The following is a 144,179-nucleotide window of genomic DNA, read 5'->3' on the forward strand; positions in this document are numbered from 1 at the left end:
CATGAAGATGTATACAGGAGAACACTGCAGGAGTATAAATGAGAGAGGTGTACACTGCAGGAGTATACAGGAGAGGTGTACACTGCAGGAGTATACAGAAGAGAGGTGTATGCTGCAGGAGTATACAGGAGAGAGGAGTACACTGCAGGAGTATACAGGAGAGAGGAGTACACTGCAGGAGTATACAGGAGAGAGGTGTATACAGGAGAGATGTGTATGCTGCAAGAGTATACAGGGAAGATGTGTACACTGCTTGAGCATACAGGAAAGGAGTACACTTCAGGAGTATACAGGAGAGAGGAGTATACAGGAGAGGGGTGTACACTGCAGGAGTATACAGGAGAGAGGAGTATACAGGAGAGGGGTGTACACTGCAGGAGTATACAGGAGAGAGGAGTACTCTGCTGGAGTATACAGGAGAGAGAAGTACACTGCAAGAGTATACAGGTGTACACTGCAGAAGTATACAGTAGAGGAGTACACTTCAGGAGTATACAGGAGAGAGAAGTAAACTGCCGGAGTATACAGGAATACACTGCAGGAGTATACAGGAGAGAGAAGTACACTGCAGGAGTATACAGGAGAGAGGTGTATGCTGCAGGAGTGTACAGGAGAGAGGAGTATGCTGCAGGAGTACACAGGAGAGGAGTACACTGCAGGAGTATACAGGAGAGAGGAATACTCTGCAGGAGTATACAGGAAAGAGGAATACTCTGCAGGAGTATACAGGAGAGGGGTGTACACTACAGAAGTATACAGGAGAGAGTGGTGTAGTCTGCTGGAGAATACAGTAACGAGGTGTACACATCTGGAGTATACAGGAGAGAGGTGTGTACTGCTAGAGTATACAGGAGTACACTTCAGGTATATACAGGAGTACACTGCAGGAGTGTACAGGAGAGAGGAGTACACTACTGGAGTATACAGGAGCAGGTGTGTACTGCTAGAGTACACAGGAGTACACTGCAGGTATATACAGGAGTTCACTGCAGGAGTATACAGAAGAGAGGAGTACACTGCTGGAGTATACAGGAGTACACTGCAGTTATATACAGGAGTTCACTGCAGGAGTATACAGAAGAGAGGAGTACACTGCTGGAGTATACAGGAGTACACTGCAGGTCTATTTATCTTCTATGGCGGCCATTACACATCACCGGAGGGCCCGCTATCTCATGTATCACATCCAGTAAGTATTATTGTTTATATGATTATATGTAAATGAGATGATGTCATCAGGATTCTACAATATGACATCACTGCTCATTCACATTAGTCTATGGACGATTATTTGATTATATGTAAATCAGGTGATGTCATCAGGGGTTTGAGCGATGACATCACGGCTTGTTTGTCGCTCATGTGTCACACATACAGCCCTCTTCTGCTCTGTTATTCTAAATTAGTCGCTGACTAATGGCTCAGCACTGTTAACTATTGAACCCGTCGTGTCTTGTGTCACCTCGCGGAGCCTGGACGGCGTCTCATCGGCGGACGATCATCCGTGCGCTAAGTAGAGGTAATTTGTGTAATTCTGTGCTGAGGAATGACATGTTCTCGATGGGCCGGATGAGATGTGTGGATCTCTAAAGAACAAGGCCGCACATTAGTCATGGAGATCCAGGAGGGATTCGCCTGGAACAAGTACGGCCGTAACGTGAGGGATTAGATCTCACAGCTGAGGGTTTGTTACTTTGTATTCGGCCTAAACAATCATCTATAGCAGGGATGGGGGACTTACAGCCCTCCAGCTGTTGCAAAACTACAACTCCCATCATGCCTGGACAGCCGAAGGCTGTCCAGGCATGATGGGAATTGTAGTTTTGCAACAGCTGGAGGGAAGACGGCTCCCCATCTCTGGTTTATACCTCTCTCCTGTTCTGGTGGTTTGTTACAGTGTATCAGACTGGGGTTCAGACTATTTTGCTATCCTAGTACTATCGTAGTCACCTCTGCCGCGTGTTTTCTTCCCTCTCCACATACTTGGTTCTCATTAAGCCCAATGTAATCCAGACAAACAGGTTTACTGAACTTTCTCACATACAGCAGCCGTTGTGGAAGCAAGAGGTTACATGAACAGCAGCCCAGGGGGTGGAGGCCTGGTGGGGTAAGAGGATAATGGAGGTAGTAGTCCTTGAGTTACATGCTCTAGTCATGGTAGTTGGGGGTCTTTCTCCTAAGGCCTAGTGGGATGAGAGGATAATGGGGGTAGTAGCCATCAAGTTACATGGTCTGGTCATGGTGGTTGGGGGTCAGACCTTGGGCTTGCCTCAACCATGGTGGTTACAAGAGGTTACATGTACAGCAGCCCATGGGGTGGGGGCCTTGTGGGTTGTGTAGATAATGATCATGGTGGTTGGGGGTCGCACCAGACCTTGGGCTTGCACAGCGATGAGAGGGTTACACAAAGCAATGGTGGTGGTAGTAACCCCAGGGCTGTCCCTGTGTGGTGTCTCCTGGCTGGTGAAAGGTGGGGCGTCTAGATGGTGTGGGCCAGTATCTTGGAAACAAGAAACTCACACTTGTCTTTACTAGATTTACTTTAATGCAAGTTTCCAAATTTTCCCAAATTTCTCTCTATATCTTTAATAGTCAAGTTACTCAGATACAGACGGACAAAAGCTCAATGTGCAATTCCTCTGTAGATATTTTTTTTTTTTAGTACAATCCCCTGTAGGCCCGCACTGACAATCTGGTAGACCAGGCAAATGCCCGGTGGGCCGCCCTGTCTGTATAACTACATTTTGCATTATTAAACACTAACTGCTTAATCTGCTGCTGAGGGATGTTGCTGAACTCAGAGCCACTGCCAGACACTAGGTTAACTGCGTCCTAGACGTCACTCACGCACAATTGCACTGTGCCGGGAGGGCCAATGGCCTGACGCAACAGGAGGAAGAGGACATGTGTATGTGAGCTGGTAGTGCTGGATGTGATGGGATGCAAATGTCTACGAAGTGTTGTGGAGGTGACGTGACGTTATTAACCCCTGCACTAAAGCCCCCTTATGTGCGCTGATATGGTCATGAACCACCGCGGGGGAAGAGGGGGGTTGGGGGATGTGATGGTGTTGTAGATTTATTGGTAAACACATACCAAGTAACGCACTTGCGCACTTATTTCTATACATTACTGTGTGAAAATCAGTAAACTGTGTGGGCTGGTGGGATTTGTGGGCTGCTGCTAGTGGGCTTTTTGGTCCCAGTCCGACCCTGAATCCCCTCGTGCATGGTGGACAACTTGCGTCTGCAATTCTGCTAGGCCTGGCTGGAGACCTGGTAGGCCTCACTGTCTTACTTCACACAGGACCACACTTGATTCAGCAAATTCTGCCGGCAACTTGTTCCCTCTATGAAATCGAGGCCTTGTGGGCACTGACATGGATCTAGTTGTGTGTGTTTAGCGTTCGCAGCAACTATTGGGGCCACCAGGCCTCACTATTCGTCCACCTTTCAGGATAGTTGGTGTACTTGGACCCCTGTCTACCAGACCCGGCCTACTGTTTCCAGGACTGTGCCGATTGGGCTTACTACAAACTTTACCTTTCCAATGATTCCTGTTAGCACGCGGTATAGATGGCAGACGCCTCTGCAGTCCGGATGGTCGAGAGATTAGTGACCATCTTGTTGGGGCGAGATGGAGATCATTCCCCTTTCTCTTAAATAAACCTATACAACCTAGATAGAAGATGAATTGTGGGATCAGCCTTTCATAATCACTAGCAGATTTTGGGGAGCCCCTGAGATCAGTTGGGTACCCCCAAAGTAAAGCTGATATACAACAGACCTTGCATCATATCCTGCCTATACTGACTGCCAACTCCTCAGCTGCTGCGAAACTACAACTTCCAACATGCCCCAAAAACTTTTGGCTGTAGTGCATTGTGGGAGTTGTAGTTTTGATGAAGATTGACAGCTTGGACAGTGCTGATCTGATGTCTATGGCCCATATTACAGGGACTGTGCAGAAACCATAGGGGGGAGGAGGCATATCTACTCTACGTAATAAAAGAGACTTCCTCAAAACTTGTAGTTTTATTGAGGAAGTAAAGAAAAAACACCTTGAAGGGTACGTCCATCTTTAAATACTTATTGTTGAGTCACTATGTACATACACCCATCAGTCATAACATAGAAACCACTGACAGGTGAATTATATGGATTATGATGATGGTGATAATGGTGCCTGGCAGGGGGCGGTCAGTGCTTAAAGGTGATATATTAGAGGCGGGAAGTATCAGGGGTTCGGAAGAACAAATGTATAAGCTTTACTTAAACACATAAGGGGAGATTTGTCAAACATGGTGTAAAGTGAAACTGGCTCAGTCGCCCCTAGCAACCAATCAGATTCCAGCTTTCATTTTCCAAAGAGTCTATGAGGAATAAAACATGGAATCTGATTGGTTGCTAGGGGCGACTGAGTCACTTTACACCATGTTTGAGAAATCTCCCCCATGATGTCTGTCAGACAGAGGAAGAGGACTTAAAGAAAATGGCAAACACACAGAACACAATGTATGTGGATGGTTTTCCCTAGAGATAGTAAGGACTAGAATGGCTGCTATTCGTTCTTATACCACTGACTTATCTAGTGTCCCTGCTGCTAGGCCTCAGGTGTGATGGTGCGGAGGCGTGTACCGCCTGGACTATATATATAGGTAAAGACTTTCTGCCAAACCTTCCTGACAGCCCCATCTCCCCTCTGTGAAGCTGTGAAGGCAATCACCATGAGGCCGGGTTCACACTACGTACGGGTCACAGAACGCCGGTGTTACTGAAGATCATCCCGGCCGGTACTGGAGATGATCTTCACTTCTGGTGAATTTGGATGCAGACGCACTTGTGTGCGCCCACATCCCAATTCACCGCTGCACACAATGGAGGGTGCGGCCAGAGCCGCACGCTCCATTGTGAGCACTGACATGTGTTGTGCGGCCACTATTCAATGAATAGCGGCCGCAGAAAACTAAAGTTTTTCGTGTAGCCGGGTGGAATCCCGGCCAGGGGATATACGATGAGTGTAAACATATGTTTTGTATAAAACATATGCAAAACTTACGTTGTGTGAACATAGCCTACAGAGGGAGGCTCGGAGCCGCACACCAGTCTTATACACAAGAAAGAAACAAGACGCAGCAGAGACATTGCACAATCTTTGGGTTTATTTTCTTAACATGATATAATAGAAAACAGAGGCAGAAACAGAGACTGACGCTCAGGCTAACACGTCCGCCCATGTGGGTGAATCCTTCATGAAACAGAGTCTAAAGTGTCCAGGAACCAATCAGAGTCCACTGCAGGAACCAATCAGAGTCAATCAGCGGCCATTTTGACTGTGTCAGTTAGTAAATTAAAGCTGGCTCCTGATTGGGTGCCATAATCCCATTAACCCATAGCATTCTTATGTTTGAATGACTGTCCCATGTGATATGATTTAAAGAGACAGTACAAGGGGAAAAAAAGTTGTAGTGCTGACTGCAGCCAGAAGGGAAGTTGCGTCTAGAATCTGATTGGCCGCTTAGTTTATTTTACAGCAACCTTGACTGCAGAGCTTGCAATCCATATATATGGCTCAGTAAATACAGGGCGAATGTGGGTGATCAGGGCGAGTGACCCCAATGATAAGATACGGATCCTCTGGTTGGGTTATATTGTGACTGTTTGATCACAGCTCATGATGTGTTATCACATACAACAGCAATGTCGGCCCTGAGGATGGAGGTGACCATGGAATATGGGACAAAGACCAAGCATACGTCCACTCACACCGCTCAGCCCTTCATTCACAGTATAGTTAAACTTGGCACTCTCCTATGGTAATACAGTTATGTGATGGTGGGCGCATCATGGCATTGGCATATTTGTGGCCCCAAGAACTATAAATACTATCACTAACTATGAATGAACTGCAAGGATGGGCACAGGACTGTCCGCCCAAGGGGTCACCTACATGGCGCACATGGGGCCACCCTTATAGACCAGCCATAAGGAGACAGATGCTACCACATTATGTTGATGGCTCAGGCCATACCGTCATGGTGGTGTATGGTTATATATGTGGAGGCATAAAGGAGTCCCATAATACAAGAATGTACTATGAAAGCTCATATCACTATATATCTGGAAATAAATAATGTCATCTGGAAGCACAGAAACTAGCTAGAACTTTGTCAAGAGGAGGACCGATTCTTCCCTGAGACCACATAAGTCATAGACACTCAACCAACTGACATACCATGAGGTGTCTTCCTCCTACTTACGCTCCTCTGAATGCCTAACTACCCCGTAACTCGGTCATGTAGGTCCATTCACAGTCATTTAGGCCTGCGATTGCGGACTAACCCTGAGATCTTTCTCAATTTAATATAATCATAGTATAGTCGTAGTCCAGCACAGGCGGAGGCATGGGGCAGTACACAATGAGGTAGTGAGTTGCATCTGAAATTGCAAATTTTATATTTAAATGTGCGTTCCTCTATCTAGGGCTTATGGTAGAACTGCAAACCTGTGGCTATAATACCCAGAAATGCACCTATAATGCATGGAGTATCCAGTGTATGGTCCTCTGCCTTCTATCAGATCTGGTGGTTTATGGTTTCTTCTGCCTTCCTCCATGATAGGATCTCCTTTAGGGTGGCAGACTCACCGCATTGATATGGCTGGCCTGCAGAGAGTGGATGAGGTTACCACCCACATAACATCTGTACTTTAGTCAAACCAGAAACAAACCCAATCGAAGTTCTTAAAAGCCATACAACTGGCCGAGAAGCAATAGAGAAGAGTGAACTTTGAGCATGGTTGGGTTCATCCTAGCCCAAACTCATGGCATTTGATTACTGATGGCTGAAGAAGTTGGATGCAGCCCTAAGGCAGCCTGGAAAAGAGGAATGTAGACAGGCTGTATTCATGTTTTCCAGGACTCCTTTGGGCTGCATCCAACTTCTTCAACAACTGCTAATCAAAAGCCATGAGTTTTGGTTTGGACGAACCCGACCGTGCTCAAAGTTCGCTCATCTCTAGTAGGCATGACTATTGTTGTGAGGGCTATGTCCTGTCTTTAGCAGCAGCTTATCTTCTGGGGGAACAGAGAACTAGGCATGCTAAATTCCAATATGTCCAATCTTTTTTTCTCTCAACATTGACACCTCGATACACATTGCATAGTTGTTCCGCCCTGTAATCGGCAGCTTCAGCCAAATGCCATAGGGCCCCTGAAGCTGCTATAGGTACAAAAGAAAAGGGCCAACCAGCTCAGGTTCCTCTCTTGAATCTCGATGACTTGTGGGCCTCACCCTCTCGATGGCTTATGGGCCTCCTCCTTGCAGCAAACAAGGGATGGAGGAACGAGACGATGGGTCAAGTTGAAGTACGCCTGGTGTCCCATTATATGAACCAGGGTGGTGGATTCATTGCCAATTCTCATGGACTGACGCCACATCGAGATCATAACAGAAACAAGTCATCTACTCATCATAAAACCACAAACGACTTTCACCAAAAACCACCTGTGGTCAAAAGCGATAAAAGAAACAGCTCTTCCCGCTCCACACGGAGGATCCAGAGTCCATCATTTGTATTCAGATTTAGATGCTAAATAAATGCCTGTAGAAAATAATTTAGAGTATCTTAATTCTTCATTACAAAGCAGTAAGTCATTAATGAGAGTGTGTGTGTCAGCCCTCGGCTTGTTATGGCTCATACATGGCACCGTGCCGCATTATGCTCCAGTTCAGATGAGGCATTGGTCTATAGGAAACATTGGAATGTCTGAAAAGTTGTGCATTAGCACTTACTAATTATAGGATCCAGAAATTACAGTCAACAGTGCAAGAACGGAGAGATTATCTCTGGTGATACATCAATAAGACCTGAGGCGTGGAGAAGACAACCACGTACATGCTTCTCGGGACGTCCATCAATCCTTCCTCCAAAACAGTTGAACGTTCTCCCGTACGGTGAGGCCAAGACGGGTGCAGGTTATGTCCTCCAAGTCTATGGAGTCGTATTCCTGATCTACACGAAATGTATTCACTAGGCTCTAGGCTTCGGACACATCAACGTAAAGTACGTGTTGAGATGGTGGTGCTTGTCATATTGGGAGGGAAGGTTTCATTGTAGCCACCAGAGCCTAAAGATCCCTGAGAACCATTGTAACGCCAAGGAAGCAGGTAGAAAATATAGACTCCAGCCAGGACCAGGGCCACCGTAAGGGCCACAATTAAGAATATTGACCCGTAGAAGACGCAGCTACCTGACCTCAAGAACTGCCACCACCTTCGAGGAGATTGAGGGCCTGGTGGTGGGCGACCAAGGTCCACACTGAGACTGACGGAGCTGACGTTGAGGCTGTTATTCTGCGGCACATACAAGCGGCCCTTTTTTCGGCTGAACCTTAAGGAAGGTGCTGGGCAAGTTATTGGCCTGTTGAGTCTCTGTAGCAAGTCTTTGTCGGTGGACAGTGCAGGAGGGCCCTTCTTTGGCGGAACTGGGGTTGGCATCCGACATATCGGGCATGATAGAGACTCTGGTTCTGTCGATCCCACTGTGATTCTAGACAAACACTCCAGGCAGAAGATATGGCCGCAGGTGAGGACCTTGGGGAGATGGAAGAGGGTGTCATATGGAGTGAAGCAGATCACACACTCGGAGGATCCATCACCCTCAGGGGCAGAAGTTGGGGGTTCTTCCTCCATGGTAGGGTATAGTCATTCAAGATCTGGAGAAACATCAAAACCAGGGTTTACTAATCATACAATTCAACAAAGTGCGACCATAGATGGTGAAAATGAGGTCTGCCAATAACACAAGCCTAGAACCTTCCCCCAGGCCGAAACGGACACCACCATTTCTGGCTCAGACAGGTTTTCACATCTTGTGCCAATAAAGTTTATTCACTAAGCTGTGAAAGTTCCTGTAACTTTCCGATACAAGTTATGTTTTCATTACTCACCATCTCAGGTTCCCTGATGAAGTCAGTGAATGGCAACATTCTGGTATAGAAACCTGTAGAGACCGAATACTCCCCCCAGCATAGTGTGTCCAGTTCAGTCAATCATGTCTGATACCCTGGCATGGCAGGGGTGTGGCCTCCGCATATATCGCATCTTATGCCAGCGTGCTCAGCTTAGCGTACATGTACATAGTTGGGTGAGGAGGAATAGCTACGTGCAAATGTCCAGCCAACACCTAACTAAGATGTATGGTGATTTTTGGCCTTGTCACACAAGCTGATTGTTACAATGTATCAGTGTAAGTAACAAACTCCCAGAATGAGCAGCCAGAGATTTACAAAAAAAAACCCACAAAATGTTGCACAACTACAACTCCCAGCAAGGCCTAACAGCCGCAGATGTTTTCAGGTTGTCTATGAATATAAAGACCTAAAAACAACAGAATATTTTTCCCTCCAGAAATAGCGCCACTCTTGTTTATAGGCTGAGTCTGGTATTGCAGCTGAGGTCCAATCATGAGCAATGATCAAACAGTCTGCACAGTCCTTACCTCTAAGGAGTCACAAAAGCCTAGAGTGCTAGTCTGAAGAGCTGACGCTCCAATTTGCCTGGCCGTGCACTGGTATCTTCATACAATCACCAGGGCCCGATACGACTATTACCTCTGCACCGCTTTCTATAATTAGATTTTATAGATAGGGTTATATATAGCAGAGCTGACGTCATTCCTCTCTTTGAGGCTGTAAAGGTATTTTATAAGATTTACACGCAGTCCTATGTAAGACCGCACTGTGATATGGTGAGTCTGAGCTGCGCCAAGGACAAACTCAGCTCTGCTTTATTTGTATGTATGTATATATATATATATATATATATATATATATATATATTTACATTTTTTTCATCTGTGAGTAAAGAATTAGAAGGTGAGTGCCTCTAATACTGAGTTGTGAGCTTTACAACAGCTAAAGAACCGCAGGTTGGAGAGCGCAGCTAAAAAAAGGAAAAGTATAGTATGTAAAAGTAACCATAATAAAATAATATAATATAATATATAATAATAATATAATATAATAACCTAAAATTATAAAATTATGAGCCAAGTCATAAAAAACAATAATACAGCAACTACATCTAAAAAAAAATATTTTTTAAAATAAATATAAGAAATAATAAGAGAATAGTCTAAAAATAGTAATAAAAAGCAAAAAAATTTGTGATATATTCAAATAAAAATTTAAATAATTAATTATAATTAATTTTACGGGGAAAAATTATAATGATAATATAAGAATAATACCGTACTTAGAAGAAAAATAAAAACGTTCCTATAAGGAGCCCAGTGTGTGCCAGCTGCCCGCTATCTCCTGTGCCCTCTGGCAGGATGTGTATAGTTGTACGTCATGGTGGATGCTGGTACCAGCGGCTCCGCACTCTCTGTTATCTCCGTTCTCCTTCCTTCTTTTTCTCTATAGTACAGTACAATAGCGAACTCTCTTTCTCTATACTATAGTACAGTAATAATCGCTTTCTCACTATACTATAGTACGGTAGTAATCTCTATTGTACTATATCCTCTATATTATATTACAATAGTAATCTCTTGTTCACTGTATAGTATAATACGGTAGTAATCTCTATTTCTGCATACTATAGTACAGTAGTAATCTCTTGTTCACTGTATAGTATAATACGGTAGTAATCTCTATTTCTGCATACTATAGTACAGTAGTAATCTCTATTTCTCCATAGTATAATACGGTAGTAATCTCTATTTCTGCATACTATAGTACGGTAGTAATCTCTATTTCTCTCTAGTATAGTACGGTAGTAATCTCTTGTTCACTATAGTATAGTACGGTAGTAATCTCTATTTCTCTCTAGTATAGTACGGTAGTAATCTCTATTTCTCTCTAGTATAGTACGGTAGTAATCTCTATTTCTCCATATTATACTACGGTAGTAATCTCTATTTCTCCATATTATAGTACGGTAGTAATCTCTATTCCTCTAGTACGGTAGTGATCTCTATTCCTCTAGTACGGTAGTAATCTCTATTCCTCTAGTACGGTAGTAATCTCTATTCCTCTGGTACGGTAGTAATCTCTATTCCTCTAGTACGGTAGTAATCTCTATTCCTCTAGTACGGTAGTAATCTCTATTCCTCTAGTACGGTAGTAATCTCTATTCCTCTGGTACGGTAGTAATCTCTATTCCTCTAGTACAGTAGTAATCTCTATTCCTCTAGTACGGTAGTAATCTCTATTCCTCTAGTACGGTAGTAATCTCTATTCCTCTAGTACGGTAGTGATCTCTATTCCTCTAGTACGGTAGTAATCTCTATTCCTCTAGTACGGTAGTAATCTCTATTCCTCTAGTACGGTAGTAATCTCTATTCCTCTAGTACGGTAGTAATCTCTATTCCTCTAGTACGGTAGTAATCTCTATTCCTCTAGTACGGTAGTAATCTCTATTCCTCTAGTACGGTAGTAATCTCTATTCCTCTAGTACGGTAGTAATCTCTCACCTTCTGCTATCACTGGGGTTGCAGGTTGTACATTATATTCCGCACTCCTTCAGGCAGCTCTCTTCTTCCTCCTGGTTTCCTCCTGGTTCTGCAGAGCGTCTCCTCCTTGTGATTGCCTGTTAGTTTTCGGACAGTTTTTCAGGCTGTCTAATCTGGCCCTGTGCAGCTGAGGGAATCTCGCCCAACCTGTCCGTCTGGAAGTCTCACCTAGTGCAGGTCCCTTCCCTTTCCCTGTCCGCTCCCTCCCTCTCTCTCTCGGCAGGTGCATTGATAAGGGACCTGTCACCTATAGCAATTGTCCCAGTGACGCACATAGGTGGCCCAGCACGGTACCTCCCCTGGAGGGGTGACCGGCCTATGCAAATGGGCGCAACAATAAAGGAGGGAATAGTAAACAAGTCATAAAAGTTACATCCAGAAAACAAAAAGGAGGGCAAACTGCACGTCACAGCTGGTGGAACTACAAGTCCCAGCACGTCCTACAGGCAAGGCTTCCACTGTTCTCTAACCTGTACTCAATCCATAGGTGTCCTAGTTTACCATTCTGTCCCCATCCAACATATTATTAAAGGGGTTGTTCACCCAAAAAGTTTTCCTTTCGAATCAACTGGTATCAGAAAGTGGCAGACATTTGTCATTTACTTCTATTAAAAAATTCTCCAGTCTTCCAGTACTTACCAGCTGCTGTATGTCCTGTAGGAAGTGGTGTATTCTCCCCAGTCTGACACAGTGCTCTCTGCTGCCCCCTCTGTCCGTGTCAGGAACTGTCCAGACCAGAAGAGGTTTTCTATGGGGACTTGCTGCTGCTCTGGACAGTTCCTGACATGGACAGAGGTGGCAGCAGAGAGCACTGTGTCAGACTGAACACAAAACACCACTTCCTGCAAGACATACAGCAGCTGATAAGTACTGGAAGACTTTAAATCTTTTAATAGAAGTAAATTACAAATCTATATAACTTTCTGGCACCAGTTGATTTGAAAAAAAAAAAAAAAAAAAAAGAAGAGGTGAACAACTCCTTTAAAATAATTACTCCAAACAGTCAATGTGACTGTTCCCATTTAGCATAACTTTACAGTATTGCCCATGTAATTTATATAAGGGCTGGATGCCTGCGCTAAATGACCCAAATGTTACAAAGGCCCCCAACATGTTTCACCACTCTACATGCGGCTTCATCAGGGGTAAATGGGGAAATGGGTTAACTGGGAAACTGTGACTCTCCAGCTGTTGCAAAACTGCAACACTGAAAACAGTGAGCAATATAAACCATATCAGAAAGTTTGTAAAGGAGAGAGAGGTGGAAGAGGGAGACATCACTCATCACCAATACAAGTACTAGATAGGGGCCTATTCTGCCGCTTGCTGTGAGCCGTATCTCAGGGCTGTATACAGAGATGAGCTCAGGATCTGCCGCTTGCTGTGAGCCGTATCTCAGGGCTGTATACAGAGTTGAGCTCAGGATCCCATCTTTTATTATAGTCTATAAACTCCTGTGACCTTTCCTTATACAGCGCGGCAGTCATCCAGCAACAAAAGGGAAATCATCCCCATCACCTGAGAAAGTAAAATGTGAACTGAGGTTAAAGAGCGGAGAAGAGTCAGAGATGACAGTGTACGACTGCTGCTGCCGGGGACTGTCATCTGTGTGATGGTGGTGGTACTGTGTGAGCACAGTATAACTCTCATCTTACACAGTATAACTCTCCTCCTGCACAGTATAATTCTCATTCTATATCGAATAGCTCTCATCTTACACAGTATAACTGTCATACTACACATAACTCATCCTACACAGTATAACTCTCATCCTGCACAGTATAACTCTCATCTTACACAGTATAACTGTCATACTACACATTATAACTCTTATCCTACACAGTATAACTCTCCTCCTGCACAGTATAACTCTCCTCCTACACAGTATAACTCTCATCCTGCACAGTATAACTCTCATCCTGCACAGTATAACTCTCCTCCTGCACAGTATAACTCTCCTCCTGCACAGTATAACTCTCATTCTATATAGTATAGCTCTCATCTTACACAGTATAACTCTCATATTACACAGTATACCTCTCATCCTACACAGTATAACTCTCATCTTACACAGTATAACTCTCATATTACACAGTATACCTCTCATCCTACACAGTATAACTCTAATTCTGCACAGTATAAATCATTCTGCACAGTATAACTCTCATCCTGAACAGTATAACTCTTATTCTGCACAGTATAAAGCATTCTGCACAGTATAACTCTCATATTACACAGTATACCTCTCATTCTGCACAGTATAACTCACATCTTATATAGTATAGCTCTCATCTTACACAGTATAACTCTCATCTTACACAGTATAACTCTCATCCTGCACAGGTAGTCTTGCACCAGCTGGAGGGCCACAGTCTGACACCCCCTCATCTAAAATATTACAATGAGCATCCAGTATAGCACTCCCGGTGGTCAGGAGTGGTACTGCAGTCACTGGGCAGCTGTAATGCCAGTAAATGCCTTATAATAACCTTTAATCCCGGCCCTTCTCTGCAGCAGCCAGAAGCTGCATCATTTCCTGACACAAGAATCTTTATCTCACTTCTGCACTTTCTAAATTAAGTTCCTTTAGTTTATTACCCTGGAGTTGGATCGGGGCCAGGTCGTGAGCCGTGGGCGGAATACATGGGATTTAATGCAGGTTTTATTGGGTATTCAGCATAAACAATACCTGCACACCTGGAAGCAGTGATGTCACCGCCTTACTTCACCTACAAGTCCCTGCACGAACGATGAGAAGCGTAGAAGGGCCGGCAGCATCGATTCCAGTGCCAGCGCTTTAGATGCCAGGTCTCATAGGATTCTGCTGTTCTGCCAGCTCTCCCTATTAGATCTGTAATACAGCCATGTATGTAGGTTTTTGGGGTGATCTTAGTGGGGATTGGTAAAGATATAATCATTGACCCCCATCAGTATCCTAGGAAAACAATTCAGCAACATTGAAGGGATAAAAGTTTTATGGCCCATCCTTAGAACCCATGGCGGTACCCCAGATCAGCACTATGTTTGCTCTTCATACTGGCACATAGCACCCCCATATATATATAGCTGTGCCTGGTACTGCAGATGGGGTCCCCTTCATCTGTAGCCAACTCTCAAGGCCATGCAAAAGCTCTGTAAGTGAGCACCGATCTACAAGATCAGCACTTACTGTGTGGGATAAAAGATTTATGGCCCATCCTTAGGACCCATGGCGGTACCCCGGCTGATCAGCACAATGTTCACTCTTCAAACTGGCACATGGCTCCTCTATATACATATACCTGGTACTGCAGATGGGGTCCCCTTCATCTAGAGCATTCCTGGCCAACACTCAAGGCCATGCAAAGGCTCTGTAAGCAAGAATTGATCTACGAGAACAGCACTCACTTTGTGGGAACAGGCCATATAATAGGGACCAGCTGTAACTGTATCTGGGTATACTCAGGCCACAGTTACCTCTGCCGATCCCCACATACACATGTATGCTCAGCTTGGCTAAGTGTGCATGTATTCTTCATAGGGATTGGGTAGACTCCTCTAGTGGTGGCTTATCTACCCATGAACAAAAGGATTACATAGTTGAAATACAACACACTTGATCCTTTTCTCCCCCAGTATCTGCCATCAGAGTCAGGAAGCCCCATACATATTAGATAGTCAACTGATCCTGCCACAATGAGCAGGATTACCTGACCTTAAAGGGGTACTCCAGTAGGGAAAAAATCATTTAAATCAACTGGTGTCAGAAAGTTATATAGATTTATAGTTTACTTCTGTTTAAAAAAATCTCCAGTCTTCCAGTACTTATCATCTGCTTTATGTCCTGCAGGAAGTGGTGTATTCTTTCCAGTCTGACACAGTGCTCTCTGCTGCCACCTCTGTCCATGTCAGGAACTGTCCAGACCAGGAGAGGTTTTCTATGAGGATTTGCTGCTGCTTTGGACAGTTCCTGACATGGACAGAGGTGGCAGCAGAGAGCACTGTGTCAGACTGGAGAAAATACACCACTTCCTGCAGGACATACAGCAGCTGATAAGTCCTGGAAGACTGGAGATTTTTAAATAGACGTAAATTACAAATCTGTATAACTTTCTTACAGCAGAAAGAAATAACATTTTCACCAGAGTAGCCCCCTTTAATCTAATGTGTATGGCCGGCTTTACCGCTTGTTCTGCACTATAACACCCCAGCTCCTCTTCCTCAGGGCTCAGTGGGGGGTGCAGGCCCAATAGGCAGGGTCATGAATGTGTATTGTTACAGTATTGGGCAGGCGGCATATCTGTGCCTGTGGTGAGCAGGATATGAGTCCCCGGCCTGTGGCTGCCGCTCTCAGCTCACCGGTATGCAAATCTATGCAAACTCAAGTTATTTCCCTAATGAAATATGTTAAGTGACTGCCCCGTCCTGAATTACCGGTCGCGTCTCTGACCCGTCTATAGATCTAGTGATCGGCTGCCCGGAGGTGTCAGATCCAGGCGTGGGAATGCTGCCCGGGGATGTGCTGCTCTCCTCAGCTTTCTAGTAGGTAGTTAAGATGCTTAGATAGATGGCAATGCCGATGTGTGCGGAGTCATTCTGTAGGTAATTCCTTAGCCGGGGAATAACAAGATATTATCCACGTGCCAATGGATTAGGGAGATGACGGGATGAATGGACACATATCACATATCATCAGGTTGCGGCATTGTGTGATGGCCCTGTATACAGACTGTGTATATCTAGCCCATGTGGCCACTAAAGTGGGCATGACCTCTCTGGCCTGGCTACCAGTAGGAGTTGCCAAGTGTATCCCCCCACCCACTAGTATTTATATTCTCCTGTTATAGAGCATGCTCACTATTCTCTCAATTTCAGCCCCTTACCCATTGCAAATTTCTCTCCCTGTATAGCAGGGGCGTAGCTAGGATTCATGGGGCCCCATAACAAAAAACTGTACGTGGCCCCATGAATCCTGTACGCTCCCCTACCCCCACCCCACTGCCAAACACAGACAGTGATGCACATATACACACACTGAGGCACCATTAACATATATACAGATACGCCACTGACATACACACATATATACGCTGTAATGTGATTACACTAGTGCTGATGTATACACCATGAATAGACTGTACACAGGGAAATCATCTCAGTGTAATAAGAAATACTCAACCAGAAATAAAAGAAAATGCAGCAGATATTAGTGGTGGGTTCTTTTATTAGAGCCCAGCATTAATAGAAGCTGCTGCAGAACATCTTTGGGAGCAAACCTGTCAATCACTTGAGAAACAACTGACATACACAAACACACACACACACACACACATATACACCAGTGCTACAGACATTGCTGACATACACACACATATAGCCACAGATACATACACATACTGACATATAAATATATACACAGATACATATATACACACACTGACATATACATATATACCCTCAGATACAAACATACACTCACTGACACACATACACAGCACTTACAGCTCCCAGGCTTCCCCCCTCCTTCTCCTGTAGTCCGGGCTGATCTTCACATAGAAGTATTCAGGACCTTTGGGTCATGTGACCATAAGGTCCTTCATCCCTCTCCTGTGCCGTGCAGGACCTGGCAGGTCCTGCTCCTCTGTTCAGCCCGCTCACCCGACACTACAGTGAGGGGGCTGAACAGTGCAGTGGGGGTCCCTCTTCCTCTCTGGACCCCTGGGGGTACAGTGGTCGATTTCAGTGTCAGTACCTAGCATGAAGGCAGGGCAGGCTTCCTTGGGCCCCCTTCCTGCAGGGGCCCCATAGCAGTCGCCTTCCCTGCCTTCATGGTAGCTACGCCACTGCTGTATAGTGATCTATGCCTGATACAGGGCATGCTCGCTAAACTCTCCCAGCAAAATCCCCCTCCCCCACTGCAATGAATGTCTTCTTCCCCCCTCTCATTCCCTGTGACCTCTGCGTGTTACATATATGACCACTACACTCTCACTTGCAGAACTCATTGGGAATATTTCTAAACCACTAACCATTGCAATTAATGCCTCCCCCCCTCCGCTTCTCCTTAAACAAGATGCAGAGCATGACCACTACACTCTCCCGTAGAAATCATTGAGATTTTTTCTAGGTCTCCACAAATTACGATTAATGTCCTCCTTTGTCCCTGCGCACATAGAAAGAGCATGCCCACGACATTCTCCTATAAAAATAATTGATACGTTATGATTAGTGTCCTCTTCCTGACTCATTACAGTGAGGTCAGCATGTCACAATCTATGCCTACCTCACTCTGCCATAGACCTCAATGAATGTCCTCTCCCCTCCTCTCTGCCCACACAATGACCTCCGTATACTGTACATAGACACTACAATATATCCCATACAAATCTTATTCCAACTTCTAGTTTCTAATGTCTAAGATGTAAAGCCACTTTCGGACATGCTTAAAGCAAAAGCTCGGACAAGATGGCCGCCCCCATAGTCATGTACAGAAACAAGAATAAAATAATATTCAATTGCGCTGGGCCACTCCGCTGAGGGTAGTAGTACTGGTGGTGGTAGTACTGGGTAGGAACCCGGTTAGCCACTTGCCTGAAGGTATGTCACGGTATGGGCACGAGGGGTAGTAGTTGTAGACCGGGAACCTGACCGAGCGGAGGCCGAGCAATTCTTTGCTGTCCTTAGTCAGGCCACCAATAATTACACCAATGCCAGGGTTCAGAAACAACGGTAGTTGTGCATTTATTGAAACAGTGGCAACTAGTCTCTCCGGATGCAACCGGGAATAAGGCAGACTTGGGTAAGGCAAAGCAATGGGTGATGCTGCAATAGGCTGTGATGGTAGCGTACTGAATGATGGGAGTAGTAGTACTGAGGGTAAGATACTGGGCGGAATGAAACTGAGACGAATACTTGCTGTGGATGATGATGGGAGATGATGAGAGAAATAACTGAAGAGTCGGCACCCAGATCTTTGGTTGAGATGAGAATCTTTAGGACTTGAGCAGGAGGAACACAGCCAGGTCCTGACTGGACCGGAACACTTCTAGTAACGCTGAAGCAGCAGAGCACTCGTGTCTCTCTCCTGACAGTGGAGAGAGGACACACACACACAACCTGTCCCCTTGAAGGTAGAAGACAGGACTGAGGTAGGCAGGAAGTCACATGGTATCCCCAGCCAAAGCTCGAGGGCTATTGGGGTTACCATGGCAGCAGGGGCAGTCATATGACATCAAGCCATTGCATCACCACAACATTAACACTGATAACTGAAAATATACAAGAAATATATGAAACAACAGACATGAATACTGAGAGGGGTGACACAATATACACTTTGCAGTGGACCATAGTTTCCAGAACAGGGACAATAAAATACTGACTGAATACACTTTTGAGGAAAATAACAAGAGGAAAAGTCTGTTCTGGGACACCGCACAATCATAAAGGAAAGAAAAGATGAGATTAGAAGAATATATAACGGTAAATCATTTTATTGTGTACAAAAATATATAGAGATACATTCCCTTTAAATAAAGTATCTTCACTGTGTAAGGCCCCCTTCACACGTCCGGAAAATCTGTCCGGATTTCCTATCAGGAAATCCGGACGGATTTCCGGACTCATAGACTAACATTAGACACGGACACCCTTCCGGATTTTTCCGGAAGGGTGTCCGTTCCGGAAAATAGGACCGGATTTTTTAGATCCTGTCCTATTTTCGTCCGGAAATCCGGCACGGACGCCCCCATAGAAGTCTATGGGAGCGCCGGAATCACGGGCATTTTCCTGATGTATATCAGGAAAGTGCCCGCGATTCCGGACTGGTAGAGAGCCAGCCCCGGCCGCCGTCCGATCACCCGCACCCCCCCCCCCCCCCCGCACCGCACACGCTGCCCGGCACCACAGATCCCCCCCCCCGCCGCCGCCGCCGCCGCATCTGACCCTCTCAACCCCCCCCCCCCCCACCCCCCGGGAACTCACCACCGGGCCGGCCGCCGGATGCTCCGCACCTCCGACCGCCGCCGCTGCCCGGACCTCAGCACTGCACTCTGACCCGGACCCCAACCTCGCGGCCCCGACAGAGCAGGATCCGGGACAGGTGAGATTAGGGCTACTACTCCCACCATGCTCTGCTGGCAGGCCATGATGGGAGTTGTAGTTCTGCAGCCTGTGGCCATCCAGGTTGCAGAAGTACAACTCCCATCATGGCTCTGCTGGCAGGCCATGATGGGAGTTGTAGTTCTGCAGCCTGTGGCCATCCAGGTTGCAGAAGTACAACTCCCATCATGGCTCTGCTGGCAGGCCATGATGGGAGTTGTAGTTCTGCAGCCTGTGGCCATCCAGGTTGCAGAAGTACAACTCCCATCATGGCTCTGCTGGTAGGCCATGATGGGAGTTGTAGTTCTGCAGCCTGATTTATGTTGGCATACTAGACAATATTATCTCATCAGGAAATCCTGAAGGTTTTTCCTGATGGTTTCCTGATGGTAAAAACGGATTACTGTCAGGAAATCCTGATACTATCCTGATGACATTTAAGGTCTCCTGATCAGGATTTCCTGACAGTAAAAACTGACACGGACGTGTGAAGGGGGCCTAACAGGATTACAGTATGACTGATGTCAATGTACATTGGGGGAGATTTATCAAACATGGTGTACAGTGAAACTGGCTCAGTCGCCCCTAGCAACCAATCAGATTCCACCTTTCATTCCTCACAGACTCTTTGGAAAATTAAAGGTGGAATCTGATTGGTTGGTAGGGGCAACTGAGCCAGTTTCACTTTACACCATGTTTGATAAATCCCCCCCCATTGTGTATGGAGTCCATCATGGTCCCTTATCCCCTATCCACAGGATATACACTGCAGAAGGCAGCCTAAGGGGGCTTATTCTCAGGATTGTGGGGGGTTCCAGCAGTCTTGGCCACCATGATCCTACATTTATCCTGTGGATAAAGCAATGTAGGCTGGAGGAGAGAGGATAGGCGGACAATAATATCATGGAAAGGAGATGGTACACTAAGCAGGTATCCTCAGTCTCCTGGGATGGGGACCCAGCCATTTCTAGGTTGAAGCAGAGAGTGGCCATGTTGTATCCGATGAGCGTGAAGTCCGTAGTTCAGAGAGGTTGGAACCGGCGCGGGGATCGGTCAGACACATGGCTCAATATAGAACTATAAAGGGATTTATTGTAGCCTATTGTAGACAATGTGTTTTGAGGTCATAAGAATCTCTCGCAGAGACATATACTGTACATACCTCCCAACTTTTGCAAAGAGCAGAGGGACACATGCGACGCGGTCCCCATAGCCACGCCGCCCTAGCGACCCTCCATAGCCACGCCCCCAAAGCAACCGTCCATAGCCACTCCTCCATAGCAACCCTCCATAGCCACTCCCCCTCAGTCACCACATGCTGCTGACTGAATAGTGCCCTACATAGTCTCCAGTCCCCCATATAGTGCCCTACATAGTCTCCAATCCATCATATAGTGCCCCATATAGTTTCCAATACTCCATATAGTGCCCCATATAGTTTCCAATCCCCCATATAGTGCCCTACGTAGTCTCCACTCCATCATATAGTGCCCCATATAGTTTCCCATACTCCATATAGTACCCTACATAGTCTCCAATCCCCCATATTGTGCCATACATACTCTCCAATCCATCATATAGTGCCCCACATAGTCTCCACTCCATCATATAGTGCCCCATATAGTTTCCAATCCCCCATATAGTGCCCACATAGTCTCCAATGCCCCATATAGTGCCCACATAGTATCCAACCCCCCATATAGTACCCAAATAGTATCCAATGCCCCCATATAGTGCCCCACATAGTATCCAATGCCCCACATAGTATCCAATGTCCCCATATAGTGCCCCACATAGTATGCAATGCCCCCATATAGTGCCCTCATAGTATCCAATCCCCCCAAGTGCCCCACATAGTATCCAATGCCCCCATATAGTGCCCCACATAGTAGCCAATGCCCCCATATAGTGCCCACATAGTATCCAATCCCCCCAAGTGCCCCATATAGTATCCAATGCCCCCAAATGTTCATGTGTATGGGGAGGACGGGAGAGAAGACCATTATGGCCACCTTTACCCTGTCCCCCTTACAGATATCTGGAACCCACACTCCTTGTTTGAGGTAAGTGCTCTGCGGCATCAGCATGAAGGAAAATCCATGGCACCCTGGTAGTAATGTAATGTGAGTGAAAGTTTATTTAGAAAGGAAACAAGTTTTATTTCTTATTCCAACCATTGAAGAGAGACAACAACAGTATTGGCCAACGTTTCGATCCTCCCAGACTTTTCTCAAGTTAAAGTCTCTGTTAGTTATGCGGGGATAGTTCACGTCTGGTGGGACGCAGGAAACAAAGCACATTTGCTTTGTAAATAATTTGAGCTCACATTGTGTTACTACCAGAGTGCTGTGGTCTTTCCTTCACCCCCTACAGATACATCCCCGAACTGTAACAAACCCATTGGTAAGGGGACGTGAATATAATATAAATGACTACACCTATGGATAAGACTCAGTGGTTTGCTATGTTTCCTAATTCTCAGTGCTCCTTGTATAAGAATAGTGTATCCCATGTGTAATCAGTACTGCCAGTCCACGGGACCAGATTATCAGACGGGAGATACCATCGTAAATCAGGTGACATTCTTGGTCATCAGCCAGTAATTCGCACTGTTGGATGACTCAAGCGCTGGATTAATGGAATTTTTTTTTAAATTCGAAAGTCATAATATTCTTAATTGCCTCCCCCCCCCCCACACACACCAACCCAAAGTTAGCTGAATCGTCTATTTCCAGTCTCTGGCCTGTTTCATCTCATGTATGCACTATTTACATTATACACTGGTTTACATTACGGTTATCAATCTGTAGGTATGAGGCTTAATCCACTTCAGTCTTCCAATTGTTTCCCTCCAAGTAGAGCCCCTTCCAATGCTCCATTATTCTACTTTGGATCAATTAACCTCAACGTGTCTCCAGTTGTGCCCAACCAGAAAAAGGGTAAGACACTCTCTCTAGGATGTCCAACGTCACTGAATGTGTAGAGCTCTTCCCAACTTGTTGGATCATAGAATGTAAGCTGCTGGGGTCCCGAAAGATTTAGGTAGACCCCGACTCGCTCAAGCTGTCTCCTTGCCAGAGGAGCTTCTTGGGTGTCTAGAGCTCTAAAGTTTTCCACGAAACGGGAAATACACCAAATATGTTCCTGGGGACGGAACATGTATGCGGGGCCAGTCCTTCTGACCTGGGGTGAGGCCACTCCGACAGCCCACTCCGAGCAATTCCCTAACTCAACTTCCCAGTAATGGCAGCCAGTGGAAAAGGGAGGTAGACCAAGGCAGCAGCGCTCAGTTTCGAAACGGTAATTGCTTGGAGCAGGTGGGTCAACCGGTGGTTCATTCATGAGTGATTTGAGGTTGGGGGCAACAGACAGCTCAGAGTGGGCCGTCTCTGGACATAACGTGATGTGTTCTGAAAGAGAGGGAAGATATTCAGCTGGAGTACAAAAGCAGCAAAATAGCGAGGGTTAAGTCGAACACTAAGGGAGGTTAAAGGTGGTCACTTACCTGGAGTCATAACAGCTCGTCTCCAGGCTAAAATAACAAAGTGAAAAAATCTTGAGAAATAAGACATAAATAATTGACATGGTAGAAGTATGACCGTGGAATTTTAATGGGTTTTAGGAAGGGCAATGAGGACCTGTGCAGGGAGAGGACACTTGTACCATGTACCGGGGAGAGGACACTTGCACCATGCATATGTACGGTCAAAAGGCCAACAAGCATGAGGTCTTCAAGATGGAGAGGATTGTGGTAGATCTGACCACCACCAAGAAAACTGTTTTAGCCAAGATTATGGGTTTTACTAAAATCAAGGCTTAAGGCAGATACAAATTGTACAGGGAACAAGAAATTAAGGAAAATAATCATAGAAATCAATGAAAAAATAATAATTTTCGTTGGTACTTGTTTACTTTTAGCATATTCTTCGTAAGATCATTAGACACAATGGGGGTTTTTAAAATACTGGAGCACAATTTTTAGCTTTTTTTTTTTTTAAATAATAATCAATGGAAAGTAATTGGAGACTTACCGACGTCAGAAGAGAGAACGTCTGTGAAAACAGATAGACCCCAATTAGACCGAGTACTCACCCGGATAGCAGTCACTGTACCTGGTTTGTATCATATACTGATGGGATAGTGTGTGACAGCTCACCTATGGTCTTACGGAGGTCCACTGAAAGAGAGCGAGAGAGCAAGATTAGATTCTGTTACTTGTAAACAGGCTTAAAGGCAGAAGTATGAGAGTTTCCATAGGGTAGATGGAAATCACTCAAATAGAGATCCTGCAATCAGTCTAATGACTAAGAGTGGTGGGCTGACCATGGGGTGGTCCATGGCGCACAAGGCTTGTGACTCCTAAATACACACGAGGACAGTTCTCCCACAACTTCATCAGGTGGTAAAATGGTAACCAACGGATTATGATCATGTGACCCAGGTACTAAAGAATCAAAAAAGACATAATTGATGACCATAACTCTTAATGTGAAGTTATCATCCCTGACTGCTACATTGCAGCTGGTGTTTTCTAAAATTACTAAAAGAACTCCTAGAATTTATATGGTTCGCATACACTTCTCCTTATGCACATAGTCTCCCCATTAGTGATTTCTATACTTGTAGTCTTTGGAGAAATACTTTTTGTTAGGGACATTCTGCTCCTTGAACCTTCGGCGATCAATTAACCTGGAATGAAGTGGTACATTTCATACAGCACCACCACAGGAGAAAGGAAGAATTGCACTGAAATCAGTGTTGTGTCCATGTTATGTATGGAGGTGCTGAGTCCTCCAGAGAGTGAAATACTCTTTGTAGCTGCTCTCCATTCTGACCAAGAGAGTCCTGAAAGGTATCCCTTCTCTATTAATGAATGCCCTCATGGGTTGCATGAAAATTAGTCTTCTATACCAGACGTCCCACCTTGTTGTTTGTGCTGCTTCTGGATGTAGTAAATGGCAAGTATGGCTCCTGCTGTCAGTATCAGAAAGGTGAAGATGAAGGCGTAGGCCCATGATGAGAGACGAGGAAACATGTCCGCTGGTGAGACAAGAAATGGTCATTGATATAAAAGGCAAATACAAGGATAACAAAGAGTGACTGCCATGTTTGTTGTGGTAGACTTCGGAGATGAGCGTGCTCTAGTCGGATCGTTCGGCATTTGAATACCGGTGGCTGATGCAAGTAAATGTAGTTCTAGGGAGCCCTGGAAAAAATGGATACCACCTATGGCCTATGGCTCTATCCATGTTTTCACAGAATCCCTAGAACTACATCCAGTTTCGTCAGCCACCAGTATTCAATTTCCAAACGATTGGACTGGAGCATGCTCGAGTCGTGCTCATCTCTAGTAGACAACAGCCATCGTCAGGATGTTCTGTAGGTGTTTAATACAATTAGATAGTGACCAAGAACACAGGACTCACCTGCAATTTCCATATACACTCCAACTTCCTTCCCGGTCACTGGATGCCGCACCGCGCCGTACACATGTCCGTCACTGGGGCTATTCAGCACAATTCTGCTCTCTATCTGGTGCAGCCCATTGCTCTGATTACGGATGATCTCCTGATTGTCTGCGACCACTGGCCCACCACCCACCTTCCAGTGCATTTCAGGACTTGGAAACCAATCCGATGTGGTGAAATTGATGACAATGGAATTATTTTCCAAAGAGACCCCTAAGATGGGGACGGAGCCTGTGCCTGCAAAACATTAGAAGCAAAGACGTGAACAAGGAAACATAAAAAAATCATTATAGGAACTGGTCATAGTTCACCATCATGACCCCCCCCCCCATGCATAAAGGGATCACAAACTATGGACAAGAAACTATGAGGAGATACTGTCAATGTTAAAAACTGGGGCACAAGTGACTCCAACCAGGGTTAGATGAAAAAAGCTCTTCTCCTTATGTAAGAGGACCCTGGAGTTATGGACTGGTGGCGGGGGCCAAAGGACTATAATGCCAGCTAGTACTTTGCCGATAAATGACCAATTCTGCCTCCATCTCTATCGCATAATACATAACCCGGTAGACAACTCATTCCTTAGACTCCCGAGAGGCTCCAGATGCCAGCACTTCATTGTCGTTCGGCGTTGCCATTTAAGGACCCTTGACAAGTCGCCCGCGGAGGAACAGGAATAGGTAATTTCTGCATTATTAATACACTCCGCCATTGTCAGTCATTACATTATGTTTTTGAAGGAGATGACCTTTACATTTCTGCATATCTCTTTAGCATGAAGGAGGCGCTTTGTGAGGAGGTAAAATGTCACATGAAAGATTTATTGCTAATTTCCAGCATGTGTCAGAGGCTTCTCCTGTCTATCATACCTAAACTATATGAGAAATATACAGAGTAAAGAGCTGTACACTGTATACGGATAACGCTGAGTGCAAATCATCGGTTTCTTTGTTGAGTAGGGACAAAGGTCATAGATCCAGCTTGGAGCTTATGGACACCATCTAAACCCTCATAGGGCCCCACTTAGCACATACGACCGTGTTTCTCAGGACAGACCTCCTGGATTCCTTTGTTATATTCCTCGGAGTAGCTTTTTCGCTTTAAGCTCACATTGTCTGGGGGTAAAAATATACCGCTACCCATATAGTATAGCGCTTACAGATGAGCAAATCTATCTGCAGATTAGTAGACTCGGCCCCAACCTGCGGATTCGAGAGGCAGGACTCCAAAGCGTGTGAGCAGATTCTGCCCTGCTATGGCAGGAGGTAGCGGGGACACTTGGGAGCTACAGTATGCCTATTCTGTGTCTTGTAAAAGTTCATTCTCGGCACTCACCATCATGCTTCATTATTTTTATTGTAGAAAAAAGTCCATAAAAAAAAAATACAACGGCAACAGGGCGTTTCGGCATCAAGCCTTCCTCAACTGTCTAAGTTTAGGAAGGCTTGACGCCGAAACGTCCTGTTGCCGTTGTATATTTTTTTTATGGACTTTTTTCTACAATAAATATTATGAAGCATGATGGTGAGTGCCGAGAATTAACTTTTATAATACGGTTGGAATTTTTTCTTACGGCAAGCACCACCCTAGACACAGAAGTGCCTTCTAAAAGACTTTTTCCTATTCTGTGTCTTGTGGCTTCACATGACATAACCTTCTGTTACGGATGCGATGGCGACCTCTGCTTCGGGCCGCTGCCACACTCGCTCCTTATGGCCACTGCTCTCAGCGGATGTGGGAGGCCGTGTGCTGGGGCCCGACGCCACCTTCTTATAGGCCCGGCAGGCCGCCTCACCCAGCCCCACTCACAGCTGCTCAGGGAAATTTAAAGGGGCAGTGCACCCTTAATTGGCTAATGCAGTCAGGCTCTCACTATAAATATTTGCACCTGATTGGTCTTCCTTGTTGGAGCCTCTGTATTCCTGCCCTTAGCACTGTGGTCCCAGCACTCCCGCCCGTGATTCCTGAACATGAGTCCTAGTGACATGGGGGTCGCCTGCCGCAGTAAATCCAACCCACCTTGCTGCAGGCTCTGTTGAAGACCAGCGGCCCCTTAGACTCTGCTCCCTAGTGCAGCTTACACCATCGGCACAATGGAACCACAACTCCAGTCGTTACACCTTAGACTGGGGACGCTGACTGTAACTAGGGCTTATTTTGGAGAATGGCTTATACTTAAGGCCCAGTAAATAAGGCTGGGGCCTATTTTTGGTATAGGGATTTTTTTTTTGAGAAACGCAGTATTTACTGAGATGTCAATGCAGCACAAATTGCATTAATTTAGAACTTCACAGAAAATTTGGATTTTTCTCTTAGAAGTATTTACACCAGGGATGGGGAACCTTCGGCCCTCCAGCTGTTGCAAAACTACAATTCCCATCATGCCTTTAGCTTTGGCTGTCCGGGTATGATGGGAATTGTAGTTTTGCAACAGCCGGAGGGCCAAAGGTTCCCCATCCCTGGTTCAGATCATGGTGGTTTCCAGTATCCGGGGTCAGGTAACCCTAGCTCAGCTTCTCCTGAAGACTTTAATCTCAGCTAATTCCGACAAAGTGAGCCGAACCATTAAATTCAATTATCTATATTCTCACTTATGGTATTAAATGCTAAATCATGACCTAAAGGCTAGTTCTACGCGGAAGCTTAAGATCTACTTTCTGGAGCATGATATTCTGAGTGGTCCAGGCAGCTGAGATAGGAGGAGCTGTATGGTGGAGACCTCACACTATAGGGCTTCTTTACTGTATTGGTTTATAACATGGTGGTCTCTAGAATGGCTCTTTCTCTGGCACTTTGACCTTGTCGAGCCATTAGAACTCAGTGTTATTATCCAGGCAGCCATGAAAGTTCAGATTTTAGGAGAAGAAGAATTAAAAACTATTAGCAGAAGTTTATTCTTATTATGGATCATTATAAGTGGAGGGATTACCTTGTATTAAGGAGATGAAAGGTTCCAGTGAATATTTGTACGGTTGAGGTTACTTAAAGAAGTTGTGCCACGAAGCAAAGTTGATAAAATGAGACACGTATCACACACACATAGGAACTGTTTTTCAGTAAAATAACTTACATCCCTGTACTGTTCTTCTCCCCCATGGATCCAATCACTTCTTGGTTTCATTCTGAGCTGTGATCTTGCTCTCACACACACACTTTCCCACAATCTTGCTCACTTGCATGTGCAAAGTATCAGCTGCTGTATGTCCTGCAGGAAATGGTGTATTCTCTCCAGTCTGCCAAAGTGCTCTCTGCTGCCACCTCTGTCCATGTCAGGAGAGGTTTTCTATGGGGATTTGCTGCTGCTCTGGACAGTTCCTGGACAGAGGTGGCAGCAGAGAGCTCTGTATCAGACTGGAGAGAATACACCACTTCCTGCAGGACATACAGCAGCTGATAAGTACCAGAAGACTGGAGATTTTCAAACAGAAGTAAATTACAAATCTATATAACTTTCTCACACCAGTTGATTTGAAAGAATTTTTTCCCCCGCCGGAGTATCCCTTTAATGCAATAGCTAAAAGTAGCTTTAGAGCTGTCGTCGATGTATCCTGATATAAAGGCAGAAAATGTCCAGTATAATGCTTGGACCGGCTTTTTAGGCCAAGTGACTTGATCTACTCCTAAACTTACCATTTTACTTTGTAGCCAAGAAATGTTATGGGTGGTGACGAGGGTCATTTCAGGTCTATATAATAGGGAAGGGTTTCCATGTCTCTGTCCCCCTAGGCAAGTGTTACTTAGAAAAGTAAGCCGCCCTGTTACACAGAATAGATCAGTCTCCTGTAGAAGCCAATGCCTATTGCTGCCAACCCGGTAACACTGCAGATATAACGCCGTACAGTATCTGATAGGAAGATGTTGGCTCGCCCATAAAGCCGGATGGTTTCAGCATCTTCTGAAGTATTTTTTTTTTTGCAAGAATCTTTGTTGTATCGGTGACTTTAGTCCAGAAACTTGCAGCCTAGAACGTTCAGGAAGAGTATTCTGCCAAGGATGCCAGGCCAGTGCTGTGCCGCCAATCTACGAAAGGTGACGTGCCAAAAAGCCAGCATATGTCTATGAATACCCAGTGACGTCATCCACTCCCCCTCGCTGTCCTATTCCTATAGAGGCTTTCACACCAGTATGACTGGTGGATCCAGTTCAGAAACCACTGGAAAAAATGTTATTCGCGATGACCTTAAAAAACAACCGGGGAAGACGGAGAAAATTCTAGAAGATCGTGGAGACGGCTGAACAGAATTGTAATAAGATTAACCTTTTCATTTTTTACTGTCCCTGCTCATCTGGTCATCGGGATCCCTGCTGCCCCCTATTGTCACTGCACAGCTGAGAAGGACGTCCCTCACTACAGCCATATCCCTGCTATCGACAGGCCGCCATGGTGACAAAGCATCGGACCACACATTATCAGCCCGGTGGTGGTGGATAGAGGAGGAGGCCACACGGGCGCTTCATCACATAGATGACAGGTATGGTATATCTCTATATCGGATGCTTGTGTGAGATTAATGAAATCCATCCCCCTCAATCATGTTAGAACACTGTTGGCAGCCAAGACCTGGAAGGGAGCCATACTGGATGTTTGACCAGTTGGTAGACATTGACGTGTCATCTCTTTATTGCTACCCCGGTCAGTATCTCCCAATTTGTCTCTTTCAAATTAGGGTATTCTTTGAATTCCTCCATATCAGGGTGTGCATCTCCCAAAATACTCCAATCACAGATAAGAGAACTTACAGTACGGTCGGATTTGCGTAAACCTGATCTCTTAGAATTTGGATCCCACTGCCTGAAAAAGGTGGATGCAACCCTAAGGCGGTCTGGAGAACATGGATATAAGCATAGGTGTATTGTGGGAGATGCACATCCGGATATGGAGGCATTCAAAGAATACCCTAAGGCCATGTTCACACACAGTATTTTTTTCTCAGTATTTTGCAACCAAAACCAGTAGTGGATTGAAAACACAAAAAAAGGCTATGCTCACACACTATTGAAATTGAATGGTTGGGCGTCATTTCATGGCAAATAACGACCATTGTTTTAAAATAACGGTAATTATTTGCCATTAAATGGCGGCCATCCACTACATTGTGTGAACAGAGCCTTTCTGTGTTTCCAATCCACTCCAGGTTTTGGTTGCAAAATACTGACCTGGGTAGCAATAACGTCAAGGTCTACCAACTGGTCAAAAAATATGGCACCTTTCCTTTCCACCAAATCCTAGAACAGGTCCGTCTTCCCAGAAGGGACGGTGATATGAAAGGCTCCTGTTGTACAGGGAACTATATTAGATATACACATTAAATACACTCAAGTCACATGGTCTGAACGGAGACCATGAAATAGCACACGTCACGTAACGCAGTTATGTGATATTGCCTGATATATTCGCCCATGTGGGCGTGGAGTTTGGCATCCATTAACTGGGTTACCCCTGATGGCATCATGTCTACTGGACATTACAGGTCCTCGTAAAGTGATCTTTTACCTTATTGTTTAAGCTGTTGAGAAAGACCTGGTTGATGGTCGGGACGCGACCAGCGTTGTATGTATAATGTGTGACATTATACATTACTGCAGGTTTAAAGTGAGAGCTGGGATTTCTTCTTCTCTTAATTTTAAGGGTCAAAAAATCCCTTGAATCAGACTCCATGCCACTTGAAAGATCATGATGGAACCTAATGTACCCCATGAATGTTGGTGTCTGTTATAAATGGAATCAACAATACAAATGTGAACAGAACCTAAAACAATTCCAATATCCGCCATGACCAAATGTCTGTCAATGGAGGCTAAGTGTTGGACATGGAAAGTAGATGACAACTGGCCTGGTCATAGGCAACCGCCTCAGAGTGCATGATCCACTGAAAACTCTACAGCAAGGAGTTCATCTAAAACGCATCACCTTAAATGTGTGTGGTCCGTTCCATTCCTTATCATTATCCTTGGGCCATGAAATCCAACCTATGTGGCATTTACACATAAATATATAAATATGGGTGATGTCCTTAGGACTGGAGTTTGGATTTTCAGGATTCATGATGATGCGGGGAGTTCCGAAATCTTTGCGCTACTGTACTGACACAGTCGCAAGGTTTCAGAGCTCCTGGTATTTTAATGGCACATGATGCCAGGAGTTCTGTAATTCTGGTCCATAGAACATCTTCTGTGCACAGGTCGGAATCACAGAACATATGAATGCCCCCTTAGACTTTATGGTCACCTGGGATCATGATGTGGGTTGGAAGACTGGACACAAGACTTCTACTGACTAGACCAAAATTTGTTCCTTGGCTGCAAATAATATGATTCCCCAAAATAATTTAGAAGGGGAAGATCTGAGCTGCGAAACCCAACCCAAACTGAGGACAAGAATGAGGCTGATTCTTAATTGAGCCTTGACAATTCTTGAATTGTAACCTTGACCCGTAGACCGCAGACACCTGACAACGCTTCGGAAGAATAGCTATAACAAATATAATACCGGTCCGGTCACACTTACCTATGACAATAAGCTCTATGACTACTTCTTCATAGAATTTGCTGCTGATGTTTTCCACCAGGCAGTGATACCTATCTGCGTCAGAGAGGCTGACACTCCGCAACTTCAGTGTCAGGTCCCCCGAGCCCGGCTGAGCCCGGAGAGCGGCCCTGCCACTATACTCTGGACTCTGACGCTCTTTGTTCTCCTTTCCATTGTTCAGCAAGATTACAGTGGAGAGGTATAGAGAGCGGAACCAATGCACTTTCAGCTCGGAGAGACCCTGCACGGTTGACAAGGTGCAGGGCAGGAAAGTATCTGAGCCCACTTCTGCTACTTGTTTTGTATCCTGTGCTTGTAGATGAAATTCACCTGAAAGAGACAGAGAAGAACTCTGATAAATGACATTGTGCATCTATGTGCAAACCCAAATTATTGAGAGACAATACTAATTCAACCTTAAAGGGGAACTATCAGCAGGTTAGAAAATCATGTCCAGTCCAGATCCTATATTGCAAATCATGTCCAGTCCAGATCTTATATGACATATCATGTCCAGTCCAGATCTAGAGATGATTGAACATCGGGATTTTTCAGGTTCGATCGAACTCGAACATTTTCAAACCTGCAGCATTTGATTCCCGATGCCTTCCTGTTCCATGGGAAAGGTGGAGCAAGCCACCTGGAATTACGGGATTCAGCCTAGGTAATAGGGAAACAAATGCTGCAGGTTCAAGAACGTTCGAGTTTGATTGAACCTGCAAAATCCTGATGTTCGATCATCTCTATCCAGATCCTATATGGCATATCATGTCCAGTCCAGTCCAGATCTTATATGGCATATCATGTCCAGTCCAGATCTTATATGGCATATCATGTCCAGTCTAGTCCAGATCCTATATGGCATATCATGTCCAGTCCAGTCCAGATCTTATATGGCATATCATGTCCAGTCCAGATCTTATATGGCATATCATGTCCAGTCCAGATCTTATATGGCATATCATGTCCAGTCCAGTCCAGATCCTATATGGCATATCATGTCCAGTGCAGTCCAGTCCAGTCCAGATCTTATATGGCATATCATGTCCAGTCCAGTCCAGATCTTATATGGCATATCATGTCCAGTCCAGATCTTATATGGCATATCATGTCCAGTCCAGTCCAGATCCTATATGGCATATCATGTCCAGTGCAGTCCAGTCCAGTCCAGATCTTATATGGCATATCATGTCCAGTCCAGTCCAGATCTTATATGGCATATCATGTCCAGTCCAGATCTTATATGGCATATCATGTCCAGTCCAGTCCAGATCCTATATGGCATATCATGTCCAGTCCAGTCCAGATCTTATATGGCATATCATGTCCAGTCCAGTCCAGATCTTATATGGCATATCATGTCCAGTCCAGATCTTATATGGCATATCATGTCCAGTCCAGTCCAGATCCTATATGGCATATCATGTCCAGTGCAGTCCAGTCCAGTCCAGATCTTATATGGCATATCATGTCCAGTCCAGTCCAGATCTTATATGGCATATCATGTCCAGTCCAGATCTTATATGGCATATCATGTCCAGTCCAGTCCAGATCCTATATGGCATATCATGTCCAGTCCAGTCCAGCCCAGATCTTATATGGCATATCATGTCCAGTGCAGTCCAGTCCAGTCCAGATCTTATATGGCATATCATGTCCAGTCCAGTCCAGATCTTATATGGCATATCATGTCCAGTCCAGATCCTATATGGCATATCATGTCCAGTCCAGTCCAGATCTTATATGGCATATCATGTCCAGTCTAGTCCAGATCTTATATGGCAAATTGGAGACAATCCTGTCCCAATGGACCGTATTAATGGCACCATCGACCTTGCCCATTATCAGCAGATCAAGAATCCTCTGCCCGGGAACATCTCCTGCCTATGGGCACCTGTACGGATTTATCTGCTATATTTCATACAGGGTCACTTATCTAGATTCCTTGACTGCAAACGATGAGATTATGATATCAGATTGTGATACAGACAGACTGCAGAAGTGTCACCAGCCGCTCGATACCGTGTACCTCATCATATCTCCTGACAGTGGGATGAGATAAGAGTCATTTCTGCTTCCAGTACATTGTGACGGAGACTGTGCCGCGGGCAGGGAGCTGGTACTGAGCCTGTCACTCACCCCAGCTGTCCCTGCTCTCTCGGCTGCAGCGGGAGGTCAGCTGGAACAATATGCATGACCACTTAAAGCCAGATAGCCGCTCACATTGGACGCAGCATGAATTCACTGCCTGGAAACCACATCCATTCTCTCTAGTTTTTTTTTTTTTATAATCAGATTATTTTTGGATAAAGCCTCTAAAACGCAAAAGAAAAAAAGTCGAAATATAAATTTAAGAGTCTCCCTGTTCTGTGGAGCATTGTATTGGCCACCAATATAGTAATATTACGGCATGGCACCCAGTTTTTATAGACTCCTGAACGGCAAGTTATACAACGATCTTGTGGCAATTGGCAAAATTTGTTGCGGGGCAAATGAAACCGAAAAGAGGAGTATATCGAAACCAAGGGTCGTCCAAATCACACCCCAACAATCTTGTTCTAGGTCTCCAGACCAACTCTTTGCTTAGGACTAGTGTTGATCAGACTTGATCAGGTTTGGCAATGTTCTCCGAACCCGAATGTTCCCGGCGGCTGGAGAAGTTAGATGCCATCCAAAGGAGTCTTGGGAAATGTGGGAACAGCAATAGGCTGTATCTTTTTTTTACTAGGCCGTCCTAGAGCGACATCTAACTTCTCCAGCTGACGGGAGTCAAATGCCGAGCATTCCGGTTCAGAGAACATTTTCGGACCCCAACAGTTTGGCAAGTCCGCTCAACACTACTTAGGATACCTACAGAGAATTTTACATACCTGGGTGTGAAGGTGTAGGCATCTGCCATGGGGCTCCTGAAGATGAGGACAAAGCCCAGGTTGGCTCCATCCATTCACCCTGAAAAACTCTAGTGGTGGGCGGATGGTGAAGGTGATGGCGCGGCAATAACTCAACATAGCCCTTGCAAATTACTTTACATGGGCTTTACTCCATTGAGGTATTTAGGCTTGCTGGTGATGCCAACGTCCAATAGGTAGGTGTACGGCCTTGTTGGCTACCATAAAAGATGGTTACTAGCTGACAGTTCTGATGTAGCAATCTCAGGCTCTTTCCCCAGGACCAGAGGCGGATTGCTCACATTCGCAGTTGGTTGCTCACAGTGTATACACTTGCTGGTCCGGCTTCAAGGCATAGCACTCTGCAGTCGAGCGCTGTACCGGCACTACTCAGTAATACAGACCGTGGCGGCTCTGCTGTACCCTACTCAGCTGCATTAGTCCTCCTTCATGGTCCGGATGGTATAGTACTGTATCAGGACTCCTGGACTAGGACCCGCACTCCACATAGTCTGCATCCCCACCACTATCCTTCTTGTTCCGACTAGGAATTGCACAGCTTAATGTCTCTACGTCCCTTTTGGCATACATTAGTTGGCTCAGCTAGTCACTTGGTCCCGCAGCTATGACCACTGTATCAGTGGCATTCAATCCAGGCAAGCCAGAAACACTCACTTGTCAAATCAATTTCCTTCTCACTTCTTCAGCTCATGCTACATGCACATGGGCTGACGGGCAGACTGGCCATTTTATGGAAGCCCTTAGTAAAGTCCCCTGCCTCCCAGATTTCCCCCTGCTAGCTCCTTTTTCCTACCTCACAACCACAGCAATGGGGCTTCAGGCACAATTCATAGGTATCTAAGTTTAACCCTGCTTATACCTCCATAGAAATAACCAAGACTAGAACTTCCACAATGACGATGGACCATATTATGCAGGACCCCTGTGCCCAAACTTAAGGAGAAGTACGGAATTTTTTATTTTATTAAAGTATTTTGCCCTCCAAAAGTTATACAAATCCCCAACATACACGTATTACGGGAAATGCTTATAAAGGGCTTTTTTTCCTGCACTTACTACTGCATCAAGGTTTCACTTCCTGGATAACATGGTGATGTCACTTCCTGGATAACATGGTGACGTCACTTTCTGGATAACATGGTGATGTCACTTCCTGGATAACATGGTGATGTCATTTCCTGGACAACATGGTGATGTCACTTCCTGTATAACATGGTGATGTCATTTCCTGGATAACATGGTGAGGTCACTTCCTGGATAACATGGGGATGTCACAACTCCCAGAGCTGTGCGGGCTGTGGCTGTCCCTCCAGTGTCCTGTGTCCCTCAGTGTCCCTCTGCCATCATCCTCTGAAGCAGTCACAGCCCGCACAGCTCTGGGAGTCGGGTAGTCACAGCACCATTTTATCCAGGAAGTGACATCACCATGTTATCTAGGAAAGTGACATCACCATGTTATCCAGGAAGTGACATCACCATGTTATCCAGGAAGTGAAGCCTTGATGCAGTAGTAAGTGCAGGGAAAAAAGCACTTTATAAGCATTTCCCGTAATAAGTGTATATTGGAGATTTGTATAACTTTTGGGGGGCAATACAATACTTTACTAAAAATTTTTGCCAGACTTCTACTTTAAGCTGCACCCAGTAGGATCAACCTACAATGCATATTTTCTATACAGCCCCCTTATGGGTTTCAAAAAAATCAATATCAAATATCAATATTTCCCGATCCATTCTGAATGACTCAATTGTATTGTGAACAGGATCAGTGGTAAGTTGGGTGAATTGACCAGTAATAGGCCAGTTCTTCTGAAGAGAGAGAAGAATAAATCTAGTTCCTATGAAGCCGCTCCGGGCCGTGTGACTATTATCTCAGGCTACGCCCAGCTCCGGACCTCACAAGCTCAATATTTACTTACATATTTTTAGTTTTTAGTAATAGTCTCTTCATATTCAGATTTGCATATTTCATCATTAGGGAAATGAATGCATGTAAGGCTCAGCCGTCCGAGCTCCTGCTAATAGATGCTATACAGGTGCAATGAGACCCGAGGAGAGGGATGGCCAAACTCACGTCTTACCAAGGGCTTTCCCATGGTGCCTTCTGCAGACCCCAGTGCATTGGCAAACGGAGGAGGAAAGCTGCCGAAGGGTCAAGTCCCCCTTCACTCCTACATAGTATGGGAAGGGAAAGTGAGAAGAAGCCTGGCACAGGGATAGTGCGGTGCAGAGGGGGATGACCCAGCACATGGATGCCTGAGATACATATCAGGTCTACTGCAGGACTTACAAAAAAACAGAAGGTGCAACAGCAACCCACAGGTGCAAGGGCTTACCGTATATACTCCTCCCAGTGTACACACGATAAACACCTGCTCTGTAGATATTATAAAGTAAGGATCTTAGCAAACTATTTGATCAAACAGAGTGTACCATGTCACCAACGTTAAGGTGTCCTCAGAGACACGGTCCCTACTAAGTTCACCTTAAAGGGGTAGTGCGGCGCTAAGCAATTATTCACAAAATAACAAACACTACAAAGTTATACAACTTTGTAATGTATGTTATGTTAGTGAATGGCCCCCTTCCCCGTGTACCCCCCACCCCCGGAAATGTAGTGCTCTGATTTGTGTCGACCCCCGGTCGCCATCTTGTGACAATGATGTCGTCTTCGGGAGGCCGGCTGAACCGCTGCAGTCGTCCCTCATGCCAGCCCCCCTCTACCGCGTCATCAGCTGCTCAGCCGCAATTGGCTGAGCATAACTAAGCTCAGCCAATCGCGGCTGAGCAGCTGATGACGCGGCAGAAGGGGGCCGGCATGAAGGAGGGCTGGTGTAATCCGGCCGGCCTCCCGAAGACTACGTCATTGTCCCCAAGATGGCGGCCGGGGTCAACACAAATCAGTATAGAGCACTACACTTCCAGGGGTGGGGGGTACATGGGGAAGGGGGCCATTCACTAACATAACATACATTTCAAAGTTGTATAACTTTGTAATGTGTGTTATTTAGTGAATAATTTTCTAATGCTGCACTACCCCTTTAACGTGGCGACATGGTACACTCTGTTTGATCAAATAGTTTGCTAAGATCCTCACTTTTTAATATCTACAGAGCAGGTGTTTATCGTGTGTACGCTGGGAGGAGTATATACGGTAAGCCCTTGCACCTGTGGGTTGCTGTTGCACCTTCTGTTTTTTTGTATGTACTTAAGCCACAAGCAGCGTGCAACCTGCAGTGTGAACAGAGTCATAGATGTGCTGCCATTTTTTTTTTTTTTTTTTACTGCAGGACCTGATGCAATCTAAATTTTTGACATAAAACCTATAGTTTGGACCTCTGACCAAAATCATATCTATGTAAGGGTTTCACCATATAATGCAAACCACAACAAAAAAAACCCTTGTATGATCAAATAAATAAGATATACCAAAATGTATAACAAAACAATACTGTTACTTTATTAATTCATAAATCCCCAAAACATACCCCATAAAAACAACATAAACACAATGGACATATAAAAACAGGGTGCAGGGGGTTATGCTAAAATACACAAGAGATGAAATTCCATAACAAACAAGAAGGGGAACAAAAATTATAGTACTGTAAGGGATTCTAATATCCAAATCAATAACCAATAAAGTGCATTGTGCATATGTGTCTGTAAACATATGGTACTGAAAAGTGATACAGCAAACACATAAGCCTACATTGCCTGTCACTATTAAAACCTATTCAGACCATTAACAAACAAAGGAATCCAGTTCACCCCTTCAGCACATCCCCTGCACCTCACCCTCCAACGCGTTTCGTCAACCTTTCTCAAAAAAGTTATGGGATATGTTTTGTAAATTTTTTACATGTCTGGAGGACGTGCCAAAGTTTAGCAATATGACAGTACCACTGAACAGCACTATTTATATTGTCCATCACTATTTATCAGGGCACTGTACAGCACTGTGTCTGGCCACTGTACAGCACTATGTATCTGGACCCTGTACAACACTATTTATCTGGGCACTGTTTTTCTGGGGACTGTAGAGCAATGTTTATCCGAACACTGTACAGCACTATTTATGTGAACAATGTACAGCACTATTTATCTGAACAATGTAGAGAGCTATTTATCTGGACACTCCACAACACTATTTATCTAAACACTATACAGTGCTATTTATCTGGGCACTGTATGGAACTATTAATCTAAACACTGTACAGTACTATTTATTTGGACACTGTAGAGCACTATTTATCTGAACACTGTACAGCGCTATTTATCTGGGCACTGTACAGCACTATTTATCTGAACAATGTAGAGAGCTATTTATCTGGACACTCCACAACACTATTTATCTAAACACTATACAGCGCTATTTATCTGGGCACTGTATGGAACTATTAATCTAAACACTGTACAGTACTATTTATTTGGACACTGTAGAGCACTATTTATCTGAACACTGTACAGCGCTATTTATCTGAACACTGTACAGCGCTATTTATCTGTGCACTGTACAGCACTATTTATCTAAGCACTGTACAGCACTATTTATCTGGGCACTGTATGGCATTATTCATCTTAACACTGTACAGCACTTTTTATCTAAACACAGTACAGTACTATTTATATGGGCACTGTACAGCGCTATTTATCTAAGCACTGTACAGTACTATTTATCTGGGCACTGTACAGTACTATTTATCTGGGCACTGTACAGCACTATTTAGCTAAGCACTGTACAGCACTATTTATCTGGGCACTGTATGGCATTATTCATCTTAACACTGTACAGCACTTTTTATCTAAACACCGTACAGTACTATTTATATGGGCACTGCATGGCACTATTCACCTAAACACTGTACAGTACTATTTATATGGGCACTGCATGGCACTATTCACCTAAACACTGTACAGTACTATTTATCTGGGCACTGTACAGTACTATTTATCTGGGCACTGTACAGCACTATTTAGCTAAACAATGTAGAGCACTATCTGGACACTGTACAGCACTATATTTATTGGGCACTGTATAAAACTATTTATCTGGGTACTGTGCACTATACGCTATATATTTGAACTGTACAGTAGTAGTTTACTATATAATATATATATTATATATAGTATAGTTTAGTATATATATAATATTTCAGGACAAACTAATTGTCTCTGAGCCCGTGATAACACTATTATGTGACTTTTTTCCATGTAATACATCTCTGCGGAGTCCCCTTCGCTGTTGCTATAAATGGAGCAGGACTTGCCTGTCTCATTGCCACGCCAGTGTAACCTGTTTTGTTTGTAGGCGGTGTCAGGTATGTCAGTTATGGTCGTGTAAGTATGCGACATTTACTCCACAAAAGCAGTTTTTATAATGTAGTGGAGCCTATTATAAGAGCCGGCGGTGTTGTTCTTCACCCTATGGAGATAAGTTTTCTTTTAAATCTGTTGAGGAAGATGGTGTTGGGGTTGGCGGGGTGAATGGTGAGGAGATCTCCACTGCATCAGGTTACACATTTCTTACTTAGTGGGCACTGTAAAGCACTATATATCTGGGCACTGTATGGCACTATTTATATGGGCCCTGTACAGCACTATTTATATGGACACTGTACAGCCCTATTTATGTGGGCACTGTACAGACCTATTTATGTGGGCACTATACAGAACTGGACAATGTACAGTACTATTTATCTGGGCACTATGCGGTACTATTTTTCTAGGTACCGTACAGTACTATTTTTATAGGCACTGTACAGTAGTATTTATCTGGACACTGTACAGTACTACTTATCTGGGCACTATTCAGTACTATTTTTTATAGGTACTGTACAGTACTATTTTTATAGGCACTGTACAGTAGTATTTATCTGGACACTGTACAGTACTACTTATCTGGGCACTATTCAGTACTATTTTTATAGGCACTGTACAGTAGTATTTATCTGGACACTGTACAGTACTACTTATCTGGGCACTATTCAGTACTATTTTTATAGGCACTGTACAGTAGTATTTATCTGGACACTGTACAGTACTACTTATCTGGGCACTATTCAGTACTATTTTTTATAGGCACTGTACAGAACTACTTATCTGGACATTCTACAGCACTTTTCATCTGGGCACTCTATAGCACTATTTATCTCGACAATGTACAGCAATATTTATCTGGACACTATACAGTACTATCTTTTGGGCACTGCACAGTAGTATTTATCTGGGCACTCCACAGCACTGTTTATATGAACACTATACAGTGCTACTTTTTGGGCACTGTACAGTCCTATTTATCTAGGCACTGTACAGTTCTATTTATATGGACAAGATACAGTACTATTTATCTGGGCACTGTACGGTACTATTTATATGGACACTATACAGTACTAGAGATGAGCGAAGCGGGTTTAGGTTCGAGTCCATCCGAACCCGAACGATCGGCATTTGATTAGCGGGGGCTGCTGAACTTGGATAAAGCTCTAAGGTTGTCTGGAAAACATGGATACAGCCAGGGGCGTAGCTAGGATTCATGGGGCCCACTAGCAAAAAAAAGTATGCCCCCCCTTCCTCTACACACACACACACACATATATATATATATATGTGTATATATATATATATATATATATATATATATATATATATATACCCACTCGGTGATGTGGCCAAAAAAAAATTCTCTTGTGGCCAGAGGCAGAATCCTATGGTTATATACATAGGTGCAGGAGCAGACTACCTTTTGCTTAACCCTCTATTTACTGCAGTGTGTAAGTGACCCAGTGTTCTCTTACATGCTGCAACACAAAAAGGGTTGATACAGAAGACAAGTAGCTCTCTCCTTCTACTCCTGCACTGATAACCCCTGACCTCTGCAGGAACTCAGAGAACAGAGGTCACAGGTTATCAGAGTAGTCAAGCAGAGAGCTAATTGTCTTCTGTATTGACCCTTTTTTTGTTTTGCAGCATGTTAGAGAACACTGGGTCACTTACACACTGCACTAAATAAGGGGTTAAGCAAAAGGAGGCTCTTATCTTCCCGGGGCCCCCTCCCTCCACGGGCCCCATAGCAACCGCTTTCCCTGCCTCTATGGTAGCTACGCCACTGGATACAGCCAATGACTATATCCATGTTTTCCACATAGCCTTAGGGCTTTATCCAACTTCAGCAGCCACCGCTAATCAAATGCTGAAAGTTCGGGTTCGGATGGACTCCAGCATGCTCAAGGTTCGCTCATCTCTATACAGTACTATTTATCTGGGCACCATTTTAACTGTTTGCAACAGTCTTTATAAATGTCTTCCAGAGCTAGCAAAAATCTAAGATGCAATGAAAATGGGGGTAAATGGGGATTTTACAGAAGAAGCGCTGGAGGTCCTTGGTCGCTGGGTCCTAGTGCCAGAGACAAGATTTGTAACGTCTTCCCTTCCGCAGCTGCAGGCATCGTACAGTCTTCTCCATTACTAGTGGCTCCATTGTTAGAGATAATGATACAGCAGAAGGGGACGTAATGACACGGTCACCGGCTCAGAAACCAGATGATGATGCGGGGTCGTGCGTAATGACTTATATTTTCTGCTCAGTATCCGGAGCTATTTCTTACGCTCAGGATTTAGCGGCTATTGTTGTATCCCGGCTATGTCTTACACCCAGTTTTCTTATCAATAAGTAGAAAGAGGAGAAACTAAAGCTCGGGCGAATCCTCGCAGCTGCCACGGCCAGAACATGGCTTCTTATGAGTGGTTTCCCATCGAGGGAAATTCTGTGAAATTTTTTTTTTTTTGCATAAATCAATAGCCCAGGCGATTTTAACCCCTTCAAGACCAAGCCTATTTGCACCTAAAAGACCAGGCTCATTTTTCAAAATCTGACCTGTCTCACTTTATGCGCTTATAGCTCAGTGATGCTGTAACGTATGCTAGCGATTCTGAGATTGTTTTTTCGTCACATATGGCACTTTATATTAGTGGCAAAATTTGGTCACTACTTTGTGTGTTTTTTGTGAAAAACATCAAAATATCATGAAAAATTAGCATTTTATGAACTTTGAAATTCTCTGCTTCTAAAAAAGAAAGTCGTATCACATAAATTAGTTACTAAGTCACATTACCGATATGTCTTCTTTATTCTGGCTTCATTTCATAAACATATTTTACTTTTTTAGGGTGTTACGGGGCTTAGAAATTTATCAGCAAATTACCACATTTTCGTAAAAGTTTCCAAAACTGATTTTTTTAGGGACCAGTTCTTTTCTTAAGTTGATTTAGGAGGCTTGTATACTGGAAGCCCCCATTTTGGAAACTAGACACCTTAAAGAATTAATCTAGGGGTATAATGAGCATTTTAACCCTACAGGGGCTGGAGGAAAGTATTCACCATTAGGCCGTAAAAAAATGAAAAATTACAATTTTCCAATAATATATACGTTTAGATTAAAGTTTCTCATTTTCAAAAGGAACATGAGAGAAAACGCACCCCAAAATTTGTAACGCAGGTTCTCTTGAGTACTACGGTACCCCATATGTGGGCGTAAACCACTGCATGGGCACACAGCGGGGCTCAGAAGGAAGGGAGCGCCATCTAGCTTTTCCATTGCAGATTTTGCTGAAGAAGTTTCCGAGCGCCAGGTGCGTTTGCAGAGCCCCTGTAGTGCCAGCGGAGTAAAATCTCGCCCATAGTCACCCCATTTTGGAAAGTACACCCCTCAAATAATTCATTTTGGGGTGTGGTGACCATTTTGACCCCACAAAACGTACCCCAAAATCTGTAATGCAGGTTCTCCCGAGTACAACGGTACCCCATATGTGGGCATAAACCACTGTATGGGCACACAGCGGGGCTCAGAAGGGAAGGAGCGCCAATTTGCTGGAGCAAAACAGTAGCTAGTAATAGTTATTAGAATAGCGCAGTTACTAAAATACAATAAAAAAAATTAGATTACAGGTAATTTGGAGGTGGTTACGGGCAGTCTGGGGTGGTTACGGGCAGTCTGAGGTGGTTACGGGTAATCTGGGGTGGTTACGGGTAATCTGGGGTGGTTACGGGTAATCTGGGGTGGATACCGTCAACATGGGGAGGTCACGGGCAACCTGCTGTGGTTTCGGCAACCTGGGGTGGTTACAGGCAACCTGGGGTGGTTACAGGCAACCTGGGGTGGTTACAAGCAACCTGGGGTGAATACGGACAACCTGCTGTGGTTACGGACAACCTGCTGTGGTTACAGACAATCTAGGGTGGTTACAGGCAACCTGCTGTGGTTACGGGCAACATGGGGTGGTTACAGACAGTCTGGGGTGGTTACAGACAATCTGGGGTGGTTACAGACAGTCTGGGGTGGTTACAGACAGTCTGGGGTGGTTACAGACAATCTGGGGTGGTTACAGACAATCTGGGGTGGTTACAGACAATCTGGGGTGGTTACAGACAATCTGGGGTGGTTACAGGCAACCTGCTGTGGTTACGGATAAACTGAAGTGCTAATAGGTAATCTGAGGTGGGTACCTGTAATCTGGCGTGGTTGCGGGCAATCTGGAGGGGGTCACTGGCAATTTGGGGTAGTTAGAGGCAAGGTGCGGTGGTCAGAGGCAAGGTGCGGTGGTCAGAGGTGACGTGCGGTGGTCAGTGGCGACGTGTGGTGGTCAGTGGCGACGGGCGGTGGTCAGTGGCGACGTGCGGTGGTCAGAGGCGATGTGCGGTGGTCAAAGGCGACGTGCGGTGGTCAGAGGCGACGTGCGGTGGTCAGAGGCGACGTGCGGTGGTCAGAGGCGACGTGCGGTGGTCAGAGGCGACGTGCGGTGGTCAGCGGCGACGTGCGGTGGTCAGAGGCAAGGTGCGGTGGTCAGATGCGACGTGCGGTGGTCAGATGCGACGTGCGGTGGTCAGACGCGACCTGCGGTGGTCAGACGCGACCTGCGGTGGTCAGACGCGACCTGCGGTGGTTGCGTGCAATCTGGGGGGTTACATGTAATCTGGCATGATTACGGGCAACCTGGGGTGGTTATGCGCAACCTGCGGTGGTTACGGGCAACCTGGAGGGGTTACAGACAATCTAGAATTGTTACGGATAGACTGAAGTGCTTATAGGTAATCTGGGGTGGGTACATGTAATTTGGGGTGGTTACAGGCAATCTGGGGTGATTACAGACAATCTGGAGGGGGTCACTGGCAACGTGCGGTGGTTACGGGCAACGTGCGGTGGTTACGGGCAACGTGCGGTGGTTGCGGTCAACGTGCGGTGGTTGCGGTCAACGTGCGGTGGTTACGGGTAATCTGGGGGGTTACGTGCAATCTGACGTGATTACGGACAACCTGGGGTGGTTACGGGCTAGCTGCGGTAGTTACGGGTAATCTGGGGGGGGTTAGGGGTAATTTGGGAGTAAACTGCAATTATTACTATAATAAAAAGTGTGTGTTTTATTTTTTTGTATGTTTGTCACTTTTTGTACTTTATACATTCATGTTCACTGTATTACTATGATTACTGTGATATTTTCTATCTCAGTAATCATAGTTCAGTGACAGAGACCAAATTGGTCTCTGTCACTTTAAATTTTCAGAGCTTGGCTGGTTGTGGAGCGCATGCGCACTTCATAACCAGCCAGGACACCGAGGAGGACGGAGCTCCAGGATCAGGTGAGTATATGGGGTAGGGGGGGGTGACTGGGGTGACTGGGGGTGGGGGGCGACTGGGGGGGTGGGGGGACATCACTTTTTATCCCCTGTCACCAATCATTCATGGTGACAGGGGATAAAAAGTGCCGGGAGCACATGGCACAAGCGATCAGCGGTATATAGTATATACCGCTGATCGCTTGTACCTGGACCCCACCGGGGGGGTCCCCGATGACTGCCCCATGCTCTCCGCTACCTACCTTTCATTCATTTTTACAGAGATCACTGTGAACAGACATTAGTCTGTTCACAGTGATTGCGGCGGCCATCTTGGATCTGATGGCCACCGCGGGGAGGGGGGGTTAGATACCGGGGCACTAGGGGGGCTGGTCTGGGGTCTGATTTTAACTATTTCATCTCCCCCCACCGTGGATTCACGGTGGGGGGAGATGAAATATAGCGGCGGCACCGGCCCATTAGTGACCGCCGTTTCGGCGGTCACTAAGGGGTTAATGGGGGTCAGTTGCGGGATCGCAGCTGATTCTCATTATCTCCGGTGCCTCACTCAGATGAGAACGGGATCGCTGTCCCTGCAGCGATCCCGTTCTCATCACAAAGCCCCCTCAAGTCAGGAACGTATATGTACATTCCTACTGCACGGGGCATGTGCAATAGGAACGTATATATACAGATGGCTGACGTGAAGGGGTTAAGAAACTTTGTAACTGGGTTTAATAGGCAAATATGCCATTATCTGCATTCAAATAGACTTTCCCCAGGCCCCTACCCCCTACCTTCTCTCATCCACTGCTCATTATCAGGAAATCTCGACTCTTTTATCCCATAGCTGCACCAGGACGTTATTGAACGTCCTCGTGCCGCTATGGGAGTTCAGAGGGGGGTCGCGCGGCGACCACCCTCTGAACTGCCGCGATCCCGGGTGCCGCGAGTAGCCCGGGCTCGCGGCTATTAGCGGGCACGGTCCGATCGCCGTGCCCGCTAATTAAGTACTTAGAAGCAGCTGTCAAAGTTGACAGCTGCTTCTAAATACTTGCTGTTATACATGCCTGGTGGTCTAGTGGGGGGATCGCCCCCCTGCGGCGCGATTGCGGGGGGGCGATCCCCGCATCCATCCCGGGCCGGGGTCTGCTCCGTAATGGCGCTGATCCCGGCTCGGCATTCTATTGCTTTTGGCTGCAGCAGCCAAAAGTAATAGAACACCGATCTCATGGATTCATGCAGTATAACTATACTGCATGGATCTCTATGAGAGATCAGAGTGCATATACTAGAAGTCCCCCAGGGGGAATAACCCCAACCCCAGGGGGAATAACCCCAACCCCAGGGGGGCTTCTAGTATATGTGTAAAGTAAAAGAAAAATGTATTTTTAATAACACAAAATCCCCTCCCCTAATAAAAGTCTGAATCACCCCCCTTTCCCCATTTTATAAATAAAAATAAATAAATAAATTAATAAATAAACATGTTTGCTATCGCCGCGTGTGTAATCGCCTGAACTATTAATTAATCACATTCCTGATCTCGTACGGTAAACGGCGTCAGCACAAAAAAATCCCAAAGTGCAAAATTGCGCATTTTTGGTCGCATCAAATCCAGAATAATTGTAATAAAAAGCGATCAAAAAGTCATATATGCGCAATCATGGTACCGATAGAAAGATCATATCATGGCGCAAAAAATGACACCTCACACAGACCCATAGACCAAAGGATAAAAGCGCTATAACCCTGGGAATGGAGCGATTTTAAGGAACATATATTTTCTTTAAAAGGTTTTAATTTTTTACAAGCCATCAAATCAAATAAAAGTTATACATGTTACATATCGTTGTAATCGTAACAACTTAAGGAACATATATAACGAGTCAGTTTTACCCCAGGGCGAACATAGTAAAAACAACCACCCCCCAAATAAAAAAAAAACATTTTTTTTTTTCAATTTCACCACACATATAATTTTTTTCTGGTTTCCCGGCACATTTTAGGCAAAAATTACATCTGCCATAGCAAAGTACAATTAGTTGCGCAAAAAATAAGGGCTCATTTGGGGCTCTAGGTGGAAAAATGCAGGCGCTATGGCCTTATATACACGAGGAGGGAAAAACGAAAATGCAAAAATGAAAACTGGCTGTGTCCCCTAAGGGTTATATCAGTCGAGCCCTGTGTAATCTATAGAGAGGGGAGGGGGGAGGAGGGAGATTAGGCAGCAGAGAACAAAGGATTACACAGTGGGATCTGTGTGAAAGCCGGTATTCAGAGGTCAGAGAGGTCAGTGCTAACTTCAGAGGAGATAGCCCGGTGATGTTGCTGTAAATTAACTCTTTGTTATCCTGTTTTGGTGCCTCATCTCTCTCCACCCCTCCCCTCTCCATAGACAATCATGAAGACAGGGGGGAGAGCTTCAAACTGCTTTTTCATGATAAAAATGCATTTTTCGGCTAATAAACCCAATTACAAAGTTTCTTAAAATCGCCTGTACTATTGATTTCTGCAAAAAATAAAAAAAATATGTAAACGACAGTGACACCTTAAGTAACCAGAATGAAGAATCCCAGATTCCCTGCTGCAAAGCTACAGGCTGTAAAGTCCATCTAGGCTCTTGATCCTGATGGTGTGGGCTGCACTACATCCCCATCAGCCATGTCAGGTCCACCAGTCCCAATACCATACAATACCAACCATTGGCCCAATATTGCTGCTGTAATTCCTGATCCAGAAACATAGGGCAGTGTCGCTCAGTGGCACAGCCAGAGGATCCGCATTGGCTCCCTTCTCTCCCAAGTCCCGTAGAGTGCCCACTTATTAGAATACAGTGACAGAGTGCAGGTGAGACAACCCATTTAAAGGTCTAGTGGTCATAAGTGGTACTGCGCTGTATTGCAGCTTCGGATTCATTTATTCCTTAGGACGGATAGGGAACCTTGGCTTGCCAGCTGTTGCAAAACTACAACTCCCACCATGCCTGGACAGCCAAAGCTAAAGCTTTGGCTGTCCAGGCATGATGGGAGTTGTAGTTTTGCAACAGCTGGAAAGCCAAGGTTCCTTACCCCTGCCTTAGGACAATGTTCCCCAACTGCTGCAATACTACGATTCCCAGCATGGGCACAGAGAACACTGCTTTACGATAATCGGCAGCCCTTCAGCTGTTGGAAAACTATAACTCTCAACAGGACTTGACTGCACACTATTCCTATCCTTATATAGTGTACACTTATATACCTAGTATAGTGGTCCCCAACTCTGGGCTCTACAGCGTGCTGCAAAACTACACCTCCCAGCATGCCCCAGTAGCCTCCTGGGGAGCTATAGGTTGTAGACTATTGCTTTGGATCATCGTTCTTGAACCTTTGTCTCTCCAGTTGTTGCAAAACTACAACTCTCCCCCAAACTACAACTCCCAGCATGCTCTCCAACATCATGCCATGATGGGAAGTGGAGCTTTACAACAGCTGGAGAAGGTCAGGTTGGAGAACACTGCAGAAGTAACTGCCCCTAGTGGTCCTGAGTGGTACTGCAATGTGATATAATATTATTCTCAGGCCCTGAGTCATTGCTTATTAAAAAGTATGTTGTTGCTTTATCACATTAAGTCTAATATTTAGGAATGAGGAATCTGCTATCAAGGAGAGAGAAGCAGCCGACACAGTCAATACATCCAGAAAGTGATGGGATGCAGCTTATAAAATAAATATGGTGAAGAAATATCTGACTATTTTTAGAGCAGGAATTTTTTTTCTTTACTGTCAAGGACGGAACTATAATCAATGATCTGTGTGAAGAGTCACAGGAAGATGACAATCACCACCAGCAATATCGGTATTTCCACATTTCAGACTAATGAGACCTTAAAGGGGAACTCTGGCAAAAAAAATCTTTCAAATCAACTAGTGTCAGGAAGTTATATAGACCCTACACCAAACCCTCTAAATATGGACCCCAGACCATACCCCCTAAATACAGACCCCAGACCATACCCCCTAAATACAGGCCCCAGACCATACCCCCTAAATACAGGCCCCAGACCATACCCCCTAAATACAGGCCCCACACCATACCCCCTAAATATGGACCCCAGACCATACCCCCTAAATATGGACCCCAGACCATACCCCCTAAATATGGACCCCACACCATACCCCCTAAATACAGACCCCACACCATACCCCCTAAATACAGGCCCCAGACCATACACCCTATATACAGACCGCACACCATACCCCCTGAATACAGGCCCCAGACCATACCCCCTAAATACAGACCCCAGACCATACCCCCTAAATACAGGCCACAGACCATACCCCCTAAATACAGGCCCCACACCATACCCCCTAAATATGGACCCCAGACCATACCCCCTAAATACAGACCGCACACCATACCCCCTAAATATGGACCCCACACCATACCCCCTAAATATAGACCCCAGACCATACCCCCTATATACAGGCCGCACACCATACCCCCTGAATACAGGCCCCAGACCATACCCCCTAAACACAGGCCCCAGACCATACCCCCTAAATACAGACCCCACACCATACCCCATAAATACGGACCCCACACCATACCCCCTAAATACAGGCCCCACACCATACCCCCTAAATACGGACCCCACACCATACCCCCTAAATACAGGCCCCACACCATACCCCCTAAATATGGACCCCACACCATACCCCCTAAATACAGGCCTCAGACCAAACACATCTAAATACAGGCCTCAGACCATACACCCTAAATACAGGCCCCATACCATACCCCCTAAATCCAGACCCCACACCATACCCCCTAAATACAGGCCCCACACCATACCCCCTAAATATGGACCCCACTGGGGCCTGTATTTAGGGGTATGGTATGGGGTCTGGATTTAGGGGGTATGGTATGGGGTCTGTATTTAGGGTGTATGGTCTGGGGTCTGTATTTAGGGTGTATGGTCTGGGGTCTGTATTTAGATGTGTTTGGTCTGTGGTCTGTATTTAGGGGGTATCGTCTGAGGCCTGTATTTAGGGGGTATGGTCTGGGGCCTGTATTTAGGGGGTATGGTGTGGGGCCGCCTCAGACCATACCACCTAAATACAGGCCCCAGACCATACACCCTAAATACAGGGCCCAGATCATACCCCCTAAATACAGGCCCCAGACCATACCACCTAAATACAGGCCCCAGACCATACCCCCTAAATACAGGCCCCAGACCATACCCCATAAATATGGACCCCAGACCATACCACCTAAATACAGGCCCCAGACCATACACCCCAAATACAGGCCCCAGACCATACACCCCAAATACAGGCCCCAGACCACACCACCTAAATATGGACCCCATACCATACCACCTAAATACAGGCCCCAGACCATACACCCCAAATACAGGCCCCAGACCATACCCCCTAAATACAGGCCCCAGACCACACCACCTAAATATGGACCCCATACCATACCACCTAAATACAGGCCCCAGACAATACACCCTAAATACAGGCCCCAGACCATACACCCTAAATACAGGCCCCAGACCATACCCCCTAAATACAGGCCCCAGACCATACACCCTAAATACAGACCTTAGACCATACACCCTAAATACAGGCCATAGATCATACCCACTAAATACAGGCCCCAGACCATACCCAATAAATACAGGCCCAGACTCTTCAACTAACACAGAACCAGGTTCCCTAAGGAAATATAGGAGACATGCCACAAGCCTGAAACTAATAGAGACCCACCTAAAGGGGTTATTCGGCACTAGCTTATTTATTTATTTTTTACATATTACTGCCATATAGGAAAACATAACAAACATTCTATACTTACCTCTCCAGGCTCCCCTGCTGTCTCGTTGCTGTGTCCCCGGTCTCCCTGAGACGAGCTCGTCTTGATAATGACAGTCCGGCCAGTCACTGACTGAGAGGGAACACAGAGGGAGCGCAGAGAAGGAAGCAGAGAATGTTACGTTTCCTTATATTGCAGCGAGCACCAGGTAACCCCTTAAAGTAATACAGAACTCCATTTCCTCAAGAAATAAGACACCAGACCAGACCCCATTAATATAGATCCACTAAGTAATGTCCCATGAATACAGACTCTATCCAGTACTGCAGTATTAGATCCCCTAATCTACAACAGACTTTAGACCAGACCCTCAAAATACATCCAACACCCAAGACAAAACTAATACAGAACCAGACCCCCAGACCCAGGCCAGACCCCCAAATATACTGCCCCAGGGCTACCTTATGCATGACATACAATCTGTACATCTGGCCCTGAGTGGAGGAGTCTGAGCCCGTCACATCCACAGCTCCGCAGACCACCACAACCTGGTCGTCAAAATGATTAATATAAAAGAGAAAAAACAAAAAGAAACAATTCCCCACATGTTATGGTAAGCGAGGTGAGAGCGCCCTGCTGTGTTTATCCCGTCACCGACTCCCCCTGCTGGTAGATACAATGTACTGCAGGGCCGTATTGTGGAAAGGAAGTGTGTTCCTGCAGAAATAAGGTTGTTGAGGCCTGTTCACATGGAGTATTTTTGTAAACGTTTTTGAATGAGGATTCGCAGTTAGAAACTAGGTCTCCGATAGAAGGGGGTGGGGGGGTGGGGGAGTCCATTATGTACCAGCTCTATTGCAGTTTAAGGCGGTGTTCACTCACTATTTCAGCTATTCAATTTGGTTTACTTCTCCAAACTAGGATAAAAAACAACCAAAATGTCCTAAAATCCTGTAAAAAAAAACCTCCTGGGTATAAGAATGAAGATCACACTGCTTACAGAATCGCTGGGTGCAGATACAACCAGACTACGAACGTCTCACAGCATGTCAGAGGATGCTATCTGTGCGGTCTGTGAGCCAAGACTCCTCCACCAATATCTACAACATATCAAACCTGTTCTGCTTCACATGGAACCTAAGAGCACTCACATCAATGGCTGCTGCTCCACCTGCTTCCCTAGGGGCAGTAATATAGTGGTTATATTCCTGTATATAGGAGCAGTATTATAGTAGCTATATTCCTGTATATAGGAGCAGTATTATAGTAGTTATATACCTGTATATAGGAGCAGTATTATAGTAGTATATTCCTGTATATAGGAGCAGTATTATAGTAGTTATATTCTTGTATATAGGAGCAGTATTATAGTAGTTATATTCCTGTATATAGGAACAGTATTAGAGTAGTTATATTCTTGTATATAGGAGCAGTATTATAGTAGTTATATTCTTGTACATAGGGGGCAGTATTATAGTAGTTAAATTCCTGTATATAGGAGCAGTATTATAGTAGTTGTATTCTTGTATATAGGAGCAGTATTATAGTAGTTATATTCTTGTATATAGGGGCAGTATTATAGTAGTTATATTCTTGTATATAGGGGCAGTATTATAGTAGTTATATCCCTGTAAATAGGGGGCAGTATTATAGTAATTATATTCCTGTATTTAGGGAGCAGTATTATAGTAGTTATATCCCTGTAAATAGGGGGCAGTATTATAGTAGTTATATCCTTGTATATAGGGGGCACTAGTTATATCCCTGTATATAGGAGCAGTATTATAGTAGTTATATCCCTGTATATAGGGGGCAGTATTATAGTAGTTATATACCTGTATATAGGGGGCAGTATTATAGTAGTTATGGATGGAAAGTGGAGAGAAAGGAACGGCTGCACATCTCATCTATGGCTGATACTAATGCCGCTAGGCCTATATTAAAAATCAACACCAGAGTGTCTGTATATGAATTGATCAAGCCATATTGCCCCGTGTACCACCGCGCAGGTCCTCTGGTCCACACGGGTCCCTACGCTAACTCCACACCGTGTCGGTCAGTGACCACCGCCCCCGCAAAGCGTGCACATGCAGGGAAGGGAGGCCATGGAATGGCCCTGCAACCGCCATGTCACAGGACCAAACCCAAAAAGCCCCACCAAAACCCAGCCAGCACCACCGGCGGGGAAGGCTGCCCCACATAAGTATGGATATGGTATTCCATGGCCCCCCTTCCCGTCACTGACCGACACGGTGTGGAGTTAGCGTAGGTTCCCGTGTGGACCAGAGGACCTGCGCGGTGGTACACGGGGCAATATGGCTTGATCAATTCATATACAGACACTCTGGTGTTGATTTTTAATATAGGCCTAGCGGCATTAGTATCAGCCATAGATGGGATGTGCAGCCGTTCCTTTCTCTCCAGTTTCCGTGTATTATAGTAGTTATATTCCTGTATATAGGAGCAGTATTATAGTAGTTATATTCTTGTATATAGGGGCAGTATTATAGTAGTTATATTCTTGTATATAGGAGCAGTATTATAGTAGTTATATTCTTGTATATAGGGGGCAGTATTATAGTAGTTATATTCTTGTATATAGGAGGCAGTATTATAGTAGTTATATCACTGTATATAGGGAGCAGTATTATAGTAGTTATATTCTTGTATATAGGAGCAGTATTATAGTAGTTATATTCCTGTACATAGAAGCAGTATTATAGTAGTTATATTCTTGTATATAGAAACAGTATTATAGCAGTTAAATTCCTGTATATAGGGGGCAGTATATAGTAGTTATATTCTTGTATATAAGGGGTGACCTATTAAAGCCTTTTTCAGTTCTGTGTATTCTAGTTCTGGCATGTTGGCACAGTTACCACAGTATATCACTGTTTGTTTACTCACTACTTGTATTTCTCCTTTCTCTGCCAACAAGGTTAACTCACTCAAGCGGGTGTTAGTGATTCCATGGACACGGCCTTCCTTAGTAAGAAACCACAAAACGGAAGTAGGCAGCTGACCATAACTTAGAGTTTCCCTGTGTGCGGTTTTAGGGTTAAAAATTTAGGGGAAACTTTTTTTTTGGCACACAGTAAAATATATAATTATAGAAACATCTGTCTTTGTACATAAACAGCGCCACTCTATTCCATGGATTGTGCTGAAACATGCATACTGTGGATGGGGGGTGGGCCTAAGCCAAGCGTTTGCATACAAATAAAACAAACCTTTTCATACTCTATTAGTTTGGAAAGGGTTTAAAGTCATTTCTAGTCTTCTGACTTGGAGCAATGTAAAATCTTTCCTAGAGTCACCTGCTGCCAAGTTGTCCCCAGGGCTCACAAAAAACGAGCCAGTTCCTGAGAGATCAACCGCTGCCAGATTGCAAACAATTGCAGACAATTTAAGAAATTTCTCAGCCGGCAGGGGCAAAATAATAAACTTACCTCTCCTTGTGCCCCTAAAGTGCCACGTCACAGGCCCCCAGACCCCCGACAGATTGTATCTTCCCCCGAGTTACAATGTCTCCATGACTCGGGGGAAACACCCAACCTGGCTGATGGATTGCACGCTCAGCCTATCAGTGATCGCAGCTATGTCCCATCCAGTCACTGATTGGTTGCAAATTCATGGGAGTAGGTGAATAGTGATGGTTTCCAATGCCCAACCCATCCCCCCCCCCCCCCCCTGATAATAATGGCTTTTACAGGTGTTGAGACAGGGAGCAGGAAGTTGGCAGGCAGCAGGTACCCGGCACTATCCGGAAGGGGGGGGGCTGCCATTATTGCGTGGGGTTGAGTGTTCTGATAAAAGACCACGATCAGCTGACAGAATTCTGGATCTGCTGCTGCTGGAACGTCATGGCCCGGCTGTTGGATAGCCCACTCAGCCAGTCAGTGATTGGTGCGGGACACCTGTGCAGTCTCTGGTTGACCGGGTATTTTCCCCCGAGTTGGGACGACATCGGAACTCGGTGGAAAATGCCTTCTGGCAGAAATCCTGGATCTTGTGACAGCTGGTGCCAGAAAGTGCCAGAGATTTCTCATTTACTTCTATTAAAAAATCTTCCAGTACTTATCAGCTGCTGTGTGTCCTGCAGGAAGTGGCATATTCTTTCCAGTTTGGAGAGCCAGAGAGGTTTTCTATGAGGATTTGATGCTGCTCTGGACAGTTCCCGACATGGACAGAGGTGGAGCAGCAAGCACTGTGTCAGACTGGAGAGAATACACCACTTCCTGTAGGACATACAGCCGCTGATAAGTAATGGAAGACTGGAGATATTTTATTAGAGGTAAATTACAAATCTCTGGCACTTTCTGACACCAGTTGATTTGAAAGAATTGATTTGAGGAAAAGTAGGAGATCGTAGGGGGTTCGACCTCTGTACCCCCCGCAATCTCCATATCGACCCACCGGCTCTGTTATGTATACAGCAGTGGGTACGGCGTGTGACCCGCGGCTCTATTCATTCCTATAGAGCCGACACAGAGAGCCGAGTGCAGCGCTCTTCCAGGATACTTGGCTCTTTCCGTCGCTCCATAGGAATGGATAGAGCCACAGGTCATGGGTCGTACCCATGGGTCTATTCATAATACAGAAGCCGGGGCCCGATATGGAGGACGGTGGAGGTACAGAGGTCGGACCCCCCACCACAATCTCTTACGTTTCCCCATCCTATGGATAGCCCTTTAATGCATCTAATGTTTAATTTCTTAAAACTCCCCACAGTAATTCTGCACAAATCATGACAATGGGGGTCAAACGTTTGCTAAGTGAAAGAAGCGGCGATGCTCATACCCAGTCACTGTTCCATTCCTTTTCTATGGGACTTTTGAGCATAGAGAGTGGATATGTGGTCACCACTAGGGGTGTTGCAGTTATATACACCCTTCCCAAAAGTCTGTACTTCTGGTTATATCATTGTGATGAAAGCAGTACTAAAATTTAGCCACTAGATGTAGCTGTATTATGTATGTGTATGTGGAAGCTGCACAGCTGAAGGATCGCAAAGGGTTATTGTTTTATGTGTCACCAGAATCTGTAGACCAGTAGGATTTCTGCTTTCTTCTTTCCTATCATCTCCCTTCTCTTTTCTCAGGTTGCACTCTTTCACCCACTCACATCGCACTTTACACGCTGGGGAGGAAGTGGGTTACGCGGTAGACAGGAAGAGTAGGTCAGTCTTAGTCAGTACCCCGCATGGGAAGGACGCAAGACAGCTTACTGTCACCAAACTCACACACCGCAACCTTGGGACACTTCCCCTTTCTGTGGGTGGCGGGTCCTACTATCCGGTAGGGTCACTGTACCACTCTGGTCATCCATGACATAGCCCCAAGGGACCCAGTGGCAAACGGGCAGGACACTGACCACAGGGGAAAAGGGTACAACCGGCCTTCCAAACTAAAAGCAGGCGTGCCATCACACCTGTGTGCCCAACCGGCACTGGCGTCACGTGACAACATACCATGGTCCGGCTGTATCTCGGCCATCCACCACCGGGGTGGTGTCACACTACAACACCTAGCAGGTGACGGGCCGATATAACATCACACCGTGGGAACACCACAGATGGAGCAACATCTGTGACATTTGACCCTCATTTTTCTGTTGCCTGCTGGGATAAGTGGTAAACCTTAACCTTGGGATGACTTTTTTTTAAATGGGCGCTGTCACTTTAAAAAACTTTTAACATGTCATAGAGATGTGTGAAAAGTTTTGATACAGTATAGTAATATATAGTATCATAGTAAAGCGCATCTCCATTCCTCTTCTTCTTCCGTATAGACATCCTACTGTATTTCCTGTTTGTATAGGATAAGAGTTCAGCACAACGATGTCATTCTCTACTCCATCTATATACGGCTTCCTATATCTATAGACGGTGCTGTACCTGAGACTGCGGCAACCAGGAGGGCGACAGAAGGAAACAAGCAGAAGGTCCTCATTTCTTCTGGTCTCCTTGGCTCTCGCCATTCATCCTGTGCGCTCGCTTTCTGTCTCTGCCTCTGATCATGTGCTTCTCCTGTTTGAGGAAATAACAGTGAAAGAATTAGGCGCAGGGTGGAGAGGCGGAGGCCGGGGGTGGGCTAGGAAGGGAACGATTCTCACCCAGTATGGGATAGTCCTGTGTTATAGAGAGAATGGAGAAGCTGCTCCCCGCTCTGGTCCTGCTCCTGCTCCCGACAGCCTCAGGTAAGGTCGCCGTCCATAGGGATTGCATCGTGTTGCATCAGGTCCCAACATGCTCGATTGACGTATATTTCTGCTTGCAGGATAGTCAGGTAGCAGAAGAGACTGCCGATAGATGGTTACACACCTGCAGCTATTATTGTACTCTACTGCTATCTGTTATCTGTCAGACCCCAGGTACAGCTGAAGGGGGCGCCACCTATAACCCCATATAGAATCTCTATTACACTGCTATAAGATGCCTGTATGTATGGCGCTGTTATCTGGTCACTGTATGTTGGTACCTGGGCTCTATATAGCGCCATTTACTTAGCACTGTACTGCTCTGAATTGTATATTATTTTTGCAGTGCATGGTGGTGGTGGCACTGTATGGCGGTATTATAGTTGCTAGGCCACTGGATAGAAAAATGTGGCCAATGTATGTTGATGGTATTTGGACACCATACTACTGTAGGTACTGTATGGTTATGTGTACACTATATGACAGTATATAAGTACAGTATATGACAGTACAGGGGCGTCACAGGTTATATGTACAGTATATGATAGTACAGGGGCAGCACAGTATATATGTACAGTATATGAGAGTACAGGGGCAGCACAGTATATAAGTACAGTATATGACAGTACAGGGGCAGCACAGTATATAAGTACAGTATATGACAGTACAGGGGCAGCACAGTATATAAGTACAGTATATGACAGTACAGGGGCAGCACAGTATATATGTACAGTATATGACAGTACAGGGGCAGCACAGTATATATGTACAGTATATGACAGTACAGGGGCAGCACGGGATATATGTACAGTATATGACAGTACAGGGGCGGCACAGTATATATGTACAGTATATGACAGTACAGGGGCGGCACAGTATATATGTACAGTATATGACAGTACAGGGGCAGCACGGGATATATGTACAGTATATGACAGTACAGGGGCGGCACAGTATATATGTACAGTATATGACAGTACAGGGGCGGCACAGTATATATGTACAGTATATGACAGTACAGGGGCAGCACGGGATATATGTACAGTATATGACAGTACAGGGGCGGCACAGTATATATGTACAGTATATGACAGTACAGGGGCGGCACAGTATATATGTACAGTATATGACAGTACAGGGGCAGCACGGGATATATGTACAGTATATGACAGTACAGGGGCGGCACAGTATATATGTACAGTATATGACAGTACAGGGGCGGCACAGTATATATGTACAGTATATGACAGTACAGGGGCAGCATGGGATATATGTACAGTATATGACAGTACAGGGGCAGCACGGGATATATGTACAGTATATGACAGTACAGGGGCAGCACAGTATATATGTACAGTATATGACAGTACAGGGGCAGCACGGGATATATGTACAGTATATGACAGTACAGGGGGCGGCACAGTATATATGTACAGTATATGACAGTACAGGGGCAGCACAGTATATATGTATAGTATATGACAGTACAGGGGCAGCACGGGATATATGTACAGTATATGACAGTACAGGGGCAGCACAGTATATATGTACAGTATATGACAGTACAGGGGCAGCACAGTATATATGTACAGTATATGACAGTACAGGGGCAGCACGGGATATATGTACAGTATATGACAGTACAGGGGCAGCACAGTATATATGTACAGTATATGACAGTACAGGGGCAGCACGGGATATATGTACAGTATATGACAGTACAGGGGCAGCACAGTATATATGTACAGTATATGACAGTACAGGGGCAGCACGGGATATATGTACAGTATATGACAGTACAGGGGCAGCACAGTATATATGTACAGTATATGACAGTACAGGGGCAGCACAGTATATATGTACAGTATATGACAGTACAGGGGGCGGCACAGGACATTGTCCAGCATAAGGCCGGCCCTGCACATCCCTCTGCATGACTTCACTGTCAAACTATTCCAATAAACAGCATTTCTCAAGAGCTTCTCTTTCAGGCTTGTGTATCTATGCTATTGCGTGTGATGCTGTCTACTGGGCCTGTCATACAGTATATGCCCCCGGGGCCGATTTATCCAACCTGCTGTTGTTGATCATTGAAACTAATCACAGTTCCCATAGCAACCAATCACAGTTCCCATAGCAACCAATCACAGTTCCCATAGCAACCAATCACAGTTCCCATAGCAACCAATCACAGCTCAGCTTTCATTTTACCAGAGCAATATGAGAAGTGAAAGCTGAGCTGTGATTGGTTGCTATGAGAACTGTGATTGGTTGCTATGGGCAACACACACAGTGATTGTCTCAGTTTTGATAAATCTGCCTGTATCTAAGCTTATCATGAGTGATACTGTCTGCTTAGCCCATGTAACTAATCCTAATGCGATACCGTGGTGACCCCCTGGGAAGTTGTGTCGGAGGATCGGCCAGTAGGCACACAGGTATGGTGGCACACCTGCTTTTATTTTGGAAGTCCGGTTGTACCTTTTTCCCCTGTGGACAGTGTCCTTCCGGGCTGCTAATATTACGGTGGGCCCGAGTGGCTTAGTGACCCTCCCGGACTATCGGAACTGTAACCCACAGAAAGGGGAATTGCCCCAAGGCTATGGTGTACATTGTGTTGGTGTAAGATGGAGAATCATAGAGTCTCTTTATCATAAATAAGCTTGTTTTTACTTGAAAATTACTTGTGTGCAGAAAGTCATACGGTTCTTCCTTGACAATATAGGTTTCTCTTGAGAAAGCACTTGATAATACGCTTGATAATACTTTTGGATGAACACTTGACAATACAGCAACTAGATCTGCGATCGGAATATTGTAGAGAGTATAGTCGTGCCGACTGAGTAGCGGGTTAAGAGATACAAAGAATCAGAGTAGCAGAGAGGAGGATGTAGTGAGAGTCTCATCCCAAGTAGTAATGTGCTCTGCCGGGGTGTTGGAGGATGAGGTAGAAGAATACTTGTGCCTGTGTATTGACCTTTGGGTCTTCACACCACCTAATGCCCACCAGTGTTGGGTGAACCGTCCTATGAGGGTGACACAAGGCCCCAGACCGTGTTACCTGGGATGAGCAGAATGCTGAGGATTTAGAGCACATAGGCCTTAGCAACTTTGCTCTATCCAGATAAGTTCCTAACTTACTGTTGCCTGTGGATACTGTCCTGCTCTGTGTCTCTCCTAGTCAACAGCGTGGGTTGAGGTTGTCTCTGACTTGTCCTCTCCTGTGAGGGTTTTAACACTGCATAGTGCTGTGTAGCGTAACTGAGTAGAAACTGTTTGCCGTGTCTTGTCTTGCTTCCTATTCATACGGGGTTCTGACTAAGACTGACCTTTGAGGATGAGGGGACCTGGCAGAGGGCCTCTACAATATCCAGCACAAAAGATCCATGCACTTCCTCTACCCATGTGACTTCCTTCCTCAGCATATCTAAAGTGTGCTGTGAGTGGGTGAAGACTGCAACTGAAGAAGTAAAGAGAAAAATAATAGGATAGAAGAAGAAAAGATTCCCATAGGTTCACAGATTCATGTGACATACAAATAAACAATAATCCTTTATATCCTTTAGCTGTGCAGCATCTGAGTATATACCAAACACAGCAACATCTAGTGGCGAAACATTATCATTAATTTCAACACCACTGACTAACAAAAAGGACAGGCTTTTACGAAGGGTGTAACCAATAGTAACACCCATGGTAGGATGCCATTACTGGCAGGAGCCGGGGCAGCTGCTGAGCAGAGGATTGTCATGGTTTTGGCACAAGGGCAACACAGCTGAGAACCGGGCTCCTGACCATGCAGAGGCTGGGCATGCGATTCTTCGTTGTCCTTAGTCAGGGCACCAATGATCACACCAATGCCAAGGTTCAGAAACGTTAGTTGTATATTTATTGTAACGGTGGTAACTAGTAGCAACAGTCTCTCCGGATGCAACCGGGAATAAGGCAGACTTGAATAAAGCAGAGTAATGGGTGATGCTGAAATAGGCTGTGAGAGTAGCGTGCTGAATGATGGGAGTAGTAGTGATACTGAAGCTGAGATGCTGGGTGGAATGAGACTGAGATGAATACTTGCTGTTGATGATTAGAGAAGATGATGAGAGGAATGACTGAAGAACAGCACCCAGATCTTGAGAATAGATGAGAATCTTGAGGACTTGAGAATAGAACACAGCCAGGAACACTTCTGGTAATGCTGCAGCAGATACCGCAGGGTCGCGGCCTTGTGACACAGGAGCAGCAGCAACACACAACCTATCCCCCCTGTGGTAGGAGATAGACTGAGGTACAGCAGGAAGTCACATGGTATCCCCCAGCCAAAGCTCGATGACCATTGGAGTTACCATGGAAGCAGGGGCAGTCACGTGACATCCAGCCATTGCATCATCACACCATTAGGCATATACAGTGAAATATACATGAGAAGTACTATACTTGAACACTGGGGGGCGACATAATACCCTTAGGCACTGATAACTGAATATGCATACAAGAAATGAATGGAATAGCAGACCTGAACACTGAGAGGGGTGACACAATACACGCAGTTTGCAGTGGACCATAACTTTCCAGAACAGAGGCAATAAAATACTGAATGACTCAGATATAAGGATACACTTTGAAGGAAACAATAAGAGAAGGAACTCTGTTCCGGGACACTGCAAGGACACCACAATGCTGTCTGCCAAGCCACTGTAACTAACCCTGTCATTTGCTATACTGTATCCTGAGTCTGTGTATCTAAGCCTCTAAAGAGTGGTACTGACCCCTGAGTCCATGTATCTAATACTGTTACCTTTGTCTGTCACTTACTATTCTGGTGTATGCAGTTGGTAAATCTCGGTTAGGTTGTGATAAGTGAAGCAACTTCCGCCGCTGCTTCTTTCTTCTGTAGCTTGTACCAAAACACATGGTGCAACACATAAGCATTTTCCTGTTACTAAGTTCACAGGAAAAACATCCGCCCTTCTGGTCATGCTCACTTTTACGGGGAATAAACCTTCAAACATGAACTCCTCAAAAAAATGTCACCAAAAATGTCATACGTGTCTATAGCATGTGATGTCATCTGATTATTACATGTGATGTCATCTGATTATTACATGTGATGTCATCTAACTACTACTTGTGGTGTCATCTGTGTCCATTACATGTAATGTCATCAGTGTCTATTACATGTGATATGATCGGTTTCTATTACATGTGATGTCATCGTTGTCTATTACATATAATGCCATCGGTGTCTAATACATATGATGTCATCATTGTCTATTGCATATGATCTCATTGGTTTCCATTACATATGATGTCATCGGTGTCTATTACATGTGATGTCATCGGTGTCTATTACATATAATGCCATCGGTGTCTAATACATATGATGTCATCGGTGTCTATTACATGTGATGTCATCGGTGTCTCTTTCATATGATGCCATCGGTTTCTATTACATATGATGTAATCGGTTTCTATTACATATGATGTCATCGGTGTCTATTACATATAATGCCATCGCTGTCTAATACATATGATGTCATCGGTGTCTATTACATATAATGCCATTGGTTTCCAATACATATGATGTCATCGGTGTCTATTACATATGATGTCATCGGTGTCTATTACATGTGATGTCATCGGTGTCTCTTTCATATGATGCCATCGGTTTCTATTACATATGATGTAATCGGTTTCTATTACATGTGATGTAATCGGTTTCTATTACATGTGATGTCATCGGTTTCTATTACATATGATGTAGTCGGTTTCTATTACATGTGATGTCATCGGTGTCTATTACATATAATGCCATCACTGTCTAATACATATGATGTCATCGGTGTCTATTACATATAATGTCATCAGTGCCTATTACATATGATGTCATCGGTTTTTATTACATGGGATGTCATCGGTGTCTATTACATGTGATGTCATCGGTGTCTATTACATATGTTGTCATCAGTGTCTATTACATGTGATGTCATCGGTTTATATTACATATGATGTCATCGGTTAATATTACATATGATGTTATTGGTTTATATTACATATGATGTCATCGGTTTATATTACATATGACGTCATCGGTGTCTATTACATATGATGTCATCGGTTTATATTACATATGATGTCATCAGTGTCTATTACATGTGATGTCATCGGTGTCTATTACATATGATGTCATCGGTTTATATTACATATGATGTCATCAGTGTCTATTACATGTGATGTCATCAGTGTCTATTACATGTGATGTCATCGATGTCTATTACATATGATGTCATCAGTGTCTATTACATATGACGTCATCGGTGTCTATTACATGTGATGTCATCGGTGTCTATTACATGTGACAATTATATATGATGTCATCTATGTCCTGGGTCTCCTGTAGTTTAGCTTGGTGAGCGCAGCACCCAATGCCGAGCCATTGTATCTCAGCCTATCATGTGTAATACATAAAGCACATGGATCTATCAATTGCTGATGTATCCAAGCCTATCATGTTTTACCATCTGCTGATCTGATGTATCAAATCCTATCACGTGTGATACTGTTTGCTGGGATTGTGTATCTAAGCCTATCTTGTATGATCCTATCTACTAGGTATTGTATCTAAGCCTGCCTGGTGTGATACTTATCCATAGAGTGAATACTTAGGCTCACACCTACTTACAATACTTTGTACCAACATGTCACACGGGCGTTTTCAGTCTTGTAGATACAGAAAAGAACCTGGATGCCAGAATCCAGCAGAATGTCAGCCATCTGCCCCCCCCCCCCCCATTCTGCCCCTATAGTAGGGTATCACTATGGGGTGCTGCACATGGTCTACGTTTCCAATTTGCATAGCATAAAGGGCCATTGACCCTGAGATATATCATACCTGGAACCCACCATAACCCACCATCAGAGGCCATGTTTTCGGGTTCTAGATCCTTCCCTATGTGGTTCCCTATCCTTCTGACCCTCTTTTATCTATTACAGGGCGGTTTCAGGTCCACTCCCCAGTTAAAGGATTGGTGGCGGAGGTGGGATCGGACGTTCTCCTCCCGTGTACCCTCACACCGGGGTTGCCCGACCTTGGTCTGCAGGTGCGCTGGTTCCATAATATCTACAGCACCATAGTCTTCATGCTGAAAGATGGAAGTGAAGAGCGTCAGCAGCAGAGTGCGGATTACCGGGGCCGAGCCTTCATGAAGGAGAAGCCGATCAGTGGGAACCTATCATTGATTCTGCACAACGTCCGACTCTCCGATGCCGGGAGATACCACTGCTTTGTCGAAAATAGCAGCACAGAAGTGTATGAAGAGGATTCCATGGAGCTCAGCGTTGTCGGTCAGTCTTCATATGGACCATAGACGGCAGCGACAAGTTATACAGATTTTTAATTTACTTCTATTTAAAAATTTCTATTATTCCAGTACTTATCAGCTGCTGTATGTCCTGCAGGAAGTGGTGTATTCTCTCCAGTCTGACACAGTGCTCTCTGCTGCCACCTCTGTCCATGTCAGGAACTGTCCAGAGCAGGAGAGGTTTTCTATGGGGATTTGCTGCTGCTCTGGACAGTTTCTGACATGGACAGAAGTGGCAGCAGAGAGCACTGTTTCAGACTAGAAAGAATACGTCACTTCCTGCAGGACATACAGCAGATGATACGTACTGGAAGATTTTGGGTCCTATCACAGGGGCCGATGAAGGCTCGATCAATATTGTAAACGAGCGCCAATCAGTAAAAGATGCTCGCTCGGTGGCTGATGATTTTAGGTCTGGACCTAAAGAATCAAAGTGCTGCTGGTTGTTTCATCGTCTGATCAGCTGAGCGATAATTGGCTGAATCCGTCCGATTCGTGTAATAAGGCCCTTAGAGGTTTTCTTGGGTTCCTATAGGACCTTGCAGACCATAATACTCCTTGTTCCTGCCATCATCTTTCTTGGTCGTCCACTCTTTGTTCCGCCATTTGTAGACTATCTGCCATAAATAAAGACACAGACAGCGATATACCTAGTGCTGCGGTTACACGGAACAATTATCGTGCGAATTTGCACGATAACGATCAAATTCGAACGATAGTTCATTTTGATCTTTAAACATGTTCGCCGTTGATCGTTCGCAAAAAATTCGCAAATCGTTCCGTGTGAACAGTCGTTTGCCGATTTAACCAATGTGTAAGATAGGCTTGAGCGATCGCAAAACGATCTCAAGACGAATTTTCCGTATGATATATCGTACCGTCTAAACATTGATCGTTATGAAAAAAAATTGTTACTCCGACATCGTTAATCGTACGATCGGGCGAATTATCGTTCCGTGTAAACGTAGCATTATTCTGGCTGGTGATCGGCCACAGCTTTTAATAATAATTTCTTTCCCATACAAATAACCAGGCACATGGGGGAAGATTTATCAAACATGGAGTAAAGTGAAACTGGCTCAGTTGCCCCTGGCAACCAATCAGATTCCACCTTTCATTCCTCACACACAAGGTGAAATCTGATTGGTTGCTAGGGGCAACTGAGCCAGTTTCACTTTACAGCATGTTTGATAAATCTCCCCCATAGTGACAAACTCTTAGACTGAGGGGTGTAAGCGATATGCCGGATAAAAGTCAGCTTCACCAACCCCACACGCCTGCTTAGCAGGTAATTTACACCAGCTGTGACTTACGTAGTATAATAACCAAACGAAGAAAAACGTGAAGAAACAAAACACCATGACACACCAAGACCAAAAGGGAGGGAGGGCTGGCGGGCAAACCGGCTGCAGGTCAGTCCTGTGGAGACTGAGAGCAGGAGGAGGAAGCGCAGGGCCCTTAAAAGGATAGGGAGGGGTTAGAGGAAGGAGGGAAAGCGGCCTATTGGCCACAGAGCTCATAGGAAACACCCAGGAGGCGTGCCTGTAAGGGGGAGGGGTGTGGGAGGAGTTACATCCTAACAATAACTTTTAACCCTTTCCTGGTAGCTGCTAACAATCAGGATTTGGGAGGAAAAAGAGGAGGGTGCATGTGCAGTCAGTGTTGGGGCACCTCCATATCCAGTCAGGTGTCCCAGAGTGTATTGGTGGTTTATGAATAGGACTGATGTAGTCTTAGGCTGGGTTCACACTACGTTTTTGCAATCCGTTTTTTTTTTTTTTATCCGTTTTTGCATTTTCATCTGTTTTTCCATTGACTTCAATTATCAAAAAAGGATCAAAACGCATCTGTTTTTTTTTAACGTACACAAAAACGTACTTGACCTTATTTTTGTGTATATTAAAAAAACGGATACGTTTTTTTATAATGGAAATCAAGGGGAAAGCAGATCAAAACTGATGCACACAAACACATCTGTTTTTCCATCTATTTTTTTTTTTTTGCAAAAACAGAAGAAAAAAACGGATCGCAAAAACGTAGTGTGAAGCCAGCTTTAGATCAAATTCATGCAGAAATCTAGAGAACTCTGAGGGGTTCACAAACTTTCAGGCACCATTGTAGCTGGTTATAGATATAATGATGGGCAGTAACCCTCTTCTTCTCCTAGGCTTGGGGTCTCCACCACTCGTAGCTGTTGCTCTTCAGGACGGCGCCGTGGTTGTCTCCTGTTCTTCTGATGGGTGGTTCCCAAAACCCACAATGTTCTGGAAGAAGAAAAATGGAGTCCAAGAAGAAGCTGATCCAGAGATCGACACAGAAAAGGATGAGCTGATCCGGGTGAAGAGTCGTATCCTCCTGAATGATTCCTCAGAGGGACAGATCTACTGCGGACTGAGACACCCCGTGACCGGGAGGGAGACCGGCTTATACGTCACAGTCTCAGGTTTGCGTCTTATACAAAAACAATTCTTCTAGTACTTATCAGCTGGAGAGCAGGAGAGGTTTTCTATGGGGATTTTCTGCTCTAGACAGTTCCTAATATGGACAGAGGTGGCAGCAGAGAGCACTATGTCAGACTGGAGAGAATACACCACTTCCTGTAGAACATACAGCAGCTGATAAGTATTGGAAGACTGGAGATTTTTTTTTATAGAAGTAAATTACAAATCTCAGGCACCATTTGATTTGAAAGAACAAAAATGTGGTGCACAACCCCTTTAATAGCTTCTTTTGATGATTTTTTAAATTCTCATGTTATGCTTTTTCTATCACTTATTACGCAGACGCCATATTCCCCCGCACCTCACCCTGGGCGATCGTCTTCTGGTTATTCCTCTTATGCATCATTGTTATCTCCGCAGTCATGGCTTGGCTTTTCTACTCAAACCGAAAGAAGAACGGTAATATAGATGCACGGGGGGGAGGCTGGAATAAATTTCAGGATAAAATACAATGCAATACCCCCTTTACCCTCCAGGGTTATATCGTGAATGATGTAAACTGGGTATTCGTATATATCATCACTTGCAGAGCCTTAAGAATTTTATTTGGGAATATGTTCTCCATCTTTACTGCAATTTATAATCCAGAACCTTAGTTGCAGTACCACTTTTTACCATTGCAAACTGCCTATTCTTTCTATAGACACCAATGCAAGATATCATTCATAAAAATTCAATAACTTTTTAATAAAGCACAGCAACTGAATTAGACTTTGACGTAAAAAGGGCCACCCTGGTATTCCCCTATTTGTGTCCCAATACTCGCAACTAGTGAGACTTAAGGGGCTACATATCAGGATGATCTCCTCACTCGGTGGCGCCCCTTAGCAACAGGTTTCCAGGAGGGATATGTGTTTTGAGACTTGTAACTGAGGTTCCACTGACACCTTTACCTTTTTTTTTTTTTTTTTTTGCATATTCATTGGATTTTTTTGCTGATCTTCCTGAGCTCAGTGATTGCCGTGTTTTGCTGGTCTAGTTTTCATTGCCCCTGTTAGCCAGAATCCTGCTTCACACTGATGAGGGGCAAACACCACAAAACAGCTGTCTGGTTGATTGGCTTTGGTATTTCCCTTGAAATGTCACAATACTTGCAACTGAATTAGACTCTGACGTAATAGTAATAGTGGCTACCGTAATATTTCCCTGTTTGTGTCCCAATATTTACAAGCGGAGGGGTCTGACCTCCATACCCCCCCGATCTTCATAGCCCCTGGCTTCTCTGTTATGAATAGAGTTGTGGGTACAGAACGTGATCCATGGTTCTATTTATTCCTTTGGAGGTGGTGGAAAGAGAGACGAGTACATTGCCCTTGTGGCTTTCTCGGCTGTTACCGGCGGCTCCATAGGAATGAATAGAGCCACGGGTTACGTGCCATACCCGCGGCTCTATTCATAACAGAGAAGCCAGTGGCCCGATATGTAGATTGGCGGGGGCTACAGAGGTTGGACCTCCTGCGATCTCTTACTTTTCCCCTATCCTGTTGCAAAGTTGCTTTTAGAGGCTACGTATCCGAGTGGTTTGGTGATCCCCTCACTCGGTGGCGCCCCTTAGCAGCGGGTTTCCTGGCTATTCCCATGATTTGAGACATGATTTAACTGCCTAATGATCCTTCTGTTTTTGGGGAAATAAGCATGTGGCGGCTGCGGCTTTTACCCAGCCCCTATTGAGAACACACGTACGCTTGGAATAGCAGAGTATCCATCAATACGGAAGGATCAGCTTTTAATATGTTGGCCACTAAATACTCATGAACGTGAGAAAATCCAGTATTGACCTAAACCATGTGCGCATAGTCTAGACTGTGCCCTCCGACTGTTTACCTGGCCCTATCCAGCATGATCAAATCCAGATCCTGTGTAGACAGAGCAGGCACAGCAGGGACGCCATGCACTAATAAGACAGACGGCCTCTTCATATTGTAACTATTCGGCTATTGGCGCCTTTCCAGCTTCTTAACCCCACGTTGTCTGACTTTGTAATTGCAGAGCTGCAGCTGAAGGAGAAGGATATCCGCATCGGTGAGTGCTCTCTCCGTCATCCTTGTGAATGAAGTGATTGCATGGTGAATTGTAGAAGTGTGGCCTGTGGAAGCTCTTCCGGTTCCCTGGTGACTCAGCCCATTACGCTGACTTATAGATTGTATTGTAGAAGTGCCAGAGCTGCTTATCTTAAAGACTCCTGGCCGCCGTCCTCCGTATCTTAAATTCCTGTCAATCTACCTTGTGAGTCTAGTGGGAATCCACGTGCTCTTCTGTTATGTTATACCTTCAGATAAGAAATTCTTTTACGGTATTATATGTTTACATGAACATTCAGCATAACAGTGAATCAAGTTCCGCACACTATACGTTCTTTGTCAAAGGTCGAAGGACTGACCCCACCCGACCTGACCATTCAGTGATGAAATGGCCTGGTGGTGATCCAACTAAGACCAAGCAATGTGGGCTTTTCCTAAAAGAAGCCCATGAGATGTTTAGACCACTATCTCTAACCTTTCATGGTGGTCATCTTTCCTCTTCTCATTGCTACATGCCATCACTAGTTAGTTGGTCATAGACATGAGACTGACCATTACAATCAGTCTTGATTCCACCATTGACATATCTCAGGTTGAAAGACTGGTGATATCTGGTGATACTATAGCCTGGTACTATATACTGGCCATCTGGTGATACTATAGCCTGGTGGTGCTCAAACACAGACCAGGCCATGTAGGTTTTTCCCATTGAGAGTAGTTGTTGAGAGCTTCAGACCACCATCTGTAATCCTTAATTTTTCCTCTTCGCATCTTATCTCTACATTCCATCACTAAAGTTGGCCATAGATGTGAGATTGATCTTTAACCTCAGTCTTGATTCCACCGTTGACATAGTTCAGGTCAAAAGACTAACCTCCAACATCTTGGATACAATAACTTGGTGGTGATCAGACAAGGACTAGGCCACGTACGGTTTTCCTTAGGAGGACCTGATGAGATCATCAAACCAACATCTCATAATCTTTCATGGTGTTCATCCTTCCTCTTCTCATCTCATTGCTACATGCTTATACTAAAGATGGCCATAGACGTGAGATTGACCACTAGCATAAGTTTTGATTCCACTATTGGTCAAAAGATTGACTTTACACAACGCGACCATCTGGTGATACAATGATCTGGTGATGATCAAACGAGGACCATGTAGGGTTTCCTTTAAGAGGACCTGTAGAAATATTCAGACTAACATCTAAGCTTTCCGGGTGGTCATCCTTCCTCTTCTCATCTCTCACACGTGCCATCACTAAAGTTGGCCATAGACTTGGGATTGACCATAAGCCTAAGCCTTAATTCCAGAACTTCACTAGTTACTTCAGTAGGAGGGGGATAGGCTTACAGATTCTACAGTTTCCCCACAACAGATGTATAGTGTTTTTGTTGATATATTGGAATATTAGCTGTGTTTCCTGTCAACTATGTCAACATCTTCTTCTTGGCTCTGACCAGCCGAAAAGTCTTAATAGTTCCAAAAAAAGAGTTGCCGGGATGGTGACACAGGGCTCCAGACTAAAAAATTTACCTAGGAGCCAATGGTTCCTAACCTGAAAAATTTAGGCGCCAAATAGAATATTTGGTCGCCAACATTTTAAACCATGTAAAATTAATGTTATGTTACATGGGACTTACTGTGTGCAGAGGCCACGGCAGCCTCCTCCTCCTTTAGATTCTTTCTTTTCTTAGTTTGAAAATGTTCAACATGGAAACTTGCAACTTGACAACCATATACAGTCTGACAACCATATACAGTCTGACTCAGTACTTCAGCTTCACTTGGCTAGCCTATTAATGAGGCTTACTCTTCTGAACTTGAACTTAAAAGCTTGCAACTTGACAACAATATACAGTCCACTAGAATGTGTGAGGTGGTCTACAAGTCAGGTTCTGAGTCAGTGTATATACATACAGACACTGAGGGAAGTGGTACTGTGCAGTGTATATACATACAGACACTGAGGGAAGTGGTACTGTGCAGTCTATACATACTGACACTGAGGGAAGTGGTACTGTGCAGTCTATACATACTGACACTGAGGGAAGTGGTACTGTGCAGTGTATATACACACACACACTGAGGGAAGAGGTACTGTGCAGTGTATACATACAGACAATGAGGGAAGTGGTACTGTGCAGTGTATATACATACAGACACTGAGGGAAGTGGTACTGTGCAGTCTATACATACTGACACTGAGGGAAGTGGTACTGTGCAGTGTATACATACAGACACTGAGGGAAGTGGTACTGTGCAGTGTATATACACACACACACACACACACACACACACACACTGAGGGAAGTGGTACTGTGCAGTCTATACATACACAGAGGGAAGTGGTACTGTGCAGTCTATACATACACTGAGGGAAGTGGTACTGTGCAGTCTATACATACTGACACTGAGGGAAGTGGTACTGTGCAGTCTATATATACAGACACTGAGGGAAGTGGTACTGTGCAGTCTATACATACTGACACTGAGGGAAGTGGTACTGTGCAGTGTATATACACACACACACTGAGGGAAGAGGTACTGTGCAGTGTATACATACAGACAATGAGGGAAGTGGTACTGTGCAGTGTATATACACACACACACACACACACACACTGAGGGAAGTGGTACTGTGCAGTCTATACATACACTGAGGGAAGTGGTACTGTGCAGTGTATACATACAGACACTGAGGGAAGTGGTACTGTGCAGTGTATATACACACACACACACACACTGAGGGAAGTGGTACTGTGCAGTCTATACATACACCCCCCCCCCCGCACTGACTACCGCACCTGGCCGCCATCACAACAGACACTACCAATCAGCCGCCCAGGCCGCGGTCCCCCCACACAGATTAGTGGCCGGCCGCCACCCCTGCCGTCCCTCCGGTTGTACTCACACACACTATCCACAATCTTGGTGCCGCTGGGGTGCACTTGAAGAACCGCCGGGTGAGGAGAGGCGGGAGAGAGGCGCTGGAGGAGTGTGGCGCCTCTGCGGCCGTCCGTCCAATGAATGAAGGACGTGCGGGATGACGTCACTGGAGAAGCGTGTCCCCGCACACGTCATCCAGCACGTCCGTCATTCATTGGAGGGACAGCCGCAGAGGCGCCACGTGATTCGGTGCAGCGTGTGGAAGTCCTTAAAGAGACAGCCGCCGCCAGGGCCAGTCGCAAATGGCGCCCAGATTAATAAATCTGGGCGCCATTTGCAAGATATCAGTCGCATTGGCAACCATTGTGGTCGCCATCTGGAGCCCTGTGACACCATCCATTGTTCATTGCTAAAATACAATACTGCTCATCGAACGGCAAACACAGGTCAGCACTTCACAGTGTGGTATCATTCAGAATAGGATATATTATATTTTAGTATCTATTGTTATTGCACTTACCTAAATGAATTATGCATGGAGGCCCAACTCTCCGAAGAGCCTTTAAGCTTAAGTTGCAGCCTATGGATCCAGTCCAGGTCCCATTCTGATGACCAATGGACAACTATGTATCTCAGAATGAAAGTAGACGGGATACTTTGCCAGCGCAGCTTTAGGGCCCTATTCCACCGGACGATTATCGTTCGCATAATCGCTAACGATTAACGATCTCAAACGACCGCTATTGCAAAAGACCTGAAAACGTTCACTCATTTCCATGGAACGATAATCGTTACTTATGATCGTATTTGCGATCGTTTTTTCTTTGCTATTTATTCGTCATTGCGTTTGTATCCACTGCAAACGACGTCTTATTCAATGCCAACGATTTGCGAACGTTTTGCGAATGAGCAACGATAAAAATAGGTCCAGGTCTTATAAAACGATCAACGATTTCTCGTTCGGTCGTTAATCGTTAACTGCATTTCAACCAAACGATTATCGTTTAGATTCTAACAATTTAACGATAATCTGAAAGATAATCGTCCGGTGGAATAGGGCCCCTAGATGTGGATTTCTATGAATTTTTTTTTTTACTTGAATTTTTAAGTGTTTCCTCCATAGGGGTCATGGTGACCTCTTCATCAGGTGAAACAGCACTCAGTAAGAAGAGCAGTAGACACGGCAGCGAGGCCTCAGGATGATCTGCTGCTGGTTCGGGCTGTCACCCCCGTGTGCACACGTGTAGGAGATGTCACCGTGACAGAAATACCTCCTGCTGAATCGTGTCAAACCACAGACGTCTTGTAAAATGGATTATTTGTTAGAAATGCAGCAGTGCAAAATCTACAACACGGTGCGCTCAACCATTACATGCAATTTGTGTCATGGGGGCAATTGTGCTTCCTGTTCATCAGCCAGAGCCCATGTGTGGATTGAAGGCTGGAGACACCGTGTACAGCTCTTTTTTTTTTTTCTTTTTTTTTATTTAATTTGTTTACATTCTAAATAGTCGGCAAAAAAATATCCCGCCATTTTACTGCTGAGTCTAAAAGAGGAGAAGAGGAGGGAGGTACACACAGCAAAGAAAAGTGGGGAGTGGGGAGAGCATACATGGAGAGCAGCTCACACAGGCGGTAGATACATGGAGAGCGGCTCACACAGGCGGTAGATACATGGAGAGCGGCTCACACAGGTGGTAGATACATGGAGAGCAGCTCACACAGGCGGTAGATACATAGAGAGCAGCTCACACAGGTGGTAGATACATGGAGAGCGGCTCACACAGGGGGTAGATACATGGAGAGCGGCTCACACAGGGGGTAGATACATGGAGAGCGGCTCACACAGGGGGTAGATACATGGAGAGCAGCTCACACAGGTGGTAGATACATGGAGAGCAGCTCACACAGGGGGTAGATACATGGAGAGAGAGCGGCTCACACAGGTGGTAGATACATGGAGAGCAGCTCACACAGGGGGTAGATACATGGAGAGCAGCTCACACAGGTGGTAGATACATGGAGAGCAGCTCACACAGGTGGTAGATACATGGAGAGCAGCTCACACAGATGGTAGATACATGGAGAGCAGCTCCCACAGGGGGTAGATACATGGAGAGCGGCTCACACAGGGGGTAGATACATGGAGAGCGGCTCACACAGGTGGTAGATACATGGAGAGCAGCTCACACAGGTGGTAGATACATGGAGAGCAGCTCACACAGGTGGTAGATACATAGAGAGCAGCTCACACAGGGGGTAGATACATGGAGAGCAGCTCACACAGGTGGTAGATACATGGAGAGCAGCTCACACAGGGGGTAGATACATGGAGAGAGAGCGGCTCACACAGGTGGTAGATACATGGAGAGCAGCTCACACAGGTGGTAGATACATGGAGAGCAGCTCACACAGGGGGTAGATACATGGAGAGCGGCTCACACAGGGGGTAGATACATGGAGAGCGGCTCACACAGGGGGTAGATACATGGAGAGAGAGCGGCTCACACAGGTGGTAGATACATGGAGAGCAGCTCACACAGGTGGTAGGTACATGGAGAGCAGCTCACACAGGGGGTAGATACATGGAGAGCAGCTCACACAGGTGGTAGATACATGGAGAGCAGCTCACACAGGTGGTAGATACATGGAGAGCAGCTCACACAGGTGGTAGATACATGGAGAGCAGCTCACACAGGTGGTAGATACATGGAGAGCAGCTCACACAGGTGGTAGATACATGGAGAGCAGCTCACACAGGGGGTAGATACATGGAGAGCGGCTCACACAGGGGGTAGATACATGGAGAGCGGCTCACACAGGGGGTAGATACACGGAGAGAGAGCGGCTCACACAGGTGGTAGATACATGGAGAGCAGCTCACACAGGTGGTAGATACATGGAGAGCAGCTCACACAGGGGGTAGATACATGGAGAGCGGCTCACACAGGGGGTAGATACATGGAGAGCAGCTCACACAGGGGGTAGATACATGGAGAGAGAGCGGCTCACACAGGTGGTAGATACATGGAGAGCAGCTCACACAGGTGGTAGATACATGGAGAGCATCTCACACAGGCGGTAGATACATGGAGAGCATCTCACACAGGCGGTAGATACATGGAGAGCAGCTCACACAGGGGGTAGATACATGGAGAGCAGCTCACACAGGTGGTAGATACATGGAGAGCAGCTCACACAGGGGGTAGATACATGGAGAGCAGCTCACACAGGTGGTAGATACATGGAGAGCAGCTCACACAGGGGGTAGATACATGGAGAGCAGCTCACACAGGCGGTAGATACATGGAGAGCAGCTCACACAGGGGGTAGATACATGGAGAGCAGCTCACACAGGTGGTAGATACATGGAGAGCAGCTCACACAGGGGGTAGATACATGGAGAGAGAGCGGCTCACACAGGTGGTAGATACATGGAGAGCGGCTCACACAAGTGGTAGATACATGGAGAGCGGCTCACACAGGTGGTAGATACATGGAGAGCGGCTCACACAGGTGGTAGATACATGGAGAGCAGCTCACACAGGGGGTAGAAAGGGAGGAAAAGTAGATACGAGGCAGGGTACAGGGGAGAATTACAGGGACTGTGTAGAGAGAAAGGCTGTGTACAAGTGGGAAAGCAAACGCCCACATTAGAACCCTAAACACACAGGGGGAGATTTATCAAATGGTGTAAAATTTAGACTGGTGCAAACTGCCCACAGCGACCAATCACAGTCCCTCTTTTCTTTCAGCAGAGCCTAAAGCTGAGCTGTGATTGGTTGCTGTGGGCAGTTTGCACCAGTCTAAATTTTACACCCTTTGATAATTCTCCCCCACAGCCTTCACATCCAGCATGTATTATTAAGAGTGAGAAGCTAGGAGCAGGCTGCAAAGTACATATAAGAGGTCTGAGAACAAATGAAGTTTCTACAAACAGAATAGTGAGTGCAGCTCTGGAGTATAGTACAGGATGTAACTCAGGATCAGTAATGTAATGTATATACACAGTGACCCCACCAGCAGAAAAGTGAGTGCAGCTCTGGAGTATAATGCGGGATGTAACTCAGGATAAGTAATGTAATTTATGTACACAGTGACCCCACCAGCAGAATAGTGAGTGCAGCTCTGGAGTATAATACAGGATGTAACTCAGGATCAGTAATGTATGTACACAGTGACCCCACCAGCAGAATACTGAGTGCAGCTCTGGAGTGGTGCTCCAATTAGTTTTGGGTGTGGTCCTGCTGTGTGAGGCTGTGCGGGTCTGCTGCTCCTGAGCTCCAGGCAAGGAAGATCTGCCCCTGGGCCTGCTCTCTCCTCCCCAGGGAGGGAGCAGGTTTTCAGGCATGAGCGAGCCAAGGAGAGTCCCAACTCCTGCCCCCCGAACCAGGTCCGTGGGGGGCAGAGGAATCCAGCGACCAACAGAGGGAATACCATCAGAGGTCCAAGGGCTGAGGCGTTCTACTAGGAGGTGCAGCGATGCTTCTCCAGCCACCCCTGAACCTGAGGTAACAAAGGGTAGCCGCAAGGCTACAGCAAGTTGTGGAACTACAAGTGCCAGAAGTTCTGGAACAACTGTGGAAACCAGCCAGGAAAATCTGTGCAGTGACACTCCTCCTGGAGCAAGGCTGTCTGCCCATGAAGGTGTGGAGGAAGATTGGGGGGTGCAGCGGTCCCAAGAGACGGGGCAGACCTATGGCCTACGGATTGCTGCAAGCCTCTGTGGGTATGAGGAAGCCAGGAACCAGCTGTACAAGCTCCAGGAGGAGGTATGTGCTGTAAAAGCATTGATGGACACTGCTGCTAAGCAGCAAAAGGCTGAGTTATCAGCGAAAATGAAATCTCTGAAAGCTGACATCAAAAAAATAGTGAAAAAGAGAACTTTTATTTTGGAGAATAGCGGGCCGTTTAAAGAGAAACTTCAGAATGACGATCGTTTTGCTCAAACGGAGAGAGAAAGGCAGAGAAGGCTGAGAGGGCTCCAGCCAGAGAGCCGGGTGGAGGAGGAAGGAGACGCTGCGGAGGTACGTGATGTTGAGCCGAATCCACCCGGGGGTCCGCAACAACAGACCCCATACAGTGGGCTCCCTGCAGGGCAAGCAGCATTGTCATCTAGCCGCTGTTCGGGGGATGAAAGCAACACCAGTTACCAGGGAGGGGCGCTGATGGCCCAGATCCAGCTCCTGGAGTCACCAGGGCGCCTCCAGGACTTCGTATTCGGAGATGAGTTACCAGAGGAGGCGCCTGGGAGAAAGACCAAGGTAAAGACCACCAAGCTTCAGGAGCAGGTAACATTTGTATATTCCCCCCTCCCTGTGCCCCCCGGACTGGCCTCAGGGTCAGCTCACTGTGTGAACCCCATATCTCAGCCCGGCCTGAGTTCTGTTGTGGACTCAGTGCAGGAGAATGGGGAGAGTATGGAGGCTATTATGGCGTTAAGCTCCATCTCTGTTTGCAGTAGCAGAGGTGGAGCAGGTGAGGAACCGGCCGTAAGGTCGGACAGTGATATTGGCCCAGTGGCGGGCAGTGGTAGGAAAGGTGGCCCAGCGGTGGGCAGTAATGTTAAAGGCACTGGTGCATCAGCTCGCTCCCTGACGGGAGGGGGGAGCGGGTGTGTGCCGGTGTCAGCTGCGGGAGCTCCGGTGGCTCTTGGCGCTGCTGTTCCTTTGGGGCAGCGGTGTCGTCGTCGGGATGCTGCCGGGGCTAAGATGTCTTCACCTCCCAAAAGAAAGACTGGACTTAAGCCTTTATTTTGTATTGGTGCTGCTGGACCAGATCGTGCGGAGGAGTCTAGTACTGATGAGGCAGAGGGTACCAGCAGAAATAGGGCAGGGGCTGCCTCTAAACAGTCCAGGCAGGCTGTTCGGTCCTTTCTAAAGGGACCAGTGGCCTGTCCTGTGGAGGTGGCTCCGGTCCTGGTACCCAATGACGCTGATGGTACAAAATCTCTTTCTGTCCCAGAACACACCGGTCCACCCAGTGTGAATGGGGGAATTAATGTGGGGGGGAAGGCAGGAGTGAATGTGGGGCGGAATCTGTCTGGGGCTTTGGAGGGTGGTCGGGGCAGTGTGACAGGTGGTATTGGTGTGGGTATGGATTATGTGGAGGAGGGTGGTGAAGGGGCACAGACTAGTGGTGGGAGCATAGGGCCTGGTCCAGTTGCACCCCCAGCGGCTGCAGCAGTGGTACGCAGCTATGCAAATGTTGCCGCTGGGGGAAGTGGGGTGCTTTCCTCGTCCTCGGGCCCTGGGGATGGTGACTTGCATCGACGTGTCCTGCAGGCCTTAAAGAGAGGGGAGAGAACAATCAATGTAGAGGGTAGGGAGGTTGATCTGTCTTTCTTGATAGAAAGGCATGGCCTTGCAGCCTTCCGAGAGGAAAGGGGTAGGGAAACTGTGTGGTCTCTCCCAACAGCCGGGCCGGGTGGTGTCCGAAGGAATGTGGTCCGTCTGAGGTGGAGAGGCAGTGATACATGTCCCCCAAGATCTAAAGTTGTTGAGCTCCTGCTGAGGATGAGCTTCAAGGCAGCCGACATCTTTGCCTTGATACATCCCTTTGGTACCCCTGAATTCGATATCAGCTTTGTTCGGCCGGAGGGGCTTGAGCTTTTTTGGTCGAACTATGAGCTGATAAGGGATGAGCCCGGCTGGCGAGACTTTGCCATTCAGGCGGTGTCTCGCCAAAATAACATCAAGAGAGTGACCGTTTTAACCCGTAACGAATCACTCTCTTGTATTGACATCATGACGTGGCTTGGCCGGTATGGAGAGGTGGTGGAAGTCCCAAAAAAGAACAGGGACGAATATGGCATCTGGTCAGGGGCTTGGACCTTTATGGTCAAACTTAGATATTCAGGAAACACCGTTACCCACATACCATCTGCCACCTTCCTAGGAAGGGATCGAATCCAGGTCTTCTACCAGGGTCAGCCTAAGCTCTGTCACAGGTGCGGTGACCCCACACATTTCAGTGCTAGGTGCACAGTGATGAAGTGCTCATTGTGTGGGGAAATAGGCCATCTCGCTGCATCCTGTGTGGAGATTAGGTGTCACCTGTGTGGTGACTTAGGTCACCCATTCAGTCGCTGCCCTCGTTCCTTTGCCAACGCAGTTGTTACCCCGGTGGAGAAAGGTCGTGAGGAGGAATCTACTGGGGGGGCAGCTGGCGGAGGTGAAGGAGTAAAAGAGCCAGGGAAGAAAAGTAAGCAAAAGACGCCAGCCCAACTGAGGCGTCGGGATAAGTGCCAAAGGGAGAGGGAGATGGGGGAGTCTCAGGAGCCTTGCGCAACTGTGGTGACCTCTGATCTCATCCCTGAGGCCAATCTTACTGCTGAGGCTCTGAGGGACAGTGATCTGGATGAGGAGATTTGGAGGATTCGGAAAGAAGAAGGTGCCATCTCTCCACTGTCCTCCCATGGTGAGAGCGCGGATGAGGATAGTGGGAGATGGGTGGAGCACAAGCGGGGTACTAAAAAGAATAAGAAAAGGGGAGATGTAAGATCTTCTCCCACCCCCCAGATGCCAAAGGAAGGTACAACCATCCTCCCTCTGATTGGTCTCTCAAACCGGTTCCAAACCCTCGAAGATGTTTCCTCCTCAGAGGTGCAGGAGGCGCAGGGTGAGGTTCTGGTTGTCGCGGTGACGGAGGGGCCTGCAGGGGACGTCGAATCCTCTCTCCCTGGGGAACGTATTTCCTTTGGGGGGAGGATCTGCCCAGAGTCGGGGGACGAGGAAATTGTAAATAAAGGGGATATGGATACATCCGTTTCACTAAAGAGAGGTAAACCATCGTCAGATGAGGAAGGTGGCGGGCAGGATGGAAAGGATAGTGGGAAAAAGAAAGCCGTCTAACTCAATCACCCATGATGGCGGCACCCTCTCCGTTGACGCTGGCTTCCATTAATGTAGCCAGCATTAAGTCAGATACGGCTAGATTTGCGGCCTATGATTATTTTGCCCACATTAATGCTGACATTTTCTTTTTGCAGGAGACCAGGCTAACAGACATGTCATCTATATTTAAAGCCAGAAGGGAATGGAGGAATGGGCCCTCCTACTGGTCTCTTGCGGCCGAGCCGTATAGCGGGGTGGCGGTACTTTTTGCCGCATCGGTAGAATGCCGACGGGTTATTGAGTTAGAAATGGGGAGGTGCCTGATTCTAGATGTCCTCATGAAGGGACAAGAACTTCGCCTTATTAACATTTATGGTCCACAGTCCAAGTGGGATCGGAAGTGTCTCTTTATGAGGATCAAGCCCTATCTTTTTACAAGTCGGCAGGTGGTCTTTGGAGGGGACTTCAATGCTGTCACGAGGCCCCAGGATAGGGGAGGTTCCAGAGACAAGCTGACTTATGATGGCGTCGCCCTTAATAGTATAGCTAGTGAGGCTCGCCTGGTGGATGTCCACATCCGGCATACACCAGGCCACGCGGGATTCACCTATCATAGGGGTAGTTGTAGGTCCAGGATAGACAGGTTTTATTTAAAGGAGGAAGCCGTCTCTTCAGCGGTGTCTGTTGTTGAGGTGGAGTTCTCCGACCACTGTTTAATTTTGTTTTCTCTGAATGTTACAGAGACCCCCCCGGATGGGTAGAGGCTACTGGAAGCTCAATTCGTCTCTCTTGGAAGAAGCGGAAATAAGACAGTCCTTTGAGGATTTTCTTCAGAGCCAGGTACCATTGCTGGGCCTTTGTAGCAGTAAGTCAGAGTGGTGGGAGATGTTCAAAAAAAGGGTTGCGGGATTCTTCCGCCAGCTCTCGAGCCTCAGGAGTCTGGACAGGTATCGCCTGTACCAGGGCCTGAGGAAGAAACTTGAACGTCTTGTCTCGACTGGAGGTAGTCGTGATGATATCTCCAGAGTGAAAGCCTTGCTACTGAGGTGCCAGTATGATAGACACGCATCTTTGGTTTTTGAGAGGGATTACGGGAAGTACCGCTCGCCCGACCCTTACAGAAACTGCAAGATGTCAGTGAATAGTAAAATCGTCTCAGGACTGATTGATAGTACAGGATCCCTGAAAAGGTCCAGATCGGGGATCCTGGAGGTCGTCAGATCCTTTTACTCGCACCTCTTGGGGAGGAAGGATCTAGATCGGGATAGGGCCTCAGCTTTCTTGACTGAAACCGTCCCTGAACCAGGGGTAGACCCCTCTCTTGACGTTTTGACAGAGATGATCCAAGAAGAGGAAGTCAGGGTGGCTATTGATGGTCTTGCCCTCAAGAAGTCACCCGGTCCAGATGGCTTAACATCTGAGTTCTATAAGACCTTTAAGGACACTTTGGTTCCCCTCTTGACTGAGGTATTCAATGAGTGTCTCTCCTCGGGCACTCTGCCGAGGTCAATGAGGAGGTCAGCCTTGATCATCTTGTCAAAGGGTAAAGACCCGTCCCGCATTGAGAATTGGCGTCCCATAGCGCTTCTCAATGCGGACAGAAAGATTCTGGCAAAAGTGCTGTTTAATCGGCTGGTGAAGTTTGCACCCCAGCTCCTTTCGAGGGCCCAGCATTGCTCTGTTCCAGGCCGCAGTACCTTTAGTGCTGTGCTCGGTGTCCGGGAGGCTGTGGAGCAGGGTAGGGCGGGTCATTGGAAGGGGTACTTGCTGTCCTTGGATCAGGCAAAAGCGTTTGATCGGGTTAACCATGAGTACCTCTGGTCTGTTCTTCTGAGATATGGCCTACCGGGGGTTTTTGTTGATTGGCTTAAGACCTTGTATACAGGGGCAGAGAGTTTCCCGCTTGTGAATGGTTGGATTGGCCGCTCTTTTGAGGTTGGGTCTGGTGTCCGTCAGGGTTGCCCTTTGAGCCCACTGTTGTACGTGTTTGCAATTGATCCTTTCCTTAGGAGGATTGATTGTGGACCGTTTGCAGGGGTGAGAATGGACCCTGCGGTGCCGGATTCCACTCTGAGGGTGGTAGCGTACGCCGATGATGTCACCATATTCGTCTCCTCGCAAGAGGAGGTGCGGTGTGTGATGTCAGAGGTGGAGCGCTACTCAGAGGCATCTGGGTCCAAGATCAACCAGGATAAGTGTGAGAGTCTCTGGCTGGGAGGTGGAGATCCTGGATTTGATCTCCCGGACACCCTTCCAGAGCCCCAGGAGTTTGCAAAAGTTCTCGGCATTGAATTCGGCCAAGGGGATTACCCCAAACAAAACTGGGACAGCAGGCTTAAGATCGCCGCTCAGAGGGTGGATCAGTGGAAGGGTTGGTCTTTGACCCTCAGGGAAAGGGTTAACCTGATCAAAACTTTCCTGCTCCCTTTGCTGATATATCTGGGCAGTGTTTGCATTTTGCCAGAACCTCTCTGGACTCGGGTCTACAGTGTGTTCTTCCAACTGTTATGGGGGAATAGACTGAACCTAGTCAAGAGGGAGGTTACTTACCGTACGAGGAGACAAGGGGGGTTGTGTATGGTCAACCCCGTGGTGTTCCTTGTGAATACCTTTCTTAAGACCAACATTGCAAACCTCTGGAAAGAGAGGGCTCCTCCGTGGGTATTCTCCTGTAAGGGATGGTTTCGGCCTTTCTTCCAGGAATGGGAGACAGGAGGGCAAGTGAAGGATCTCCGCACACCACATGGGCATCTTCCGGCTTATGCTACCCTGGTTCTGAAGGTCATTCGTCGGTGGGGTTTGGGGATGTGGGAGATTAGGACTCTGTCGAGGAAATTCCTTGACAATAGGGTCCTGTCGTCCCATTTCCAAAAACCGCTGGCGCTCAAGGATTGCCCAAGTCGGGATCTGGAGGTTGGTTTGGGCCTATTGAATTCCATCAGGATCCCCTTGAAGTTTTGGGACTTGGCTTGGCGCTGCTTCCATGGGAAACTGTATGTGAGGGACAATCTGAAGTGCAGGAGCTCTGAGGATCGGGGATGTCCCCGGGAGGAGTGTGGAGGCATGCTGGAAAGCATGGAGCATTTTCTGCTTCATTGTCCCTTTAATACAGAGGTTTACAACAGGGTGGGCGCTTCCATCGGGTGGCCCAGGTTGGCCCGTCTCTCCTATGCGGAATGGGCCTATGGAGCATTCAGAAACCTTGGTGGCTGGGACCGGAGCACTTTATTCCTAGTCAGCATAGTGGTCAGGTACCACACGTGGAGTGCACGGTGTTTAGTGTCGACGCAGCGTAAAATCCTCCCTGTGGATGAGGTGGTTAGGGGCACACTCGGTGACCTGGTGAAGGTGCGCTCTCTGGAGTACGAGAGGCTGGGGGCTGGTAGGGCCTCTTGTCTTTGGAGGGGCTTTGCCTATAAGGTTCCTTAGCCTGCGTCTCCTCTCCTGGTGGTGGGCTGATGCTGGCACATTAGTCTTTTGTTTTGTGCTGTAGAGATACTGGAGTATAGGGCTTGCAGGCGCTGAACTTGGGCTTTCGGGCTGTGTGTGGGGCTGAGAAGTCTCATTATTGTTGGGTTTAGTATGTTATATATTTTTTCAAAAGTTTGTGTATTGTGATTGTCTTTGTGATTATCTTTGTATGTTTGTATAAATTGTATATACTGTATATATTATATATGTTTTGTTTGCACCTGGGGTTCGGGTTTAGTGATAGGTTGGGTGGTGGGTAAAAGGGGGGAGGGGGCTTCTGTGGGACTTTGTTGGGACTTTTATATATATATAAAATCCTGGGCTGGTTCATGGACGTCCGTGATCATGTACTGGGGGCATGGGATGCGGGACCAGCTCAGGGCCAAAAAAAAAAAAAAAAAAATAAAAATAAATAAATAAAAAAATAAAAAAATATTTAAAAATATCATGTATTGTTTAGTTGTAGGTTATTATTTTGTATTGTGTCTTGTTTAGTTTTAGTTTATTTGTGTAGTGATGTCTTGTTTAGTTGGTGTTGGGTTGAGTAGAGTTATGTCTGTGGTATTAGGTTGTGCACAATGCAACTGGGCCAGGGGGTTCACAATTAGTTAGTTATATAGGTGTATATATAGTGGTGTATATAGGTGTGTTTATAGGTGTATAGTATATAGTAGTGTATATATAGGTTTGTATATAGTAGTGTATATAGTTTATTAATATGTTTAGCTAAATAGTTTATATTGTGTATATATTGTATATAGGTATATGGGTGTATATATTGTATATAGGTATATGGGTTGTTTGTGTGGAGGAATGAGTGCGGGGATGGACCGGTGCTTTATGTTATGGTTTCATTTTTCTATTTATTGTCTTGTTCTGGTCAGATATGGTATATGGGGTGTTATTTCTGTATTTATTTATTGTTATGTTAAAAATTTTAATAAAAGAAATACAGGATGTAACTCAGGATCAGTAATGTATGTACACAGTGACCCCACCAGCAGAATACTGAGTGCAGCTCTGGAGTGGTGATCCAATTAGTTTTGGGTGTGGTCCTGCTGTGTGAGGCTGTGCGAGTCTGCTGCTCCTGGGCTCCAGGCAAGCCAGATCTGCCCCTGAGCCTGCTCTCTCCTCCCCAGGGAGGGAGCAGGTTTTCAGGCATGAGCGAGGCGAGGAGAGCCCCAACTCCTGCTCCCCGAACCAGGTCCATGGGGGGCAGAGGAATCCAGCGACCAACGGCAGAGGGAATACCATCAGGAGGTCCATCAGAGGTACAAGGGCTGAGGAGGTCTGCTAGGAGGTGCAGCGATGCTTCTCCAGTCGCCCCTGAACCAGAGGTGACAAAGGGTAGCCGCAAGGCTACGACTAGCTGTGGAACTACAAGCACCAGCAGCACTACAGTGGCTGTGGAACCAAACCATGAAAGTGTGAGCAGTGACACTCCTCCTGGAGCAAGGCAGTCTGCCCATGGAGGTGTGGAGGAAGATTGGGGGGTGCCGCGGTCCCAAGAGACGGGGCAGACCTATGGCCTCCGGATTGCTGCGAGCCTCCATGGGTATGAGGACACCAGGAACCAGCTGTACAAGCTCCAGGAGGAGGTATGTGCTGTAAAAGCATTGATGGACACTGCTGCTAAGCAGCAAAAGGCTGAGCTATCAGCGAAAATGAAGCATCTGAAAGCCGATATCAAAAAGCTAATGAGAAAGAGAACTTTTATTCTGGAGAACAGTGGGCCATTTAAAGAGAAACTACAGAATGACGACAGATTTGCTGAAATGGAGAGAGAAAAGCTGAGAGGGCTGAGAGGGCTCCAGCCAGAGAGCCGGGTGGAGGAGGAAGGAGACGCTGCGGAGGTACGTGATGTTGAGCCGAATCCACCCGGGGGTCTGCAACAACAGACCCCATACAGTGGGCTCCCTGCAGGGCAAGCGGCATTGTCATCTAGCCGCTGTTCAGGGGATGAAAGCAACACCAGTTACCAGGGAGGGGCGCTGATGGCCCAGATCCAGCTCCTGGAGTCACCAGGGCGCCTCCAGGACTTCGTATTCGGAGAGGAGTTACCAGAGGAGGCGCCTGGGAGAAAGACTAAGGTAAAGACCACCAAGCTTCAGGAGCAGGTAACATTTGTTTATTCCCCCCTCCCTGTGCCCCCCGGACTGGCCTCAGGGTCAGCTCACTGTGTGAAACCCTGAGTTCTGTTGTGGACTCAGTGCAGGAGAATGGGGAGAGTATGGAGTCTAGTATGGCGGTAAGCTCCATCTCTGTTTGCAGTAGCAGAGGAGGAGCAGGTGAGGAACCGGCCGTAAGGTCGGACAGTGATATTGGCCCAGCGGCGGGCAGTGGCAGGAGAGGTGGCCGAGCGGTGGGCAGTAACGTTAAAGGCGGCTGTTTGCCGGTGTCAGCTGCGGGAGCTCCGGTGGCTCTTGGCGCTGGCACTGCTGTTCCTTTGTGTCGTTGTCAGGATGCTGCTGGGTCTAAGATGCCTTCCCCTCCCAAGAGAAAGACTGGACTTAAGCCTTTGTTTTGTATTGGAGTTGCTGGACCAGATCGTGCGGAGGACTCTAGTACTGATGAGGCAGAGGGTACCAGCAGAAATAGGGCAGGGGCTGCCTCTAAACAGTCCAGGCAGGCTGTTCGGTCCTTTCTTAAGGGACCGGTGGCCTGTCCTGTGGAGGTGGCTCCGGTCCTGGTACCCAATGACGCTGATGGTACAAAATCTGTTTCTGTTCCAGAACACACCGGTCCACCCAGTGTGAATGGGGGAATTAATGTTGGGGGGAAGGCAGGAGTGAATGTGGGGAGGAATATGTCTGGGGCTTTGGAGGGTGGTCGGGGCAGTGTGACATGTGGTATTGGTGTGGGTATGGATTATGTGGAGGAGGGTGGTGAAGGGGCACAGATTGGTGGTGGGAGCATAGGGCCTGGTCCAGTTGCACCCCCAGCGGCTGCAGCACCGGTACGCAGCTATGCAAATGTTGCCGCTGGGGGAAGTGGGGTGCTTTCCTCGTCCTCGGGCCCTGGGGATGGTGACTTGCATCGACGTGTCCTGCAGGCCTTAAAGAGAGGGGAGAGAACAATTAATGTAGAGGGTAGGGAGGTTGATCTGTCTTTCTTGATAGAAAGGCATGGCCTTACAGCCTTCCGAGAGGAAAGGGGTAGGGAAACTGTGTGGTCTCTCCCAACAGCCGGGCTGGGCGGTGTCCGAAGGAATGTGGTCCGTCTGAGGTGGAGAGGCAGTGATACATGTCCCCCAAGATCTAAAGTTGTTGAGCTCCTGCTGAGGATGAGCTTCAAGGCAGCCGACATCTTTGCCTTGATACATCCCTTTGGTACCCCTGAATTCGATATCAGCTTTGTTCGGCCGGAGGGGCTTGAGCTTTTTTGGTCGAACTATGAGCTGGTAAAGGATGAGCCCGGCTGGCGAGACTTTGCCATTCAGGCGGTGTCTCGCCAAAATAACATCAAGAGAGTGACCGTTTTAACCCGTAACGAATCACTCTCTTGTATTGACATCATGACGTGGCTTGGCCGGTATGGAGAGGTGGTGGAAGTCCCAAAAAAGAACAGGGACGAATATGGCATCTGGTCAGGGGCTTGGACCTTTATGGTCAAACTTAGATATTCAGGAAACACCGTTACCCACATACCATCTGCCACCTTCCTAGGAAGGGATCGAATCCAGGTCTTCTACCAGGGTCAGCCTAAGCTCTGTCACAGGTGCGGTGACCCCACACATTTCAGTGCTAGGTGTACAGTGATGAAGTGCTCGTTGTGTGGGGAAATAGGCCACCTCGCTGCATCCTGTGCGGAGATTAGGTGTCACCTGTGTGGTGACTTAGGTCACCCATTCAGTCGCTGCCCTCGTTCCTTTGCCAACGCAGTTGTCACCCCGGTGGAGAAAGGTCGTGAGGAGGACTCTACTGGGGGGGGCGGCTGGCGGAGGTGAAGGAGTAAAAGAGCCAGGGAAGAAAAGTAAGCAAAAGACGCCAGCCCAACTGAGGCGTCGGGATAAGCGCCAAAGGGAGAGGGAGATGGGGGAGTCTCAGGAGTCTCGGGCAACTGTGGTGACCTCTGACCTCATCCCTGAGGCCAATCTTACTGCTGAGGCTGTGAGGGACAGTGATTTGGATGAGGAGATTTGGAGGATTCGGAAAGAAGAAGGTGCCATCTCTTTACTGTCCTCCCATGGTGAGAGCGCGGATGAGGATAGTGGGAGATGGGTGGAGCACAAGCGGGGTACTAAAAAGAATAAGAAAAGGGGAGATGTAAGATCTTCTCCCACCCCCCAGATGCCAAAGGAAGGTACAACCATCCTCCCTCTGATTGGTCTCTCAAACCGGTTCCAAACCCTCCAAGATATTTCCTCCTCAGAGGTGCAGGAGGCGCAGGGTGAGGTTCTGGTTGGTGCGATGACGGAGGGGCCTGCAGGGGACGTCGAATCCTCTCTCCCTGGGGAACGTATTTCCTTTGGGGGGAGGATCTGCCCAGAGTCGGGGGACGAGGAAATTGTAAATAAAGGGGAAATGGATACATCTGTTTCACTAAAGAGAGGTAAACCATCGTCAGAGGAGGAAGGTGGCGGGCAGGATGCAAAGCATAGTGGGAAAAAGAAAGCCGTCTAACTCAAACACCCATGATGGCGGCACCCATTGTTTTTTTTTGTTTTTGTTTTCTTCAAAAGTTTGTGTATTGTGATTGTCTTTGTATGTTTGTATAAATTGTATATACTGTATATATTATATATGTTTTGTTTGCACCTGGGGTTCGGGTTTAGTGATAGGTTGGGTGGTGGGTAAAAGGGGGGAGGGGGTTTCTGTGGGACTTTGTTGGGACTTTTATATATATATATAAAATCCTGGGCTGGTTCATGGACGTCCCTGATCATGTACTGGGGGCATGGGATGCGGGACCAGCTCAGGGCCAAAAAAAAAAAAAAAAAAGAAAATTATTAAAAAAATATTATATGTATAGTTTAGTTGTAGGTTATTATTTTGTATTGTGTCTTGTTTAGTTTAAGTTTATTTGTGTAATGATGTCTTGTTTAGTTGGTGTTGGGTTGAGTAGAATTGTGTCTGTGGTATTAGGTTGTGCACAATGCAACTGGGCCAGGGGGTTCAAATTTAGTTATTTATATAGGTGTATAGTATATAGTGGTGTATTATATATAGGTGTGTATATAGTAGTGTATATAGGTGTGTTTATAGGTGTATAGTATATAGTAGTGTATATATAGGTTTGTATATAGTAGTGTATATAGTTTATTAATATGTTTAGCTAAATAGTTTATATTGTGTATATATTGTATATAGGTATATGGGTGTATATATTGTATATAGGTATATGGGTTGTTTGTGTGGAAGAATGAGTGTGGGGATGGACCGGTGCTTTATGTTATGGTTTCATTCTGTTTTTGTCATTTTTCTGTTTACTGTTTAGTTCTGGTCAGATATGGTGTGTTATTTCTGTATTTATTGTTATGTTTAAAATTTAATAAAAGAAATACAGGATGTAACTCAGGATCAGTAATGTAATGTATGTACACAGTGACCCCACCAGCAGAATAGTGAGTGCAGCTCTGGGGTATAATACAGGATGTACTGTAACTCAGGATCAGTAATGTATATACACAGTGACCCCACCAGCAGAATAGTGAGTGCAGCTCTGGAGTATAATACAGGATGTAACTCAGGATCAGTAATGTATATACACAGTGACCCCACCAGCAGAATAGTGAGTGCAGCTCTGGAGTATAATGCAGGATGTAACTCAGGATCAGTAATGTAATGTATGTACACAGTGACCCCACCAGCAGAATAGTGAGTGCAGCTCTGGAGTATAGGTATATCAGTACCGGATAAGTAATATTATAAGAATAATATGTATATATCGGCACACTAAAGTGTAATAATACTTCGCCATGCTATAGTCATTCAATTGTAGTGATAAAGCTTCTCTGTACCCAGTCTTCTATATGATTTGACCTAGAGAGTCTGCAGATGTGATGTTGCTTCTGGTTCTCCTCTGTGTTACTTTGCGGTTATTTCTCGGCACCTGCAGGATGTAGCGGCACTTGGTTTATACTACTAAGCTACATCCTAAAGTGGTAGCGCTCATGTCTCGCAGCATGTGAACACTTTACAGTAATTGTACATAGCGCGGAGCAGTCACCTGTATCCTAGTGAGGGGGAGGAATGTTCCAGAACACTAGAAGCCTGATAAACCAGCTCCTCCATACAATGGGCTTAAAGGGGTTTTCTGCTCATATAACCTTATGTACAATAAGTGTCACCCTAGGAGCCCAAATATAACGTATTATATGAAGGGGACATATTGGGACCCCAGCTGGGACTGGGCTGAACACAAAACCTATAGAGGCGAGGACTGGCGGAGTATATAGGACGAATCTTCCTGCAGCTGCGACTCTGGGTTCTGCGTGTAACCTCCATTTCTGGTTTAGCCGGCGGAGTTACAGGTGACTCCCATGGTCCTCTAATCCTTGGTGTAATCTGCACGGTTTGTTGGTTTATAGATGTCACCTTGTGGTTTACATGTCGTTACTTGTGTTCTGAGAAGTCGGTAAACACTTGACTTTCGGTTTGGCTCCTATGATTAGTAAAGAGGATGTCTGCCCCACCTGGCAAGCCTCTTCTCGGAAGAACTCAACCCCCAGTCATAGCTGTACATTACGTACATCCTTGTGTTGTCTCGCTTTTTGGGTGGATTTTCACTTCTGAATTTCCTAAAGGAAAAACCTTATTTATATGAAAATCATTGGGCCCTATAATGCTGCGTTTACACAGAGCGATAATTCCCTTAATCGATCGTTTAACGATTTTGAAGCAACGATGTGGTTTTTAGAACGATCAGCGTCTAGACAAATAAATGGTTAGAAAATTCGTAAGAAAAATCGTTATTGCGATTGTTTTTAAGATCACTTAAACTCATCTCGCACATAGGGCGAATCTATGAAAGACTGTTTACACGAAGCGATCTGCGAATTTTACGCAAATGACGAACGATGATTTGAGAACATGTTGAACGATTTCTCGCTCGTCGCTTGAACGTTCGCTGTGTTTACATGAGCCGATTATCGTTCAAATGCGATCGCTACTGCGAAAACGATAATCGTTCCGTGTAAACGTTTCATTACACGGGCCGATTATCGTGCGAAAAATCATATCGTTCGCATTTAAACGATAATCGTTCTGTGTAATTGCAGGCAATGATCAAAAAAATCGTTCGTTTGTCGTTGATTTAGATCTGAACCTAAAATTATCGTTAATCGTTTGCTGTAATTCCACATTCGTTCGCCCAAGTTCCGCATTTGTTCACTAATCGTTCAGTGTAATTGCACATTGTTTTGCTGGGGACAGAGGGAGAAAACGATCATAGTAACGATCGCAATAATGACCGTAGTAACGATCGTAACTAACGTTCTGTGTAATATGGTAAACGATTTCAAGTTAACGATAAACAATCTCGTTTGCGATCATTTGTCGTAAGTCGTTAATCGTTCAAAATCGCTCTGTGTAATAGGACCCATAGAGTGGGGTCCAGAATTTTATAATGGTGACTCCCACTATGGCGGACGCCAGCAGCCCATATATTACATGGACAACCATTTATAAGGATGTAATACTACATTTCACCAGTAGTGGCCACTGCACAAAAAGTCTCAGTCTTCGTTATACCTTACTCCACGTCCAATAGATGAAAGACAATAGTCAAAGCTTTTGTTATTATTCTCTGACAATAAGAGCATTCTACACTAACCCAGTGCTAACCTTCTCTACAGCGCCACCACAGGTCAGATTAGGTATTACACAGAGCCTACTGAAATGGGCTAGTGCTCGGATAGGCCAGGTCCTCCTGGATGAGAGAGATTTTTGTTCCTCTCTAGGTAATAGGAAGGTGTTCTCCATTAGCCGGGCTGTCTAATAGATAATATACAAGAATCAATGCACATAATGAGATCTAGAATAGAGAGGAGGAGATACGGTATAGCAGCAGCTGTAGATAGGATTACTATAACCAGAGACTCAACCATGAAAAATATTGGTGATTCCGGGGGTAAGTTAACCCACATATGGTCAGTAAAAAAAATTATATATATATATATAATGTATCTACATTCCCATATATACAGTATATTCATCTGAGATGTTTCTTGTTTTATATTTTCAGAGCGACTGACATGGGAGGTCGGTGAGTATTCCTTCTCTAACTTCATGAACAAGTCACAAATCTGCCCACTTATATCACACAATAATAACTCGATTTTTAACCCCTTCCTGACCTTTGTTTTGTAACTCCTCAACTTGAAAGACCCATCTTTTTATTTCCCATCTACAGAGCCATAGATCTAGCTATAGAAGTATAGTAAGGGCCCTATTCCACCGGACGATTATCGTTCAGATTATCGATAAATCGTTCAAATCTAAACGGTTGAATAGCTGTTAACGACTAACGACCGAACGAGAAATCGTTGATCGTTTAATAAGGCCTGGACTTATTTTTATCGTTGCTCGTTCGCAAATCGTTCGCATTGAATAAGAAGTCGTTCGGTCGTTCGCAGTAGTGACAAATGCAATAGCGACGACAAGACAACCGCAATTTTTGGTATTTTTTTTTTTTTCTTCTAATTTTCCAACTATATTATAATATGATCCTAAAATCTTGGAGTTTATATTCTTACCACTAGATCTAAAACTAAGCTAGGAGGAGGAGGAGGAGGAGGAGGAGGAGGAGGAGGCTAATTGAAAGTGATCTGTAAAAAATTGCAGTGACAGGTGACACCAGTAGATAGAGGAGACACTAGATGAAGCTCACAGCTCAGCCTCCCCCTTGACCTTTTCAATGGTCACATAGTATGCTTAGTAATGTTTCCTATTCATGTCAATGGGACAGCTCTTGTCTCATTGTGTCTATGTCCATAAGTCTTGCAGTAAAGCCTATTACTAAGTGATGTTAAAAAACAGCTGAGGCAACATGGCAGCCCCCATAATAATATCCAAAACCTTTAACAATTTTCATCACAATATTAAATCATCATCATCTGATTCCTTATATCCATAGGTTAGGTATAGCCCTGATCTATTCAATCAGTGCTCTGCTAGTAGAGTCTGAAATAAAGGGAATAAATCACTACAAATACTAATACTAATATAACAGTAAATAATATCCAGCTAAAGTGCTTACATCCTGCAACACAATATTCACCATTTACCAATGTCTCCGGGGCCGGCGTATGTTTGTGCCTCGGTGATGTCACCCGTTATTGGCCAGCCACGCCATCATTAATTATTCCCACAAACTATTTACCTCCAGTGTGACCTTGTCGATATATTGATCGTGTTCCACTTCAAGAATCCAACACAACGCGAATGTAAGGTGTCATCGCTCAGCCATTAGTCATGTAGATATAGTCAGACGAAGGATTAACCCTCCTAATGCCGTCTCTGTCTTTATGTCTTATTTTTAGAGTGGAGAAAGCTATCCTCCAGGAAAGGTAGGACAATGCCTCCTTCTTCCAGTTACTCTTACCTAATGACTTTTCTACGTTTTTGGAATTTTCCTCCATTGTTTCCTTATTGATCCAAATATTTTTTACTGCCCTGGTATGTCCACAGAAAATATTCCTATCAAATCCCTATATGCTCGACCAAACATCTCAGGGTGTGGGGGAGATTTATCAAGCATGGTGTAAAGTGAAACTGGCTCAGTTGCCCCTAGCAACCAGATTCCACCTTTCATTTTTCAAAGAGTCTGTGAGGAATGAAAGGTGGAATCTGATTGGTTGCTAGGGGCGACTGAGCCAGTTTCACTTTACAACATGTTTGATAAATCTCCCGCAGTATATTCAAACAACTTTATTATGATGCCAGGATCTCCCGAACTGTTTAAGGGTTCAATACAGTAAAAACACTCCTTGTGATGCCCGCTGGCTCCGGTCCCCTGCACAGTGACAGCCCACTTAGCCAATCACGGGCTGCGGAAGGACAAGGCAGTGATTGGCTGATTAGGCTGTCATTTAGAGGGGGACCAAAGCCTGCACTGGAGGGCATGGGGAGGAGCATGAACAGGTAAGTATGGCTACCTATCGCATTTTTTTGTTCACATTTTTGTGAATTTCGTCCCTTGTTTACACTAAATATACAAAAATTAGAACAAACAAATGTAATAGGTTTCTATAAGACACATTAGAACTTTAAGGCCCAAATAAATAGCTTCCTAGCGCCTTGACAATAGAACAGAGGTTCCACCTTCCTTCACATCTACTTACTTGTGTGAAATAACTTGTAACTCCTCTACCTTATTTTCAGAATCCATTTTGTTTGATCCTCTGACCGCTTACGCCGGTCTCATCGTCTCTCCGGATGGTTGCCACATCTCGTCTAGCGAAACTTTACAAAACGTTACCCAAAACGAGGCCAGGTTTGACACGGAGCCCTGTGTGCTCGGTCGGCAGTCTTTCCAGCAGGGCACTCACTACTGGGAGACGGAAATCCATGAGCAAAGCGAACAATTCTGGTCTGTCGGAGTCGCCATTGAAACTGTGAGGCGGGCCGGAGGGCAACGGGAGTGTCCGGACGCTGGGATATGGGCTATCAGAGGAACAAAGGAAGGTTACTATGGTTTGTCTTCACCTCCAGAGTTCATTGTTTTACATTCTCACATGCCAAGACCACAGGAGCCCGGTTTACTCAATAGTGAAGGAATACATGACTCAGGACGAATCCAGAGGGTTGGAACATTTCTCGACTGTGAGAGTGGAAGGGTTTCGTTCTATAACGTGGACACCTATGAGCCCCTCTACACCTTTCAAGGGCATTTTTCTCACCCCGTGTATCCATTTTATTATGTTGGTCCAGGAATCTCTTTTTCATTGCAGAAAGAGAGTCAAGAGACTAGTTGAGTCAGAAACTCCTTTCCTTCGTTTAGTCGATTTTTTGCTTGAACATGTGTGCTTTTTTAATCGCCATGAAACTGGTCTAAACTCTAGTGGTGGCAGTGTCGGACTGGCCCACCAGAGGATCCTCCAGTGGGCCCCCAGCTTTAGAACCTGGACATCCTCTGGTGGGCCCCAGATACCCCAGTCCGACACTGGGTGTTGGAGACTTCTTCAATGGCCAAGGACCATAGCAGTCATCATTGCCTCAGTGGACTAACATTCCCAGGCCAAGAATTTACACCACATGGCTATGGGCATGTTCTAATCAACCAAATAAGTGAAAACCGTAATAGAAGCCGTCAACTTTGGTTAGTTGTTTCTTGTTTTCAGTGTGTTAACCAACATTGGTATATGGGCAGTGCCGCTACATAAAAGGGATCAGCCTCTAAGTACCGCTCTTTTGGGAGGATCCCAGACGAGTGATCTAGCAGTCCAGCATTGGAGCAAAGCCTTAGGGCCCTATTACACAGAACGATAATCGTCCGAATCGGCCCTATCCGTCCGATTATCGCTCCGTGTAATAAACACAACGATCAGCCGATGACAACGATCATCGGCTGATCGTTGTTATAGGTTTGGACATATAGTTGTTGGGCGCCGACAGCACATCACTACGTGTAATGGCGGTGCACGGCCGATGGCTGATGATTTCCAAACTCTATACATTACCTATCAATGGTCCAGGGCTCCTCTTTCGGTCTTCTCACCAGGTCCCACGTGCTGCAGCTCTAGTGCGGCCTGTCTGAGCTGATAGGCCGCTCTGGAGCTGCAGCGCGCGGCACCCGGTGAGAAGAAGACCTCAAGAGGAGCCCTGGACCATGGATAGGTAATGTATAGAGTTTAAGCAAGGGCTGCAAGGACATCGGTAACGATGTCCATGCAGCCTTTGTTAAACGATTATCGGGCCGTATAATAGGCCCAGTAAACGAGCGCCGATCTAGCAGATTGTCACTCGTTTACAGTAATTATTGGGCCCCCATCAGCCTGTGTAATAGTACCCTAAGAAATGCACAAAGCCTAAGGGGTTACAAGGTGAGAGTATAGACTTGACTATTTGACACAGTGTCCCCACATTACGCTAGGTGATGGTCTCCACTCTCTTAATTTTTCATTTCCTTCCGTTTACTGGGGGACAAGGATCAGATACAGTGAAAGATCAGGCATTCGATTTCAACTGCTTGATCCTTTTGTTCTTGATCTCTGTTTATAACACACACACATGCACAGGAGGATCGAAAGAGATCATTTGTACATGGGCAGCTTACATTGGGTACTCATTCATCGTGCTCTTATTCACTGAACCAACATATACAACAGAGCAGTCATATAAGAAATCAGTGAGCAGGGAAACAACAGAACGGTGTATTATACCTCATACTACGTCACCATTATTATTACCTGCACTCCATAACATCATGTAGATTAGAGATGAGCAAATTTCATCAGATTGGATTTGGGCCCTTGGATCAGTCTCAATCGAAGGTGCCCTGTAATGTTACATGTGACACTCTGTGGTTTTCTAGAAGTATCTAAGCTCTTTAGTGCCAAAACAGAAAAATCCTAACCTCCCAACCTAAAGTTAAAGAAGAAGTCTGGCAAATTTTTTTTATAAAGTATTGTATTGCCGCCCAAAAGTTATACAAATCTCCAATATACACTTATTACGGGAAATGTTTATAAAGGGCTTTTTCTCTGCACTTACTACTACATCAATGCTTCACTTCCTGGATAACATGGTGATGTCACTTCCTGGATCACATGATGATGTCACTCCCTGGATAAAATGGTGATGTCACTTCCTGGATAACATGGTGATGTCACTTCCTGGATAAAAATGACGATGTCACTTCCTGGATAACATGGTGATGTCACTTCCTTAATAACATGGTGATGTCACGTCCTGGATAAAATGGTGATGTAATTTCCTGGATAACATGGTGATGTCACTTCCTTAATAACATGGTGATGTCACGTCCTGGATAAAATGGTGATGTCACTTCCTGGATAACATGGTGATGTCACTTCCTTGATAACATGGTGATGTCACTTCCTGGATAACATGGTGATGTTACGACCCGACTCCAGAGCTGTGCGGGCTGTGGCTGCTGAAGAGGATGATGGCAGGGGGACACTGAGCGACACAGGGCACTGGAGGGACACTGAGCATCCCCCTGCCATCATCCTCTCCAGCAGCCACAGCCCGCACAGCTCTGGGAGTCGGGTCGTGACATCACCGTGTTATCCAGGAAGTAACATCACCATGTTATCCAGGAAGTGACATCACCATGTTATCCAGGAAGTGACATCACCATGAGTGAAGCCTTGATGCAGTAGTAAGTGCAGGGAAAAAAGCACTTTATAAGCATTTCCCGTAATAAGTGTATATTGGTGATTTGTATAACTTTTGGGGGGCAATACAATACTTTATACAATACATGCAATACGCTGGACTTCTCCTTTAAGGTTAGTAAGGTTAGGATTAATTCATGTAATTGATTTGCACATCTCTACTCTGAATATTCATGTTCCTGCTCACAGACAGCAATCATCCCCAGCCTACATACCGATGGGATCTTAAAGGGATTCACCTCTCTATAGACCGCAAGGGAAAGGACCAAACAGCTGTACTCTGCTAAGAAATAATAAACTCTGTTAGAGGGAGCCGAGACTCCGTCCTTCTTTCCCTACAATTCAGGATGAACAGTCGATGGTCCAGGCCGCAGGTTCTGCAAACAACAGGAAAACTAGACAGGGCCAAAAAAATTATTCTCAATTAAAATTCTACGTGTGTTCAGAAGAGGGACTTAGTGAGCGGCCATCGATCCGGGGCAGTGAGTGACAGGCGTCTGCAAGGCTTCACCAGCGACTCCTGATCAATCACTGCAGATTGTTATTGATCCGCTCAGGTGGATTATAATTGGAGCGTTTCGGGTGAAAGCTCGGGGCTCAGATCTGCCCTGTGCAATCTCACCAATACAATTATGACCTTGATGAGAGATGAAGTGCGCCAGGGGAAGGGGAGTTCTGTATGTTCCTGTACCTCGGCTTATTACAGGAGTCCTGATGTGTACGAAAAATGATTCATACCGACGCGAAAATGAACGCTGGAAATAATCCTAAATAAACTGAGGAAACCGAACATAAAGATGAGCGTAACTGAAGCATGCTGGAGTCCGATCCCTCAGCATTGGAATACCGGTGGCTGAAGAAGTTGGATGCAGTCCTAGGGAGGCCGGAAAAACATGGATATGGCCCACATAGTATACGCTCTGGCCGGGACCCCTAGCGGCGCCTCTAAGAACTGACATGTCAGTTTTCTGCGGCTGCAATTCAGTGAATTCCGTCCTGTACAATGCGTAGATCTGTATTTTGTGCAGAGTGCTCTTTTATGGAGGTAATCTCAAGATTAAAAGTTATTACTTATCTACACAATAGGTGACACCTACCTGACCAATGGTGGTATGACCACTGGGAACTCCATGGATAACAAAAATGGGAGTCTAAGGGCCCCTCTTACATGGAGCCATTATGGTGTAAAAACTCAACATAATGAGCAATAATGAGCACCGAGTGAGAGATCAAACACGAAAATGACTTTGTCTAATAAGACCGTAATACCCCCCGAATGAACATACTTGGCAATCGGGAGGGGGGTCCACAGGGTAGGGGATAACGTTGAATTTTGGGATGACCGCATTTAATGGCCACTCCTATTATGTTATATCGGTCAGCCTAGTTTTGATTGTAATTACATTCTAAATTTTTCAATAAATTATATTTTTTATAATAATCTTCATGATTGTAGTTTTTTTCTTCTATTTTACCCTTTTATTTAAAGATCAGCTGGGCATTTAATACAAGTAACACTGTTATATAACGCACAATAGGGAACGTGTACGAGTCTTCTTTCTCACCGTCCAGCAGCGTATTCATCTTCTATACTTCCTTCCTGCAAGATGCCCACAAATCTACTTTTGTATGCAATAGCCAGAATCCTACTCCACACTGATGAGGGGCAAATACCCTGAAACAGCTGTCTGTGGATGGATACCTTGGTTGGGTGGTTTCCTTTATTGGAGACATTCATTGGCTTGATTGTTCCTTCCTGGAGGAAGGTCTGGCTAGCTCACTGACGTCGAGACATGTGATGGTGTCTCTGCAGTGTTTTTTTTGCATATTTGATTTCCCAGGGGGCAATGGTCTAGAATACACTGACGTCGAGACACGTGATGGTGTCTCTGTAGTGTTTTGGTTGATCTCCCTGAGGTCAACCAGTGTCCTTTTGCATTCACTTACTAGGCATGTGTTCCCACTAGCCAGAATCCTACTCCACACTGATGAGGGGCAAATACCCCAAAACAGCTGTATGTAGATGGATACCTTGCTTGGGTGGTTGCCTTGAATGGAGACAATACTTGTCTTGGTAGTAAAGCTCTGGCTAGTTCACTGCCGTCGAGACACATGATGGTTTTGCACAAACCTCCTCAGTCACCAAATCCACCTACTGTAATACAGTACAGTAGATGTGAAGGAGGGGGATAGGGGGATGCAGCTGCAGTTACATACTCTGTGTCAGTGAGACTGCCTGCTGCCAGGGGATAACCTTCCTGCTGACACTACCTTAGAGAGGGGGGGGGGCACAATATCAGCTGTAGCTAGTGCCAAGTTGTATGGTAGTTCAGGGGGTACTGTCCCCATGTGTTTAGATTTAAAAAACTTTATCCATATTCTCCTATACTATATATGGAAGAATTATTGGGGGGGGGGGGGGGGGGGCTCTATTTGCATGAACTACTACAAAGAGTGGATCCTCCTCAGCCAGTCTTAATATGACCGACTGATGCAATACCAGAGATACCCTCATTAATTCAGATCAATTCAGTCCACGGTTTACCAAGAATGAAAGTAGAAGCAAAGACTGTACCGGAAGCCGGGAAATTCCTATTAACTCTTACGGCAAAAATGTTTTTCTTTCAGTGTTTGGTAATAAAAACATCCGGATCCTGAGTCACCAAGCGTCCAACCCCAAATTACATCACACTAACACCACACCACATATTCCACAATTACCTGTGCGGGAGGTAATAACATTATTATAGTATATAGGAGCAGTATTATAGTAGTTATATTCCTGTATATAGGAGCAGTATTATAGTAGTTATATTCTTGTATATAGGGGCAGTATTATAGTAGTTATATTCTTGTATATAGGGAGCAGTATTATAGTAGTTATATTCCTGTATATAGGAGCAGTATTATAGTAGTTATATTCTTGTATATAGGAGCAGTATTATAGTAGTTATATTCTTGTATATAGGGGCAGTATTATAGTAGTTATATTCCTGTATATTGGGGCAGTATTATAGTAGTTATATTCCTGTATATAGGAGCAGTATTATAGTAGTTGTATTCTTGTATATAGGAGCAGTATTATAGTAGTTATATTCTTGTATATAGGAGCAGTATAATAGTAGTTATATTCTTGTATATAGGGGCAGTATTATAGTAGTTATATTCCTGTATATAGGAGCAGTATTATAGTAGTTATATTCTTGTATATAGGAGGCAGTATTATAGTAGTTATATTCCTGTATATAGGAGCAGTATTATAGTAGCTATATTCTTGTATATAGGGGAAGTATTATAGTAGTTATATTCCTGTATATGTGAGGCAGTATTATAGTAGTTATATCCCTGTATATAGGAGCAGTATTATAGTAGTTATATTCCTGTATATAGGGGGCAGTATTATAGTAGTTATATTCCTGTATATAGAAGCAGTATTATAGTAGTTATATTCTTGTATATAGGGGAAGTATTATAGTAGTTATATTCCTGTATATGTGAGGCAGTATTATAGTAGTTATATTCCTGTATATGTGAGGCAGTATTATAGTAGTTATATCCCTGTATATAGGAGCAGTATTATAGTAGTTATATTCCTGTATATGTGAGGCAGTATTATAGTAGTTATATCCCTGTATATAGGGGGCAGTATTATAGTAGTTATACACGAACTGGAGAAAATGGAATGGCTGCACATCCCATCTATGGCTGATACTAATGCCGCTAGGCCTATATTAAAAATCAACACCAGAGTGTCTGTATATGAATTGATCAAGCCATATTGCCCCGTGTACCACTGCGCAGGTCCTCTGGTTCACACGGGTCCCTACACTAACTCCACACCGTGTCGGTCAGCGACCGCCAACCCCGCAAAGCGTGCACGTGCAGGGAAGGGAGGCCATGGAACGGCCCTGCAACCCCCTATGTCACAGGACCAGACCCAAAAAGCCCCACCAAAACCCAGCCAGCACCACCGGCGGGGAAGGCTGCCCCCAAACGACACAAGTATGGATATGGTATTACACTTACCATTGCTGCTCTCACAGAATGGGGAAGACATAGGGTCCAGACATGTGAGCACAGGCATATCCTGCTAATTTTGGTCATGTGGGTCTTATAAAGGAGTGCTAGCTGTTCAGAGAGGGAGAACTGTAAAACACGAACTGGAGAGAATGGAACGGCTGCACATCCCATCTATGGCTGACACTAATGCCGCTAGGCCTATATTAAAAATCAACACCATAGTGTCTGTATATGAATTGATCAAGCCATATTGCCCCGTGTACCACCGTATTATAGTAGTTATATTCCTGTATATAGGGGCAGTATTATAGTAGTTATATTCCTGTATATAGGAGCAGTATTATAGTAGTTATATTCTTGTATATAGGAGCAGTAGTATAGTAGTTATATTCTTGATCATAGGGAGCAGTATTATAGTAGTTATATTCCTGTATATAGGAGCAGTATTATAGTAGTTATATTCCTGTATATAGGAGCAGTATTATAGTAGTTATATCCCTGTATATAGAAGCAGTATTATAGTAGTTATATTCCTGTATATAGGGGGCAGTATTATAGTAGTTATATTCTTGTATATAGAAGCAGTATTATAGTAGTTATATTCTTGTATATAGGAGCAGTATTATAGTAGTTATATTCCTGTATATAGCAGCAGTATTATAGTAGTTTTATCGCTGTATATAGGGGCAGTATTATAGTAGTTATATTCCTGTATATAGCAGCAGTATTATAGTAGTTATATCCCTGTATATAGGGGCAGTATTATAGTAGTTATATTCTTGTATATAGGAGCAGTATTATAGTAGTATATTCCTGTATATAGGAGCAGTATTATAGTAGTTATATTCTTGTATATAGGAGCAGTATTATAGTAGTTATATCCCTGTATATAGGGGCAGTATTATAGTAGTTATATTCCTGTATATGTGAGGCAGTATTATAGTAGTTATATTCCTGTATATAGGAGCAGTATTATAGTAGTTATATTCTTGTATATAGGAGCAGTATTATAGTAGTTATATTCCTGCTGTACATAGGGGGCAGTATTATAGTAGTTATATCCTTGTATATAGGAGCAGTATTATAGTAGTTATATTCTTGTATATAGGAGCAGTAATATAGTAGTAATATTCCTGTATATAGGAGCAGTATTATAGTAGTTATATTCTTGTTTATAGGGGCAGTATTATAGTAGTTATATTCTTGTATATAGGAGCAGTATTATAGTAGTTATATTCCTGTATATAGGAGCAGTATTATAGTAGTTATATTCTTGTTTAAAGGGGCAGTATTATAGTAGTTATATTCCTGTATATAGCAGCAGTATATATTCCTGTATATAGGAGCAGTATTATAGTAGTTATAGTATGTGGAGAGTGAGAGACCTCAGCACTGCCGATGGATATATCGAACAACCAGTAATATGTGGCACGGATCTAGGCAGTAGGAGTGACCCCCTGAAAACAAAGGTAGCCTTGGCGGTGGTGCACGGATACTGACAATAGTAAAATACAGTCCAAAAAGCAAGAAAAAGTATTCAGCACTCACCGATGACTGTGAATCAGGCTTGTTTCTTTATTTCACATAAATGTGCAGGCAGGGGGGAGGAGGGTGCGTGGCGTGTCTCAAATGGCGACGGCCGTTTCTGGCCTCTCGGGCCTGTCGTCTAGCCAGGAGCATGCGCCGTGTAACAAAGGGGAGTGTTAAGTAGACACAGGTAACACACGTGATCAGTGGTATTTAAAAAAGATATCTAGACAATAAAACGTTACAAAAATACTGTCAGATCATTTCGCTCGTTCAGGCCGAGTGGGCCTGTGGCCTCCAGACTCGCAATCCATAAAGACTCTCTTCTCAGGAGTGTCTGGTGCTGGTCTATGCCGTGAGCTTTGAGATTAACCCTCTCTAGACCTAAAAACTTCAACACCCTGGTGTCGCCCCCGTGCTCCTTGCGGATGTGATCTATCAGGCGCGGTACCCCTTTGCCTGTACGTACGGAGTATGCATGCTCCTTATATCTATTCCAGAGGGGCTGCTTAGTCTTGCCTATATAAAATCTTTTGCACGGGCAAACCAGGGCATATACCGTGTATGTGGTTCTGCAGGTAATAAAATCTTTGATAAAACAATCTTTACCCCCTAAATGAATGTATGCCGTACTAAGCATCTGCGGACAGTAGTTACATTGTCCACATTTATGATTGCCTTCCGGGAGAGATGCATTGAGCCATAAATGTGGACAATGTAACTACTGTCCGCAGATGCTTAGTACGGCATACATTCATTTAGGGGGTAAAGATTGTTTTATCAAAGATTTTATTACCTGCAGAACCACATACACGGTATATGCCCTGGTTTGCCCGTGCAAAAGATTTTATATAGGCAAGACTAAGCAGCCCCTCTGGAATAGATATAAGGAGCATGCATACTCCGTACGTACAGGCAAAGGGGTACCGCGCCTGATAGATCACATCCGCAAGGAGCACGGGGGCGACACCAGGGTGTTGAAGTTTTTAGGTCTAGAGAGGGTTAATCTCAAAGCTCACGGCATAGACCAGCACCAGACACTCCTGAGAAGAGAGTCTTTATGGATTGCGAGTCTGGAGGCCACAGGCCCACTCGGCCTGAACGAGCGAAATGATCTGACAGTATTTTTGTAACGTTTTATTGTCTAGATATCTTTTTTAAATACCACTGATCACGTGTGTTACCTGTGTCTACTTAACACTCCCCTTTGTTACACGGCGCATGCTCCTGGCTAGAGAGGCCCGAGAGGCCCGAGAGGCCAGAAACGGCCGTCGCCATTTGAGACACGCCACGCACCCTCCTCCCCCTGCCTGCACATTTATGTGAAATAAAGAAACAAGCCTGATTCACAGTCATCGGTGAGTGCTGAATACTTTTTCTTGCTTTTTGGATTATAGTAGTTATATCCCCGTATATAGGGGCAGTATTATAGTAGTTATTTTCTTGTATATAGGAGCAGTATTATAGTAGTTATATTCTTGTATATAGGAGCAGTATTATAGTAGTTATATCCCTGTATATAGGGGCAGTATTATAGTAGTTATATTTTTGTATATAGGAGCAGTCTTACAGTTACATATGGTCTAACAATACACTAAAGATCATGCATCACTTTTTATGTTTAATTACATTACAGAAAGTGAGCACATTGCAGAGTTCAGGAGAATGTGTCTTCTTATTAATTACTATTATTAGGGGTGAGGGTGATCCCAGGATGAATCACTGACAATCTGTCTACAAGCTGCAGCCTGGATGATGATGATGATGATGATGATGATGGTTCCTGCTCTATGTGATGCATCGGCAGTGTTGGGCCTCTTTACCTCACACATCATCTTTGTTCCACCTCCAAGACATAATGGCTGGCATATCACATAATATTACATATCATTACCGCACCGCTGTTTACCTGATAATTACTATTTTCATTACATTTTACTTTTATCAACATTGTGTCAACATGGCAGATCCTCAAGGTAACAGATGGTCGCAGGTGCCATCTGCTGGTCACAGTGCAAAACTGCATGTGCAAATCAGCAAGTTCGACTCCAGGGCTGCGCAGTGACATCTGTAGTCAGAGGAGGCCATGGAGGTTTATAATTTACTTCTACTATAAAATCTCCAGCCTCCAGTACTTATCAGCTGCTGTATGTCCTGCAGGAAGTGGTGTATTCTCTCCAGTCTGACACAGTTCTCTCTGCTGCCACCTCTCCATGTCAGGAACTGTCCAGAGCAGCAGCAAATGCCCATAGAAAACTGCTGTAAGTCACCCTTTAGCTATAAGTTCAAAAAACATTTGATTTGTCAGAGACATGTCAAAAGTTTTTATCAGTGCGGGGTCTGGATGCTGAAATAAGAGTTATATTTCAGGGTAAGAATCTATGTTAAACCATCTTTATAAAAACTAATTGAAGTGTAGCTGTGATAGATCTACAGCATTTGTACACTTTGCTTCTAAGGGTGCGTTTACACAGACAGATTATCTGACAGATTATTGAAGCCAAAGCCAGGAATTGATTTGAAAAGAGGAGAAATCTCAGTCTTCCCTTCATGACCTGTTCTCTGTTTATAGTCTGTTCCTGGCTTTGACTTCAATGATCTGCCAGATAAATCTCTCTGTGTAAACACACTCTAAGGATGTTCATACAACATATATTTTCGTAAAACCACGGCCGTTGATTATTACAGAAATATAAGTTGCCTTTCCTTCTATGGGATCCAGGTCGGAGTGTATACACATAGTATATGCTCCGGCCGGGATCCCTATCGGTGCTGGAAACAACTGACATGTCAGTTTTCTGCGGCCACTATTCAGTGAATAGCGGCCGTAGAAAACCATGTCAGTGCACACTATGGAGCGAGTGGCTGCAGCCCTCTGCTGTGGGGGAGCACGGATTCGCCCGCATCCGAACTCTGCAGCCATAAAGATCATCCGCCCGGTACTGCAGTAGCGGCCGGGATGATCTTTTCAGAGACCGGCTGTTCCGTGCTTTATGAGGTCACAGCGCTCCTGCAAGTCACATGTTTCTGCAGTGTTTCCACTTTCTTAAAGTCGTAGTGTTTCAAAATTATTCACTAAATAACACACATTACAGAGTTATACAACTTTGTAATGTATGTTATGTTAGTGAATGGCCCCCTTCCCTGAGCCCCCCCCCCCCCCCCCCCCCCCGCTAGACCCGAAAGTGTGGCTGAGCAGCTGATGACGCGGCAAAGGGGGGCTGGCATGAGGGACGGATGGAGCGGTTCGGCCGGCCTCCCGAAGACGACATCATTGTCCCAAGATGGCGGATTGGGGGTCGACAGGAATCAGGTAATTATAATGCATCACACTTCCAGGTCTAGAACATGGGGAAGGGGGCCATTCACTAACATAACATACATAGTTGTTTAACTTTGTAATGTGTGTTATTTAGTGAATAATTTTGAAACGCTGCACTACCCCTTTAAGGAGCTTTGAAACCTGCATGAATCATGTTTCCCATACATGTATAGGGTTTCCGGACATCTCTAAAGCTCTTCTCGTCATTTGACAGAAGACTGCGCCCCACCGGTCAGGATGTTAGGGAGGAACATGATCAGAGAGGGGCTGACCTCCAAAATACAATGTATGAAGCTAGAAGCTCAGGAGGACCTATGTAAGCTGATACGTGGAGTTCTAGCACCACCACCAGGAGGAGCAGGGTAACTGCATGCTACGATATGACACAGTGCATTTAGTCTCACAACGCCAAGATCACAAGGTGACACTGCAAGTAATGATCAAGATCACGTTACTACACACAACATGATGTGACTAGAGATGAGCAAACTTTAAGTTCTCCAACTTTTGGGGTTTGATTTTTATGCAGTCATTGGTAGTCCGATTGCCCTATTACCCAATGTATAGAGTTTTATTTTACTACTAATTCTATTCTGACTGCTATCACTTTTTTTTTTATTTTTATGTCTAGGGAGAGGGTTTTTTTTTTTTTGTAGTCATGGGACATATTGATCGCTTTTTATTCCATGATTTGGGATGTGAGATGACTAAAGACGAGTGAACCTGCAGAGATTTTTTTCATAGTTGACAGCCGATTTGGTTTCAGCAAAGAGCCATACATAGCACATGGCTGCTTACTGTATAAAAGCAGGGACTCCTGTCAAAATGATGGGAGTCCCTGCTCTCTATGTAGTTTCTGTGGTGCTGAAAATCCATACTGAGCAGGAGGCATATGCTGTATACCTCCTACTCAGTGTAAGAAGTATAGGAGCATAGCTTGTAAACCAGCTTCTATGTTTAGTGTATTCCTGCTTACTATAAAGAGCCGGGGGGAACATAATAATTCTTTATTATACTTCTCTACTCCCCACCGGGCTCCTGGATGACCTGCTCCAGCTACATCATGACCTGGCTGATGGATTGCCTACAGAACAATCTATCAGCAAGCTCGAGTACCGGATCGAGTCAAAATAAGTTCCAGTGGGTAGATGGCACCTTGTGGCGCGGCATTGCGGGAGTATGGGGACAGGTTCTTTATTATGTTCTCCCCGCCTACAGCAAAATTATGAAAAATTTTTTATTAGAGGAAAAGGTTTGATTTTTGTTGAAAGCAAAAAACGTAAAAAGTGTCCGGCTGGAAATATATACAGTAGTCTTTGTGGATTCAAATGGGATGGAAAATATAAAGGGGCGACTGGTACTTCTCTTGTACTTGGGTCTTGTACTTCTGGTTTTGGCACAAAGACTGCTGTGTGTGATTTCAGCCTTATGGCAATAAAAATAAGGCAAGAAACTTATCTGAAAGGATGTAAAGTAAGAGAAAGAGAGGGGCGGATGAAGGAAAACAGGAGTAATTGCGGATCTTAGTGATTTCCGGCTCTCCCCTGAACGAGCGTCAGCTTCCTCACACTAGGTGGCTGGGAATTCATTTTAGATCAATAATTCATAACTTTCTGTCGAAAAGAATCTGTTGAGAATATTTTATGCTGACAGAGAAGCAACGATGAATGTGATGGATGTCACCGATGTGGGAGAAGAGACAGTGACAATAAATATCCCGGAGGAGGGAGGTAATTTACATTGTGATGAGGAGAGGAGCGATGACACGATGACAAGGCAATCCTATACCTCCCCTATACGCCGTACATCATGGAGGATGGGAGCGACATAAATCTAGTAACTAGACTAAATGTGAGAGAATTATGGGAATTATGTGATCACCCGGTAATGGGGGGGGGGGGAGGGGGGGCAATGTGGTCCAAACTTTGGAAGATTCTGTGTTGTGTGCTCAACTGGTCACCCGCTAGATGGTACTTTGTGGCACCACTACTGTGGTGGTCGGTGGGTGGAGTATAGCTCAGCCAGGTGGTAGGTTGTTGTGACGCCAGTGCTAACTCAGCACACAGGTATGAAGCACACCTGCTTTTAGTTTTTTTGGCTGGCTATATCTTTCCCTAATGGCCGGTGACCTACCGGGTTGTGATGGGTCCCTTGGGCGCTTATCACGGTGGTCCAGAGTGGAAAGATGACCCACCCAGACTGTCGGTACCGCCACCCACAAAAAGGAGAAATGACCCAAGGAGGGTGTAGCTTGTGTGTAGGTGCTGGTGATAAAATCACGATAGAATAAATAAAGTGAATCGTATAAAACAGACTTGATTTTACTAGAACTGTTGAGGTAGAGAGAAGAGTAGCAGTGCGGACTTGGTTGCGTGCTGAGAAGAGTAGAGAGAAGGAGTTTGTCTTGAGAGTCCCAACCCAATGAAGTACTGTGCTGTGTAGTACTGTGAAGAGAGTACTTGAAAGAAGAAGAATACTTGTGCCCGTGTTTCGACCTTTGTCACTATACCACCTTTTGCCCTGCAGTGTCGAGTTACCCGTCCTGTCAGGTGACACAAACCCCAGTCCTAGTTACCTGAGTTCAGCGAAGTGTCCAATGGTGTCCCGGTGTCACCTGTGTTGTGAGATAGAGTATGTAGGCTCTTAGCTGCTTTTCTCTATCTGGATCAGTTCCTCTACTTTAGGATACTGTCCTGCACTGTGTTTAAGATGTTCACGGTGTGGGTTGAGGTGATCGCTGACTTGTCCTCTATTTAGGTGTTTAGCACTGCATCTTGAGGATAACTGTTGCTTTAGAGAAAGTCTCTGTGTTTTCCATAAGGGTACACTACAGCTGGTCTGTCCCGGACAGGGAACCTGGCAGAGCGAGGCTCCTGGCTAACTCAGCAGGGATGCCTGATCTGTGTGTCTTGCTCCACTGAGAAACAGAAAAGAACTAAGTGTGGGTCTACACTTCTTCTCCCCATGTGACAACTTCCTACAGGGTGTATGTAACAGCTCTTGTGAGTAGTGGAAAAGAGAGTGCGAGAAGAAAGGATGATAGAGATAGGTAGAAGAGAAGAGTAACTCTCATTGGTGTGCAGATCACAAACAAAACAATATCCCTTACATGACTACAGCTGTGCAACAGTTACATGAGAATGTGCAAGAAATGCCATGGCGGTTTACATGAAGGTCCCTATGGAGGAGCAGGTTCTATGGGACCACTGAAATATGAAGGTTTTGGGTTCTCTGGTGCTGTCATATTACAGGAGTGTCAGATTATAGAAACTCTCAAGTGGGATAGAGTTCCTTCACTTTTTATGTATACTGATACTGTCCTGCACTGTGTTCCTTCTGGTTCTAGGCATGGGTTGAGATGATACCTGACTTGTCCTCTCTACACTGCATAGTGTATAGTAGTGTTGCTTGAGGGAAAACTGTCTCTAGGTCTAGCAGGTGCATGTGCTCTGCTCGATGTCTGGACCACAACCAACTTGACTGGGGGACCTGGCAGGAGCCAGGGCTCAACTTGACCGATGTAGGGAGTGTCCTGTGCTGCGCCTTTTATCTAGAGAATCCAAAGTAAAAAGACCCCACACTCTCTCTCTACCTATATGACTTCCTTCCTACAGCATATGTAAGGTGTGCTGTGAGTGGGTAAGGAGTGTGTGCGAAAGATGTAAAGAGAAAGGTGATAGGAGAGAAGAAGAAATAACTCATTAGCGTACAGATCCATGTGATACATAGGAAAACAATAACCCTTTAGCTTCTAAAGCCGTGCAATATCTAGACATACATACTTAATGACATAATGACATCTCACACATGAGTACAGACTTTTGGGAAGGGTGTAACCAATAGCAACACCCATGGTGGGACACCACACCAGCATCGGGATTCGTACCGCTCCTACATGGGACACTTCGATCTGCTCAACTACTTCGCTGTGGCCGAGAACGAGGACAACAAGAACGAGATGCGCTTCAACCTGATGGAGAAGATGCTGCAGCCATGCGGGCTGCCCATTGACAAGCCAGACGAGTCCTGAGGAGGGGAGGACTCTGCGGCTTGTTATACCAGGGGAGGGGAGGACTTTGTGGCTTGTTATATTGGGGCAGAGGAGGACTCTGCTGCTTGTTATACCGGGGGATGGGAGGACTCTGCTGCTTGTTATACCGGGGGATGGGAGGACTCTGACGCTTATACCGGGGAGGGCTTATTCAGGCGACTTTTATACGTGGACTTTTTATAAACTGCATGTTTCTTATTGTAATTGTCTATCTATGAGGAGAAGCTGTCATCGAAATAAACATCCCTATCTCTGATCACTGGTGTGTGCTGATCCTGCACAACTATAACCCCCAATATGTCCTGGCATCCCTTCACACTCCATCTGCTGCACAACTATAACCCCCAATATGTCCTGGCATCCCTTCACACTCTATCTGCTGCACAACTATAACCCCCAATATGTCCTGGCATCCCTGCACACTCCATCTGCTGCATTACTACTACTCCCAGCATGCCCTGGCATCCCCCCCCCCCACGCAATCTGCTGCATTACTACAACTCCCAGCATGCCCTGACATCCCTGCACACTCCATCTGCTGCATTACTACTACTCCCAGCATGCCCTGGCATCCCTCCACACTCCATCTGCTGCATTACTACAACTCTCAGCATGCCCTGGCATCCCCCCACATGCCATCTGCTGCATTACTACAACTCTCAGCATGCCCAGGCATCCCCCACATGTCATCTGCTGCATTACTACAACTCTCAGCATGCCCAGGCATCCCCCACATGTCATCTGCTGCATTACTACAACTCTCAGCATGCCCAGGCATCCCCCACATGTCATCTGCTGCATTACTACAACTCTCTGCATGCCCAGGCATCCCCCCACATGCCATCTGCTGTATTACTACAACTTCCAGCATACCCTGGCATCCCACTACAACTCCCAGCATGCCCTGGCAACCCTTCACACTCAATCTGCTGCACAAGATACTTTTGTTCTTCAATTCAAAGTGTCAGGGGTCCCTCAGGATGAGGGAGGAGCATGAGGCGTAACTGAGGTGCGCCTCGCCCGGTGTTCCTTCGCAGATCCTGAATTGAACCGAGGTGACCCGAGCCTAGCCGGATTAGAGTGAAGGAGACGGCTGGATAGTGGGCTGAGACCGGCAGACGTCCGAGGTGGAACAGCCTTGATATTTGCACCTGGGTCGTTTATGGTAGCAGGGGACGGCGTTCCGGTTGATCCGTGCCCTTACATTGATAAAGCATATGCTGCGAGCGATCGGCGACTTCCCCTCGGAACTCACCTGTGGCATGCCGGATTAATTGGACAGTGGTAGCCCGCAGTTCGGGGACGCCGCTCTGGCTGTAGCTATAGCGTCCGAGGCGCCGGGGCGATACGGCATCGTAGGATCTTTGAGAGACCGGTGAGAGCGGCCCCTGGGACAAGGCGAGGCAAGAGGAAGAGGACGGAGGCAAGAGACCCTTGAAAGTGGAGGGTATTAAGTCCTGGAGTGACGCGGCAGTGTTTGAGCTCTGTGGGATCGGTGAGAGCGGACACAGGGACGCGGCAAGGATGCCAGCCTGAGGAGAAGGATGATCGGAGTCTCCCAGAGGGAGGGTAACGTGACCGGCTGTGTGATTGTTGGCCCTACGGAGCGACTTTAAAATTGACTGTTTGAAAAGGCTGCTTGTGTCTTGGCTCTGTCGGCTGAGCTTTATTGCTATCTACCTTTTACTAAAGGAAGCACTAATATCAATAACCGCACTTTTGATACTAACATTACTGGATGTGCAGGCTGCGTCCTAATAGTATCATAACAACATCAACTGTGTTTGAATTCTGTGATACTAATTATCATCGGAGAGACTGTTGGCCTTGCTGTTTGACTATTGACTGTGCTGAAGGAAAGGGCTGGTTGTGCTTTGGCTCTGTCGGCTGAGCTTCATTCCTTTCCACCTTTTACTAAAGGAAACCCTAATATTAATTACTGTAACCGCACTTTTGATAGCCATAAGCCGAGACAACTTTGTTATCAACATCACTCAATGAGCAGGCTGCGTCCTAATAGTATCATAATAGCCATAGACAGTGTTTGAAGCCTATGATACTAACTATCATCGGAGAGATTGTCAGCCCTGCAGTGTGACTATTGACTGTGCGGAAGGAAAGGGCTGCTTGTGCTTTGGGTCTGCTGGCTGAGTTTTTTTTTTTTTTTTTTTTTTTTTTTTTGGGACTAACTCATTACTAACTGACCCCCTGTTATTAACAACTGTAGCCTCATCACATATCACAGTGTTGTAATACAGTAGACTGAGCTTGAATTCATTTCCCCTTCTGGATGGTTCACTTCTTGTTTGGTGGGGATTGGCTGTGATATTACTGTTCTTACTGAGTAATTTTTTTTTTTTTTTTTGGGGGGGGGGGGGGAATCTGTGTTTTTGTGTTGCTATATTGTTACATTCTGATGAAGTGTGGGGCAGAAACGTGGTGCAGGGAAAATGACGAGGAAAACGGGTAATACTGCTAAGGAGGCTAAAGACATTAAGGCTTCAGGGAAGATAGACAAAATCTTTAGTTCCCCAGGTGTCAGCAGTAAAACTGGAGGAATAAATAAAGGACCTGACGACAGTATGGAGACCAGTTTTGCCGGGAATAGCTCCATGGAACAACCGGGTTGGTTGGGGGAAATTCTAACAGCCATCAAAAAATGCGATGGCTCTATTGCCGTGTTGATTACGCAAGTGGGATCTATTGGATCCGACATTACTTTGCTCCGAGCAGACATGAACCTGATTAGGGAAAGATTCACTGGGGTGGAGCAAAGAGTCAGCGATTTGGAGGACGAGCTATGTAAGATCAAAAAACTGACTGAAGAATCTGTTAGCCAAAACCTGGAGTTGCGAAAGAAACTTAATGAGATGGAGGACAGAGATAGAAGGAATAACTTAAGATTAATTGGTCTCCCTGAGGGAACAGAGAGCAGGGATTTAAATGATTGGATGAAAACCTGGCTGGTTACTACCTTTGGGAAGGACAAGTTCTCTTCAAACTTCTGTTTAGAAAGAGTACATAGAGTGCCGTCTCGGCGACCTCCGATTGGAGCTCATCCTAGACCTATTGTGATGAAACTATTGTCCTATAGGGATAGAGATATGATCTTAAGAGAAGCCAGAGGCATGGGAGAATTGAGTTATAATAACAATAAGATATCTTTCTTTCCTGATTACGCACACGACACTCAAAAGAAAAGAAGTGAGTTCTTCCAGATCAAAAAGAGGCTGAGAGATCATAACATTAAATATTCCCTTCTGTTCCCGGCAAGACTGAGGATAGTATACGAGGAGCAGTCACGTTTTTTTAATTCCCCTGGTGAAGCTAATGAGTGGCTAGAGCAGAAGGGTTACTGAGGTTATAATGCTGAGTCAATATTATTGAAAAGAAGGAACCAGGGTTTTTGCTGAGGTTAAGAGACTCCATGGGTTTTTCCTTTTGGGGTCAAAGGGGGGGATAGGGGGGAGGTAGGGAGGGGCCGCTGGGGGAGGGAGGGGATTATTCATTTGTGTTTGCTCTCATATGGTAAAAATTCTGTGTTGGAATGTTAGGGGGTTGGGGGACAGAAACAAAAGGTTAGCAATATTTCAATATATAAAAAATTATTTGCCGGCGATTGTGGCCCTAACTGAAACGCATTTTACATCTGAGACTGCCTATAGGTTTACGAAGGGATGTTGGTCTGCTCAGTATCACTCACTTTGCTCTAATTACTCTCGGGGAGTAGCTATTTTTGTACATAATAAAATTAATTGGGTGTTAAAAAACAAAAAAGTGGACACTGATGGGAGATTTATTTTTTTACACGGAATGTTAGAGGGGGTTGAGTGTATAATCGTTGTGGTTTATATACCTCCTTTCAAAAGGCAAGTCCTTGAGCTGTTGTTTAAATTCACTGAGGAATATATGGGTTGTCCGGTCCTGGTGGTTGGAGATTTTAATACTGTTATGGACGAACTGATTGATAGGAGGAGAATTACTGATGTGGGAAAACAAACACTAAATAAGTCACCTTTAGTTGATATTGCTAGGGAACACGGGTTAATGGATGTTTGGAGGATGAGAAATCCTGATGGTAGGGCTTACACTTGTTGGAATAGAACAAATAAGATATTTTCAAGAATAGATATGATCTTAGTTAATAATTACATGATTAGAAGGATAGGGAAGATAGATCACTTAGTAAGGAGTTTATCTGATCATTCACCTATTTTAGTTGAGATAGTCACGAGAACTGATAAAGTCATTAGGCCCATTAGATTAAATAGTCATTGGTTGGATTTGATTGAGCAAAAGGGCGATATTGGGAAGGAATTTAAAGAAATTTGGAAAAATAAATAAAAACACTGCTTCACCTCACATTGTCTGGGATATGCTTAAGGCCTATACTAGGGGTAAATATTTTGGGGTAATTAGTAAATTAAGGAAAGATTTTAGGAACAGGGAAGAGGGGCTTAAAAAAAAGGTACAGGAGAGTGAGGAGGAATACATGAGCAGACCAACCCCAGAACGGAGAAATAAATTAACTGAGAAACAGGAAGAACTGCATAACTACTTATTCCAAAAAGCTAAAAATCAGGCGGGTTTCCTTTGGCAGAGGAGATTTTTAGGAGCAGGAGTGCCAAATAAGGGCCTAATGGCGATAATTAGGAACCAGGAAGCGAATAGGTATATATCTGCGATTAAGACTCACTCTGGGCAGATAGTGAATGGCAGAGACATACTAACACAGTTTGAAATTTTTTTAAAAAACTTATACCACTCAGAGGTTGCATATGAGAAGAAGGACTTGTTGGAATATCTGGAGGAGATTGAGTTGCCTAGGGTTACGGAAGAACAAAGGGAGAACTTAGATAAACCCCTGAATTTAGAAGAGCTGAAAGAGGCCCTAAAAGGTGTTAAGGTTGGTTCATCCCCAGGAATAGACGGTATTCCTTACAGTTTGTATAAAGAACATAAAGAGGAGTTGCTCCCTCCCCTCTTGGAGGCCTTAAATTACTCAATCGATGTGGGTTATTTATCGCCCTCAATGAGAGAGGCTTTAATTACACTAATTTTAAAGAGGGGGAAGGATGGTTTGTTGCCTGAGTCGTATAGACCAATATCATTAATAAATACTGACGCTAAGATCTTCGCAAGGGTTCTGGCCAATCGACTAAATAATATTATGGGAGAGCTTGTTCACGAGGACCAGTCAGGGTTTATACCTGGGAGAATGGCCAAGTTCAATGTTGGAAGGGTATTTGAAAACATGCAATTACTGGAGGCTCCGACTTCCCACTCCATCCTGTCGTTAGACGGAGCTAAGGCGTTCGACAGGGTGGATTGGGAGTATTTGTGGGAGGTTCTTAATAAGTTTGGATTTGGGCCAAAATTTATAGGAATGATAAAAATACTCTATGCGGATCCTAAAGCTGCAGTCATGGTTAATGGCCAGAACTCTTCTTGCTTTCAGTTAGAGAGAGGTACTAGGCAGGGGTGTCCTCTCTCCCCTCTTCTCTTCGCCCTTTGTATGGAGCCTTTGGCCTCCCAGATAAGGGGTGATTCAGTGATAGAAGGATTTGGGGCGAGGGGCGGAGGGGATAGAGTGACACTCTATGCCGATGATATTCTTTTCTTCCTTAAAGACCCGGTGAGAGCGGTTCCTAGGATTATAGAGTTGATTCAGATCAATGGGAGATTTTCAGGAATGTTAATCAACTGGGATAAATCTATTCTTATGCCAGTGGGCTCTGATTTGCATTTCGGAGATCTCCCAGTGAAAGTGCTCAATAAGGATGAAGGGTTTAAGTACTTGGGGATCCATATATCAAATAGGATTGACCAGTTTAATGAGTTAAATCTTAAGAGGGTGATAGGTGAACTGGAGAGAAAGGTGTTAGTGTGGCAAAGGCTGCCTCTTACTAGAATGGATAGGATTGTTCTGTTAAGAACTATCCTCCTCCCCAAGTTACTGTTTATCTTTGGGGTAGCTCCCACCTGGGTAGGTGAGAAATACTTCAGGAGAATTAAAAAACTGATAAATGATTTAATTTGGGGGAGAAGGAGAGTCAGAATAAAACTGGATGTCCTTGCCATGCCACTTGAGAAGGGAGGGTTGGGTATCCCAGATATGAAGTTATATTACTTAGCATCCCAGCTTTATTGGTTTACTAGGGATACCACAAAGGGGTTTCTTGGCCAATTGGGAGGGAGTGGGTATTGGAATGAGTTGGATATAATACAGAAAATGGAAACGGGGATATTAGCCCAAGACAAGTGGAAGAAGTGGGTTATGGTTAGGGATATGTGTAGGGTTTGGAAAGTAGTAAGAAGGATGCTGGGGGTTGAGGAGTTTTTTGGGTTCACCCCTCTATGGTTAAATGATTCTCTTGGCACGAATGGGTTTGGTATAAGTACGGGTCTGTTTAATGCGGGAGTACGGAATCTATCAGATATTATATGGGACAGGAAGCCTAAGAAATGGGACCGGATACAAGATGAGTATAACGTGCCAAGTAAACATTGGTTAGATTATGCCCAATTACATTCTGCCCTGGAATAACTTGCGAATAAGCGGGGATTGGGGATAGAGGCAGATGGGTTGGTAGATAAGATCAGGGGCTCCCTAATCAAACGGAAAGTGGTGTCTATTATTTATGGATATCTGTTATCAAGGAAAGAGGTTTCCAGTGGGAGTAAGGGAAAATGGGAGCAAGAAATTGGACAAATAAGGGAAGAACAATGGAGACGGATATGCCTGAATACAAAAAGAGTATCTAAATCAGGGAATCATCGTATGATACAATTTAATTTGGTGCATAGGCTGTATTATACTCCTAGGCTTTTAGCTAAGTTTAAGGAGCAGGGGTCATGCCGGTGCCCGAGGTGTGAGTACTCTAAAGCGGACTTTGGACTCATGATGTGGACCTGCCCAGAATTAGATAGATTCTGGAAATCTGTACTTCAAGAGAAAACAGAGGGAGAAACTAGGCAGGTTACTATTTTACGCCAGGCTCATGATTGTAAGAGGGTGGATGTCCCCACAGCCTCCAACTTATGAGAAATGGAAAGCATGTGTACAGAAATATGAGATGCTTTATATTAATCCTTAATTTGGTTTTTTTTTTCTATCCCCCAGCGGCAAAGGGAATAGGGAGGGTTGGGAAGGGAGGGGAGAATATGGTATTAGGTGATTTTTTGTATTTCCCTTTTTATTGGGTGATTTTTTTGTATTGTATTCTCGTTTAAAAATAATAAAGATTATATTTAAATAAAAAAAAAAAAGCTGTGAACAATAAAGTGTCAGGGGTCCCCAATCCCCATGATGTGCTGTAATGCCTCCTCCTTCCCCACACCCATCCCTGAGCTGATTGTCCACTGAAAGCTGAGCCCTGACCTGATGGGAGGGATGGGAGAGGGAGCAAGGAGGCATCTCTTAAAGGGGTTTTCCAGGTTTTTAGATAAAGCACAGCTTCTTCTATCTTCATGTTCTGGAAGCACAGACATACATATGAAAGGTGTCTCCTTGTCTCAGGAGCTGAGCTCACGTCATTGAGGGTGAGCAGCCGGGTAATGACAGGCAGCAGGGATTGCAGCTACAGTATACCCTTCCATCACTGAGCTGTTATGGGGCACTGTGGGTATTTATCTTTTGTTATGGGGTTTAAGACCCAAAAGCATGCAGCTAAAAGCAGTTTGTGAACGGACTCTTATGGGGAAATTGTGCATGGCTATCATTTAGCAGAATTGTGGTTGTCGCTATTAGGGTGGGTTCACATTACGGAATCCGCATGGATAAATTCGGGCGGATTCCGTCGCTAGTACGCGCTTTCTGCCAGCTCCATAGATACCATTCTATGGGCGATCCGATTCCGCTATCTCCCGAAAGAATTGACAAGTCAATTCTTTCGGCGGAATATGCCCGTGCATAGAATGGTATTGATGGCACAGGCGGGGAGGCGCGCGGCCCTGAGCACGTTCTAGCGACGGGATCCGCTGGATTTTATCAGTGGGAACCTCTTAACCTCTTAAACATGATGCAGAACTCTCCATTACATCAGGCTCAGCGCCATAGCTTCCGTAAAATATGGCGGTCTATCAATAGGACAGAGAAACCAACGACGTTGCCTGAATACAATCGGACCCAGCCTTGTGGGCGTCCATGACATAATATGACGGGTGAACCCAGGAGGACAGAATTGCTTATATACCTGCAGCTGTGAGGTGGTGTAGTACAGCCAGCTGGCCTGTAGATGGCGATAGAGGAATAGAAAACGTTGAAGTTTACCTAAACTTTACATAAACTACTGTGAGAAGCTGTGATCCAGGTGCCGCTCACTCAGCTGAGCGTTCCTGTTCTGCCGTCTAGTCCAGAAGCCATTATACGCTATAGTGTAGCGCTTCGCCATGCCCAATTTTACCCAATATTCCCACACACACTTCTAAAGAGAAAAGATTTGTTGCCCATAGCAACCAACATGGAGCTTTACTTTTTTTTATATACAAACTGAAAGCTGTGCTGTGATTGGTTGCTATGGGCGACAAGTCTGGGTTGTTGCCACAGACTGGGATGTTGTGTGAGGGGAAATTTTTATTAAGATGGCCGCCTGTACTGTAGGCTGCTCCGTATCCTGTCCCTACAGAGTTTACAAGCCGGCCGCTGGCAGACAGGACGATAGCGACGTCCGCGTCACCGCAACTAATACCAAGATGGTTTCACAATGTTTTAGAATTTATTGTCACCTGATCCTCAGACTTTATACGAAACCGGAGAGGTGTGGAGGTTTATGTGACTTTTATTTGTTCTCTTATTGAAAGAAGGCGGGCAGCCATAGCAGTGCTCCGAGCCCTCTTATTAACATTATTAAAATCGCAAGTCTTCCGGTACTAATCAGCTGCTGTATGTCCTGCAGGAAGTGGTGTATTCTTACCAGTCTGACACAGTGCTCTCTGCTGCCACCTCTGTCCGTGACAAAAACTGTCTAATGTAAGATGGGAATTAGCTGTTGCTCTGGACAGTTCCTGACATGGACAGAGATGGCAGCAGAGAGCACTGTGTCAGACTGCAAAGAATACACCACTTCCTGCAGGACATTCGGCAGCTGTTAAAGGACAACTCCCGCGGGACCCCAAAAAAAAAAAAACACAGACACACACAGACACCATACTCACCATCTCTCCGGTGACGATCGCCACTCGATTCGCCCGCCGTCCGCCTCTCCGTCGCCGCCTTCCGCCATCCAGCGATGTCTCCAACTTCCGGGTCCAGGGGATGGAAAAGGCTGCCAGTGCGCTTGCGCACCGGCAGCCTTTTCATTGGCTGGAGCGCATCACATGGCTTCCAGCAAGCTCAGCCAATCAGGGCTGAGCAAGCTGGAAGCCATGTGATGCGCTCCAGCCAATGAAAAGGCTGCTGGTGCGCATGTGCACCAGCAGCCTTTTCATCCCCATTCACTTTGCATGAAGACGCCGAGGAGGAAGAAGACCCGGACCGCCCCTCGGCTCTGACGTCGTCGTCACCAGATGCCGCCCCGGAGAAGAGGACCGTGACAATCGTAATAGGTAATGTATACATTCCTTAACTTCCGGGGTGGGGGGTCGGGGGTCCGAAAGTGGGGAAAGGGGGCCAGGCCGGGTATTTAACCACATTACAAAGTTATATAACTTTGTAATGTGTGTTGAATGAGCAAAAAAATTTTTTTGTGGGAGTTGTCCTTTAAGTACTGGAAGACTGGAGATTTTAAGACTTTGTAGAAGTAAATTACAAAGTGTTTAAAGAAGCAGTTCACTAAAAAAAAATTTTGGCCCCCTGGTAGCCGCTGGCATGTATACTCACGGAAGCTGATCGATGTCCCGCGGAGCGGCTCCGTTCCCGTCCCGCGGTGCCGTTCAAATCCGGCACACGCTCACATCCGCTGGCGCTGTGACTCCTCTTCTCTGACCTGTCATTATAGGCCGGAAGTCACTCGCTTCCATGCATTCTCTATGCAAGCGCGTGATTTCCGGTGTTCAATTTACAAGGCAGAGAAGAGGAGTCACAGCGCCGGCAGATGTGAGTGCGCGCTGGATTTGAGCGGCAAATTTTTTTTTTGTGAACTGCTACTTTAATTTCTGAAACCAGTTAAAGCAATTAAAAAAAAAAAAAAATCCGGAGAATCCCTTTAATGTCCTCTATAAGAGTATGTTTACATGGAGCAAAAGCGGCAAAATTCCTCGGTGGATCTCTCTGCCAGGGCAATTGTGTTTTGTGGTTTTATTTCTTATAAGTTATTGTTATAAAAAGGTCAAACCTCCAATGGCCGTTGGGTCTCCTGGATGGAACAGCTATATAACAAGCTATAACAGCTATACAACAATGTCAGCAGTTTGGAACATCAATTAGCGCTGACAGATTCAATTTAATATTTTGGATTGTAAGTAAGGCTAATAAATACTGCCGCCAATGTTATCCTCTACGGTTGTGTCTTGTGGTTTTATTTATTGTCAGGCATATAAGATGGGGTGTGATGGTGTTGATTCAGGTGGCGTTTTGTGTTACAGTACAGTGAGTATAGGGAATCTGATGCGGTGAGGGAGGCCAAACCGCCAAACAAACATAGGTTACTACGGTAGATTTACAAAAAAGCTAAGGAGATGTCTGAACAATGAGAAGTCCACAGTCCGATGACAATGGATCACTGAGACCTAAATAGAGGAAAAGAAAATGTTTGCCAAACCAGGTCGCCAGATTTTAGACCAGAGGGTCAGGGTCCTATTACACAAAGCAATTTCGACCATAATCCATCTCAAACGACCACTTTGGCGAACAAGCTGGAACCGTTTACCCAATTACACGGGACAATGATCGTTCTTGTGGTCGTCCTGTCTGCGCTGATCGTTCGTTTACTCCTACAGAACCTATGGGAACGACCCAACGACGTGTCATTACAGTGAACAATCTGCGTAGATCAACAATGATTTTAGGTCCAGGTCTAAACAAGCGATCAACAATTTCTCGTACGTTCTTAATCATTGCCCGCAATTACCTATAAACAATTATCATTTAAATATATAACGATTAGAGATGAGCAAACCGGGTTCGGGTTTGAGTCCATCCGAACCCGAACGTTCGGTATTTGATTAGCTGGGGCTGCTGAACTTGGATAAAGCTCTAAGGTTGTCTGGAAAACATGGATACAGCCAATGACTATATCCATGATTTCCACATAGCCTTAGGGCTTTATCCAACTTCAGCAGCCACCGCTAATCAAATACCGAACGTTCGGGTTCGTATTGACTCGAGCATGTTAGAGGTTCGCTCATCTCTAATAACGATTTTTTGAATCGTCCGGTGTGGTAAGGCCCTAACTATAACCACAAGAGCTCTTAGGGATTGTAAGAAGGGTCAGATTGTGCCCTGAAGACTCTGAAACTCTATGTCCTCGAATAGTAAAAAAAAAAAAAAAAATGTAAGAAATATGCTGATTGCAGAAAAAAAAGAACTTAACCGATTCCTTAGATGACAAGACCTTCTGAAAGGCTCGAAAACGTCTAAAGGCCCTTTTACACGGGCCGATTAACAGCAATGAGCGTTCCTAGAAACATTCAGCTGATAATCGGCCAGTGTAAAAGTACCAACTAGAGGTGAGCGAACCTCAAAAGTAAGATTAGCCAAACTTTAATGTGACGTTCGGGTTTGTGCTGCACTAAAAGAGCTAAATAATTGCAGGTGTTTAGCCGTTATACTTCGGTTTCAAAAGTCAGTTTTTCATACTTACCTGTCCTCACTCCTCCGGTGTCCTTCTCTTGTCCTGTCGTGTCTTTTCGGGTGACAGCCATTCAACCAATCACAGGCTGACTGGGACAGAACAGCATCACGAGCATTGGCTTATCGGGTCGTCACTCTACAGGTGGCTGAAGACACCAAAGAGCCACAAGAGGACACGGTTGGTGTGCGGAAAAGTGAGAGTATCTTTTTTGTTTGGCATTTGGCATTTTGTTTCGGCCAACATCTTTCCGAACCTGTCCGAACTTTGCAAAAAGTTCAGTTCTGTAGCGAACCGAACATTTCGCAAAGTTTGGAACAAATCTGGGTTCAGGAGACTCGGCTCGCTCATCTCTAGTGCCAACGATGAGACGATGAGCAGGAAAATACCCATCCATCTGCTGATTGCATCTTGCTGTAACATACGGCTGTAAATTCTACGCTTCATATGGAGATCCCAAGAGTCGTCATCCTATAGGTGGGTGAACAAAGTCATTTATTACATGTCATGTATTATTGTTTTTTCAATATTTTTTTATTAATGAGATAAAATTAAATGATTTGTTAAGTGACACTTTAAGTGATATTGCCCCGTAGAAGCGCCAGAAAGAGGCGTGAAACAGCCTGTCACCTAACCTCCATGGCGTCTACTGCCGCACTATCTGCACCTTTATCCAATGCTCCTTGATTTTATGATGGATTACAAATAAAGATAAAGAAATTTTAGCGGTGAGTGCAGTTCTATTTCCTTCTTTTTGTGCAATTTACTTTTGTTTTTAGTTATCGTGGAAAACACAGCACTCCCTGTGCTCTGACTCTTTTTTTTCCCCTAAGACTCTAAACACAGGAAGTGTTTCCCAGGTCAGTAAGTATAGCTGGTATATAGCAGCCTTCAGGAGACTGGACCTGGATACAGTAAGTATAGCTGGTATATAGCAGCCTTCAGGAGACTGGACCTGGATACAGTAAGTATAGCTGGTATATAGCAGCCTTCAGGAGACTGGACCTGGATACAGTAAGTATAGCTGGTATATAGCTGCCTTCAGGAGACTAGACCTGGATACAGTAAGTATAGCTGTTGTATAGCAGCCTTCAGGAGACTGGACCTGGATACAGTAAGTATAGCTGTTGTATAGCAGCCTTCAGGAGACTGGACCTGGATACAGTAAGTAAAGCTGGTATATAGCTGCCTTCAGGAGACTGGACCTGGATACAGTAAGTATAGCTGTTGTATAGCAGCCTTCAGGAGACTGGACCTGGATACAGTAAGTATAACTGTTAGATAGCTGCCTTCAGGAGACTGGACCTGGATACAGTAAGTATAGCTGGTATATAGCTGCCTTCAGGAGACTAGACCTGGATACAGTAAGTATAGCTGTTGTATAGCTGCCTTCAGGAGACTGGACCTGGATACAGTAAGTATAGCTGTTATATAGCAGCCTCCAGGAGACTGGACCTGGATACAGTAAGTATAGCTGTTATATAGCTGCCTTCAGGAGACTGGTCCTGGATACAGTAAGTATAGCTGTTCAATAGCTGCCCTCAGGAGACTGGACCTGGATACAGTAAGTATAGCTGTTCAATAGCTGCCCTCAGGAGACTGGACCTGGATACAGTAAGTATAGCTGTTATATAGCTGCCCTCAGGAGACTGGACCTGGATACAGTAAGTATGGCTGTTATATAGCTGCCTTCAGGAGGCTGGACCTGGATACAGTAAGTATAGCTGTTATATAGCTGCCTTTAGGAGACTGGGTCTGGATACAGTAAGTATAGCTGTTATATAGCTGCCTTCAGGAGACAGGACCTGGATACAGTAAGTATAGCTGTTATATAGTGGCCTTTAGGGGACTGGACCTGGATCTCTGGCAAGTATAGCTTTGTTATACAGCATGATAACTGTCACACAGATTCTTTTTATGGGGGAGGATACGAGACCTAGCAGTGTCTTCAGGCCAAATTGTACCAAATAGGGGCCATTTCAGAATTTAACATGGCAACCTGGGACAGTAGAAAACAAGAAGAACAGTTCTGTATCTCTATACTGGGGAGGCACAGTTCCTTAAAGGCTGCAAAAAATCTTGGTATTATACCGTTTGGTGCTGCTGTCTGTCCACTAAATCTGGTATCTCCATAGACAATGCATGGGGTGGCAAGTACATATGGGTGACTTACTGCTCCATTCCAAGGTGCCCATTCTCAAGATTGCAGAGGGCCCCTGTGGATAGGCTGAAACACCACTTTAAGGACTCAAAAAGGTTCAGGTAGGTTATATGTACTATTATAAAAATAAAGCTAGTAGTGAATAGGAGGATGGAGCACCTGAAGCTCCTGCCTTGGGCACCATTACCGCTTGCCCCCCCCCCCCCGTACACAATCAGAAGACAAATAGAAATTTATATTTACGATAAGGAGAATGATTTTCCTGGCCGTCTGGTAACGTTTCTCATGGCTCAGTCCCAGTTCTGGTCATTAGATGTGTCTTCCATTGTCACCTAAACAATGAATCCACTGATGTTATCTGAGTCACCTATCGTCTCCATCGCGTTCTCAGGCTCAGCAACTTCCACGCTCACATGTAATGTACGAAACCTACTCAGCGGTAGGGTGGAGGGTTTATTGTTGGTGTCTGAGAAAGGACTCGGTTCAATGCAAATAATTCATTATATTTTCTGGTAAATATAACTAGTGAGTACAGAGAAAAGAACAAAGTGGTTCTTACACTAGGGGGTTGTATATTCTCCCAAATCTCGCCTTTGTTTGCTGCCTCCGCCATGTTAGGGGATATAATCTCAAGATACTCCTATTCAGGGCCGATTCTAGCTTTTCTGCCGCCTGAGGCGAGAATTGACATGGCGCCCCCCTCCCACACTAAAGATGATAAGTAAGTGGACCAGATCCTCTGCAGACGTTGTGGCCCTGCTGCAGATCTATAGTACGTTATATCTGCACCAAAACAAATGCATTTGCCGCTTGTACAACGGAACCAGCAAAGTGTATGGTCTATATAGTGTACAAAAAATATGACCATACATATTGCCACCATACTTACTGGCCAAATTTATATACTCACTGAGAGATACAGTATGTGATATACAGAACAAATGATACCACCACACCATGAACTTGTATTACCGTCACACTGTGATGGGTATCATCCTATTGTTAAAGCATAAAACCCAGTATATAAAGGCCAATAACAACGCTATACAAGGGGCAAATCTGATTGCCAAATCCTGACCACATATTACCACCGTCTAATGATGTCATACCACCATACCGAACAAACGAACAAAAATCACATGCATTTTCTATTTCTATACAGACATATATATATATATATATATATACAAACAGAAAAGCCGTGGCACTCAAAAATATAGTGAAAAAAAGTAAGTGGTTTATTTGCCCAAAACCGCGGCAAATAAACCACTTACTTTTTTTCACTATATTTTCGAGTGCCACGGCTTTTCTGTTTGTATATACCCAGCACCTGTGGTCGCAAGGGTGCATGCTGGAAGGCACCGAACCTATTTATCTTAAGGAGTGCTGCACTAAAGACTTCGTTTGTATATATATATATATATATATATATATATATACATACATACTGTACACACACACACACAAGCACACACATACAGTGTATACACCCAGGCACATACATATATAGAGACACATAAAGTCACATATGTACATACTGCCAGGAACATATATACTCACTCAGAGAGAGAGAGACACACACACATAGATACAGTCACATATACACATATGGACTTGAACATACATATAGAAAGATACATACAAGTACAGACACATACACAGTCAGGTGCACATATATACATACAGTCACATATATGCACATGCAGTCACATAAACATAGTCACATATACACACACAGAGCACATATATATGCACATACAGTCACATATACATCCACACAGTCAGGCACACATAGTGTCATATATACACATACAGTAACATACACACACTCTCAGGCACATACTGTATATACACATACACAATGCTGTACTACAGAGTCACTTACATAGTCCTCCTCTTCTCTCCTCCATGTTACCGGGTAGTGTGTGGGCGGAGCTTCTTCCTGCAGGGGGCCGAGACTACCCAATAACCCCCTGTATACTGTGCCTTTTGCTGCAGATGTCCTGCTCCTCCTCCTGGCTATTGTAATGGGGTCGGGCCGTCAGCCGCACAGCACAGCCAATCCCTGCACAGTGAGTGTTTATCCATGTGATGGAAGCTCACAATGCAGGGGAGGCTTTAGTCTTCACTTCGCCTCATGGCAGATGTGGCTCTGCTCCTATTGGCGTTAAAGTCATATTGTTACGTTGTCACCCCCCTTTCTCAGCACCATTCTTATATTCTGGACATTTCATATGTTACTGTATGAAGGATGTCTTGGTGGTCTCTCAGCTCAACAATGCAAGCTATCGTTGATGGGCAGTGCCATCTGGGCGGGGCTTCACAGGCATCATGTCCCATAGCCCAGCCTACATTGGCGTTGTAGGCCCCCGTGACATTGGCGTTGCCTAAGCCCTGCCCCCCTCTGTGACGTCTTTAGAATGGTTCGACCTGGAGACCTAGGCCCCGCTCCCCACTGTGATGTCATCAGAACTGGCCAGATCAGAAGCTGAAGGAGGATTTCAGTATATTCACTGCATATGGCTAATTATCACACATGGCGTTCTTGTCCACGTTCTGTCTAACTCATCCTGCAAGGTCCTCTTAATGTGGTGAAGTTTTGATGACGTCGGGGGGGGGGGGGGGGGGGGGGGGGCGGCTACTAGGCTTCCAGGTCAGTCCATTCCGAAGACTGTGGCGGAATTCATTACAAAGGAGGAAGGAGCCGATCTGGAGATCAGCGGGGGGTACAGAGGTCGAGCCCCCTGCAATCTCTTACTTGTTCCTTATCTTGTGGATAGGCGTCGCCCCACCCCCACAGTGACTGTGACAGGACACTAGCGAAGGACCACGTAGGCGGTAATTATAGCTTGTTTATTATATTTACACCAACCTTAGCCCCAAAGAAAAAAACTTTATTTTCCACAGGTAACCACTAATATAACAAAAGACTATTCTAAGGAAAAGTTCCTCTAATTCGATTTTACAGGAGTATAAAAGTGTAAGACAGCAGTAATGGTAAAAGTTGTCTATAAAGCCCATAGTTAGATAATGAGTGATAAAGAGGAGCACACCTGCGGAGAGATAGGGACAAGGGTCACATGGATTATCTGTGCTTGTAACTCTTACAATGTGTTATGGTGGCTTCAAACACAACCGATGATTGTCAGGAAAACTTTTTCAGCAATTTTTTGTTTGCGTGATGTATAGGAAATATATGTGCATAATTTAGTTAATACACGTACAAGAGTCCATAAAAGTTGATGTGCAAAAGTTTATAACACTTTAACAGCCAAAGGTTTGCATAGCAACTTATTGCTCTCTCCCTATTCATATATATATATATATATATATATATAAAACCCATGCACGCTATATATATATATATATATATATATATATATATATATATATACTAGAAAATGTACCCGGCGCTGCCCGGGTATAAAGTGTCAGTGTGTTAATTAGATTTGTTCTAAAGTGCCCAGGAGGCCAAGCTAAAGGTATTGTTTCATCTCGGTTAATCAGTGGAATTAGTGTATACCTGTAGTGCATAGTTGGAGGGGTTCTGCATACCCACAATGTATAGTTTTTAGGGGTCTCGCATATCTGTAGTGCATAGTTGGGGGGGCTGTATACCTGTAGTGTGTAGTTGGGGGGGCTGTATACCTGTAGTGTATAGTTGAGGGAGGTCCTGTATACCTGCAGTGTACAGTTGGTGAAGGTCCTGTATACCTGTACTGTATAGTTCGGGGGTCCTGTATACCTGTAGTATATAGTTGGTGCTGTATACCTGTAATGTATAGTTGGTGGAGGTCTTGTATACCTGTAGTTTATAGTTTGAGGGTCCTGGATACCTGTAGTGTATAATTGGTGGAGGTCTTATATACCTGTAGTATACAGTTCGGGGGTCCTGTATACCTGTAGTGAATAGTTTAACGGTCCCGCATAACTATAGTATAGAGTTGGTGGAGGTCCTGTATACCTGTAGTGTATAGTTTGGGGTCCTATACACCTGTAGTATATAGCTGGTGGAGTTCCTGTATACCTGTAGTATATAGCTTTGGGGTCCTGTATACTTGTAGTATAGAATTGGTGAAGGTGCTGTATACCTGTATTATAGAGTTGGTGTAGGTCCTGTATACCTGTAGTGTATAGTTTTGAGGTCCTGTATACCTGTAGTGTATAGTTTGGGGTCCTATATACCTGTAGTATATAGTTGGTGGAGTTCCTGTATACCTGTAGTGTATAGTTTTAGGGTCCTGTATACCTGTAGTGTATAGTTTGGGGTCCTGTATACCTGTAGTATATAGTTGATGGAGGTCCTGTATACCTGAAGTATATAGTTGGTGGAGGTCCTGTATACCTGTAGTGTATAGTTTTGGGGTCCTGTATACCTGTAGTGTCCTGTATACCTGCAGGGTTGTATTTACCCGTATGGCAGTGTTATTCAGTCACAGTGTGTCGGTATTGGTCAGGTCTGGTGTGGCGGTGTTATCCAGTCACAGTACGGCGGTATTGGTCAGGTCTGGTGTGGCGGTGTTATCCAGTCATGGTATGGCGGTATTGGTCAGGTCTGGTGTGGCGGTGTGATCCAGTCACGGTATGGTGGTATTGGTCAGGTCTGGTATGGCGGTGTTATCCAGTCACGGTATGGTGGTATTGGTCAGGTCTGGTATGGCGGTGTTATCCAGTCACAGTATGGCGGTATTGGTCAGGTCTGATATGATGGTGTTATCCAGTCACAGTATGGCGGTATTGGTCAGGTCTGGTATGGCGGTGTTATCCAGTCACAGTATGGCAGTATTGGTCAGGTCTGATATGATGGTGTTATCCAGTCACAGTATGGCGGTATTGGTCAGGTCTGGTGTGGCGATGTTACACAGTCACAGTTTGCCGGTATTGGTCAGGTCAGGTCTGGTGTGGCAGTGTTATCCAGTCACAGTATGGTGGTATTGGTAAGGTCTGGTATGATGGTGTTATCCAGTCACAGTATGGCGGTATTGGTCAGGTCTGGTATGACGGTGTTATCCAGCACAGTATAGCGGTATTGGTCAGGTCTGGTGTGGCAGTGTTATCCCGTCACAGTTTGGTATACCTCTTGTGCCCTGTATATACATGTACTGTATAGATGGAGTATGGGGTCCTGTATATACATGTACTGTATAGATGGAGTAGGGGCTCCTGTATATACATGTACTGTATAGATGGAGTAGGGGCTCCTGTATATACATGTACTGTATAGATGGAGTAGGGGCTCCTGTATATACATGTACAGTATAGATGGAGTAGGGGGTTCTGTATATACATGTACTGTATAGATGGAGTAGGGGGTCCTGTATATACATGTACTGTATAGATGGAGTAGGGGGCCCTGTATATACATGTACTGTGTAGATGGAGTAGGGGGCCCTGTATATACATGTACTGTATAGATGGAGTAGGGGGTCCTGTATATACATGTACTGTATAGATGGAGTAGGGGGTCCTGTATATACATGTACTGTATAGATGGAGTAGGGGGTCCTGTATATACATGTACTGTATAGATAGAGTAGGGGGTCCTGTATATACATGTACTGTATAGATGGAGTAGGGGGTCCTGTATACATGTACTGTATAGATGGAGTAGGGGGTCCTGTATATACATGTACTGTATAGATGTAGTAGGGGGTCCTGTATATACATGTACTGTATAGATGGAGTAGGGGGTCCTGTATACATGTACTGTATAGATGGAGTAGGGGGTCCTGTATATACATGTACTGTATAGATGGAGTAGGGGGTCCTGTATATACATGTACTGTATAGATGGAGTAGGGGGCCCTGTATACATGTACTGTATAGTTGGAGTAGGGGATCTACCAGTTATTACTGTGGATGTTGTGAGGCAGCTTCCCTAGCAACCATTGCTCCCTGTGAAAATGAAAGCTGTAATCCTATTGGTTGCTAAGGCTCCAACTGCCGTGTCTGCTGCAGCTAATTATATCACCTGTGTCTGCAGTGAGGAGATTTTCCCATTCATCTCTATGGGGCGCCTCTCTTTCCCCTCCCCCTCCTCTCCTGTACATCTGGCGGGGACGGGACCTTCGCAATAACCTTCCCGGGCACCCAATGTATCTGTGTGCCAAATTTGGGGTCAAACGGTTCAGGCGTTTGGAAGTCTATAGAGGACAGACAGACAGACAGAAGGACAGACAGACAGACAGACAGACTTAGATTTTTATGATATAGATAAAACCCATATAACCCATGCACGCTCACCTGTGTGTGCACGTATGTATGTAGAGGAGTGTTAACTGAAGTGTCAAGTAGATAGGAGGCGGGCGACCGTCTTGCTGTTAGTTTTTAATAATGCAAAATTTATTTATTATTTAAAAAAATTATTATTTTTTTTTTTTTTTTTTTAATTATGCAGCCCAGGCAGTCTGGGTGGCCCACCAGGCATTTCCTCGGTCCACCAGATGGTCAGTCTAGGCCTGGGCCAAATTTCAGTTGTACTTTAAAAGTCCATAGTTATGTCTAAAACTATGTTGTAAACTGATGGATACTCTGGGGCAGATTTATCAAACATGGTGTAAAGTGAAACTGGCTCAGTTGCCCCTAGAAACCAATCAGATTCCACCTTTCATTTTCCAAAGAGTCTGTGAGGAATGAAAGGTGGAATCTTATTGGTTGCTAGGGGCAACTGAGCCTGTTTCACTTTACACCATAAATCTCCCCCTCTGTATCCTATCTATCTATGCATCCATCTATCATGGTAAAGGTGTGTTATCAGGCTGTAGTCATCAGAAATTTACATGCGTAAAATTTGTTACAATTCCAGTCATAAGCGGATTATAACAAGGGCAATCTGAGCTACTGCCCGGAGCCAAGTGCGATTGCCCCTATTATAACGCAATTGTTACACACACCTCAGCTGACGCAGGATCCCCAGTGATAAGCAGGCGCCAACACAGGAACCAATAAGCCCCACCTCGCACAGCGTGGAGGTGAGGCCGGTGCCGTGCCGCATAACACATGAGTGACGTAGGCCGCAGTCGCCAGTTGGTGCTCAGCAGAGGAGAACATAGCAGTGTTCCTGTGCTGCTGTGCACCCTCCTGACTGTGACCCAGCAAATTGTGAGGGGACTGTTTTTTTTTTGTTTTTTTTTTGGGGGGGGGGGTGTTACATGGGGTGTGGTTAGTGGGGTGGGGGTGTGGTTAGCCGGGGCTCACAATTTCTGAACAGCCTGTGCCCCATGGTACCTTTAATCAGCCCCGATTCACATTGCTTTTTCTTTTTATCAGTCATATAATAGTTCCGCGTTTGTTATCGTTCACTTTACAGAACTTTGCATCTGCGATTATTATGACATGAGGTGAGCTAAGCAAACAGCACACCTTTACCACATGGCACTTGTCTTAGGTAGATAATATGTCTGTGGGGAATAAAGATCTGTTTATAGATGGGGCGAGTCGCCCTTTCTGGAATTGCTTCTTCTATAGTTCTCACAATGGTAGATACCTACATGATGGGAGTGATTTCCTATAATGAGCCCTGTGCCCGCTGCTGCATCGTCTGTATCTATTGTATGGTACATGATGAACAAATGTTTGACCCATCACCGGAAATGGAATAGATTTCCATTATTTTAGTTCTGCAGACTCAACGCTGATCCAGTTTTATGGTTCACTATGGGGGTGTGTGGCATTTGTATTTGCTTAGTAGGGGGCATTGGGAATGTAATCTCTCTGGATGGAAGCGGCAGGGCATTGTAACTAATTTCTTAAAATGGGGGTGGCATTGTGACTGTAATTGCTGAGGATGGGAGGAGGTGGGACATTGTGACTAATCACTTAGGGTGGGAGGAGGCGGGACATTGTGACTAATCGCTTAGGGTGGGAGGAGGCGGGACATTGTGACTAATCGCTTAGGGTGGGAGGAGGCGGGACATTGTGAATAATCGCTTAGGATGGGAGGAGGCGGGACATTGTGACTAATCGCTTAGGGTGGGAGGAGGCGGGACATTGTGAATAATCGTTTAGGATGGAAGGAGGCGGGACATTGTGAATAATCGCTTAGGATGGGAGGAGTTGGGACATTGTGACTAATTGCTTAGGATGGGAGGAGGCGGGACATTGTGACTAATCGCTTAGGGTGGGAGGAGGCGGGACATTGTGAATAATCGTTTAGAATGGGAGGAGGCGGGACATTGTGAATAATCGCTTAGGATGGGAGGAGTTGGGACATTGTGACTAATCGCTTAGGGTGGGAGGAGGTGGGATATTGTGACTAATTGCTTAGGATGGGAGGAGGCGGGACATGTGACTGTAATTGTCAGGATGGGAGGAGGCGGGACATTGTGACTAATTGCTTAGGATGGGAGGAAGCGGGACATTGTGACTAATCGCTTAGGGTGGGAGGAGGCGTGATATTGTGACTAATTGCTTAGGATGGGAGGAGGTGGGACATTGTAACTAATTGCTTAGGGTGGGAGGAGGCGGGACATTGTGACTAATCGCTTAGGATGGGGGCGTGGCATTGTGACTGTAAGAAAGCTCACACAGATTTTTGTGTCTTCAGCAGAAAGCAACAGCTGAGAACTGGGGGAAGGAGACTGAATAGATAATAACAAGTATAGAAGGAATTGTTAGTCTCACCATGGGCAGAAGCATATTAAAAGTTATGTTTAAGGGGAATACCCCTTTAAGGGCACATAAAGCAGCCTTTAATTTTTGTAATTAAGATTTTTTTTTATTGTTTTATAATACAATGTTTATTGTCTGGGCAGTGATGAAGTGACCTTATTTCAATCGCTATTACGTACTTAGGGTGCTGGAATATTCCTCGTCTCGGAGGATGTGAATAATATATGTTTTATTAAGTCTGTCAATGGTTAATCAGCAATAAGCCATGTTACAGGCAGATGGAAGGTTCGTAACTTTCCGGAAACATCACCACATTATGCAGTCATAGAGGTTCATACTGGGGTTTCTGGCTGGTAAAGATGCCAGTGATCAAATCTATGAATCAGGAGCTGTGTACACAAAACGACTAGTATTGAGCCATATTGGTCTTTGTTATGGGGTTGAATCACACCAGAGATACCATAAACCAGCTGGGGAATATTCACAGATGCAGTTGTAACAAACCCTCAGCTGCGGAGTCACTGTGTACATCCTGGGGGAGACTTATAAAATAGCAAACAATCAGTTTCCAGATTTTTAAAAAGAAAAGTTGGAATCTTGTTACTATGGGCAACTGCTCCACTCAGATGTGTAGCTGGGGGTTCAGCCTGGGGTGAGTGAGACCGAGTGGGCTCCAAACCTAGAAGGCAAGAAAAGGATATACCCTGTATACAGTATACAGTCCTGCTGCAAAGAAAACTGCCAGACCCCAGGCAGTAGTACACTATTAACACTATTAGCCTATGTTCACACTACGTAAGTTTCGTAATAATCACGGCCGTTGTTGCTGCTTTGCAACAATGGACGCGATTACTGCAGAACTTTTGTAGTGCTGCCCTCTAAAGAATCCCGGCCGGAGTGTATACACATATATTATACACTCCGGCCGGGATCGCTAGCGGCGCCACAAAAAACTGACATGTCAGTTTTCTGCGGCTGCTATTCATTGAATAGCAGCCACAGAAGACATGTCAGTTCCCACAATGGACCGTGCAGCGGGGAATTCAGCAGCAGTGAAGATCTTCTCTGACACCGGGCGGGTCACGGAACGGCCGGTGTCTTACGCCATGTGAACATGGCCTTAACCTGAATATGCCTGCTCCCAGTAGGCCTTGGTATATGCCAGCACACCTCTAATGTATGTCTGTGTCTATCTATCTATCTATCTATCTATCTATCTATCTATCTATCTATCTATCTATCGATATGTATGTATGCCTCTGATTATTATATATATATATATATATATATATATATATATATATATATATACAATGATATAGAAGTTTTAACAGGTGTTTTCTTCTTCTGCAGAGTTTGGCGCTCAGACATGATCAGCAGATCCTCTTCTATATGAAGACAATAATGAATACAACCCGACATTATAGGGGAGATTTATCAGACATGGTGTAAAGTGAAACTGGCTCAGTTGCCCCTAGCAACCAATCAGATTCCACCTTTCATTTTCCAAAGAGTCTGTGAGGAATGAAAGGTGGAATCTGATTGGTTGCTAGGGGCGACTGAGCCAGTTTCACTTTACACCATGTTTGATAAATCTCCCCATGAGTTTATACTGTGCCCCATATATGTGTGGTGACCGAGGGGCTGCATGGTGTAATACGCAGAGGTAGCAGTTGTTGCGGTACTGCTGTGGCACTTGTCAAAGAACTAAGTGGTAGATAGCTAGTCCCAACAAAGTCCCAACACACACTCTGTGCGTTCACACATACAGGATCCACAGCAGATTTGATGGCCCAGATGTAATTTGCTTTGAATCTCCAACTTTAAATCAGCGCCATCAAAGTTGTAGATGTTCCTATTACCCCTTTCTACCATTCGTTGGCGCTTTACACAATCACAAGGAGTTTGGGGATAACTTTACTTAAACACTAACTTTAGAACACTAACTTTACTTAAAACATTTTTTTAAGGCACAGGTACAGAAACAAGTGTTCTACACAAATTAAATAGGCACTTCACAACAGATCTAGGGTGTTGACCCTCTGATAGACTGGTATACTTAGGGATAGATTAGTGCAAATGCATAAAGATGAAACCAGACTTCAGAAAAATTTGCAATAAACAAGTATCTGTCAGGAATCTGCAGTAGCCTGGTCTGAACTGGGCCTGGTGTTTTGCTTTTGTGTGCCCCACTCGATTGCTTCTCAGATTGCAGGAGTTAAGCTGAGAAGCTTCTAGACTTGATTTTACACCTGTCTGGTCTCTGTGATTGACTGGTTTCTCTGCCTGTCTGCAGCCTGGAGGATCAGAGCGTCGGTCCAATGAGGATCCGGACCGGGCTCTTGCTCAGTGTAAAGCAAAGCTAAGGCAGAGTTCCAGTGCTGGTTAATTAGGTTCACTCCTTGTCCCAGCTCCCCTTGTCCTACTCCTGCGAACCCCGTCCTATTCCTTTTCTGCCTGACGTACCCGTGTTCTGACCTCCGCCTGACTTTTGACTATCCCGTTGTGTTGCTGATTTTGTACTTCGTTGCCTATGTGGTTTGACCTGGCTTGTTCCATTACTCTTTATTGTGTTTGTCTGTCTGTACTGTTCTGTGTGTTCACTTACGTAGCGTAGGGAACGTCTTTGTGGTTGTCCACGACCGCTTAGGGTCGACTGAGGCAAGTAGGCAGGTGACAGTGGGTGGGTTCAGATCTAGGGCCCACTGTCTCTTGTCTTGTCTACACCTGCCAGTCCTGACAGTATCCCTGTCTCAATCCAAGTCTATACGCGTTTCACCCAGATAGGTCCCTGGGATCATCAGGAGACCTTCACAAAACACAGTGGTTACTGTTTAGAGATTATATAGAATACCTGTGTTTAAATAAATAGAAAAATCAGATGGATGTAGAGTAGGGTAGGAGACAAGTGGGGACAGGCCAGGATAACCCCAAGACACAGACAAACCACACACAGTCAGGAGTACACTTTTATGGCTGCAGTATTACACGTCAGAAACTGTATGTATGGCCAATAGGGATAGCCAGGGCTGTATTATCGGCTGCTGCTGCCCTAGGCACTAAACCTGAAAACGGCCCATCTACACGCACCTATTGGCGATACCAGACCTGACCAATACCACCATACCCCCCACCCCCTGGAAAAGACACCAGATTTACTGGCAAGTCTGAACGGGAGGAGGAAAACTAAAAAAATAAAAACCAAAAAACTAGTTTTTTCTGTCCCCCTGCTCCCTGGTGCTGCCCCCCTGCAAGGTGCTGCCCTAGGCACCGGACCACGAGTGCCTAGTGGTAAATACGGCCCTGGGGATAGCAATGATCCTCAGAGACAGTCCTTTGGGGTTTAGGTTAGATACCAGTATCCTATGATGTCACAAGCCACATACAAATATGATAACATGCATAACCTCTATGATAATCTATGGCAACCATGCATATACTAGCTATGTCTGCCGAGTACTAGAGGAACATCCAATCCTGGAAGATGAAAAAAAGTCTCATACAGCAGGTACAATCACAAAAATTGGCAAGTGCATGAATCATATATACTGACAGTGTTTGCCAAGATAGCCATCATGATAAAAAGTCACAGTGCAGATATGGTGCACTCATCCCCACAGGGATTACTCACTACCCACAGCGTGCCCAGGATGGTGATTCTGGTGCCCATGACAGAGATACTTGTTTATTGCAAATTTTTCTGAAGTCTGGTTTCATCTTTATGCATTTAGGCTAATCTATCCCTAAGTATACCAGTCTATCAGGGGGTCAACACCCTAGATCTGTTGTGAAGTGCCTATTTCATATGTGTAGAACACTTGTTTTAATAAATTTTTTACTTTTAATGTATATCTAATAAAAGTTAGATTTTATACGGGATTCTGGGAAATTAAATATAATTTACACTAAATTGGACCTTGGTTATTGCACGCCCATACGAGGTGGTGCATCTGTGATTTCTAGCAGTTATTTCCCCTTTAAGAAACTTGAGGTTACTGCTTTGAGCAAGGATATTGAGACTTTGCTAGACTTAATTTTAGGTTAGGATATCCTACAATTGGGTGGACTACAAAGAGGGGCATTGTCCATACAGTACTGTACTCTGCTGGAGAGGGTTATGTTGCGATAGTGGTGTCCCACCATGGGTGTTGCTAGTCTGTACACCCCTTGCAAAACTGTACTCTCAAATAAGGTGGTAATGAAGTTATGCCTAAGTTTTGCCACTAGATGTCGCTACTATTTATATCTGTACTTTTAAATTGCACAGCTACCTTTCTCTTTGCACTCTCTTCTCTACCACTCACAGGAGTCGTTACACACCCTGTAGGAAGTTGTCACATGGGGAGAGGAAATGTACACCCACACTAGTGAGTTCTTCTCTGGTTCTCATAGAGGCAAGACACACAGACCAGAGTCTCCTGCAGGGTTTAGCCAGGAGTCTGCCAGGTTCCCTCTCTGGGACAGACCAGCTGTAGTGTAGCTACATGGGAAACACAGAGACTCTTTCCTTTTTCTATCTATGCAGTGCTAAACCACTAAAGAGAGGACAAGTCAGAGATCACCCCAACCCACACAGTTCTCTAATGGTGCAGGACAGTTTCCTGAAAGAAGAGTAGCTGAGCTGGAAAGAGCAATGTTGCTAGAAGCCTAAGTACTCTATCTTGCAGCATGGGTGTAACCAGATAGTTTTGGCCACCCTGGTCAACTCAAGTAACAAGGACTGGGGCTTGTGTCACCTTGTTAGGACGGGTCCCCCGACACTGCTGGCAATAGGTGGTATCACGTCAAAACACGGGCACAAGTATTCCTCTACTATCAAGTATTCTATTTCTTCTTCTTCCAAAGTTCCAGCAAAGCACAGTACTATATTGGGTTGGGACTCTCACGACAAACTCCTCTCCACTACTCTGAACTCTCTCTACTTCTCAGCACACAACCAAGTCAGCACAGCTCTTCTACCTCTAAAACTCTCAGCACAGATCTTGTCTAGTCAGTCTATTTTCAGCTGGTGTACTAAAGTGTACCTTCAGTGAAGAAGAGTTATTTATTATAACGGGACACAGTGGTTATTGCACCAGCATCTACACAGTAGTTATACCGTCTTTGGGTCATCTCCCCTTTCTGTGGCTGGCGGTACCAACAGTCTGGGTGGGTCACAGCTTCAATCTGGACCACCGCAATAAGCACCCAAGGGACCCCTCACAGCCCTGCAGGTTATCGACCACAGGGGAAAGGGTATAGCCAGCCTCACCAAAAAAAAAAAAAAAGCAGGTGTGCTTCATACCTGTGTGCCACTCCGGCACTGGCGTCACTACAGTAAAACATCAAGCTGAGCTATACTCCATCGACTGACCACCATAGCAGTGGAGTCATGGCATATTGCCTAGCCAGTGACCTGTCACAGCTGCCACAACACCAACATCACAGTATCGCGCAGCGTTACCACACGATAACTTAACAGACGTAGAGAAAGACAACCAGTACACATGGTAAAAGATTAAAACCTTGCTGTGATGAGTACGCAGAACCACACATCCAGGAGAACTTGGTAACAGTGTGGCACTGGTAGGAGCCAACCTTTGACGTGAGCCAGAAAAAGACTCAGCGAAAGCAGGGGGGCACTACGGAAAGAAAGAGTTAACAGCAGAGCAGAACATTACTTTGATGCCTCTTCTCCTGCTCTTGCACTATGCTGAGGTCAGCTCCGAGGTCGGCAGTGCAGAGAAGACATAATATAGCGTCCCCGCTGCTGTTAACTTTTTTTTTTCTACAGTGTGTAAGTGATGCAGAGTATAATAACTCTGCATTATTGAAGGGGTTAACAGCAGGAGACACTATATCTATGTCTTATGTGATGTGAATACCTGTGAATACGAGGCTTCCAGTGCCTCCGCAGCGCTTCTCATGAGGCAACTGACAGGAAACATGGCTGGGCACTGAGCCGTAACTAGTTGTAATGATAAGGACACAGAACGCTGATGCCGCCCCCCTCAAGGGCTGTGTTATCTGCCGCCTGAGGCGAACACTTCACCTCGCCTCATGGCAGATACGGGCCTGTATATATATATATATATATATATATATATATATATATACACACATAGCACTTTTTTAAAGATACAACACTATACACCTGAACCAGGTATTTTAGTCTCTCAGGATAAGATGGATGTGATATACACACTTTCAATCAGAAGAGTCCAAGTATAGAAATTGAGTATATAGCACTTTTTTTTAAGATACAATGCTATACACCTGAACCAGGTATTTTTGTCTCTCAGGATGAGAGGGATGTGATATACACACTATCAGAAGTATAGGACTTGTATATCTGTACTGCAGGTTTTGGTTCCGTGCACCCTTTGCTGTCCTATGCCTAATCTATCTATCTTTTGCCCTCTCTATATTTCTCTCTCAATCACTAGATGTTTCTCCTCTCTGCTTTTCTAATCTTTTCTTTCCTTTCCCACAATATCTTCTCAGTAGTCTTTAGTATTTAACAGCAGCTTGCTTCCTCTCTCTCTCTCTCCCTCTACACACTGCGTGGTGCAGTCATGTGACCGCTCCTTTTAAAGCAATACCGACGTCACACAGGGGGTGGGCTAGTACAAGATCCCTGCTTATTGGATGTGTTCCGGGCATCATGGGAAAGTGCTTTTCCCACCCGGAACACTTCCTGCTTTCTAGAATGGCGGCTGAAAAAAAAATCGGAGCGGATTTCCAAAAATCCGAATCCAATCGGACTCGGATTTTTGGTAAAATCCAAACCGGATCCCATACCAGGCTAACCGGTTCGCTCATCTCTATTGCAGATACAGGTCCCCGCTGCTGAACTGCAAATACAGGTCCCTGCCACTGAGCTGCAGATACAGGTCCCCGTCGCTGAGTTGTAGATACAGGTCCTCGCCGTTGAGTTGCAGATACAGGTCCCCGCTGCTGAGCTGCAGATACAGGTCCCACCTCTGAGCTACAGATACAGGTTCCGTCCGCTGAACTGCAGTACCAGGTACAGCCACTACAGAGTGTATGGAGCTGTGGCTGGTAAACAATGGAGAGAGCGGAGGTTCCTGGAGATGGATGAGCTACTAATTGCCTGATCCGGCAGATCCCACTATGGTTACTCAGCAGGAACAACTAGTGATAGGGGGAAAGAAGGTGCTGGAACTGGACTCGCAGAGGACTGAGGTAGGTGAGCATGACTTAATGTTTTACTTTTACTCTATCCCAGTAAAATATCAGAATAACCCTTTAATACCTGTGTCTTTTAAAACAAGGAACTTTTGGTCCTCCTCAAATACCAAGTCCTGGGTGCAACTACTATCTCTGCTCCCTGAAGCTATGTACCTACCTGTTCTCATTATAGAAAAAAATCATCTGACAAAATATAAACTAGAGAAGATGTTCACAACACAGTCACATTACCTACCACCGAGAAGTAAGAGGAATTAGGAAGGATCCCATTGTTATTTTTACTGTTCAGATACAAGGAGTGAAGGTAAATGATTGATACGGAGCAATAATTCGCTCAATCCCGCCCTCCAGTATCAGACACAGGACACAACACCAGCAGCTTTATAGTGTCGTCTGCTAGCTGGGTTTTATTTCCTGTTACCTGATGTTGCTTCAACGGTGATGAGTACTGCAGGTATATACTGAGAACCTACACAAGGTATATACATATAGCTATTATCTATCTATCTATCTATCTATCTATCTATCTATCTATCTATCTCCTATCTATTATCTATCTATCTATCTATCTATCTATCTATCTATCTATCTATCTATCTTCTATCTATCTATCTATCTATCTATCTATCTATCTATCTATCTCCCATCTCCTATCTATCTATCTCCTATCTATCTATCTATCTATCTATCTATCTATCTATCTATCTATCTATCTATCTATCTATCTATCTCCTATCTATCTATCCATCTATCTATCTATCTATCTATCTATCTATCTATCTCCTATCTATCTATCTCAGTGATTTCAACCTTTTTTGAGCCGCGGCACACTTTTTATACTTAAAAAATCCTGGGGCACACCACCAACCAAAATGGCACAAAATGACACTAAAACAGTACATATTATACATATAGTTAATAATATAGATTCTAAATGTATTTATACTCACTCAGTGTGAAACCTGGGCCTGTTTTCTTCTCCCCCCTGTGCTTCTTTCCTGTGCTTTTCTCCCCCATGCTTCTTTCCTGTGCTTCTCTCCACCATACTTCTCCCCCCTACTTCTCTCCGGTGCTTCTCTCCACCATACTTCTCCCCCCTGCTTCTCTCCTGTGCTTCTCTCCACCATACTTCTCCCCCCTGCTTCTCTCCTGTGCTTCTCTCCCCCATGCTTCTCTCCTGTGCTTCTCTCCCCCATGCTTCTCTCCTGTGCTTCTCTTCCCCATGCTTCTCTCCTGTGCTTCTCTCCACCATACTTCTCTCCCCCCTGCTTCTCTCCACCAAACTTCTCTCCCCCCTGCTTCTCTCCTCTGTTTCTCTCCCCCATCCCCATATTTCTCTTCCCCCTGCTTCTCTCCCCTGTTTCTCCCCCATCCCCAGGTTTCTCTCCCCCATGCTTCTCTCACTGTCTCTCCCCCCCTGTTTCTCCCCCATCCCCAGGTTTCTCTCCCCCCTGCTTCTCCCCCATCCCCAGGTTTCTCTCCCCCCTGCTTCTCTCCCCCATCCCCATGTTTCTCTCCCCCCTGCTTCTCTCCCCTGTTTCTCCCCCATCCCCAGGTTTCTCTCCCCCATGCTTCTCTCCCTGTCTCTCCCCCCCTGTTTCTCCCCCATCCCCAGGTTTCTCTCCCCCCTGCTTCTCCCCCATCCCCAGGTTTCTCTCCCCCCTGCTTCTCTCCCCCATCCCCATGTTTCTCTCCCCCCTGCTTCTCTCCCATGCTTCTCTCCCATGTTTCTCCCCCATGCCCATGTTTCTCTCCCCCATCCCCATGTTTGTCTCCCCCCTGCTTCTCTCCCCTGTTTCTCCCCCATCCCCAGGTTTCTCTCCCCCATCCCCAGGTTTCTCTCCCCCATGCTTCTCTCCCTGTCTCTCCCCCCCTGTTTCTCCCCCATGCTTCTCTCCCCCATCCCCAGGTTTCTCTCCCCCATCCCCAGTTTTCTCTCCCCCATTGTTTTCTCCTGTTTCTCTCCCCCATCCCCAGGTTTCTCTCCCCCCCTTCCTCCTCACCTCCTCCGAGATGGTCGCCGCTGCTGTCCGCCTCACCTACTGGCCGCCCATAGGGCCCGGACGTGCTCCTCCAATCAGTGGAGACTGCGCACCACACTCCCGGTCTCCGCTGATTGTATAGGAGGAGCACGTCCGGGCGCTACAGGCGGGCAGTGTGTGAGGCAGACAGCAGCAGCGGGGCGATCTGCAGGGGCACCATAGTTTGGGGAACTTTCCCCGCGGCACACCCGACCATGTGTCGGCACACTGGTTGAAAATCACTGATCTATCTGTCTCCTATCTATTATCTATCTATTTATCCATCTGAAAACTGATATTTAAGACCCTCCTCTATTGTCCAACAAAATGAGTCTATGGCAGTCTATGATTTCACTGGGAGTTGTGTGATGCTTCATCTTCCCTGTGGTGGCGCTGCAACATTTCATCCCAGGTCCCTGATCACTAGGGGTTACAGATCACTGTGTTCTGAAATTTTCTCCTTTAAAGAGACCAACCTCATATCTGTGCAGTAAAAGTCTGGAAATCTCAAAGTTCAGGGTACAATCAGAAAGTCGACGACCTTTTCAGATAGTCGACAAGACTGAAAAAATTACCAAACTGTAACTCTACTGTGTTGATCCAGAGGAAGAAGAAAATAAGGTTGATGCCAATTGTCCTATTAAGGTGGCTCCCGACCATTACTGAAATTTGAACATAGTTGACAGAGTACAAATGACTGGAGACCTTTAATCTAGGGAATGAATAACTACAGAAATGAGCAGATATTGTAGATATACCGTGTCCGTGTAACATTGATGTCCCCTTATTATGCAAAGTCGCTGTCAACTTCCTTCTTGCTTCTAAAGTGTCTACATTTACAGTCTTGTCAGTATTGAGAGTTTGCAGCCACCGGAATGAAGAATCCTTAGGTATGTAGATAGGGCATCTTATTCAGTGTTACTTATTACATGTTTCTTTTTGTAAATTTTTGGTTGATGTTCTGATTAACTAAAACATTGTTTTTGTGTTTATTCCCCACCCATTATTTTCACGTCTTCTCTTCTTATCCAGTTCCTTCTCTTCTTGCGTTCATGGTCATTTCTGGATGTTTTGGGGTTCTTCAGCCTCCAATGCCCTGTTCCTTACAGTCATCTCTTCTCCACTTTCCTTAAACCCTACAATCTATCAGAAGATGCGTTTGCATGTTGGGTTGTTATTGGTCTTTATGTTATTTTTCCTGTTGTATGCTTCACATCATCTGTCCAGCAGATTCTCTTCTTGTTCCTCTTCTTATTCTTCTTCTTCTTCTTCTTCTTCTTCTTCTTCTTCTTCTTCTTCTTCTTCTTCTTTCAAAGCAAAGCCGGTCCATGTCCTCATTGTTTCTTCTTGGCGATCCGGCTCTTCATTCATCGGACAGATCTTCAATCACCACAAAGATGTTTTCTACCTTTTTGAACCTGGTCATGCCGTCTGGATGAAGTTTATGAACGAGAGTTCTGAACTTTTGCATTACCCAGTGAGGGATCTGCTGTATTCTCTATTCACCTGTGATGTGTCGCCCCTCCGCCATTACCTTCCAAAGGGGGGAAAGCATACGCATGAGATGAAATTCTTTGCAGAAAGTCGAGCTCTTTGTACCCCACCAGCTTGTTTGGCCTACATTCCATCTGAGGGCTACGATAGGCAAAAATGTTTTTACCGTTGTGTAAACTCTTCTATGGAAAGGATGGCAGAAGCTTGTCGGATGTATACTCATGTGGTGATGAAAACGGTCAGAATTCTGGATCTTTCCATCCTTCTTCCACTTTTAGAGAACCCTAATCTCAATCTACGGATCATTCATCTCGTGAGGGACCCTCGAGCAGTTGCCTTATCAAGGAAGAGCTTTACTCTTGACATTGAGGACAACATTTTACTGAAAAACGAAGGTCTTTCTAAAAATGTAAAAAAACCAATGATCAAAGTCATGGCAAAGATTTGTAAAGCTCAGGTTACCATCAATAAACTGGCCGAAACGGACAAGTCCTTGCATGGACGTTATATGGTCATACGTCACGAGGATTTGGCAAGATACCCGACTGAAAGTATAAGAAAAATGTATGAATTTTCTGAGCTTCATCTGACTGAGGACATGGAACAATGGGTGTATAACATCACCCACAAAGAGGTTAAGGGAATAAAGCAATTCATGACGTTCTCGAGAGAGTCCTCAAAGGTGATCCAGAGATGGAGGACTGAGGTGGATTTTAATTCTGTCAACCAAATTCAACAAACGTGCAAGGGGGCGATGAAACTGTTTGGGTATTTGCCGATAAGAACCAAGAAGGATCAAAACAATATGGCAATAGAGGTAATAAAGGAAATGCCCCAGACTGAGGGTTTACCCACCCAACGTGCCAGTGCATGAGTAAACTGCAAAGTAAACTGCAAAGTAGTATTGCGTCACATAGATTTTTTCTTTACTGCAATTTTCGGCACTGATGATACTAAGGGGGAGATTTATCAAATATGGCGTAAATTGAAACTGGCTCAGTTGCCTCTAGCAACCAATCAGATTCTACTTTTTATTTTCCAAAGAGTCTGTGAGAAATGAAATGTGGAATCTGATTGGTTGCTAGGGGCAACTGAGCCAGTTTCACTTTACACCATGTTTGATAAATCTGCCCCTAAGTGTACAGTGTGCAGGTGTCTGGACCCATGTAGACACTCTCTTCAAACTGCTGATCAGAAGTGAAGTTGAACCCCATTGATGGTCTATCCTAATGATGGGTCAATCTCAGAGAACCCCTTTCTTCCACACAATGATTGTTGACCGAATCACATTATTATAACTTGTTCTCCTGATTTTTGGCCATTCATTGGTTGCACTTAGTCACCTACCAGATAAGCTGCCGACAGAACAAAAATCTATTGATTATATTGTACTCACTTTTGTAAATGTGTTTTTTTTTTGGTGCGTTTTGGGACCCCTGTAATGTCTAAAGACATTAATAGACATTTATTGTCTAAAGAAAAAAGAAAAAAAGAACCAATTTAGGGTTAAATCCCACTGACTTGCGTTAGTTAAGCCCTTGCCGCAGCTTGTCTTTCT

General features: G+C 45.2%; 4 protein-coding genes across 7 annotated transcripts; 2 read left to right on the plus strand and 2 right to left on the minus strand.

Annotated features, from left to right (window-relative positions):
* Window positions 1-6,773: 6,773 nt before the first annotated feature.
* Window positions 6,774-11,725, minus strand: RNF225 (ring finger protein 225). The gene is made up of 2 exons (XM_069942931.1): window positions 11,478-11,725; window positions 6,774-8,715 (listed from the first exon to the last, which is right to left on the minus strand). The coding sequence occupies exon 2, from the start codon at window positions 8,690-8,692 to the stop codon at window positions 8,054-8,056; it is 639 nt and encodes a 212-aa protein (XP_069799032.1). The 5' UTR covers window positions 8,693-8,715; window positions 11,478-11,725; the 3' UTR covers window positions 6,774-8,053.
* An 8,564-nt stretch (window positions 11,726-20,289) lies between these two features.
* On the minus strand, window positions 20,290-57,071 carry LOC138802324 (butyrophilin subfamily 1 member A1-like). The gene is made up of 8 exons (XM_069985501.1): window positions 56,815-57,071; window positions 31,572-31,922; window positions 25,022-25,300; window positions 24,519-24,635; window positions 23,752-23,772; window positions 23,627-23,647; window positions 23,101-23,127; window positions 20,290-23,005 (listed from the first exon to the last, which is right to left on the minus strand). The coding sequence occupies exons 1-8, from the start codon at window positions 56,867-56,869 to the stop codon at window positions 22,479-22,481; spliced, it is 1,398 nt and encodes a 465-aa protein (XP_069841602.1). The 5' UTR covers window positions 56,870-57,071; the 3' UTR covers window positions 20,290-22,478.
* Window positions 56,785-94,458, plus strand: LOC138802323 (butyrophilin subfamily 1 member A1-like). 2 transcript variants are annotated; one of them, XM_069985500.1, is made up of 8 exons: window positions 56,785-57,116; window positions 64,107-64,457; window positions 66,642-66,917; window positions 67,258-67,374; window positions 68,965-68,997; window positions 91,380-91,400; window positions 92,677-92,703; window positions 93,518-94,458. In XM_069985500.1, exons 1-8 carry the CDS (start codon window positions 57,065-57,067, stop codon window positions 94,108-94,110), a joined length of 1,470 nt encoding a protein of 489 aa, XP_069841601.1. In that variant the 5' UTR covers window positions 56,785-57,064; the 3' UTR covers window positions 94,111-94,458. The 2 variants fall into 2 exon arrangements, with proteins under 2 accessions (XP_069841601.1, XP_069841600.1); XM_069985499.1 differs by lacking the exon at window positions 56,785-57,116 and adding an exon at window positions 59,436-59,554.
* A 45,002-nt stretch (window positions 94,459-139,460) lies between these two features.
* LOC138802325 (carbohydrate sulfotransferase 6-like) lies at window positions 139,461-144,012 on the plus strand. 3 transcript variants are annotated; one of them, XM_069985504.1, is made up of 2 exons: window positions 139,461-139,560; window positions 142,160-144,012. In XM_069985504.1, exon 2 carries the CDS (start codon window positions 142,194-142,196, stop codon window positions 143,493-143,495), a length of 1,302 nt encoding a protein of 433 aa, XP_069841605.1. In that variant the 5' UTR covers window positions 139,461-139,560; window positions 142,160-142,193; the 3' UTR covers window positions 143,496-144,012. The 3 variants fall into 3 exon arrangements, with proteins under 3 accessions (XP_069841605.1, XP_069841603.1, XP_069841606.1); XM_069985502.1 differs by having other exon boundaries at window positions 139,479-139,584; XM_069985505.1 differs by lacking the exon at window positions 139,461-139,560 and adding an exon at window positions 141,970-142,017.
* Window positions 144,013-144,179: the final 167 nt, after the last annotated feature.

This window comes from Dendropsophus ebraccatus, chromosome 10 (genome assembly GCF_027789765.1).
Source record: "Dendropsophus ebraccatus isolate aDenEbr1 chromosome 10, aDenEbr1.pat, whole genome shotgun sequence".
Taxonomy (NCBI): Eukaryota; Metazoa; Chordata; class Amphibia; order Anura; family Hylidae; genus Dendropsophus; species Dendropsophus ebraccatus.

Bases quoted from the DNA above. Each gene is read 5' to 3' on its own strand.
- RNF225 (XM_069942931.1), bottom strand. From the start codon at position 8,692: ATGGAGGAAGAACCCCCAACTTCTGCCCCTGAGGGTGATGGATCCTCC.
- LOC138802324 (XM_069985501.1), bottom strand. From the start codon at position 56,869: ATGAGGACCTTCTGCTTGTTTCCTTCTGTCGCCCTCCTGGTTGCCGCA. The intron at 25,301-31,571 runs GTAAGTGTGACC...AATGTTTTGCAG, and splicing joins CATAGAGCTTATTGTCATAG to GCACAGGCTCCGTCCCCATC. The intron at 23,648-23,751 runs GTGAGCTGTCAC...CTGTTTTCACAG, and splicing joins GGACCTCCGTAAGACCATAG to ACGTTCTCTCTTCTGACGTC.
- LOC138802323 (XM_069985499.1), top strand. From the start codon at position 59,494: ATGCGATACCGTGGTGACCCCCTGGGAAGTTGTGTCGGAGGATCGGCC. The intron at 59,555-64,106 runs GTATGGTGGCAC...TATCTATTACAG, and splicing joins ATCGGCCAGTAGGCACACAG to GGCGGTTTCAGGTCCACTCC. The intron at 64,458-66,641 runs GTCAGTCTTCAT...TTCTTCTCCTAG, and splicing joins CATGGAGCTCAGCGTTGTCG to GCTTGGGGTCTCCACCACTC.
- LOC138802325 (XM_069985504.1), top strand. From the start codon at position 142,194: ATGTTTTGGGGTTCTTCAGCCTCCAATGCCCTGTTCCTTACAGTCATC.